This window comes from Squalius cephalus (assembly GCF_949319135.1).
Source record: "Squalius cephalus genome assembly, chromosome: 17".
NCBI classification, from domain to species: domain Eukaryota; kingdom Metazoa; phylum Chordata; class Actinopteri; order Cypriniformes; family Leuciscidae; genus Squalius; species Squalius cephalus.
Window position 1 is genome coordinate 15,835,922 of NC_137138.1, and position 141,695 is coordinate 15,977,616.

General features: G+C 39.3%; 10 protein-coding genes across 16 annotated transcripts in view; 4 read left to right on the forward strand and 6 right to left on the reverse strand.

Moving 5' to 3' along the window:
• Positions 1–7,416: 7,416 nt before the first annotated feature.
• On the reverse strand, positions 7,417–77,985 carry LOC307144780 (uncharacterized protein; the record flags this gene model as incomplete). The annotated part of the gene is made up of 4 exons (XM_079847341.1): positions 7,417–7,462; positions 63,985–64,062; positions 70,286–70,587; positions 77,950–77,985. 3 exons carry the CDS (start codon positions 77,983–77,985, stop codon positions 64,059–64,061), a joined length of 342 nt encoding a protein of 113 aa, XP_079703467.1. The 3' UTR covers positions 7,417–7,462; positions 63,985–64,058.
• On the forward strand, positions 9,283–15,457 carry LOC307144368 (uncharacterized protein). Its single transcript, XM_079846696.1, has 4 exons — positions 9,283–9,721; positions 11,000–11,569; positions 13,689–13,823; positions 13,902–15,457. The coding sequence occupies exons 2-4, from the start codon at positions 11,387–11,389 to the stop codon at positions 13,914–13,916; spliced, it is 333 nt and encodes a 110-aa protein (XP_079702822.1). The 5' UTR covers positions 9,283–9,721; positions 11,000–11,386; the 3' UTR covers positions 13,917–15,457.
• On the forward strand, positions 21,116–23,784 carry LOC307145142 (uncharacterized protein). Its single transcript, XM_079848003.1, has 6 exons — positions 21,116–21,643; positions 21,731–21,913; positions 22,003–22,043; positions 22,223–22,304; positions 22,427–22,701; positions 23,459–23,784. The coding sequence occupies exons 2-5, from the start codon at positions 21,794–21,796 to the stop codon at positions 22,538–22,540; spliced, it is 357 nt and encodes a 118-aa protein (XP_079704129.1). The 5' UTR covers positions 21,116–21,643; positions 21,731–21,793; the 3' UTR covers positions 22,541–22,701; positions 23,459–23,784.
• LOC307144367 (uncharacterized protein) lies at positions 38,082–44,256 on the reverse strand. The gene is made up of 4 exons (XM_079846695.1): positions 43,818–44,256; positions 41,970–42,539; positions 39,716–39,850; positions 38,082–39,637 (listed from the first exon to the last, which is right to left on the reverse strand). The coding sequence occupies exons 2-4, from the start codon at positions 42,150–42,152 to the stop codon at positions 39,623–39,625; spliced, it is 333 nt and encodes a 110-aa protein (XP_079702821.1). The 5' UTR covers positions 42,153–42,539; positions 43,818–44,256; the 3' UTR covers positions 38,082–39,622.
• A 1,770-nt stretch (positions 77,986–79,755) lies between the features above and the next one.
• Positions 79,756–82,921, reverse strand: LOC307144366 (uncharacterized protein). The gene is made up of 5 exons (XM_079846694.1): positions 81,905–82,921; positions 81,408–81,801; positions 81,018–81,264; positions 80,867–80,920; positions 79,756–80,771 (listed from the first exon to the last, which is right to left on the reverse strand). Exons 4-5 carry the CDS (start codon positions 80,913–80,915, stop codon positions 80,590–80,592), a joined length of 231 nt encoding a protein of 76 aa, XP_079702820.1. The 5' UTR covers positions 80,916–80,920; positions 81,018–81,264; positions 81,408–81,801; positions 81,905–82,921; the 3' UTR covers positions 79,756–80,589.
• A 52-nt stretch (positions 82,922–82,973) lies between these two features.
• Positions 82,974–94,633, reverse strand: LOC307144365 (uncharacterized protein). Of its 2 annotated transcripts, none has more exons than XM_079846692.1 (11): positions 94,413–94,633; positions 93,190–93,285; positions 92,644–93,104; positions 92,245–92,560; positions 90,531–91,296; positions 90,252–90,434; positions 88,183–88,520; positions 87,796–88,046; positions 87,495–87,695; positions 85,623–86,063; positions 82,974–85,264 (listed from the first exon to the last, which is right to left on the reverse strand). In XM_079846692.1, the coding sequence occupies exons 2-11, from the start codon at positions 93,232–93,234 to the stop codon at positions 85,237–85,239; spliced, it is 3,030 nt and encodes a 1,009-aa protein (XP_079702818.1). In that variant the 5' UTR covers positions 93,235–93,285; positions 94,413–94,633; the 3' UTR covers positions 82,974–85,236. The 2 variants fall into 2 exon arrangements, with proteins under 2 accessions (XP_079702818.1, XP_079702819.1); XM_079846693.1 differs by having other exon boundaries at positions 90,252–90,389; positions 94,413–94,619.
• Positions 94,634–95,951: 1,318 nt separating this feature from the next.
• lmbrd2b (LMBR1 domain containing 2b) lies at positions 95,952–105,571 on the forward strand. 2 transcript variants are annotated; one of them, XM_079847258.1, is made up of 18 exons: positions 95,952–96,047; positions 97,315–97,532; positions 97,617–97,729; positions 97,828–97,926; positions 99,237–99,404; positions 99,491–99,701; positions 99,837–99,911; positions 99,993–100,106; positions 100,178–100,361; positions 100,434–100,615; positions 102,056–102,189; positions 102,295–102,400; positions 102,510–102,607; positions 102,742–102,845; positions 104,016–104,062; positions 104,134–104,248; positions 104,358–104,484; positions 105,108–105,571. In XM_079847258.1, the coding sequence occupies exons 2-18, from the start codon at positions 97,359–97,361 to the stop codon at positions 105,169–105,171; spliced, it is 2,115 nt and encodes a 704-aa protein (XP_079703384.1). In that variant the 5' UTR covers positions 95,952–96,047; positions 97,315–97,358; the 3' UTR covers positions 105,172–105,571. The 2 variants fall into 2 exon arrangements, with proteins under 2 accessions (XP_079703384.1, XP_079703385.1); XM_079847259.1 differs by having other exon boundaries at positions 96,035–96,138.
• Positions 105,572–106,787: 1,216 nt separating this feature from the next.
• Positions 106,788–110,438, forward strand: capslb (calcyphosine-like b; the record flags this gene model as incomplete). Of its 3 annotated transcripts, none has more annotated exons than XM_079847756.1 (5): positions 106,788–106,962; positions 107,434–107,586; positions 107,661–107,838; positions 107,927–108,136; positions 108,341–108,445. In XM_079847756.1, the coding sequence occupies exons 2-5, from the start codon at positions 107,450–107,452 to the stop codon at positions 108,443–108,445; spliced, it is 630 nt and encodes a 209-aa protein (XP_079703882.1). In that variant the 5' UTR covers positions 106,788–106,962; positions 107,434–107,449. The 3 variants fall into 3 exon arrangements, with proteins under 3 accessions (XP_079703882.1, XP_079703883.1, XP_079703881.1); XM_079847757.1 differs by lacking the exon at positions 108,341–108,445 and adding an exon at positions 109,605–110,438 and having other exon boundaries at positions 106,790–107,005; XM_079847755.1 differs by having other exon boundaries at positions 106,790–107,005.
• On the reverse strand, positions 109,651–113,406 carry il7r (interleukin 7 receptor). The gene is made up of 8 exons (XM_079847754.1): positions 113,211–113,406; positions 112,650–112,761; positions 112,323–112,480; positions 112,067–112,209; positions 111,801–111,957; positions 111,428–111,530; positions 111,279–111,351; positions 109,651–111,174 (listed from the first exon to the last, which is right to left on the reverse strand). The coding sequence occupies exons 1-8, from the start codon at positions 113,278–113,280 to the stop codon at positions 110,839–110,841; spliced, it is 1,152 nt and encodes a 383-aa protein (XP_079703880.1). The 5' UTR covers positions 113,281–113,406; the 3' UTR covers positions 109,651–110,838.
• A 13,781-nt stretch (positions 113,407–127,187) lies between these two features.
• Positions 127,188–141,695, reverse strand: part of myo5b (myosin VB) — a 59,921-nt gene continuing 45,413 nt past the window's right edge. For 2 of the 3 annotated variants that reach the window (XM_079847829.1, XM_079847828.1), the window contains exons 24-40: positions 141,267–141,412; positions 141,070–141,189; positions 140,834–140,968; positions 140,201–140,269; positions 135,298–135,537; positions 134,662–134,744; positions 132,655–132,853; positions 132,265–132,358; positions 132,049–132,180; positions 131,820–131,971; positions 131,467–131,556; positions 130,553–130,703; positions 130,167–130,461; positions 129,893–130,067; positions 129,723–129,803; positions 128,627–128,773; positions 127,188–128,005 (exon numbers count right to left, since the gene is read on the reverse strand). In XM_079847829.1, the coding sequence (XP_079703955.1) occupies positions 127,994–128,005; positions 128,627–128,773; positions 129,723–129,803; positions 129,893–130,067; positions 130,167–130,461; positions 130,553–130,703; positions 131,467–131,556; positions 131,820–131,971; positions 132,049–132,180; positions 132,265–132,358; positions 132,655–132,853; positions 134,662–134,744; positions 135,298–135,537; positions 140,201–140,269; positions 140,834–140,968; positions 141,070–141,189; positions 141,267–141,412 (2,321 nt within the window). In that variant the 3' untranslated portion in view covers positions 127,188–127,993. Of the gene's footprint in view, positions 128,006–128,492; positions 128,774–129,722; positions 129,804–129,892; positions 130,068–130,166; positions 130,462–130,552; positions 130,704–131,466; positions 131,557–131,819; positions 131,972–132,048; positions 132,181–132,264; positions 132,359–132,654; positions 132,854–134,661; positions 134,745–135,297; positions 135,538–140,200; positions 140,270–140,833; positions 140,969–141,069; positions 141,190–141,266; positions 141,413–141,695 lie in introns of those variants that run through there. The other variant, XM_079847830.1, reaches the window with a different exon arrangement.

The window sequence follows — 141,695 nt, forward strand, 5'->3', positions numbered from 1 at the left end:
AGCAACCACCCAGCACACCCTAGCAACTGCCTAGCAACGCCCTAGCAACCACCCAGAATACCCTAGCAACTGCCTAGCAACGCCCTAGCAACCACCCAGAACACCCTAGCAACTGCCTAGCAACACCCTAGCAACCACCCAGAATACCCTAGCAACCGCCTAGCAACCACCAGAACACCCTAGCAACTGCCTAGCAACGCCCTAGCAACCACCCAGAACACCCTAGCAACGCCCTAGCAACCACCCAGAACACCCTAGCAACCGCCTAGCAACCACCCAGAATACCCTAGCAACTGCCTAGCAACACCCTAGCAACCACCCAGAATACCCTAGCAACTGCCTAGCAACCACCCAGAACACCCTAGCAACTGCCTAGCAACCACCCAGAACACCCTAGCAACCACCTGAACAACACAAATAAGCCATATCTCAGCAGCAGAACATCGTACAGACATGTTTGTTGGCTCGTATGCAATCATGTACCACACTCTAGCAACCGAGTGGCGAGTTTTGCCACTGCAAGCACCATTTCACATTTTCTTCAGGAAATGTACATTCTAGTTATTATTATTATTCTGGACAAAGTTTGGCGCGAAACTCGCCCCGCACCGTTTGTCACAGACCCCTGAGTGAGGTGTCAAATCGACCGGCTCATTGAGGAGAGGTGTGCTATGACTTTTCTAAGCGATCGGGTGTACGATGTTCGCACAGCGGACGAAAAAGCGGCCAAAAAAGTCCCATTGACTTTACATTGGGAGTTCTAAAAATATTTGAATCCCAACTGCCATTTTCACACACACAGACTCCAAAGGGCCTGACACCCCTGCGTCTCTCCCTCTCTGTCTCCCTCAGAGGATTTATATTATCAAGCAACCAATAAGTAATGGCCTAAAATCTTCATAGCCACACCCTAGCAACCAGTTTCAGCACCCTAGCAACCACTAAGAGCTCCCTAGCAACCACCCTAAACCAATAAATAATTAAAAAAAAATTTTTTTACATTTTTTAAAGCAATATCACACTCGTAGCCTTGTGATATTGCTCCATGCTTGTGCATATTCGGCCAAAGGCACGAGGCCTGTACTGACGGCACTCGTTATTAAAGATTTATAAATACTCCATAGTAACCATCTTTGACAACTACCAACCACCTAGTAACACCATAGCAACTACCAAACTTAATAACTACCTTAGCAACCACCCTGAACACCCTAGCAACATCTAGAAACGCTCTAGTAACCACCAAAAATACCAGAGCAACCACCCAGAACAACCTAGCAACTGCCTAGCAACCACCCAGAACACCTAGCAACCACCTAGAACACCCTAGCAACTGCCTAGCAACGCCCTAGCATCCACCCAGAATACCATAGCAACTGCCTAGAAACACCCTAGCAACCACCTAGCAACGCCCTAGCAACCACCGAGAATACCCTAGCAACCGCCTAGCAACCACCCAGAACACCTTAGCAACTGCATAGCAACACCATAGCAACCACCCAAAATACCCTAGCAACTGCCTAGCAACACCCTAGCAACCAACCAGAATACCCTAGCAACCGCCTAGCAACACCATAGCAACCACTCAGAATACCCTAGCAACGCCCCAGCAACCACCCAGAATACCCTAGCAACCGCCTAGCAACACCATAGCAACACCCTAGCAACGCCCTAGCAACCACCCAGAATACCCTAGCAACCGCCTAGCAACACCATAGCAACCACCCATAACACCATAGCAACCGCCTAGCAACGCCCTAGCAACCACACAGAACACCCTAGCACCACCCTAGCAACCACCTGAACAACATGAATAAGCCATATCTCAGCACCAGAACATCGTACAGACATGTTTGTTGGCTTGTATGCAATCATGTACCACACTCTAGCAACCGAGTGGCGTTTTTGCCACTGCAAGCACCACTTCACATTTTCTTCAGGAAATGTACATTCTAGTTCTTCTTATTATTCTGGACAAAGTTTGGCGCGTAACTCGCCCCGCACCGTTTGTCACAGACCCACGAATGAGGCGTCAAATAGTGCGGATTATTCGGGAATGGTGTGCTATGACTTTTATAAGCGATCGGGGGTGCGGTGTTCGCCCCAGGGGCGAAAAAGCGGCCGAAAAATCCCATTGACTTAACATTGCGCCAAACTTTGACCACTCGTAGCTCTGAGCGAGGATTTCGGAGAAACGTGTGATTTGCCACATTTGAAGAGGCTGACAGGCTCTGTAAGAACATACCTTACGATGGGGTAAAAGTTGCACCCCTGGGGGGCAGGAGCGTCCCAAAGTTTCCCATTGACTTACAATGGTGTAGTCCTACACTCCATTTCATGGGCCGTCCTACACATTGCATAGGGATTTTGTATTGAACGTAGCTCTGGATCACAGTGTCAGAGAGACAAGGGGGCGGGCTCATTTTACTCAGACGACCAATCAGTCTCTCGGGATCATTGTGAAGCTATCAAGCCACGCCCTAGCAACCATTTAGAGCACCTTAGCTACAAGTCCCATAGACTTCCATTGAAAGAGATCAAAGGGATATCTCTGGACTGAATTGTCATAGAAACATGGGGGTGGTTTCAGTTGACTCGGGGCAGCAAACAGCCAATCATGAATCACCTCAACACTTCCTAGCCCCTCCCTAGCAACCATTGTCGAGCACCTTATCAACCAAAATCCAAAGAGGGATATCTTCCATTCTGAATGTCACAGAGGCATGGGAGTTGGTTTATATCATTCATAGTGACAAGAAGCCTTTGCAGTTTCATCATTGGCAGCTGCCAAGCAACTCCATAGCAACCAAACAGAGTACCCTAGCAACCATTTTACAAGACCTATATCTCTGCATCAGAACATCATAAAGAGATGGGGTTAAGACAAGTTTGACTCATGGCAGCAAACAGCCATTCATGAGACACCACAACACTTGCTACCCCCGCCCTAGCAACCATTGTCAAGCACCTTAGCAACCAAAATCCATAGAGGGATATCTTTCATTCTGAATGTCACAGAGGAATGGGAGTTGGTTTATATCATTCATACTGACAAGCAGCCTTTAGAGTTTCATGATTGGCAGCTGCCAAGCCACTCCCTAGCAACCAAACAAAGTACCTTAGCAACCATTTTGCAAGACCTATTTCTCTGCATCAGAACATCGTATAGAGATGGGGGTTGGCTCTTTTGACTCATGCTAACAAAGAGGAATTCCAACATGCTACACATGCTAGCTGTGAATAGCTACATGCTAATAGCGATTAGGTAAGTGCTAAATCATGCCAAGAAAATGCTAAGAACTCCAATAGTAATCATCTGTGACAACTACCAACCACTTAGTAACACCATAGTAACCACCCATAATACCTTAGCAACTGCCCTGAACACCCTAGCAACTCCCTAGCAACGACCCAAAATACCCTAGCAACACCATAGCAACCACCCAGAACACCCTAGCAACTGCCTAGCAATGCCCTAGCAACCACCCAGAATACCCTAGCAACCACCTAGCAACACCCTAGCAACCACCCAGAACACCCTAGCAACCGCCTAGCAACCACCCAGAATACCATAGCAACCACCTAGCAACACCATAGCAACCACCCAGAACACCCTGGCAACGCCCTAGCAACCACCCAGAATACCCTAGCAACCGCCTAGCAACACCATAGCAACCACCCAGGATACCCTAGCAACCGCCTAGCAACGCCCTAGCAACCACCCAGAATACCCTAGCAACGCCCTAGCAACCACCCAGAACACCCTAGCAACCGCCTAGCAACACCATAGCAACCACCAAGAATACCCTAGCAACCACCTAGCAACCACCCAGAATACTCTAGCAACCACCTAGCAACACCATAGCAACCACCCAGAATACCATAGCAACTGCCTAGCAACACCCTAGCAACCACCCAGAATACCCTAGCAACCGCCTAGCAACACCATAACAACCACCCAGAACACCCTAGCAACTGCCTAGCAACGTGCTAGCAACCACCCAGAACACCCTAGCAACTGCCTAGCAACGCCCTAGCAACCACCAAGAATACCCTAGCAACCACCCAGAATACCCTAGCAACCGCCTAGCAACGCCATAGCAACCACTCAGAATACCCTAGCAACCGCCTAGCAACGCCATAGCAACCACCCAGAATACCCTAGCAACTGCCTAGCAACGCCCTAGCAACCACCCAGAATACCCTAGCAACCGCCTAGCAACTCCATAGCAACCACCCAGAACACCCTAGCAACTGCCTAGCAACGCCCTACCAACCACCCAGAATACCCTAGCAACCACCTAGCAACACCATAGCAACCACCTAGAACACTATAGCAACCACCCAGAACACCCTAGAAACCACCTAGCAAAGCCCTAGCAACCACACAGAACACCCTAGCAACACCCTAACAACCACCTGAACAACATGAATAAGCCATATCTCAGCACCAGAACATCGTACAGACATGTTTGTTGGCTCGTATGCAATCATGTACCACACTCTAGCAACCGAGTGGCGAGTTTTGCCACTGCAAGCACCACTTCACATTTTCTTCAGGAAATGTACATTCTAGTTCTTCTTTTTATTATTCTGGACAAAAGTTTGGCGCGAAACTCGCCCCGCACCGTTTGTCTCAGACCCCTGAGTGAGGTGTCAAATCGACCGGGTCATTGAGGAGAGGTGTGTTATGACTTTTCAAGGCAATCGGGTGTACGATGTTCACACAGCGGCCGAAAAAGCGGCCAAAAAGTCCCATTGACTTAACATTGGGCATTCTAAAAAATTGAAATCCCTACTGCCGTTTTTACACACACAGACTCCAAAGGGCCTGACACCCCTGCGTCTCTCCCCCTCTCTCTCTCAGAGGATTTATATTATCAAGCAGCCAATAAGTAATGGCCTAAAATCTTCATAGCCACACCCTAGCAACCAGTTACAGCACCCTAGCAACCACAAAGAGCTCCCTAGCAACCACCCTAAACTAATAAATAATAAAAAAAAATAAAAAAAAGGCATTTTTTAAAGCAATATCACACTCGTAGCCTTGTGATATTGCTCCATGCTTGTGCCTATTTGGCCATAGGCACGAGGCCTGATGGGCCGTCCTACACATTGCATAGGGATTTTGTATTGAACGTAGCTCTGGATCACAGTGTCATAGAGACAAGGGGGCAGGCTCATTTTACTCAGACGACCAATCAGTCTCTCAGGATCATTGTGAAGCTATCAAGCCACGCCCTAGCAACCATTTAGAGCACCTTAGCAACAAGTTCCATAGACTTCCATTGAAAGAGATCAAAGGGATATCTCCGGACTAAATTGTCATAGAAACATGGGGGTGGTCTCATTTGACTTGGGGTAGCAAAAAGCCAATCATGAATCACCTCAACACCCCCTAGCCCCTCCGTAGCAACCATTGTCGAGCACCTTAGCAACCAAAATCCAAAGAGGGATATCTTCCATTCTGAATGTCATAGAGGCATGGGAGTTAGTTTATATCATTCATAGTGACAAGTAACCTTTGCAGTTTCATCATTGGCAGCTGTCAAGCAACTCCATAGCAACCAAACAGATTACCCTAGCAACCAAAATTCAAAGAGGCATATCTTCCATTCTGAATGTCACAGAGGCATGGGAGTTGGTTTATATCATTCATACTGACAAGCAGCCTTTGGAGTTGCATGATTGACAGCTGCCAAGCTACTCCCTAGCAACCAAACAGAGTACCCTAGCAACCAAAATCCAAAGAGGGATATCTTCCATTCTGAATGTCACACAGGCATGGGAGTTGGTTTATATCATTCATACTGACAAGCAGCCTTTGGAGTTTTATGATTGGCAGCTGCCAAGCCACTCCCTAGCAACCAAACAGAGTACCCTAGCAACCATTTTGCAAGACCCATATCTCTGCATCAGAACATCATAAAGAGATGAGGTTAACACAAGTTTGACTCAGGGCAGCACACAGCCATTCATGAGACACCACAACACTTGCTAGCCCCGCCATAGCAACCATTGTCGAGCACCTTAGCAACCAAAATCCATAGAGGGATATCTTTCATTCTGAATGTCACAGAGGAATGGGAGTTGATTTATATCATTCACACTGACAAGCAGCCTATGGAGTTTCATGATTGGCAGCTGCCAAGCCACTCCCTAGCAACCAAAAAGAGTACCCTAGCAACCATTTTGCAAGACCTATTTCTCTGCATCAGAACATCGTATAGAGATGGGGGTTGGCTCTTTTGACTCATGCTAGCAAAGAGGAATTCCAACATGCTACACATGCTAGCTGTGAATAGCTACATGCTAATAGCGATTAGGTAAGTGCTAAATCATGCCAAGAAAATGCTAAGAACTCCAATAGTAATCATCTGTAACAACTACCAACCACTTAGTAACACCATAGCAACCCCCATAATACCTTAGCAACTGCCTAGAAACTCCCTAGCAACCACCCAAAATACCCTAGCAACACCATAGCAACCACCCAGAACACCCTAGCAACTGCCTAGCAACCCCCTAGTAACCACCCAGAATACCCTAGCAACTGCCTAGAAACTCCCTAGCAACCACCCAAAATACACCCTATCTCTTTCTAACTAATCTATCTTTCTTTCTAACTAATCCATCTTTCTTTCTTTCTAACTAATCCATCTTTCTTTCTTTTTTACTTTTCTTCTTTTGTAATTATTCTTTCTTTTTTACTTTTCTTTCTTTCTTTCTTTCTTTATTTTTAACTTTTCTTTCTTTCTAACTAATCTTTCTTTCTAACTAATCTTTCTTTCTTTCAAACTGATCTTTCTTTCTAACTAATCTATCTTTCCTTCTATCTAATCTATCTTTCTTTTCTTCTAACTAATCTTTCTTTCTTTCTAACTAATCTATCTATCTTTCTTTGGCCTGCGTACTGCACGCGTAAACACTGGGTTTTTCAGTTGATACAGTGTAAAACATGAAAATTACAGTAAATTAATAATTCATAATTAATAAAAATGAGGAACGCTTCACGAATTTGCGTGTCATCCTTGCGCAGGGGCCATGCTAATCTTCTCTGTATCGTTCCAATTTTAGTATATGTGCTGCCGAAGCAAGCACGAACTGAGAGATTTGAGGAGAGCTATTTATACCCATGACCTCCAGCTATGCATTTCATTGGTGGTAAGTGGATAAACCCCTTATTCTACTCACTTATATCAAATGTGACTGTAAATCATGGTGACATAATCAGGTAAACCTTTAAAAAAAACCAGAATATTTTCAAACCAGCAGTTTTATGTAGGTTTACCGTAGTATTTCCTGAACTTATGCAAAAGGCGCTTCTCTGGTCTAGCTCTGATTGGACGTCTCCGTGTGACAGAGGAGCTCTTTGTCTCGCGTCTGGCACCCTCCCCCGCAGACAGCGCAGAAACTTCCTCCGGGGCAAAGAGCACAAAAGACTAGAGACCAGGAAACTCTCCTGTGAAAACATTGTGAAATGCTTGAAGTCTGAGAATCCCACAACACTCAAAGACTAGAAACATTTGATCTGATGTCAAGATCAATGCCTGCCTCTATACATGATGTTGAATTGCACATGGCATTGGAGTAATCTAGTTGCAAAATATTAGCTATTTGAACTTTAAAAAGTCTTTAGCTGCACTGACATGTGTTTCCATATATATCTTATCTATTAATCTTTCGAGAATCTTAACAGAATTTCTTTCATTTTTCCCTATCAGTTTGTATCTGCAAAGCTTATGTAGGCAATTGTATGTAGGCCGTAGGTTTTGTAAATAAACCCATCAGCGTGATGCCAATGACTGTTAGATCAAAGAGGAGAAAGTACAATGAACAATTTCTGTCTAAAAAGATTTAAAAAGGTCTCCATTAGCAATATGTAGTGACCTGAGAGAGTAAATAAACACCTCAATATGAAGCATTTGAGAGAGATCCTCTCCTAATGTCAGACATGTATTTCAGGCCCTGAAATCAAATCAAATCTAGGAAATGTTAGAAAATCAAAGAATTCTGTGAATCAAGAAAATCAAAGAATCCTGAAAAAAAAGTCTATGACGGTTTACACCAAAATATTAAGCGGCATATTAAATGGTTTTCCGCACTGATAATAAAAAAATGTTTCTTGAGCACCAAAATCAGCATATTAGAATGATTTCTGTAGGATCATGTGACACTGAAGTCTGGAGTAATGATGCTGAAAATTCAGCTTTACCATCACAGCAATAAATTAAATTGAAATAATATTTCAAAATATTGTTGATTTACTGTATTTTGATCAAATAAATGCAGCCTTGGTTTGTTTTTAACACTCAAGAGACAATCACTTGTCGCCATCTAGTGGCGTAATTGTTTTCCAAGTTTTGCCATCACAGGAATAAATTACGAACTTTTTGTAATCAGTTAATTAAAATTGTAATTATGTTTCACAATATTAATGTTTTTACTGTATTTTTGATCAAATAAATGCAGGTTTGGTATTAAATGCATGTAAAAAGGTTATTGTTTTCCCATTTTCGCCTGACCCAAAAACCCTCACCCAGAGAAATATTCACTTTTACCAACGAAGATGAGTATAATTTCACGTGCCACTCATGAATGGCCATTTTACGATTCTGATACGAATAATACATTTGCAGCAACCTTTAAACCATTTTCAACATTTAGCATTCGCCACATTAAATTACGACCTTTATTTGACGTTCAATTCCTGATTTTATAGTCGGCGCTTTTTCTTTCTTTTCTTTTTTTGTTATTTTTTTTAAAGCATTGAAGCAAGTCACTGTTCACTGTCATTATATGGACGAATGCGAGCAAGACATTAAAAAAATCTCCTTTTGTGGTGTGAAAAAGAAAGAAGCTCATACGGCATTAGAATAAGACAGTGATTGTAAATAATGGCTAGGCTATCCCTTTAAAAACATCAAGATAGTAACAGTTTGTCACTAGAGGGAGCTTTACACCGTGTTATAAGTCAGTGTTCATTAGAATGAAGGTAAAAATTTACATTCAGTTTCTTTAACTTTATTTCGAATTGCAATGTCCGCTTCGATCCTCCACTACTCAAATAAGGCCTTCAAGAAATAAAAAACGTAACAGCCACTTGAAGAAACATGAAATAATAATGTACTAACACACAATTTTTTTTTAAAATGATATCAAATTTCAAAAATATATATATATATATATACACACACACACACACACATTTTTTAAAGTAAATGGACTTAAACTTCCAAAAACCTGTAGAGTAGTGGTCTGGGTTCAAAGTTCAAACATTCCGACACGCAAAGTGAAGCATTCACGTGACTGGAAAGAATGCGAGGCTTCCCAGATTGCAAGCACAGTTGGGCCGATTCCGGCTGAAATGCGTCAACTGTCGGCATCGGTGAACAGATAATGGGCCAAATCCGTGCCGACTGTGCATAACACATCTGGCTGACTAACGTTTTTTTTCTAAATGGGCCAGTATCGGCCGAAATCAGTTGTACTTGTGTCAGGTCCATACTCGGTATAGCTGTGTGTATTTACCATCGGCCCGAGTTCTTTTTGTCACAAGCGGGCCACCACTACTACAATCAAAGAGTACTCTTTACTCTTTGCTACAATTAAGGAACTCAGCCACTTGAAAAAAGATTTTGGCGGTTAATTTAAATCCCGAGAAAGATCCTGCAGACGCAGACCACCGTTTTCGAGAGGAATCATTCATCTGAAAAAACGAGTAAGTAATTTAATTCATTTATTGTTCTAGTGCTGTTTGATGTATTAATTGTCAAGATAAATATAGTTTTGTTTTATATCTAACGTTAGATCAGATGTTTACGATGATAATAGCAGCTACGTTAACGTTACTTCAGAATATCCATTCGGTCCCGGAGATAGTGTTGATGAGAAGGCCTACGGTCTCTTTTAGGATAAATGTGAGTTTTTTTTTATTAGAAAAACTGCTGTGCTGGAAAAATCCAGTGCACTGTGATTTTGGCTAATGAAATGATATTGAGTTATATTCCTGTGCTCAAATTTAGTCAGTCAATTCGTCTTTTTCAACGAGTGATTAGTTCATAGGAGTCGAATCATAGGAGTCGGACTACGCTTTCGGCGCCATAGTTCTCTATACAGGCGACTCTTTCTGATTTGATTCACTAACCTCTCAAAAGAGTCATTTATTTGTGAATCGAACTACACTGACCACAGTGTACTACACCCGCGGAGACAACGTGTAGGCTACAATCTGAAATAAAAAATAAGATTTATTTGGGTTTAACACTGCTGTGGGGAACTCCGAAACGGAAAAGCGTTATAGATAACTTGCATAAGAGAAGCTGCAAAATAAGTGCAGCTTCTTAATTCATTGTCTTTGGCACGTCTTGTGTTTTTGCTTTAGAGCAGGTGTATTTTAGAGTTAAAGAAAAATTTAAAGCGTAAGTTATATATCACTGTGTAATGTTAATAAATGGTAGTTCTTAACATTTTACTGCAGAGGGGATGTTACAATAATTATGATCGAACATCTGAACGCACTGTTTGGAATCTGACACCAACACTTTTTACTGATATTTTGGTAACACTACAATAAGGTTTCATTCGTTAATATAAGTTTAACTAACTTACATTAGTTAAGATGGACTAAGAATGCACTATACTTAAGCATTTATTAATCTTAGTTCATTTTCATTTTGACATTTGCTAATGCATTATTAAAATCAAAAGTTGTTGTATTTGTTAACATTAGTTAATGCTCTGTGAACTAATTTTTAATTTAATTGTTTGTTTATAATTTTTTGTATTTTTATTAACTAATGTTAACAAAGATTAATAAATACTGTAACAAATGTATTGTTCATTGGTAATGTTAGTTAACACATTAACTAGCCTAATTTTAACAATTGAGACCAACTGCTGTGTGAACTCTGGCAACAACATTTGTTAAACCCATGTGCTTAAACTAATGCATACGATTTAATATTGACCTCACAATATCTATTCCTTTATTTTAAAGATGCAGTTCAGAGAAACCCTCACTGCTAATACTGCTGAGATGGAGGTCGAGGGATCATGGACTGGCAGCAGATCGAGGGGCAGACACAAGATAAGTTTACATCTATTTAAAAACACACACCTCTTTAACCTAGCATAAACATAACACACTCTCACATTTCTAAAATTCACATCTGTTAAAGGATTGTTAGGCTGCATAAATTCGGTCAACCAGAAACACTTCCCATAACACCGAATGTACTTGTTACATCGTAAGAAGAATGGCATCTACGCTAATGTTAGTCTCTCTGTCTCAGTCTTATCCTAAGGTTACTGTATTCAGCCAGATCTAGTCCATATCCAGACCAGATGATGGACCTGCACCCTCAGATGACCACAACAGCCCTGAATGCCAGACAGGAACATCACAACTAGACGAGACCTAGACACAAACGCCGTGAAGACCCCTGTGACACAACAGTCCTCGGCACAGTCATCGGATCAGATCCACGAGAACCAGACCAGTCCTCTGCACAGACCCAACGGCCAGCTTCAACTCCCCCCCACCAAATGCTGGCGTGATCTTATGAAGGTAAAAGAGTAGCAAAACTCCAGAGCATTTAAATGTGAGTTTGTGAATTGTACAATAAATATTTGTACTTGAAAACCTGTTGAATGTTGAGATTTTCACTCAAAGACAATAGTCACAAACCTGTATTCTTTCTTTCACATTCGCAGTACAACCTCAATTAGGCAATTGCAACTTCTCAAATCTGCCATTGCTATTTCAAATCTTCACACATTGACTTTGCAACTATTTTCGCGATATATTAGATGCCTAACTATAACTTGTGCACTTGCAAACTTAGTGGCGGTGAGAGAGAAAGGCATCGGAAAATTCAAAAAATTGCAATGGCAGATATGAGAAGTTGCAAATGCCTAATTGAGGTTTTCACATTGGAGTGTACATTTTATGGTACAAGTACAAATATCTATTGTACAAGTTCTCAAATTCACATCTACATGCTCTGGAATTTTGCTACTCTTTTACCTTGATGTAATCTTTTCCAATCTTCAAGCAAAAGGAGCTGAATAAAATACTCTGAATGATATCAATCCACAATCTGACTTGTGAAGCGCCCTGGTTCCTAACACACACCATGTTCGTTGTTTGACCAGAGGAGAACTGCCCCCCGACTGACCCTGTTTTTCTTTCTCCATTCTGTCACTGCTGGAGTTTGGGTTCTTGCCACTGTCGCCTCTGGCTTGTTTAGTTGGGGACACTTATTCTTAATAATATAGATCTGCCTGCATTGACACCATTATATTAGAACTGAACTGAGCTGGACGATGACATCACTGTTTTCTGCAGAGCTGCTTAATAATGAAAATGAACTCTTTTTATAATTGACATACTTTATACAGTTACTGAACAGCACTGAATCAACACTGAACTGAATTCAGCTGAACAATGACACTATTTTCTTTTTAGAGCAGCTTTACAGCCAAATTGAACTCTGTTTGCATCATTGATCATTTTCCTGTTTAACCCTGTAAAGCTGCTTTGAAACAGTCATAGCACTATGTATTTAATGGTGACTTGACATTTGCTAAATTAATTTATTTAGTGTTAAAGAGAGTAAAAGAGAGTTTGTGTGTGAAAGAGTGATGTTTTTCTTTTAATCATATACAGTAAATATAATTTACTTGTTATTTTGTAGTTTAAAAATTGTGTTGTAAATAAATGTTAATAGAGTGTATTTGATCATTGTTAATACATGTTTATATTAAAGTGTATTTGTTAATTTTATAATTAAAACCCTTAATCTTTTTAAATGGTTGAATTTGTGTTTCATTGCCAGTTACTGGGCCACATCTGGCCCGGGGACCCAGCCGACTCTCAGCCAGTTCTGTCTTACAGTGCCTGGGCCAGACCTGGGCCATATCAATAAGAGTCATTTTACAGGGTGTGGGCCACATCTGGGCCAGAGGAAGCTGTTTGAGTCCGTTTTCAGTGTATTGGGCCGGGGACCCAGACAGAATTGAAGCAAGGATGAGGCCCAGAGGTGGGCCAGACAAATTTTGCTATGTGGGTTCGTTTTTCGTTGATCACGTGTTTCTCCGAAAACAATACGCGCTCCGACACAGAGCTTCATGTGAAATTGTGCTGCGTACTCGAGACGCGCTTTGAAGCTTGAATGTAACATCCCTAGAACACAGTCCGAAAAAAAAAAAAAAAAACCCGGTCTGCACATTTCCATGATACAATCTGTATTGTGAAAAGCGCTATATAAATAAAGTTGACTTGACTTGACTTGACTTGACTTGACATAACCGGACAGCACACTTAATTCACTCACATTAAATCATGACAACCTTGAAATGATTTTTCGATTAAATAATATCGTTCACTTAAAACCTCAACAGATCGAGAAAAATATACATTTATTAGTCTATCTTCAAACAAACAAAACATTATTCAATTTGAATACCGGTATTGAACTCACCAATTCCCTTTGTAAACAACTCAGTTGATGTTGTTTCCTCCGTGTGACGCAGCTGACATAAACTTGATTGATTCGATCTCAGTCTACGTATATAACTTGTTACAAAACTCACTCAAATCAGCAAAATCTCATTCGATATATATTCCTAAACATTTCAGATCTAGGTTTTAACTAATAATTTCTCTAATATTCTTCTCTTTTCAGGGTTTCTCTGCAGAACAAATCTTTTCCCAGGTTCAACCAAATCGCCTCCGTCTAACTTGTGGGCGGAGTTACCATCACGGAATCAACCTAATTGGTCTATCTACCTCTACAGTGCGACTTCATCATTTCCATTGGGTAAGTTTTTTTTTTTTCTGTAGTATGTCTTATATTCCATTTAATATAATTTTAATATTATTGCATTTCATGTCTCAGCTTCACCCCCTGTAGGATGCGAGGGAAGAAAATGAGGACGGAGGAATCGAAGGAAAGCTTTTTTGTATATTGGGATATTCTTGATCACTCGCGTCACTTCACTGCGTCATCAGCTGCAGTCAAAAGGCTTGTTCGACTCAGGGGGGCAGGGTTTGGTATTTTATTGAAGGTTCCCCGGGCGCCGCCATTGATTAGCAGACCCCCACCTGCTGTTAGCATTCCATTGACTCCCATTCATTTTGGCGTCACTTTGACAGCGAATAACTTTACATCTGAGGCGTTTAAAGACTCCATTTGTCCATTTTTTATTTCTAAAGAAACACGAAAATGTATAAAAGGCTCCATTACCTTGTAGCTTACGTTATGGCCCCGTAGAAGCAGTTTTTGTAAAAATAGGCTAACGATTGCGTCATAACCCGCGACTCTCTGTCGCACAGTAGAGAAATTACCGTATGGACAGGAGGAGAAGCTCGCGGGCAATCGGGGGGACGTGGAGGCAAAATGACAAAGTAATTAATCAGAATACTTAGCAAAAGTTTATCCTGCTTCTAGCTCATGGACAGCCCCTACTCACACTTTCTGTCTCTGCAAGTTTCGGAAAGGAATGATTCAGATTTCTCTTGGCACAGCTACTAGAAGACAGACGGGCTGCTCACGTCACATCTACGTCGTCAAGCTCAGTTTGAGTCTGCGCAGTACGCTCGACCCCCAGGAAGTCAGTGCTTCTAATTGACTTCACTTGTCTCCGTTGAAACCTATCGGGCTCGCTGTGTCCATTTCTTTTACTGTCTATGGTTCGACTTCATGCAGCTCTGCGCAGACCGATCGGCGGCTGACTTGAAGCAGTGCATGCCGGTTAGAAATTTTGTCCGACTTGATGCAGCGCCGACGCCACGTGACTGTGACGTGTGCCATCAAAGTACCGCAAGAGCGATTTGAGAGTAGCCGGAGAACTCAGCCAGCGCAGCTTCTCAAGAGCAGCTGCACGAGGGCTGATGACGACACAGCTGTTCTACGATTGGCCGGATTCACCGCATGACAACGATCACGTGTGTTTCGTGCTTATTCGAACACCTTTAGTTCCTCTAAAGCTCACAAATCAGTTTTTTATAACAGTAAACACTCTTTTCATGTAGTTGCGATGTTATATTGTGTCATGTTTATCAAATTAAAACTGATTAAAAAACGTAGACTCCACTTCATTGATAGTAGCTTATGTTGAACTTTATTCTTGTTCAAACAGACGCTGTATGAAGCAGTACATAAAGTATTGAATGAAAATGTCTCTGAAACATCTGTGCATTATTAGGCAAATATTGCATTTATTTCACTTCAGCTGTGGTAAAGTATGCAAACACCACGTGAGCGGTCACTACGGGAACCAGAAAGTGTCCGACTTCACGTCTCCGTTTGCAGCTCCTCCCCGCCTGCACGCGGCTACTCTCGCCGATCGGTTACATCCAGCCGCAGCCGATGTCGAACACACCTATAGGATCTGCCCTTATTGGTTATTTAAGAAAATAATAAATGTATTAATAAAGCTAGATGCCCTGTTGATATATGTGTGATATATTTATTTAAACTGCAAAGGTAAAGCATAAATACAAAATTACTGTGACAGATGTGAAGGGGGAGGATAATTTATACCTGTGACCAGTGGCGTAACTTTGTTTTAAAAAGTGGGTGGGACAGGTGGGGTGGGGGTTGCTAATACAATGCTAAATCAGATAGGCCTATATGTACAACAACATTACGATGTCCAGCAATCGATTAAAATAGTAGGCTACATGGGGTTTAATTTGTCGTTGAATGAGATGTAGTCTAATATGTTGTCAGTGCGAGAATTTTCGTGTGAATACATACATAGATCCGCCTATTTGACCCACGTGTATCTTAAAGGGGTGGTTCAGGATTTTGGACATCGGACCTCATTTCCAAGTTAGCCTGGGTGTTATTTATCAGTGGAGACAGTTTTCAAAAATTTTCACCCAGTCCTCCCAGTTGCATCGTTCGCCGGTGCTAGGCTAGCGCGAGTCAACGGTAACTGCCATTAAAACAGTTTTACCCACTCCACAGTACACCAAAAGCAAATAAATTATAACGCCAGACTATCGATGTAAATGTCTGTTGAGAGAATAATGTTAGAAATCAAACTACCCTTTCATCGCATTGCAATAGTTATACTTTGTTCCCTGTAATTATTAGCACAGTCTACAGCAGCGGCGGAGTGATATTAAGTTACCTAGGCAACCGAGACTACTACTAGCTAGCTAGACGTCCCGACTGTAGTCCGCTTCTGTTCTGTGTTTACTTTTCGGCGCAGTACTAACCGGAGCAAAGTAAAATTCCGCCGCTGCTGAGAAACTAGTTCCTGTAAATGTAATGCGATCATTGAGATGCAAGAGTAGTTTGATTTCTAACATTATTCTCTCATTATTAGTAGAAGCGTGTCAGAGGTTCTGGGTTCTAATCCGCACTCGTATAGTTCTTTTTATCAGTGGTTGTAAGTTATATCAAGCAGGGACACGTTTGTGTGCATTATGTTTTGTGATTTCACCAGAACGAACGGAGAGTATCCGCAACGGATTGAAGCGCGCGTCCGAGTGAAGACAGTGCGGCGTGTGCGCGAGCCACACGTGTCGGAATCCTGCAGTGATAAAGCAGCGATTTTCTTACATATTTCAAACTGTTAATCACGCAAAGGTCGTATGGGATCCAAAATTGAAACCCAGAGGACTTTTTGGTGGACACTTGAACATTAGAAGTGTTGTTTCAAAGACTGAACAGTTGACGCATTTACTATTAAATTCCAATCTGGACTATCTATGTTTATCGGAGACGTGGTTACAACAGTCAACCCCAGTTAATGTTTTCTCTGTACCGGGGTATCAATGCTTCAGAAGAGATAGAATTGGGGGGAGAGGAGGGGGGGTATTGATATACGTCAAAGACAACATCAAATGTGAGCGCATTCTTTTTAAAGCAGCAGACACATTGGAATACATTGCTTTAAAAATTGTATTATCCCAACAAATGTCTTTTATTCTGATAGGATTCTATAGACCTCCATCAGCAAATGACACTTTCTATGATCAACTCATTGATATGTTAAAAGAGTGTAACCTTAACAAAGAGCTTATTCTCATGGGTGATTTTAATTTAAACTGGGAAGACTAGGGGAAGAGAAAAAAACTTAAAACGATTACAGACAAATATAACTTACAACAGCTTGATCAAAGGCCCAACAAGAATTGCAAAAAATTCAAGTACAGTGTTGGATCTTGTCTTCTCCAGTAGACCAGAGAGGATAACAGAAAGCTACAATCTGATCACTGGGCTATCTGACCATAATTTAACCCTAGTAGCAAGGAAATTAACTAAAAACAGATTTAAGAATATAACACCATATTACACAGACATTATGTCTTGTGTCCCTAAAAGTAAACAACCTGCATTTGACAGTGAGATCAATGATTTGATCTGGGATGATATTTTGTCAACAGAAGATGTGGAACATGGTTGTGACTTATTTACAACAAAAATTGAATCTGTTAGAAATAAGTTTATTGTTAAGGTCAAGAGAAAACACAGAAAGAGGTTTAATCTACCTTGGTTTAGTGATAATTTGTGGCAAATGATGAAGTGTAGAGACTCAGCTTTAAAAAAAAGCTATTAAGTCTAAAAGAGATACAGATATTTTAATTTATAAAGGTTTGAGGAATAAAGTGGTTAAGGAACTGAGATTAGCCAAATCACGTTTTTTATCTTCAAGTAATAAATGAGACTAAAGGTAATAGTAAAGAAACCTGGAAAAATATTAATGACCTCATAGGGCGAGAACAAACTCACACAAGAGATATACATCTCAGATTTCAGGGTAAGAAAATTGAAGAAAATATTGAAATTGCCTCTATTTTTAATTCTTTTTTATTGAGTCAATCCATGAGCTAGGAAATTATTTCAAAAAAAGAAAACTTGCTATACATATAAAGGTCAGGGTTTTAATTTGGTGACAACTAATGAAGGACACGTTAAAAAGATAATTTGTTCTTTAAAGAATTCTAAAAGTAGAGATGCTTTTAATATGGATAGTATGTAAGAAACATTTAGAGACTTTAACATTACACATTTAATTAATCTTTCAATTAAACACAGCTGTTTTCCTGATAACTGGAAGCATGCAGTTATCTCACCCATCTTCAAATCTGGAGACCGCTATGAAGTAAGTAATTATAGACCGATAAGTATATTACCAGTGCTGTCAAAGGTAATGGAGAAAATTATCATAGAGCAGCTGACAACGCATCTAAATAACTGTAACCCTGCTTTAAATCACATGCAATTTGGCTTCAGGAAGAACTACTGCACAGAAACAGCCGTTTTGCACTTCACAGAAAAAGTAAGAACACAACTTGATAAGGGAGGAGTTGTTGCCACTGTATTCTTGGACTTGTGTAGAAAGCCTTTGATACAGTGAATCATGATGTCCTTATTTCAAAGCTTTCTAATTTTAATTTTTCAGCACAAACACTAGCATGGCTCTCATCTTACTTGTCAAATAGGATGCAGTGTGTTAGAATCAAAGATGCACACTCCAGCTATATGAAAAACACAATGGGCGTGCCTCAAGGATCTGTATTAGGTCCTTTACTTTTTAGCCTTTATATTAATGATCTTCCACAGCATTGTCACGGTGTTGATATACAATTATATGCCGATGACACTGTTTTGTACACCCGTGCAAAAAATGCTCAGCTAGCAGCTGAGAAATTAACTCATGCCATGCAAGGTGTTGTTGAGTGGCTTGAAGAATCTTGTCTTACCTTGAATATCAGCAAGACAAAAGGTATGTTCTTTTATAAAACTAAGGGGCAGATTCAAACTGCAGACATTTTTATTAAAAATGAATCAATTGATATAGTTACTGATTTTAAATATCTTGGTATAATTTTAGATTTGAATCTTAACTTCAAGAAACATATCAAGAAAATGACAAAAACAATAAAATATAATTTGGCAAACTTTAGACAGGTTAGATTGTCCCTCCCTGTGGATGTAGCCAAAATATCTATGCATGCTTTAATTTTTTCACATATTTCGTACTGTATCACCTGTTGGGGACAGGCCAGTGAATCTGCCATTAGACCTATAGAATCATTATATAAGCCAGCTATAAAAATCCTTGATTAAAAGCCATTTCGGTACCACCATTGCAAGATCCTAGAGAAACACAATTTATTGAGCTTTGAAAATTTTAGACTCTTTTCAAACTTGACTCTAGTGTATAAGATTCTACATGGCCTGGCCCCTGCATGTTTACTGGTTTTTGTTTGCAATCGCCCAGCAATTTCTGTAAAATCTACCAGAATAGCGTCTATTTTTGACTGTAGCTTGATAGCTTGTAGCTGTATAGGTTGAGTGTAATTTGTATGTTTTTTTGTTTTGTTTTGTTTTTAATGGACTGCAGATGTAAATTAGCCTATGGCTAACTCTGGTACAATGCATCAAATGGTAACATTTATGTTGGAAATTGTACATGGTCCTTAATAAAGAAAAAAAAAAAGAAAAACACTGTATCCGCGCCACTGATCGCAGCGGCAACGAGCACTTTGATCACTTGATTTAAAAAACACATTTCAGCGCTAGATCGTCTCTTATTTAAAAAACGAACGAAATGAATGCTCTGCCAGTTAACTGGAGATGGACATTTGTGCCGCGAGATGTTTTAAAAAGTGGTGGGGACGATATCGACCCTGGCAAAAAGTGGTGGGGTCATGTCCCACCGGCCCCACCCGCAAATTGCACCTATGCCTGTGACAGGTTTCTCTACAAGAAAGACTTCTGCAAAAGATACACCTGTGCATCCACGCTCATAATTCCTCTGGAAGCGTCCTCACTTCTCATTGAGAAATGAGATGGTATATTGAGAAGCAGCACCCAGTATCCTTTTGCTTTCTTTGCTCTGGTTATCAGCATTACCAATTCTAACCTGTGATTTGTTGGTGTTAACTAGCTCACCTGCAATCAACTTGTTGATTTGTGTCACCTGGAGGGAAGCATTTTAAGTCCAGGACACATTCTCATTCTCTCTCTCAGCACTTACCGCCACCATATTCTTTTATAATTCAATATATATCTTATTTTGATTGACAAATCCAGTGTTTGCTTCCTTAGAGCCCGTGTTGTAGCTTGTTGGAGGCTTGTCTAATTTTGTTAGGAAGATGTTAAACCAGCTCGGTGGAACATTCAATCCTTCCATCCGTTCACTCTTTTGTTAATCTTCCCCTTTTTTATTTTCGAGGTTATTCTGGGTCGGGACTTAATAGTTTCTCTTTTGGGTAAGCAGTGCAGTTCAAAACCGTGTGACTATTGATTATATGGCCTACAGTTGTTGAGTTTTTGTTTTTTAAAGTCGCCTTGTGCCCAGTAGGCCTACACCTCAGAAGATATAGATGGGGATTAGAAAATGTTAGGCAGGAATCCGGGGTTTTACAATCTATGGTCCTAAGTACGCGATACGATAAGACTAGATGCGACCAGACATGATCTGCTCACCAATATGATATCCCTGCAGTTTTCTGTGGGGTTTTTGAAGAGCGAAACAATTTATTTTTATAATATTTTTAGAATTTTTTTATAATTTATAAGTACTTTTATTTATTTTATCTTATTTGAGCAGTGGAGGATCGGCCACAACATTTGTAATCGGTGAATGGGTTGGGCGCAGGGGGGCCAACAGAGAACATTGGTATGGTTCTTAGGGGAATTGTTGCAATTTGTTTCACCCGTCTCCGCTCACAGATTGGCCGCCGGACGAATTGTTTCACCGCGCTCCGCCTCGGCTCCCATTGCCGCATTGGCCGGCCCACGAATTGTTTCAGGCCCCGCGCTCGGATTGGCTTCCGGAGGAATCGTTTCACGCCCGGCACCCCTCGCCCCGTTGGCTCTCGGAGAATTGTTTCAGAGGCGCTGGTTGCTCCCATGGCCGCCGGTGCCGCCTTCGACTCGGACGCCATTCACGCCCATCCCCCCGAAATAACACTCTCTCTTGCTGTTTTGATCCGACGATTGCGTTTAAACAACAAAAAATAAAACACAAGCTTATTTGTTTTTAACGCTGCGATTTTGCAGCACGTTAAAGTCAGCATATTTTTCTGTGTATTGTTTTTAAAAGAGGCATATTATAAGCATTTTACCTAGCCTACAGGCTACTTCATGCAGAAGCGAAAAAAGTTGGGGTAATGCCGAGCCGTTCGTAAAGTTGTAATGACGTTTGACCCGCCTAAAACATAATTCAGTATAAAGTAGTTTCATTCATGATTTTCATCGACGCCGAGGCCAAGGTCAGGGTTATCCAAGGTCTAGGGAATTCCTTTTGATGACTTGCTGGTGACAAGTCAAAGTACCATCCAGTTTGGTCAGTACAGGGGGAAAACCTTCAAGTGGATGCTGGCGAATGACCTTGGCTGCTCCCTCATGGTCCTGTCTGGGCATCAGTGGAAGCGCGAGGCTGGCAAACTGGACAGAGGTGCCCTCATAAGGCCAGCAAAGATGTCTTTCTCCAGGATGCCTGCACATTCAAGAAAGTCGAAGAAGCCATCAAAGTGCGCAGGCAGAGAGAGAGCATGTTACCCGGCTGTGAGGGTGACTTTGTGGTCCACAAGAAGAGCACCTACAAGGAGCTAAGGGTCACACACAGGATGCACACAGGGTCCACCTGTTAAGGACAGTGAGAGGAAAAGGTAATATATTTTGATGCTTTCTTATGCCTTTTTTTGTATGCATTTTATTATCTTTATATTATTTCATTGTACACGTTTCTTATGCAGCTATGTGAGATTCATCAGGAGCAAGGACACTCAGGCAGGCAGCAAGATGGATGCCCTGAAGAAATGCATCCTGCGGAGGGACCAGCAGAAAAAGAAAATCCTAGCCTGTTGTCCCTCACCCTTCACGTCCGGCTTCTCCTCCTCGCACCCAAAACTCCCATTCCCAGCCAGCCACAGTGCACAGTGAGTTTTTAGATCTGTTTATTCCTGGGGTGATTCTATGCATGTTCTAATGTAATTATAAATAAGAGTGTCAATTTTCTGCCCTTTAGAGAAGATCTGTTGGCTTCAGCCATGGAGGTGGAGCCACAGGGTGAGTCTTGTGTGGTGAACAAATAAATTCATGCTCAGCTGATCATGTGATCACAAAATAAATCTACTAACATCATATGGTATTGTGTAACCATAACCGTCTTCAAACTGACATTTATTCATTTTGATGATGATTACAAATTTACTGATTACAAAATTAAAATGATGTGTTATTCACAGTTCTGCCTACAACCTCAACGCCAATCCTTTCCCCTCGCTTGAGCAGAAGGCTGCTCAAAGGCTGGTGTCAGCGGATTCTGAGGTACAGTTTTCACACCAGAAGTGTACTTCTATGTCTCATCAGTAGATATAATTATTTTTATTTTATTGTTTCAATATGTATTATGTATGTATATTCTTTTTTTCTTTTTCTTTTTTTTCTAGGTTGTTCTGGCTGCTGTGTTTGTGGATACCCTACAGATGTGGTCCTACAAGCTGATCTGCAGCTCACCAAACTACAGACGGTTCGGTCAGCGACTGACATCTAATGGGCTCTAAGACAGTGAGGCAGGTGCTGAATTTACATGGCTGGTACTTTCTGGCAACAGAATACCTGGAGTGTCAGCGCTGCCATAAGAAGCTGGCCGCGTGGTCCTTTGAAATCCTGGACCAGCTGGATCCGGCTCACCGCAGGATGTTCCCAGCTTCCTCACTTACTGGTGATTCATGAGAATATTTTTTTTCCGGTAACATTTACAAAAAGGTTCATTAGTTAATATTAGTTAGCAATAATTAACAGCACTTATACAGCATTTGTTAATGTTAATTTCAACATTTACTAATACTTGTTAACATTTAGTTAATGCACTGTGAACTAACATGAACAAACAATGAACTGCTGTATTTTTTTAACTAATTTTAACGAAGATGAACAAATACAGTAACAAATGTATTGCTCATGGTTAGTTCATACATTACAATAAGGTTAATTTATTAAACATTAGTCAAAGCGTTACCTTTTTTTTTTCTTATTATAGGCAAAATACAGAGGCAGGTGCAATTAAGTACAGAAATGTTAAACCATTAGCTAGGCTGTATTTGTTACAATAACGTAAATTGCTTTAACATATAATTTTTGTGACACTGTTAATTAATGGTAATGTAATTTGTAAAATAAAAAAAATAAATAAACTCTTGCTTATCTAGTTCTTTTACAAGACACTGTGTCTGGTACTCGAGGTTCTATTCAGAATGTGTGAACGACCCCCCATTGAGCCTTGCTTGACCTTTTGATTTGTGTCAGACTCAAAACAAGTTACACTTGACTTGTGTGATGTCCCTTGCATCAAAGGTTTTTTTTTTTTTTTTTTTTTTGTATGATGAAACATCACACCTTTTCCTCAGTTCTGGGAAAAAAAAATAACACTTTAAATGAACTTTAATAAACTTTGCCTTGGTTTGTCTGTGTTTTAACAGGTTCTCTTGTGATATGAATGTGGCAATGTTGATGAGGGAATGCTCTCTGTGCAACAGTGTCACTATGCTATATCACAACCTATGTGAATAGCATAGTGAGGACTGGATGAAGAGGTCCCTGCAATACAATCTCTGTGTGAGACCAGTACCAGGGCACCACCACACGGCCCATCACACCTCCACTACCCATGTACCAACATAGCTTGTACCAACCGCCAAGTGGCTCCTCTGTTCATGCAGAGGATATCCGGTCCCGGTATGGTGAGCTCAAAGCCAGGGTCACCTCTGTCTTTGGGTCCATCCTGAAGCTGGACTCCACAAAAAAGGTAAAGTATTAATCACAGATCATTTTAAAAACAACTGTACATGTACAGAATTGAATCCTCCTCCATCAGAACTTCATGAAGACAAAGAAATGTTCTAAAATAAAGAACAGTCATTAAGGACTGTTAACATGGCCTTTGTGAAGGCAGATTAACATTCTAAAATAAAGAAGAGTCTTTTGACTTTTTAATGACCGTTATGAGAGCAAATAAGTGTTCTAGAATAAAGAACAAGCATTTAAGACTATTATCATGGCCTTCGTGAAGGCAGATAAGCATTCTGAAATAAATAAGGACTGTTTAATGGTTTTTATGAGGGCAAATAAATGTTCAAAAGTAAAAAACAATAATTTAGGGAAATTAACATGACTTTTACGAAGGAAGAAAAACCTTAAAGGTTTTGATATATTAACATGGCACTTATGAGGGCAAATAAATGTTCTAAAATAAAAAAAATTAAGGACAATTTATATGACTTATGGCAGATAAACCTTTTGAAATAAAGAAATCATTTTGGAATAATTACATGGTTTTTATTATTAATATTTACAAATAAATATTTATAGCAAAGGCTTTTCTTCTTTTCTCTCCAGCAGCCACTCTTCCACAGTCTTTCTCTCTGCTGTGGCACAGAAGAAGCTGCCCACCCTGGTGTGCCCAAACTTTTTTTCTGGGCTGCCCACATCGACTACATGTGTAATCTTTTCGTACATGTTGCTGTGGAGGGGGCAGCCCTTGCTTTTGAGCTAAAAACTCTTCTGCCTTCCTCTTCCTCCACAAAGTTGTTCTGCTCAAAGATGTTCCTGGCGGTGGAGCAGAGAGGGATGCTGGCGGTGGAGCGGGTGACGGTGAATCCCGAGACAAGCGTATAGCTTCCTTGGTGGACACTAAAGAAAGAGGGGAGATGGTGTGGTCCTGCTCCTCGTCCCAAAATCCCTCATCTTCAACATCCCCCAAGTCGTCTGGGATTCTGTCTGGAGCATCTGGGTCCCGCCCCAAAGTTCTCCCTGAACTCCCAGGACTGCTGCGAGCACAGGTACTAAACCCCGATGAGCTCGCCTGACAAAACAAAGTTAAATGGAATACAAGGTTTTAAAACAGACACGTGTGCATTACAAAGAAAACAAAAAAGCATGGAATTATAGACACATACCCGTGTACTGTCCTGGCTTTGAATAGTCTTGTACAAGACTACAGCCAAGAAGACGCTGACTGAGCTCATTGAGGCTGTGCTGGAGCGAGCCACTGTAGCAGCACAGCGACGATGGGGCCTCGTGAGTAACCACCTCAGCAGCAGCAGCACGGTCCTCGTTCCACCGCTCCAAACCCTCAAGCAGATAAGCCTGGAAATTTTCAAGGTTAGCGCTCATTCCTGATTTAAAAAAAAAAAAAAAAGGAAACATTAACACTAATTTATAATTACAAAAGAGATTAAACAGACCATCACAAAAAAACAAAAAAAAACACATTGAGGTGGATGTGTGTAATCTTACCGGGTATGAAGCGGTTGAGGTGGTTGTAGACAGGAAGTGTGAGCCCTCCCTTTGTCATACTTCCTGTCTGGGTGTACAGCTGCACACCAGGGGGGTCCTGGATGCAGGGAAGATGGCGTCTTTGAGTGTCCCAGATGACATCCATCCTCTCCTGGTCCACCAAGGCCTCCAGCAACTTACAGATTAGCTGCTCTGTCTCCTCCACGCCACGTGTGCAGCGTCGACAGTGCAGCGCCAACTGTCTGGAGGTGAGCCTGCTAGTAAGCTGGTCATCAGTGAGGCCTCTGATGCCCTGCTGTTGCTCCAGCTCCATCATTTTTGCCTCCCTCAGCAGAGCCACATCTCCCTCGTCCCAGATGAAAATGCAGGCAGAGAGCTTCGCCATGAACAGACCGTAGAGCGGGTGGGTGGCTGTCAGTGTGCAGACCTGTGGCAAAGCGCCGCATGAAGTGCCACACATCGAGACGTACCACCACATCACTCCAGCTGCTGAACATGGCACCTGCTCTGGATGTGCACCCATTCACCCGAGTATAAATGTTGTGGCCCCACTGTGTGATATGTTGACCAGTTTGATTCCGTATCCTGGGAAAGCATCGAAAACATTGAAAAATGTCTAGGAAACCAGGATGGCCTCCAGTCCTCCCCAGACGAGAGCAGGAAGGAGGGAGAAGCTTCGGCGGCAGTTAGAAGCAGACTTTACGATGACAGTAATGCGTGTCAGCAAGGCAGAAAAGGTGAAGCAGAAGGTAAAGTTCTCCAAACCTCACTGGCCTCCAATAATTTCTTTGGAGGAAAAAGAGAGGAGGAGACTTTTCATGAAGAGCCTGGAGGAAAGTACATCTCCTCAAACCACCCCATCCACGAGCCAGCAGTGGCCTCCAAAAATGAAAACGGTGAAAGTGTCATGTAAGATCTTTATACTATAAATCAATGTAAAAGAATGAATTCATATCAAATACAACAAATGTCTAAAATAACTGTCTTTTACAGTTCCTCCATGCGCGTCGCTGGCTGTGCTCCCTCCTCCATCAGCTGAGGCGGCCCTTAAATGTGTGCCGAGGGCCACAGCCTGGAGAAGGAAGAAGAGGGCTTAAGAAGATTTAAAGGCTTTAAAGCATGGCAATGCCATCCCCGGGGAAGGGATCCAAGAGGGTATCCCTCCAGTCTGTGTGGGAAGCCCAAGCGATTGGAGTTTGGCCACAGCTTCTTCCGTGGAAAAAGCTTCTGTGCCACTTCTACTGGCAAGACAGTCTCACAATGGCTGTCTGAGCAGAAAAGGATTGCAGGTATGGACAATGTGCCGGTGCCAAAAACCGATGTGCCCAGGACAACAGCCTGGAGGAGGAAGAAAGAAGAGGCCATTTCCCTAGGCCTGCCCCAGAAAAGGCCAAAAAAGTGCCCTCCAATAACTTGCAGTCTGTGCCAGCAACCAAAAACTAAGGAGTTTGGACACTCACGGTACGCTGGAAAAGCCTTTTGTAGCACCTACGAAGGCAAAAGTGTGGAACTCTGCTGGCAGAGCAACGGGCACTTGCTCCTATTGTCTTGTCTTATTGTAAATGTCTTGAATTTATCTTTTATCTTTTTTTGTTTTAACTAATGTTCTGTTGAAGATTTATTTTAATATTTGTATTTGGCATTTTGTTTGCATTTACTTTTTTTTTTAATCCTTTTTTATATATTTTTCTAATGTAAACCATTTAATAAATCTATTACCTTTTTGTAATGCTTCTACTGTTAATTTTTGTTTTAATATTTGCATTTAGCATTTTGCTTACATTTATATATTTTTTTCATAGTTCTAGTGTGAACTATTTAATAAATAAAATAAAAAACAGACTGTTTGACTGAGATGTATTTAAGGAAACATTAGAATGCTAATGAATAATTTAAATAAAAAGCTGCACAAATAAAAGAAATGGGTAAGACAATTAACATGAACTTAATGAAGGCAAATAAATGTTCTAAAATAAAGAACAGTCATTTGGGACTATTTACACGATGTAAAATAAAGAACAGTAATTTGGGACTGTTAACTTGGCCTTTGTGAAGGCAGATTAACATTCTAAAATAAAGAAGTCTTTTATGACTGTTTAATGACTTAGAGCAAATAAGTGTTCTAAAATAAAGAAGCATTTAAGACTATTAACATGGCCTTTGTGAAGGCATTCTGAAATAAAAGACAACTTCATGGTTTTTATGAGGGCAAATAAATAAGGACAATTTATGACCGTTATGTAGGCAGATAAACCTTTTGAAAAAGAACAATCATTTTGGAATAATTACATGGTCTTTATTAAATGCAAATAAAGTTCAGGAGGTATTTCCTAGTGATGGCTGTTTGAATGTATTTTTAGTCCAGTGCCTGTATGTAAGATTAATATTGACCAAGTTCAGAGGCTGTCATATATGGATCATCTTACTTTGGTTATTTTCAACAGTTTTAATATGAAAAATAACTTATATTGATTCCATGGATTTATTGCATTTTGGGAAAAAAACTAATTAATAATTTATTATAAAATTTTTATAATAAATCTTTGAAAAATCAAAATCTGGATTTGAATGTATGGTATTATAACCTAAAGACGCTATGTGAAAGTTTGAAACCGAAAATAGTGATTTTCATCTTGCCACTTTCTTGGTAAAGAAAACACATTTACACTCAAATTAATCAAAATGGATTTATCACGTTTTAGAACCAAATTCTTCATTTACACACAGACTGACAACCAGCCGCAACTAAGGCAGCCACTGTGGAGAAAGTCCACCTTTCTCAAGTGGTTAAAGGGGTGCCCTTCATGCCAAAGGACCCAGAGACTGTGCTGGTAGAGGCCAAGTTCAGGGTTATCCAAGGTGGAGGGAATTCCTTTCAGTTATTCCAGTTTTACACAGCTATAAAAGTTTTTACAATGTTCATATTCTGTTCATCCTATTAATTGTGCCATTTCAAACAGGTACAGAAACTACAGGAAGAAGCTGGAAGCAGATGTGCTGGCTCTGGTGCACCCTTACCTCAGATCAGCATGGTGTCTCACACCCTTGCTGCGTCTCAGTTCACTTACTTATACTACGCCCAAAAAGCACTCTTTTACTCTTTGTACTCTTTTTGTGAAAAAAAAAAAAAAAAGTACGTACTTTGAGTGTATAGCAGAAGAGTATACAAGGCAAGTTTTGGGACATACTACCACATCATAAAATAGCATATTTAACGGTCCTCTGTCGCTTAGTTACACGTATCCTGTTGCGTAAACTTACCTGTCAATCATCTTGTCAAAGATAAAATCCACCACATTTAACAATTTACAACTGTATCAGAGAGAAATGCAGAAGCACAAACAAACATGCCTCAAATCTCTCCTAACTTAAATAAAAATAATAAAATATTACCTTTCCACTTCCTCCAAAAAGTAAGCATGGTTGTTGAGCCAATACACAACACAAAATACATGAGAAAACCCCAGATCCCTGCCTAACATTTTCTAATCCCTATCTATCTTCTGAGGTGTCCCGGGCACGAGGCGACTTTAAAAGCAAAAACTACTAACAACTGTAGGCCATATAATAAATGGTCACAGTTTTGAACTGCTTACCCCCAACAGAAAAACAAGTCCCCACCCAGAATTACCTAAAAAATAAAAAAGGAAAAATAACAAAAGAGTGAACTGATGGAGGGATTGAATGTTCAACCCAGCTGGAACTCACCCAACCTAACCGGGAAAACTCACATACAATTTCAAAAATACTCAACCATACCCACCAAGAAGAGGTCAATCAAAAGGGAATGGGGGAATAAAAAAATAAAAAAAGCATTGAAGTGGTGGTAAGTGCTGCGAGAGAGCGGGATTCAACATGCTTCGCTCCAGGTGACATATCAACAAGTTGATTGCAGGTGAGCTACCAGTTTACACCAACAAAATAACAGGTTAGAATTGGTAAAACTGATAACCAGAACAAAGAAAGCAAAAGGACATAAGGTCAGAAGCACAGAAAACTTCTCCAAACCACACTGGCCACCAGTGATTTCTTCGGAGGAAAAGGAGGATTAGAAAGTTCCAATAGAGCCTGGAGAGGTCATCTCCTCAAGCCACCCCATCCACGAGCCGATGGCCTCCAAAACTTAAAACTCTGAAAGTATCAAGTAATACTCAATCAAGTATTCTTTTACAGTTCCTCCATCCGTGCTCCCTCCTCCATCAGCAGCCCTTAAACCTGGAGAAGGAAGAGGGCTGAACAAGATAAAAAAAAAAAGCCCTACAACATGGCAAAGCAACATTGTGCAAGTATTTAACTAACTGCTTCAGTCTCTCCTTTCCATGGCAGGTGGAGGTTTTTCGATTGGGTGGCCTTGAACCTGCCTTGAAGCAGCCTGTCCTTGTGCCTCTGCGGATAAGAAACTCCCTGTTTGTCACTGTCCGGCAGTCTGTCCCACAGCCGAACAATGTCAGCAGCTTCCCTATCTGAGACACAAGGCTTTCTCTGAGCTCGACAACGTACCTGGCCAGCCCCACCACTCGATCGAACCCTAGAGTCCCGTCTGATCCTCTGCACACCTTAAAAGAAAAAGATCAGTATGGATGAAAAAGTTATGGCATGGCAAATGATGCTTGTATGCATACATACATATTCTTGGGGCAGTCACTAAGAGTGTGACGGTACATCCTGAGACAAGTTTAGAGCTTCCTGGGTGGACACCAAAGACAGAAGGGAGATGGTGTGGTCCTGCTCCTCTGCCTCATCTTCCAATCCCTCATCTTCAACATCCACCAAGGTGTCTGTAATTCTGTCTGGGACATCTGGGTCAATGTTCTCTCTGAACTCCAGGGACTGCTGCCAGCACAGGTACTCCACCCCAATGAGCTCACCTGACAAAAACAAAAATTAAATAAAAAACAAACAAAAAAACACTGTTTTAAAACACAAGTCTGTGCATTACAAAGAAAACAACAAAGCATGGAATTATAGACACATACCTGTGTACTGTCCTGGCTTTGAATATTCTTGTACAAGACTACAGCCAAGATGCTGATTGAGTTCATTGAGGCTGTGCTGAAACCAGCCACTGTAGCAGCGCAGCGGCGACGGGGATTCATGCATTACGGCAGCAGCAGCGCGGTCCTCGTTCTACCGCTCAACCCTCAAGCAGATAAGCCTGGAAATTTAGGTTATAAATGAATAATTCCAGGTTAGCGCTCATTCTGATAAAAAAAATAAAATAATAATAATAATAATGTTGGGTGTACAGCTGCACTCCAGGAGGGTCCTGGAAGCAGGGAAGATGGCGTCTTTGAGTGTCCCAGATGACGTCCATCCTCTCCTGGTCCCATGGTTTCCCTGGCCTCCTTTAAGGCCTCCAGAAACTCACAGATTAGCTGCTCTGTCACCTCTACGCCACATGTACAATGGCGACAGTGCTGCGCTGGTTGTTTGGAGGTGATGCCCTGCCGTTGCTCCAACTCCCTCCTTTTCACCTCCCTCTGCAGAGCCACATCTCCCTCGTCCCAGACAAAAATGCAGGCAGAGAGCTAGGCCATGAACGGACCATAGAGCAGGGAGCTGTTGGTGTGCAGACCTGCAGCGAAGCACCACATAAAGTGCCACACATGGAGACATACCACCACATCACTCCAGCTGCTCTGGATGTGCCCACAGATGAGCGGCAGACTCGGTCCACGTAGAGGAGTGTGGGGGGAATGATTCCAGCAGTCTGCCTCACTGTCTTATAGAGCCCATTAGATGTCAGTCGCTGACCGAACCGTCTGTAGTTTGGTGAGCTGCAGATCAGCTTGTAGGACCACATCTGTAGGGTATCCACAAACACAGCAGCCAGAACAACCTAGAAAAAAAAGAAAAAGAAAAAAAGAATATACATACATAATACATATTGAAACAATAAAATAAAAATAATTATATCTACTGATGAGACATAGAAGTACACTTCTGGTGTGAAAACTGTACCTCAGAATCCGCTGACACCAGCCTTTGAGCAGCCTTCTGCTCAAGCGAGGGGAAAGGATTGGCGTTGAGGTTGTAGGCAGAACTGTGAATAACACATCATTTTAATTTTGTAATCAGTAAATTTGTAATCATCATCAAAATGAATAAATGTCAGTTTGAAGACGGTTATGGTTACACAATACCATATGATGTTAGTAGATTTATTTGTGATCACATGATCAGCTGAGCATGAATTTATTTGTTCACCACACAAGACTCACCCTGTGGCTCCACCTCCATGGCTGAAGCCAACAGATCTTCTCTAAAGGGCAGAAAATTGACACTCTTATTTATAATTACATTAGAACATGCATAGAATCACCCCAGGAATAAACAGATCTAAAAACTCACTGTGCACTGTGGCTGGCTGGGAATGGGAGTTTTGGGTGCGAGGAGGAGAAGCCGGACGTGAAGGGTGAGGGACAACAGGCTAGGATTTTCTTTTTCTGCTGGTCCCTCCGCAGGATGCATTTCTTCAGGGCATCCATCTTGCTGCCTGCCTGAGTGTCCTTGCTCCTGATGAATCTCACATAGCTGCATAAGAAACGTGTACAATGAAATAATATAAAGATAATAAAATGCATACAAAAAAAGGCATAAGAAAGCATCAAAATATATTACCTTTTCCTCTCACTGTCCTTAACAGGTGGACCCTGTGTGCATCCTGTGTGTGACCCTTAGCTCCTTGTAGGTGCTCTTCTTGTGGACCACAAAGTCACCCTCACAGCCGGGTAACATGCTCTCTCTCTGCCTGCGCACTTTGATGGCTTCTTCGACTTTCTTGAATGTGCAGGCATCCTGGAGAAAGACATCTTTGCTGGCCTTATGAGGGCACCTCTGTCCAGTTTGCCAGCCTCGCGCTTCCACTGATGCCCAGACAGGACCATGAGGGAGCAGCCAAGGTCATTCGCCAGCATCCACTTGAAGGTTTTCCCCCTGTACTGACCAAACTGGATGGTACTTTGACTTGTCACCAGCAAGTCATCAAAAGGAATTCCCTAGACCTTGGATAACCCTGACCTTGGCCTCGGCGTCGATGAAAATCATGAATGAAACTACTTTATACTGAATTATGTTTTAGGCGGGTCAAACGTCATTACAACTTTACGAACGGCTCGGCATTACCCCAACTTTTTTCGCTTCTGCATGAAGTAGCCTGTAGGCTAGGTAAAATGCTTATAATATGCCTCTTTTAAAAACAATACACAGAAAAATATGCTGACTTTAACGTGCTGCAAAATCGCAGCGTTAAAAACAAATAAGCTTGTGTTTTATTTTTTGTTGTTTAAACGCAATCGTCGGATCAAAACAGCAAGAGAGAGTGTTATTTCGGGGGGATGGGCGTGAATGGCGTCCGAGTCGAAGGCGGCACCGGCGGCCATGGGAGCAACCAGCGCCTCTGAAACAATTCTCCGAGAGCCAACGGGGCGAGGGGTGCCGGGCGTGAAACGATTCCTCCGGAAGCCAATCCGAGCGCGGGGCCTGAAACAATTCGTGGGCCGGCCAATGCGGCAATGGGAGCCGAGGCGGAGCGCGGTGAAACAATTCGTCCGGCGGCCAATCTGTGAGCGGAGACGGGTGAAACAAATTGCAACAATTCCCCTAAGAACCATACCAATGTTCTCTGTTGGCCCCCCTGCGCCCAACCCATTCACCGATTACAAATGTTGTGGCCGATCCTCCACTGCTCAAATAAGATAAAATAAATAAAAGTACTTATAAATTATAAAAAAATTCTAAAAATATTATAAAAATAAATTGTTTCGCTCTTCAAAAACCCCACAGAAAACTGCAGGGATATCATATTGGTGAGCAGATCATGTCTGGTCGCATCTAGTCTTATCGTATCGCGTACTTAGGACCATAGATTGTAAAACCCCGGATTCCTGCCTAACATTTTCTAATCCCCATCTATATCTTCTGAGGTGTAGGCCTACTGGGCACAAGGCGACTTTAAAAAACAAAAACTCAACAACTGTAGGCCATATAATCAATAGTCACACGGTTTTGAACTGCACTGCTTACCCAAAAGAGAAACTATTAAGTCCCGACCCAGAATAACCTCGAAAATAAAAAAGGGGAAGATTAACAAAAGAGTGAACGGATGGAAGGATTGAATGTTCCACCGAGCTGGTTTAACATCTTCCTAACAAAATTAGACAAGCCTCCAACAAGCTACAACACGGGCTCTAAGGAAGCAAACACTGGATTTGTCAATCAAAATAAGATATATATTGAATTATAAAAGAATATGGTGGCGGTAAGTGCTGAGAGAGAGAATGAGAATGTGTCCTGGACTTAAAATGCTTCCCTCCAGGTGACACAAATCAACAAGTTGATTGCAGGTGAGCTAGTTAACACCAACAAATCACAGGTTAGAATTGGTAATGCTGATAACCAGAGCAAAGAAAGCAAAAGGATACTGGGTGCTGCTTCTCAATATACCATCTCATTTCTCAATGAGAAGTGAGGACGCTTCCAGAGGAATTATGAGCGTGGATGCACAGGTGTATCTTTTGCAGAAGTCTTTCTTGTAGAGAAACCTGTCACAGGCATAGGTGCAATTTGCGGGTGGGGCCGGTGGGACATGACCCCACCACTTTTTGCCAGGGTCGATATCGTCCCCACCACTTTTTAAAACATCTCGCGGCACAAATGTCCATCTCCAGTTAACTGGCAGAGCATTCATTTCGTTCGTTTTTTAAATAAGAGACGATCTAGCGCTGAAATGTGTTTTTTAAATCAAGTGATCAAAGTGCTCGTTGCCGCTGCGATCAGTGGCGCGGATACAGTGTTTTTCTTTTTTTTTTTCTTTATTAAGGACCATGTACAATTTCCAACATAAATGTTACCATTTGATGCATTGTACCAGAGTTAGCCATAGGCTAATTTACATCTGCAGTCCATTAAAAACAAAACAAAACAAAAAAACATACAAATTACACTCAACCTATACAGCTACAAGCTATCAAGCTACAGTCAAAAATAGACGCTATTCTGGTAGATTTTACAGAAATTGCTGGGCGATTGCAAACAAAAACCAGTAAACATGCAGGGGCCAGGCCATGTAGAATCTTATACACTAGAGTCAAGTTTGAAAAGAGTCTAAAATTTTCAAAGCTCAATAAATTGTGTTTCTCTAGGATCTTGCAATGGTGGTACCGAAATGGCTTTTAATCAAGGATTTTTATAGCTGGCTTATATAATGATTCTATAGGTCTAATGGCAGATTCACTGGCCTGTCCCCAACAGGTGATACAGTACGAAATATGTGAAAAAATTAAAGCATGCATAGATATTTTGGCTACATCCACAGGGAGGGACAATCTAACCTGTCTAAAGTTTGCCAAATTATATTTTATTGTTTTTGTCATTTTCTTGATATGTTTCTTGAAGTTAAGATTCAAATCTAAAATTATACCAAGATATTTAAAATCAGTAACTATATCAATTGATTCATTTTTAATAAAAATGTCTGCAGTTTGAATCTGCCCCTTAGTTTTATAAAAGAACATACCTTTTGTCTTGCTGATATTCAAGGTAAGACAAGATTCTTCAAGCCACTCAACAACACCTTGCATGGCATGAGTTAATTTCTCAGCTGCTAGCTGAGCATTTTTTGCACGGGTGTACAAAACAGTGTCATCGGCATATAATTGTATATCAACACCGTGACAATGCTGTGGAAGATCATTAATATAAAGGCTAAAAAGTAAAGGACCTAATACAGATCCTTGAGGCACGCCCATTGTGTTTTTCATATAGCTGGAGTGTGCATCTTTGATTCTAACACACTGCATCCTATTTGACAAGTAAGATGAGAGCCATGCTAGTGTTTGTGCTGAAAAATTAAAATTAGAAAGCTTTGAAATAAGGACATCATGATTCACTGTATCAAAGGCTTTCTACACAAGTCCAAGAATACAGTGGCAACAACTCCTCCCTTATCAAGTTGTGTTCTTACTTTTTCTGTGAAGTGCAAAACGGCTGTTTCTGTGCAGTAGTTCTTCCTGAAGCCAAATTGCATGTGATTTAAAGCAGGGTTACAGTTATTTAGATGCGTTGTCAGCTGCTCTATGATAATTTTCTCCATTACCTTTGACAGCACTGGTAATATACTTATCGGTCTATAATTACTTACTTCATAGCGGTCTCCAGATTTGAAGATGGGTGAGATAACTGCATGCTTCCAGTTATCAGGAAAACAGCTGTGTTTAATTGAAAGATTAATTAAATGTGTAATGTTAAAGTCTCTAAATGTTTCTTACATACTATCCATATTAAAAGCATCTCTACTTTTAGAATTCTTTAAAGAACAAATTATCTTTTTAACGTGTCCTTCATTAGTTGTCACCAAATTAAAACCCTGACCTTTATATGTATAGCAAGTTTTCTTTTTTTGAAATAATTTCCTAGCTCATGGATTGACTCAATAAAAAAGAATTAAAAATAGAGGCAATTTCAATATTTTCTTCAATTTTCTTACCCTGAAATCTGAGATGTATATCTCTTGTGTGAGTTTGTTCTCGCCCTATGAGGTCATTAATATTTTTCCAGGTTTCTTTACTATTACCTTTAGTCTCATTTATTACTTGAAGATAAAAAACGTGATTTGGCTAATCTCAGTTCCTTAACCACTTTATTCCTCAAACCTTTATAAATTAAAATATCTGTATCTCTTTTAGACTTAATAGCTTTTTTTTAAAGCTGAGTCTCTACACTTCATCATTTGCCACAAATTATCACTAAACCAAGGTAGATTAAACCTCTTTCTGTGTTTTCTCTTGACCTTAACAATAAACTTATTTCTAACAGATTCAATTTTTGTTGTAAATAAGTCACAACCATGTTCCACATCTTCTGTTGACAAAATATCATCCCAGATCAAATCATTGATCTCACTGTCAAATGCAGGTTGTTTACTTTTAGGGACACAAGACATAATGTCTGTGTAATATGGTGTTATATTCTTAAATCTGTTTTTAGTTAATTTCCTTGCTACTAGGGTTAAATTATGGTCAGATAGCCCAGTGATCAGATTGTAGCTTTCTGTTATCCTCTCTGGTCTACTGGAGAAGACAAGATCCAACACTGTACTTGAATTTTTTGCAATTCTTGTTGGGCCTTTGATCAAGCTGTTGTAAGTTATATTTGTCTGTAATCGTTTTAAGTTTTTTTCTCTTCCCCTAGTCTTCCCAGTTTAAATTAAAATCACCCATGAGAATAAGCTCTTTGTTAAGGTTACACTCTTTTAACATATCAATGAGTTGATCATAGAAAGTGTCATTTGCTGATGGAGGTCTATAGAATCCTATCAGAATAAAAGACATTTGTTGGGATAATACAATTTTTAAAGCAATGTATTCCAATGTGTCTGCTGCTTTAAAAAGAATGCGCTCACATTTGATGTTGTCTTTGACGTATATCAATACCCCCCCTCCTCTCCCCCCAATTCTATCTCTTCTGAAGCATTGATACCCCGGTACAGAGAAAACATTAACTGGGGTTGACTGTTGTAACCACGTCTCCGATAAACATAGATAGTCCAGATTGGAATTTAATAGTAAATGCGTCAACTGTTCAGTCTTTGAAACAACACTTCTAATGTTCAAGTGTCCACCAAAAAGTCCTCTGGGTTTCAATTTTGGATCCCATACGACCTTTGCGTGATTAACAGTTTGAAATATGTAAGAAAATCGCTGCTTTATCACTGCAGGATTCCGACACGTGTGGCTCGCGCACACGCCGCACTGTCTTCACTCGGACGCGCGCTTCAATCCGTTGCGGATACTCTCCGTTCGTTCTGGTGAAATCACAAAACATAATGCACACAAACGTGTCCCTGCTTGATATAACTTACAACCACTGATAAAAAGAACTATACGAGTGCGGATTAGAACCCAGAACCTCTGACACGCTTCTACTAATAATGAGAGAATAATGTTAGAAATCAAACTACTCTTGCATCTCAATGATCGCATTACATTTACAGGAACTAGTTTCTCAGCAGCGGCGGAATTTTACTTTGCTCCGGTTAGTACTGCGCCGAAAAGTAAACACAGAACAGAAGCGGACTACAGTCGGGACGTCTAGCTAGCTAGTAGTAGTCTCGGTTGCCTAGGTAACTTAATATCACTCCGCCGCTGCTGTAGACTGTGCTAATAATTACAGGGAACAAAGTATAACTATTGCAATGCGATGAAAGGGTAGTTTGATTTCTAACATTATTCTCTCAACAGACATTTACATCGATAGTCTGGCGTTATAATTTATTTGCTTTTGGTGTACTGTGGAGTGGGTAAAACTGTTTTAATGGCAGTTACCGTTGACTCGCGCTAGCCTAGCACCGGCGAACGATGCAACTGGGAGGACTGGGTGAAAATTTTTGAAAACTGTCTCCACTGATAAATAACACCCAGGCTAACTTGGAAATGAGGTCCGATGTCCAAAATCCTGAACCACCCCTTTAAGATACACGTGGGTCAAATAGGCGGATCTATGTATGTATTCACACGAAAATTCTCGCACTGACAACATATTAGACTACATCTCATTCAACGACAAATTAAACCCCATGTAGCCTACTATTTTAATCGATTGCTGGACATCGTAATGTTGTTGTACATATAGGCCTATCTGATTTAGCATTGTATTAGCAACCCCCACCCCACCTGTCCCACCCACTTTTTAAAACAAAGTTACGCCACTGGTCACAGGTATAAATTATCCTCCCCCTTCACATCTGTCACAGTAATTTTGTATTTATGCTTTACCTTTGCAGTTTAAATAAATATATCACACATATATCAACAGGGCATCTAGCTTTATTAATACATTTATTATTTTCTTAAATAACCAATAAGGGCAGATCCTATAGGTGTGTTCGACATCGGCTGCGGCTGGATGTAACCGATCGGCGAGAGTAGCCGCGTGCAGGCGGGGAGGAGCTGCAAACGGAGACGTGAAGTCGGACACTTTCTGGTTCCCGTAGTGACCGCTCACGTGGTGTTTGCATACTTTACCACAGCTGAAGTGAAATAAATGCAATATTTGCCTAATAATGCACAGATGTTTCAGAGACATTTTCATTCAATACTTTATGTACTGCTTCATACAGCGTCTGTTTGAACAAGAATAAAGTTCAACATAAGCTACTATCAATGAAGTGGAGTCTACGTTTTTTAATCAGTTTTAATTTGATAAACATGACACAATATAACATCGCAACTACATGAAAAGAGTGTTTACTGTTATAAAAAACTGATTTGTGAGCTTTAGAGGAACTAAAGGTGTTCGAATAAGCACGAAACACACGTGATCGTTGTCATGCGGTGAATCCGGCCAATCGTAGAACAGCTGTGTCGTCATCAGCCCTCGTGCAGCTGCTCTTGAGAAGCTGCGCTGGCTGAGTTCTCCGGCTACTCTCAAATCGCTCTTGCGGTACTTTGATGGCACACGTCACAGTCACGTGGCGTCGGCGCTGCATCAAGTCGGACAAAATTTCTAACCGGCATGCACTGCTTCAAGTCAGCCGCCGATCGGTCTGCGCAGAGCTGCATGAAGTCGAACCATAGACAGTAAAAGAAATGGACACAGCGAGCCCGATAGGTTTCAACGGAGACAAGTGAAGTCAATTAGAAGCACTGACTTCCTGGGGGTCGAGCGTACTGCGCAGACTCAAACTGAGCTTGACGACGTAGATGTGACGTGAGCAGCCCGTCTGTCTTCTAGTAGCTGTGCCAAGAGAAATCTGAATCATTCCTTTCCGAAACTTGCAGAGACAGAAAGTGTGAGTAGGGGCTGTCCATGAGCTAGAAGCAGGATAAACTTTTGCTAAGTATTCTGATTAATTACTTTGTCATTTTGCCTCCACGTCCCCCCGATTGCCCGCGAGCTTCTCCTCCTGTCCATACGGTAATTTCTCTACTGTGCGACAGAGAGTCGCGGGTTATGACGCAATCGTTAGCCTATTTTTACAAAAACTGCTTCTACGGGGCCATAACGTAAGCTACAAGGTAATGGAGCCTTTTATACATTTTCGTGTTTCTTTAGAAATAAAAAATGGACAAATGGAGTCTTTAAACGCCTCAGATGTAAAGTTATTCGCTGTCAAAGTGACGCCAAAATGAATGGGAGTCAATGGAATGCTAACAGCAGGTGGGGGTCTGCTAATCAATGGCGGCGCCCGGGGAACCTTCAATAAAATACCAAACCCTGCCCCCCTGAGTCGAACAAGCCTTTTGACTGCAGCTGATGACGCAGTGAAGTGACGCGAGTGATCAAGAATATCCCAATATACAAAAAAGCTTTCCTTCGATTCCTCCGTCCTCATTTTCTTCCCTCGCATCCTACAGGGGGTGAAGCTGAGACATGAAATGCAATAATATTAAAATTATATTAAATGGAATATAAGACATACTACAGAAAAAAAAAAAACTTACCCAATGGAAATGATGAAGTCGCACTGTAGAGGTAGATAGACCAATTAGGTTGATTCCGTGATGGTAACTCCGCCCACAAGTTAGACGGAGGCGATTTGGTTGAACCTGGGAAAAGATTTGTTCTGCAGAGAAACCCTGAAAAGAGAAGAATATTAGAGAAATTATTAGTTAAAACCTAGATCTGAAATGTTTAGGAATATATATCGAATGAGATTTTGCTGATTTGAGTGAGTTTTGTAACAAGTTATATACGTAGACTGAGATCGAATCAATCAAGTTTATGTCAGCTGCGTCACACGGAGGAAACAACATCAACTGAGTTGTTTACAAAGGGAATTGGTGAGTTCAATACCGGTATTCAAATTGAATAATGTTTTGTTTGTTTGAAGATAGACTAATAAATGTATATTTTTCTCGATCTGTTGAGGTTTTAAGTGAACGATATTATTTAATCGAAAAATCATTTCAAGGTTGTCATGATTTAATGTGAGTGAATTAAGTGTGCTGTCCGGTTATGTCAAGTCAAGTCAAGTCAAGTCAAGTCAACTTTATTTATATAGCGCTTTTCACAATACAGATTGTATCATGGAAATGTGCAGACCGGGTTTTTTTTTTTTTTTTTCGGACTGTGTTCTAGGGATGTTACATTCAAGCTTCAAAGCGCGTCTCGAGTACGCAGCACAATTTCACATGAAGCTCTGTGTCGGAGCGCGTATTGTTTTCGGAGAAACACGTGATCAACGAAAAACGAACCCACATAGCAAAATTTGTCTGGCCCACCTCTGGGCCTCATCCTTGCTTCAATTCTGTCTGGGTCCCCGGCCCAATACACTGAAAACGGACTCAAACAGCTTCCTCTGGCCCAGATGTGGCCCACACCCTGTAAAATGACTCTTATTGATATGGCCCAGGTCTGGCCCAGGCACTGTAAGACAGAACTGGCTGAGAGTCGGCTGGGTCCCCGGGCCAGATGTGGCCCAGTAACTGGCAATGAAACACAAATTCAACCATTTAAAAAGATTAAGGGTTTTAATTATAAAATTAACAAATACACTTTAATATAAACATGTATTAACAATGATCAAATACACTCTATTAACATTTATTTACAACACAATTTTTAAACTACAAAATAACAAGTAAATTATATTTACTGTATATGATTAAAAGAAAAACATCACTCTTTCACACACAAACTCTCTTTTACTCTCTTTAACACTAAATAAATTAATTTAGCAAATGTCAAGTCACCATTAAATACATAGTGCTATGACTGTTTCAAAGCAGCTTTACAGGGTTAAACAGGAAAATGATCAATGATGCAAACAGAGTTCAATTTGGCTGTAAAGCTGCTCTAAAAAGAAAATAGTGTCATTGTTCAGCTGAATTCAGTTCAGTGTTGATTCAGTGCTGTTCAGTAACTGTATAAAGTATGTCAATTATAAAAAGAGTTCATTTTCATTATTAAGCAGCTCTGCAGAAAACAGTGATGTCATCGTCCAGCTCAGTTCAGTTCTAATATAATGGTGTCAATGCAGGCAGATCTATATTATTAAGAATAAGTGTCCCCAACTAAACAAGCCAGAGGCGACAGTGGCAAGAACCCAAACTCCAGCAGTGACAGAATGGAGAAAGAAAAACAGGGTCAGTCGGGGGGCAGTTCTCCTCTGGTCAAACAACGAACATGGTGTGTGTTAGGAACCAGGGCGCTTCACAAGTCAGATTGTGGATTGATATCATTCAGAGTATTTTATTCAGCTCCTTTTGCTTGAAGATTGGAAAAGATTACATCAAGGTAAAAGAGTAGCAAAATTCCAGAGCATGTAGATGTGAATTTGAGAACTTGTACAATAGATATTTGTACTTGTACCATAAAATGTACACTCCAATGTGAAAACCTCAATTAGGCATTTGCAACTTCTCATATCTGCCATTGCAATTTTTTGAATTTTCCGATGCCTTTCTCTCTCACCGCCACTAAGTTTGCAAGTGCACAAGTTATAGTTAGGCATCTAATATATCGCGAAAATAGTTGCAAAGTCAATGTGTGAAGATTTGAAATAGCAATGGCAGATTTGAGAAGTTGCAATTGCCTAATTGAGGTTGTACTGCGAATGTGAAAGAAAGAATACAGGTTTGTGACTATTGTCTTTGAGTGAAAATCTCAACATTCAACAGGTTTTCAAGTACAAATATTTATTGTACAATTCACAAACTCACATTTAAATGCTCTGGAGTTTTGCTACTCTTTTACCTTCATAAGATCACGCCAGCATTTGGTGGGGGGGAGTTGAAGCTGGCCGTTGGGTCTGTGCAGAGGACTGGTCTGGTTCTCGTGGATCTGATCCGATGACTGTGCCGAGGACTGTTGTGTCACAGGGGTCTTCACGGCGTTTGTGTCTAGGTCTCGTCTAGTTGTGATGTTCCTGTCTGGCATTCAGGGCTGTTGTGGTCATCTGAGGGTGCAGGTCCATCATCTGGTCTGGATATGGACTAGATCTGGCTGAATACAGTAACCTTAGGATAAGACTGAGACAGAGAGACTAACATTAGCGTAGATGCCATTCTTCTTACGATGTAACAAGTACATTCGGTGTTATGGGAAGTGTTTCTGGTTGACCGAATTTATGCAGCCTAACAATCCTTTAACAGATGTGAATTTTAGAAATGTGAGAGTGTGTTATGTTTATGCTAGGTTAAAGAGGTGTGTGTTTTTAAATAGATGTAAACTTATCTTGTGTCTGCCCCTCGATCTGCTGCCAGTCCATGATCCCTCGACCTCCATCTCAGCAGTATTAGCAGTGAGGGTTTCTCTGAACTGCATCTTTAAAATAAAGGAATAGATATTGTGAGGTCAATATTAAATCGTATGCATTAGTTTAAGCACATGGGTTTAACAAATGTTGTTGCCAGAGTTCACACAGCAGTTGGTCTCAATTGTTAAAATTAGGCTAGTTAATGTGTTAACTAACATTACCAATGAACAATACATTTGTTACAGTATTTATTAATCTTTGTTAACATTAGTTAATAAAAATACAAAAAATTATAAACAAACAATTAAATTAAAAATTAGTTCACAGAGCATTAACTAATGTTAACAAATACAACAACTTTTGATTTTAATAATGCATTAGCAAATGTCAAAATGAAAATGAACTAAGATTAATAAATGCTTAAGTATAGTGCATTCTTAGTCCATCTTAACTAATGTAAGTTAGTTAAACTTATATTAACGAATGAAACCTTATTGTAGTGTTACCAAAATATCAGTAAAAAGTGTTGGTGTCAGATTCCAAACAGTGCGTTCAGATGTTCGATCATAATTATTGTAACATCCCCTCTGCAGTAAAATGTTAAGAACTACCATTTATTAACATTACACAGTGATATATAACTTACGCTTTAAATTTTTCTTTAACTCTAAAATACACCTGCTCTAAAGCAAAAACACAAGACGTGCCAAAGACAATGAATTAAGAAGCTGCACTTATTTTGCAGCTTCTCTTATGCAAGTTATCTATAACGCTTTTCCGTTTCGGAGTTCCCCACAGCAGTGTTAAACCCAAATAAATCTTATTTTTTATTTCAGATTGTAGCCTACACGTTGTCTCCGCGGGTGTAGTACACTGTGGTCAGTGTAGTTCGATTCACAAATAAATGACTCTTTTGAGAGGTTAGTGAATCAAATCAGAAAGAGTCGCCTGTATAGAGAACTATGGCGCCGAAAGCGTAGTCCGACTCCTATGATTCGACTCCTATGAACTAATCACTCGTTGAAAAAGACGAATTGACTGACTAAATTTGAGCACAGGAATATAACTCAATATCATTTCATTAGCCAAAATCACAGTGCACTGGATTTTTCCAGCACAGCAGTTTTTCTAATAAAAAAAAACTCACATTTATCCTAAAAGAGACCGTAGGCCTTCTCATCAACACTATCTCCGGGACCGAATGGATATTCTGAAGTAACGTTAACGTAGCTGCTATTATCATCGTAAACATCTGATCTAACGTTAGATATAAAACAAAACTATATTTATCTTGACAATTAATACATCAAACAGCACTAGAACAATAAATGAATTAAATTACTTACTCGTTTTTTCAGATGAATGATTCCTCTCGAAAACGGTGGTCTGCGTCTGCAGGATCTTTCTCGGGATTTAAATTAACCGCCAAAATCTTTTTTCAAGTGGCTGAGTTCCTTAATTGTAGCAAAGAGTAAAGAGTACTCTTTGATTGTAGTAGTGGTGGCCCGCTTGTGACAAAAAGAACTCGGGCCGATGGTAAATACACACAGCTATACCGAGTATGGACCTGACACAAGTACAACTGATTTCGGCCGATACTGGCCCATTTAGAAAAAAAACGTTAGTCAGCCAGATGTGTTATGCACAGTCGGCACGGATTTGGCCCATTATCTGTTCACCGATGCCGACAGTTGACGCATTTCAGCCGGAATCGGCCCAACTGTGCTTGCAATCTGGGAAGCCTCGCATTCTTTCCAGTCACGTGAATGCTTCACTTTGCGTGTCGGAATGTTTGAACTTTGAACCCAGACCACTACTCTACAGGTTTTTGGAAGTTTAAGTCCATTTACTTTAAAAAATGTGTGTGTGTGTGTGTGTATATATATATATATATATTTTTGAAATTTGATATCATTTTAAAAAAAAATTGTGTGTTAGTACATTATTATTTCATGTTTCTTCAAGTGGCTGTTACGTTTTTTATTTCTTGAAGGCCTTATTTGAGTAGTGGAGGATCGAAGCGGACATTGCAATTCGAAATAAAGTTAAAGAAACTGAATGTAAATTTTTACCTTCATTCTAATGAACACTGACTTATAACACGGTGTAAAGCTCCCTCTAGTGACAAACTGTTACTATCTTGATGTTTTTAAAGGGATAGCCTAGCCATTATTTACAATCACTGTCTTATTCTAATGCCGTATGAGCTTCTTTCTTTTTCACACCACAAAAGGAGATTTTTTTAATGTCTTGCTCGCATTCGTCCATATAATGACAGTGAACAGTGACTTGCTTCAATGCTTTAAAAAAAATAACAAAAAAAGAAAAGAAAGAAAAAGCGCCGACTATAAAATCAGGAATTGAACGTCAAATAAAGGTCGTAATTTAATGTGGCGAATGCTAAATGTTGAAAATGGTTTAAAGGTTGCTGCAAATGTATTATTCGTATCAGAATCGTAAAATGGCCATTCATGAGTGGCACGTGAAATTATACTCATCTTCGTTGGTAAAAGTGAATATTTCTCTGGGTGAGGGTTTTTGGGTCAGGCGAAAATGGGAAAACAATAACCTTTTTACATGCATTTAATACCAAACCTGCATTTATTTGATCAAAAATACAGTAAAAACATTAATATTGTGAAACATAATTACAATTTTAATTAACTGATTACAAAAAGTTCGTAATTTATTCCTGTGATGGCAAAACTTGGAAAACAATTACGCCACTAGATGGCGACAAGTGATTGTCTCTTGAGTGTTAAAAACAAACCAAGGCTGCATTTATTTGATCAAAATACAGTAAATCAACAATATTTTGAAATATTATTTCAATTTAATTTATTGCTGTGATGGTAAAGCTGAATTTTCAGCATCATTACTCCAGACTTCAGTGTCACATGATCCTACAGAAATCATTCTAATATGCTGATTTTGGTGCTCAAGAAACATTTTTTTATTATCAGTGCGGAAAACCATTTAATATGCCGCTTAATATTTTGGTGTAAACCGTCATAGACTTTTTTTTCAGGATTCTTTGATTTTCTTGATTCACAGAATTCTTTGATTTTCTAACATTTCCTAGATTTGATTTGATTTCAGGGCCTGAAATACATGTCTGACATTAGGAGAGGATCTCTCTCAAATGCTTCATATTGAGGTGTTTATTTACTCTCTCAGGTCACTACATATTGCTAATGGAGACCTTTTTAAATCTTTTTAGACAGAAATTGTTCATTGTACTTTCTCCTCTTTGATCTAACAGTCATTGGCATCACGCTGATGGGTTTATTTACAAAACCTACGGCCTACATACAATTGCCTACATAAGCTTTGCAGATACAAACTGATAGGGAAAAATGAAAGAAATTCTGTTAAGATTCTCGAAAGATTAATAGATAAGATATATATGGAAACACATGTCAGTGCAGCTAAAGACTTTTTAAAGTTCAAATAGCTAATATTTTGCAACTAGATTACTCCAATGCCATGTGCAATTCAACATCATGTATAGAGGCAGGCATTGATCTTGACATCAGATCAAATGTTTCTAGTCTTTGAGTGTTGTGGGATTCTCAGACTTCAAGCATTTCACAATGTTTTCACAGGAGAGTTTCCTGGTCTCTAGTCTTTTGTGCTCTTTGCCCCGGAGGAAGTTTCTGCGCTGTCTGCGGGGGAGGGTGCCAGACGCGAGACAAAGAGCTCCTCTGTCACACGGAGACGTCCAATCAGAGCTAGACCAGAGAAGCGCCTTTTGCATAAGTTCAGGAAATACTACGGTAAACCTACATAAAACTGCTGGTTTGAAAATATTCTGGTTTTTTTTAAAGGTTTACCTGATTATGTCACCATGATTTACAGTCACATTTGATATAAGTGAGTAGAATAAGGGGTTTATCCACTTACCACCAATGAAATGCATAGCTGGAGGTCATGGGTATAAATAGCTCTCCTCAAATCTCTCAGTTCGTGCTTGCTTCGGCAGCACATATACTAAAATTGGAACGATACAGAGAAGATTAGCATGGCCCCTGCGCAAGGATGACACGCAAATTCGTGAAGCGTTCCTCATTTTTATTAATTATGAATTATTAATTTACTGTAATTTTCATGTTTTACACTGTATCAACTGAAAAACCCAGTGTTTACGCGTGCAGTACGCAGGCCAAAGAAAGATAGATAGATTAGTTAGAAAGAAAGAAAGATTAGTTAGAAGAAAAGAAAGATAGATTAGATAGAAGGAAAGATAGATTAGTTAGAAAGAAAGATCAGTTTGAAAGAAAGAAAGATTAGTTAGAAAGAAAGATTAGTTAGAAAGAAAGAAAAGTTAAAAATAAAGAAAGAAAGAAAGAAAGAAAAGTAAAAAAGAAAGAATAATTACAAAAGAAGAAAAGTAAAAAAGAAAGAAAGATGGATTAGTTAGAAAGAAAGAAAGATGGATTAGTTAGAAAGAAAGATAGATTAGTTAGAAAGAGATAGGGTGTATTTTGGGTGGTTGCTAGGGAGTTTCTAGGCAGTTGCTAGGGTATTCTGGGTGGTTACTAGGGGGTTGCTAGGCAGTTGCTAGGGTGTTCTGGGTGGTTGCTATGGTGTTGCTAGGGTATTTTGGGTGGTTGCTAGGGAGTTTCTAGGCAGTTGCTAAGGTATTATGGGGGTTGCTATGGTGTTACTAAGTGGTTGGTAGTTGTTACAGATGATTACTATTGGAGTTCTTAGCATTTTCTTGGCATGATTTAGCACTTACCTAATCGCTATTAGCATGTAGCTATTCACAGCTAGCATGTGTAGCATGTTGGAATTCCTCTTTGCTAGCATGAGTCAAAAGAGCCAACCCCCATCTCTATACGATGTTCTGATGCAGAGAAATAGGTCTTGCAAAATGGTTGCTAGGGTACTCTTTTTGGTTGCTAGGGAGTGGCTTGGCAGCTGCCAATCATGAAACTCCATAGGCTGCTTGTCAGTGTGAATGATATAAATCAACTCCCATTCCTCTGTGACATTCAGAATGAAAGATATCCCTCTATGGATTTTGGTTGCTAAGGTGCTCGACAATGGTTGCTATGGCGGGGCTAGCAAGTGTTGTGGTGTCTCATGAATGGCTGTGTGCTGCCCTGAGTCAAACTTGTGTTAACCTCATCTCTTTATGATGTTCTGATGCAGAGATATGGGTCTTGCAAAATGGTTGCTAGGGTACTCTGTTTGGTTGCTAGGGAGTGGCTTGGCAGCTGCCAATCATAAAACTCCAAAGGCTGCTTGTCAGTATGAATGATATAAACCAACTCCCATGCCTGTGTGACATTCAGAATGGAAGATATCCCTCTTTGGATTTTGGTTGCTAGGGTACTCTGTTTGGTTGCTAGGGAGTAGCTTGGCAGCTGTCAATCATGCAACTCCAAAGGCTGCTTGTCAGTATGAATGATATAAACCAACTCCCATGCCTCTGTGACATTCAGAATGGAAGATATGCCTCTTTGAATTTTGGTTGCTAGGGTAATCTGTTTGGTTGCTATGGAGTTGCTTGACAGCTGCCAATGATGAAACTGCAAAGGTTACTTGTCACTATGAATGATATAAACTAACTCCCATGCCTCTATGACATTCAGAATGGAAGATATCCCTCTTTGGATTTTGGTTGCTAAGGTGCTCGACAATGGTTGCTACGGAGGGGCTAGGGGGTGTTGAGGTGATTCATGATTGGCTTTTTGCTACCCCAAGTCAAATGAGACCACCCCCATGTTTCTATGACAATTTAGTCCGGAGATATCCCTTTGATCTCTTTCAATGGAAGTCTATGGAACTTGTTGCTAAGGTGCTCTAAATGGTTGCTAGGGCGTGGCTTGATAGCTTCACAATGATCCTGAGAGACTGATTGGTCGTCTGAGTAAAATGAGCCTGCCCCCTTGTCTCTATGACACTGTGATCCAGAGCTACGTTCAATACAAAATCCCTATGCAATGTGTAGGACGGCCCATCAGGCCTCGTGCCTATGGCCAAATAGGCACAAGCATGGAGCAATATCACAAGGCTACGAGTGTGATATTGCTTTAAAAAATGCCTTTTTTTTATTTTTTTTTATTATTTATTAGTTTAGGGTGGTTGCTAGGGAGCTCTTTGTGGTTGCTAGGGTGCTGTAACTGGTTGCTAGGGTGTGGCTATGAAGATTTTAGGCCATTACTTATTGGCTGCTTGATAATATAAATCCTCTGAGAGAGAGAGGGGGAGAGACGCAGGGGTGTCAGGCCCTTTGGAGTCTGTGTGTGTAAAAACGGCAGTAGGGATTTCAATTTTTTAGAATGCCCAATGTTAAGTCAATGGGACTTTTTGGCCGCTTTTTCGGCCGCTGTGTGAACATCGTACACCCGATTGCCTTGAAAAGTCATAACACACCTCTCCTCAATGACCCGGTCGATTTGACACCTCACTCAGGGGTCTGAGACAAACGGTGCGGGGCGAGTTTCGCGCCAAACTTTTGTCCAGAATAATAAAAAGAAGAACTAGAATGTACATTTCCTGAAGAAAATGTGAAGTGGTGCTTGCAGTGGCAAAACTCGCCACTCGGTTGCTAGAGTGTGGTACATGATTGCATACGAGCCAACAAACATGTCTGTACGATGTTCTGGTGCTGAGATATGGCTTATTCATGTTGTTCAGGTGGTTGTTAGGGTGTTGCTAGGGTGTTCTGTGTGGTTGCTAGGGCTTTGCTAGGTGGTTTCTAGGGTGTTCTGGGTGGTTGCTATAGTGTTCTAGGTGGTTGCTATGGTGTTGCTAGGTGGTTGCTAGGGTATTCTGGGTGGTTGGTAGGGCGTTGCTAGGCAGTTGCTAGGGTGTTCTGGGTGGTTGCTATGGAGTTGCTAGGCGGTTGCTAGGGTATTCTGGGTGGTTGCTAGGGCGTTGCTAGGCAGTTGCTAGGGTATTCTGGGTGGTTGCTATGGCGTTGCTAGGCGGTTGCTAGGGTATTCTGAGTGGTTGCTATGGCGTTGCTAGGCGGTTGCTAGGGTATTCTGGGTGGTTGCTAGGGTATTCTTGGTGGTTGCTAGGGCGTTGCTAGGCAGTTGCTAGGGTGTTCTGGGTGGTTGCTAGCACGTTGCTAGGCAGTTGCTAGGGTGTTCTGGGTGGTTGTTATGGTGTTGCTAGGCGGTTGCTAGGGTATTCTGGGTGGTTGCTAGGGTGTTGCTAGGCAGTTGCTATGGTATTCTGGGTGGTTGCTATGGTGTTGCTAGGTGGTTGCTAGAGTATTCTGGGTGGTTGCTAGGTGGTTGCTAGGGTATTCTTGGTGGTTGCTATGGTGTTGCTAGGCGGTTGCTAGGGTGTTCTGGGTGGTTGCTAGGGCGTTGCTAGGGTATTCTGGGTGGTTGCTAGGGCGTTGCTAGGCGGTTGCTAGGGTATCCTGGGTGGTTGCTATGGTGTTGCTAGGCGGTTGCTAGGGTATTCTGGGTGGTTGCTAGGGCGTTGCCAGGGTGTTCTGGGTGGTTGCTATGGTGTTGCTAGGTGGTTGCTATGGTATTCTGGGTGGTTGCTAGGCGGTTGCTAGGGTGTTCTGGGTGGTTGCTAGGGTGTTGCTAGGTGGTTGCTAGGGTATTCTGGGTGGTTGCTAGGGCATTGCTAGGCAGTTGCTAGGGTGTTCTGGGTGGTTGCTATGGTGTTGCTAGGGTATTTTGGGTCGTTGCTAGGGAGTTGCTAGGGTGTTCAGGGCAGTTGCTAAGGTATTATGGGTGGTTACTATGGTGTTACTAAGTGGTTGGTAGTTGTCACAGATGATTACTATTGGAGTTCTTAGCATTTTCTTGGCATGATTTAGCACTTACCTAATCGCTATTAGCATGTAGCTATTCACAGCTAGCATGTGTAGCATGTTGGAATTCCTCTTTGTTAGCATGAGTCAAAAGAGCCAACCCCCATCTCTATACGATGTTCTGATGCAGAGAAATAGGTCTTGCAAAATGGTTGCTAAGGTACTTTGTTTGGTTGCTAGGGAGTGGCTTGGCAGCTGCCAATCATGAAACTCTAAAGGCTGCTTGTCAGTATGAATGATATAAACCAACTCCCATTCCTCTGTGACATTCAGAATGAAAGATATCCCTCTATGGATTTTGGTTGCTAAGGTGCTTGACAATGGTTGCTAGGGCGGGGGTAGCAAGTGTTGTGGTGTCTCATGAATGGCTGTTTGCTGCCATGAGTCAAACTTGTCTTAACCCCATCTCTTTATGATGTTCTGATGCAGAGATATAGGTCTTGTAAAATGGTTGCTAGGGTACTCTGTTTGGTTGCTATGGAGTTGCTTGGCAGCTGCCAATGATGAAACTGCAAAGGCTTCTTGTCACTATGAATGATATAAACCAACTCCCATGCCTCTGTGACATTCAGAATGGAAGATATCCCTCTTTGGATTTTGGTTGATAAGGTGCTCGACAATGGTTGCTAGGGAGGGGCTAGGAAGTGTTGAGGTGATTCATGATTGGCTGTTTGCTGCCCCGAGTCAACTGAAACCACCCCCATGTTTCTATGACAATTCAGTCCAGAGATATCCCTTTGATCTCTTTCAATGGAAGTCTATGGGACTTGTAGCTAAGGTGCTCTAAATGGTTGCTAGGGCGTGGCTTGATAGCTTCACAATGATCCCGAGAGACTGATTGGTCGTCTGAGTAAAATGAGCCCGCCCCCTTGTCTCTCTGACACTGTGATCCAGAGCTACGTTCAATACAAAATCCCTATGCAATGTGTAGGACGGCCCATGAAATGGAGTGTAGGACTACACCATTGTAAGTCAATGGGAAACTTTGGGACGCTCCTGCCCCCCAGGGGTGCAACTTTTACCCCATCGTAAGGTATGTTCTTACAGAGCCTGTCAGCCTCTTCAAATGTGGCAAATCACACGTTTCTCCGAAATCCTCGCTCAGAGCTACGAGTGGTCAAAGTTTGGCGCAATGTTAAGTCAATGGGATTTTTCGGCCGCTTTTTCGCCCCTGGGGCGAACACCGCACCCCCGATCGCTTATAAAAGTCATAGCACACCATTCCCGAATAATCCGCACTATTTGACGCCTCATTCGTGGGTCTGTGACAAACGGTGCGGGGCGAGTTACGCGCCAAACTTTGTCCAGAATAATAAGAAGAACTAGAATGTACATTTCCTGAAGAAAATGTGAAGTGGTGCTTGCAGTGGCAAAAACGCCACTCGGTTGCTAGAGTGTGGTACATGATTGCATACAAGCCAACAAACATGTCTGTACGATGTTCTGGTGCTGAGATATGGCTTATTCATGTTGTTCAGGTGGTTGCTAGGGTGGTGCTAGGGTGTTCTGTGTGGTTGCTAGGGCGTTGCTAGGCGGTTGCTATGGTGTTATGGGTGGTTGCTATGTGTTGCTAGGCGGTTGCTAGGGTATTCTGTTTGGTTGCTATGGAGTTGCTTGGCAGCTGCCAATGATGAAACTGCAAAGGCTTCTTGTCACTATGAATGATATAAACCAACTCCCATGCCTCTGTGACATTCAGAATGGAAGATATCCCTCTTTGGATTTTGGTTGATAAGGTGCTCGACAATGGTTGCTAGGGAGGGGCTAGGAAGTGTTGAGGTGATTCATGATTGGCTGTTTGCTGCCCCGAGTCAACTGAAACCACCCCCATGTTTCTATGACAATTCAGTCCAGAGATATCCCTTTGATCTCTTTCAATGGAAGTCTATGGGACTTGTAGCTAAGGTGCTCTAAATGGTTGCTAGGGCGTGGCTTGATAGCTTCACAATGATCCCGAGAGACTGATTGGTCGTCTGAGTAAAATGAGCCCGCCCCCTTGTCTCTCTGACACTGTGATCCAGAGCTACGTTCAATACAAAATCCCTATGCAATGTGTAGGACGGCCCATGAAATGGAGTGTAGGACTACACCATTGTAAGTCAATGGGAAACTTTGGGACGCTCCTGCCCCCCAGGGGTGCAACTTTTACCCCATCGTAAGGTATGTTCTTACAGAGCCTGTCAGCCTCTTCAAATGTGGCAAATCACACGTTTCTCCGAAATCCTCGCTCAGAGCTACGAGTGGTCAAAGTTTGGCGCAATGTTAAGTCAATGGGATTTTTCGGCCGCTTTTTCGCCCCTGGGGCGAACACCGCACCCCCGATCGCTTATAAAAGTCATAGCACACCATTCCCGAATAATCCGCACTATTTGACGCCTCATTCGTGGGTCTGTGACAAACGGTGCGGGGCGAGTTACGCGCCAAACTTTGTCCAGAATAATAAGAAGAACTAGAATGTACATTTCCTGAAGAAAATGTGAAGTGGTGCTTGCAGTGGCAAAAACGCCACTCGGTTGCTAGAGTGTGGTACATGATTGCATACAAGCCAACAAACATGTCTGTACGATGTTCTGGTGCTGAGATATGGCTTATTCATGTTGTTCAGGTGGTTGCTAGGGTGGTGCTAGGGTGTTCTGTGTGGTTGCTAGGGCGTTGCTAGGCGGTTGCTATGGTGTTATGGGTGGTTGCTATGGTGTTGCTAGGCGGTTGCTAGGGTATTCTGGGTGGTTGCTAGGGCGTTGCTAGGGTGTTGCTATGGTGTTGCTAGGCGGTTGCTAGGGTATTCTGGGTGGTTGCTGGGGCGTTGCTAGGGTATTCTGAGTGGTTGCTATGGTGTTGCTAGGCGGTTGCTAGGGTATTCTGGTTGGTTGCTAGGGTGTTGCTAGGCAGTTGCTAGGGTATTTTGGGTGGTTGCTATGGTGTTGCTATGCAGTTGCTAAGGTGTTCTGGGTGGTTGCTAGGCGGTTGCTAGGGTATTCTCGGTGGTTGCTAGGGCGTTGCTAGGTGGTTGCTAGGGTGTTTCTAGGCAGTTGCTATGGTATTCTGGGTGGATGCTAGGGCGTTGCTAGGCAGTTGCTAGGGTGTTCTAGGTGGTTGCTAGGTGTTCTGGGTGGTTGCTAGGCAGTTGCTAGGTTGTTCTGGGTGGTTGCTCTGGTATTTTTGGTGGTTACTAGAGCGTTTCTAGATGTTGCTAGGGTGTTCAGGGTGGTTGCTAAGGTAGTTATTAAGTTTGGTAGTTGCTATGGTGTTACTAGGTGGTTGGTAGTTGTCAAAGATGGTTACTATGGAGTATTTATAAATCTTTAATAACGAGTGCCGTCAGTACAGGCCTCGTGCCTTTGGCCGAATATGCACAAGCATGGAGCAATATCACAAGGCTACGAGTGTGATATTGCTTTAAAAAATGTAAAAAAATTTTTTTTTAATTATTTATTGGTTTAGGGTGGTTGCTAGGGAGCTCTTAGTGGTTGCTAGGGTGCTGAAACTGGTTGCTAGGGTGTGGCTATGAAGATTTTAGGCCATTACTTATTGGTTGCTTGATAATATAAATCCTCTGAGGGAGACAGAGAGGGAGAGACGCAGGGGTGTCAGGCCCTTTGGAGTCTGTGTGTGTGAAAATGGCAGTTGGGATTCAAATATTTTTAGAACTCCCAATGTAAAGTCAATGGGACTTTTTTGGCCGCTTTTTCGTCCGCTGTGCGAACATCGTACACCCGATCGCTTAGAAAAGTCATAGCACACCTCTCCTCAATGAGCCGGTCGATTTGACACCTCACTCAGGGGTCTGTGACAAACGGTGCGGGGCGAGTTTCGCGCCAAACTTTGTCCAGAATAATAATAATAACTAGAATGTACATTTCCTGAAGAAAATGTGAAATGGTGCTTGCAGTGGCAAAACTCGCCACTCGGTTGCTAGAGTGTGGTACATGATTGCATACGAGCCAACAAACATGTCTGTACGATGTTCTGCTGCTGAGATATGGCTTATTTGTGTTGTTCAGGTGGTTGCTAGGGTGTTCTGGGTGGTTGCTAGGCAGTTGCTAGGGTGTTCTGGGTGGTTGCTAGGCAGTTGCTAGGGTATTCTGGGTGGTTGCTAGGGTGTTGCTAGGCAGTTGCTAGGGTATTCTGGGTGGTTGCTAGGCGGTTGCTAGGGTGTTCTGGGTGGTTGCTAGGGCGTTGCTAGGGTGTTCTGGGTGGTTGCTAGGGCGTTGCTAGGCAGTTGCTAGGGTGTTCTGGTGGTTGCTAGGCGGTTGCTAGGGTATTCTGGGTGGTTGCTAGGGTGTTGCTAGGCAGTTGCTAGGGTGTTCTGGGTGGTTGCTAGGGCGTTGCTAGGCAGTTGCTAGGGTATTCTGGGTGGTTGCTAGGGCGTTGCTAGGCAGTTGCTAGGGTGTGCTGGGTGGTTGCTAGGGTATTCTGGGTGGTTGCTAGGGCGTTGCTAGGCAGTTGCTAGGGTATTCTGGGTGGTTGCTAGGCGGTTGCTAGGGTATTCTTGGTGGTTGCTAGGGCGTTACTAGGCAGTTGCTAGGGTGTTCTGGGTGGTTGCTATGGTGTTGCTAGGCGGTTGCTATGGTGTTTTGCTAGGCGGTTGCTAGGGTATTCTGGGTGGTTGCTAGGGCGTTGCTAGGCAGTTGCTAGGGTGTTCTGGGTGGTTGCTAGGCGGTTGCTAGGGTATTCTGGGTGGTTGCTAGGGCGTTGCTAGGCAGTTTCTAGGGTGTTCTGGGTGGTTGCTAGGCAGTTGCTAGGCCGTTGCTAGGTGGTTGCTAGGGTGTTCTGGGTGGTTGCTATGGTGTTGCTAGGCGGTTGCTAGGGTATTCTGGGTGGTTGCTATGGCATTGCTAGGCAGTTGCTAGGGTGTTCAGTGTGGTTGCTATGGTGTTGCTAGGTGGTTGGTAGGGTATTTTGGGTGGTTGCTAGGCAGTTGCTAGGGTGTTCAGGGCGGTTGCTAAGGTGTTACTAAGTTGTTGGTAGTTGTCACAGATGATTACTATTGGAGTTCTTAGCATTTTCTTGGCATGATTTAGCACTTACCTAATCGCTATTAGCATGTAGCTATTCACAGCTAGCATGTGTAACATGTTGGAATTCCTCTTTGCTAGCATGAGTCAAAAGAGCCAACCCCCATCTCTATACGATGTTCTGATGCAGAGAAATAGGTCTTGCAAAATGGTTGCTAGGGTACTCTTTTTGGTTGCTAGGGAGTGGCTTGGCAGCTGCCAATCATGAAACTCCATAGGCTGCTTGTCAGTGTGAATGATATAAACCAACTCCCATTCCTCTGTGACATTCAGAATGAAAGATATCCTCTATGGATTTTGGTTGCTAAGGTGCTCGACAATGGTTGCTATGGCGGGGCTAGCAAGTGTTGTGGTGTCTCATGAATGGCTGTGTGCTGCCCTGAGTCAAACTTGTCTTAACCCCATCTCTTTATGATGTTCTGATGCAGAGATATAGGTCTTGCAAAATGGTTGCTAGGGTGCTCTGTTTGGTTGCTAGGGAGTGGCTTGGCAGCTGCCAATCATAAAACTCCAAAGGCTGCTTGTCAGTATGAATGATTTAAACCAACTCCCATGCCTCTGTGGCATTTAGAATGGAAGATATCCCTCTATGGTTTTGGTTGCTAAGCTGCTCGACAATGGTTGCTAGGGAGGGGATAGGAAGTGTTGAGGTGATTCATGATTGGCTGTTTGCTGCCCCGAGTCAAATGAGACCACCCCCATGTTTCTATGACAATTCAGTCCAGAGATATCCCTGTGATCTCTTTCAATGGAAGTCTATGGGACTTGTTGCTAAGGTGCTCTAAATGGTTGCTAGGGCGTGGCTTGATAGCTTCACAATGATCCTTAGAGACTGACTGGTCGTCTGAGTAAAATGAGCCCGCCCCCTTGTCTTTCTGACACTGTGATCCAGAGCTACGTTCAATACAAAATCCCAATGCAATGTGTAGGACGGCCCATTTCATGGGCCGTCCTACACCATTGTAAGTCAATGGGAAACTTTGGGACGCTCCTGCCCCCCAGGGGTGCAACTTTTACCCCATTGTGAGGTATGTTCTTACAGAGCCTGTCAGCCTCTTCAAATGTGGCAAATCACACTTTTCTCCGAAATCCTCGCTCCGAGCTACGAGTGCTCAAAGTTCGTCCCAATGTTAAGTCATTGGGACTTTTTGGGACGCTTTTTCACCCCTGGGGCGAACACCGCCCCCCCGATCGCTTATAAAAGTCATAGCACACCTCTCCTCAATGAGCCGGTCGATTTGACACCTCACTCAGGGGTCTGTGACAAACGGTGCGGGGCGAGTTACGCGCCAAACTTTTGTCCGGAATAATAAGAAGTAGAAGAATAATAATAAGTATGCAAGAGAACACTAATGATGCCTTGCTTTCAGCAAGCACCATTAACTAGAATGTACATTTCCTGAAGAAAATGTGAAATGGTGCTTGCAGTGGCAAAACTCGCCACTCGGTTGCTAGAGTGTGGTACATGATTGCATACGAGCCAACAAACATGTCTGTACGATGTTCTGCTGCTGAGATATGGCTTATTCGTGTTGTTCAGGTGGTTGCTAGGGTGTTCTGGGTGGTTGCTAGGCAGTTGCTAGGGTATTCTGGGTGGTTGCTAGGGCATTGCTAGGCAGTTGCTAGGGTGTTCTGGGTGGTTGCTAGGGCGTTGCTAGGGTGTTCTGGGTGGTTGCTAGGCGGTTGCTAGGGTGTTCTGGGTGGTTGCTAGGCGGTTGCTAGGGTGTTCTGGGTGGTTGCTAAGGCGTTGCTAGGTGGTTGTTTTTTGTCCCACTCCTTTCCTAAATGACCCTGTTACAGCCAGGCATTGCTAGGGTGTTCTGGGTGGTTGCTAGGGCGTTGCTAGGCGGTTGCCAGGGTGTTCTGGGTGGTTGCTAGGCGGTTGCTAGGGTGTTCTGGGTGGTTGCTAGGGCGTTGCTAGGCAGTTGCTAGGGTGTTCTGGGTGGTTGCTATGGTGTTACTAGGCGGTTGATAGGGTATTCTGGGTGGTTGCTAGGGCGTTGCTAGGCAGTTGTTAGGGTGTTCTGGGTGGTTGCTAGGCGGTTGCTAGGGTGTTCTGGGTGGTTGCTAGGGCGTTGCTAGGCAGTTGCTAGGGTGTTCTGGGTGGTTGCTAGGCAGTTGCTAGGGCGTTGCTAGGTGGTTGCTAGGGTGTTCTGGGTGGTTGCTATGGTGTTGCTAGGTGGTTGCTAGGGTATTCTGGGTGGTTGCTAGGCAGTTGCTATGGTATTCTTGGTGGTTGCTAGGCAGTTGCTAGGGTGTTCTGGGCGGTTGCTATGGTGTTGCTAAGCAGTTTCTAAAGTGTTCTGGTTGGTTGCTAGGTGGTTGCTAGGGTGTTCTGGGTGGTTGCTATGGTGTTGCTAGGCAGTTGCTATGGTATTTTGGGTGGATGCTAGGGCGTTGCTAGGCAGTTGCTAGGGTGTTCTGGGTGGTTGCTAGGCAGTTGCTAGGTGTTCTGGGGGGTTGCTAGACAGTTGCTAGGGTGTTCTGGGTGGTTGCTACGGTATTTTTGGTGGTTACTAGAGCGTTTCTAGACGTTGCTACGGTGTTCAGGATGGTTGCTAAGGTATTTTTTTTAGTTGCTATGGTGTTACTAGGTGGTTGGTAGTTGTCAAAGATGGTTACTATGGAGTTTTTATAGAGTTATTAAAATCTTTAATAACGAGTGCCTTCAGTACGGCACTCGGCCTGCGGCCTCGTGCCTATGGCCGAATAGGCACAAGCATGGAGCAATATCGCAAGGCCACGAGTGTAATATTGCGTTAAAAAATACAAAAAAATGTAAAAAAATTTTTTTTTTGGTTTAGGGTGGTTGCTAGGGAGCTCTTAGTGGTTGCTAGGGTGCTGAAACTGGTTGCTAGGGTGTGGCTATGAAGATTTTAGGCCATTACTTATTGGCTGCTTGATAATATAAATCCTCTGAGGGAGAGAGAGAGGGAGAGACGCAGGGGTGTCAGGCCCTTTGGAGTCTGTGTGTGTGAAAACGTCGGTTTGGATTTGAATATTTTTAGAATGCCCAATGTTAAGTCAATGGGACTTTTTTGGCCGCTTTTTCGTCCGCTGTGCGAACATCGTACACCCGATCACTTAGAAAAGTCATAGCACACCTCTCCTCAATGAGCCGGTCGATTTGACACCTCACTCAGGGGTCTGTGACAAACGGTGCGGGGCGCATTACGCGTCAAACTTTGTGTGGAATATAAGTATGAGCAATAACAATAGTGTTGCTTTGAAAAGCACCACTAATAATAAGTATGCAAGAGAACACTAGTGATGCCTTGCTTTCAGCAAGCACCACTAACCCTTTAGGCGCCAGAGGTTTTTTCCTAAAACGTTCGATTTTGACATCTTAATTTCAAAAGGCTATATCTTAAAAGTGATAAAAGATAGAGACTTTCTGTAAATTAGAGAAATATTAAGGATGACCCAAAGTTTATGTAGGGATTACATTTTCCCATCTAATTTGCATATTATGACGTCATATGGTGGCGGCCATCTTGGATTATAGAATTTTTATGGTTTTTGTTGATGTTTATTTGGTTGTTTGTTTGTTTTTTTAGCTGACAAAGACGCACACATCACAAGGACATGAACACACAAAAAAGAACACATATTGTACACTACTAAATGGTCAGGGAAATAGATAGTAAATCAACAGTGTAATAAATGGCAGACAAAAACAATTGTTGCAGGGCTTTTGCTGTAGAGATAATGACTCCCTATTCATCCAGGTGACATTTCTTGTAGTGTTTCATGGTGTGGTCTTGCGATAGACTATGCATAATAGCCCCTCTGCCCCGTGTCACATCGCCTCTTGTCCTGCTACGAGCAGCAGCGCGCGCGGGCGCGGCCAGATCTGCCTCGCGCGCGCGCCGAATGTGCACAGCTCGGACTACTGTCATTGTCATTGCGACTCCCCACCCTGCCTCCACGTTGCCCCCTAACTGCCCTATGAATACTTCGACCTCGTCTAACATACCCAGTGGCATTAGACAAAGTCTCCACCACAATACAGTACTGTCGCCGCGATTGCGGAGAGGCACGCGGTCACGGCTAGCGCGGTAAAAATCTCCCGCGGCCGCCTCGTTCCCCACAACACTAACACGCCTGCTAACTTCGCGATGAACACTCCAACCCCGGGAAACATTGTTCCCACCACTGACATTGGGCAAAGGACCATCTAACATTATATTGGGCAAAGGATTCACCGTTTGTGCTTGGTGTAGGGCTATACTTTCACTTTCAGAATCACCGTCATTTTCTGAAGGCAGATAACGTTATTCCCCTTCAGAATCAGGGTCCGCGAATAGAAGACACAACACTTCATTGCGGGTAAGCTTTATTGATGCCATTAGATAATAATAATAATAATAATCTAATGCAAATACTCGCTGATGTTGACAATATTGCTCTGATAAAATGGCTCACTCGCACACTAGCTCCGCTTTTGTTCGCACTGATTCAATGCGCTCTAGCTCGAAGATTTTGTATAGAAGCATGACTTTTTTTTGAGTCGGGGATGAAGTATGACATGTCTGCCAACTAGTGGAGGGGAGGTTGAACGAAATTTGAAACCCTATTTGACAAAATCGGCCGTTTTATTCAGTGCCGCATCTTGTCGAGTAAACTCGACCGTGGCGCCCAGAGGGCTAATAAGTATGAGCAATAACAATAGTGATGCTTTTAAAAAGCACCACTAATAAGTATGAGCAATAACAATAGTGATGCTTTCAAAAAAGCACCACTAATAATAAGTATGCAAGAGAACACTAGTGATGCCTTGCTTTCAGCAAGCACCACTAATAAGTATGCAAGAGAACACTAGTGATGCCTTGCTTTCAGCAAGCACCACTAATAAGTATGAGCAATAACAATAGTGATGCTTTCAAAAAAAGCACCACTAATAATAAGTATGCAAGAGAACACTAATGATGCCTTGCTTTCAGCAAGCACCATTAATAAGTATGAGCAATAACAATAGTGATGCCTTGCTTTCAGCAAGCACCACTAATAATAAGTATGAGCAATAACAATAGTGTTGCTTTGAAAAGCACCACTAATAATAAGTATGCAAGAGAACACTAGTGATGCCTTGCCTTTGGCAAGCACCACTAATAAGTATGAGCAATAACACTAGTGATGCCTTGACTTTGTCAAGCACCACTAATAAGTATGAGCAATAACAATAGTGTTGCTTTGAAAAGCACCACTAATAATAAGTTTAAGTACAATATCAGTAAGGCGCCGTTCACATATCGCGCCTAAAAACGCGTAGAAAACGCTAGGCGCGCCGCGTTCTCCTTTTTCCAAAGCGCTAGGGCGGTTGCGCTCCGGAGGCGTCTGTCGTTGCTAAGCGTGGTTCTTGTCACGTGACCTACGGTGCACTTGCGGCATTCTGAAAAGTTGAGATGTTTTTATCTCGATGCGGTGCGGACGCGCTTGGAAAAAACGAGCGCCGCTTCCATTATGAGCGCGCATACCGCGCGCCTACATTTGAAATAACGAACTTGAGCGCGCAAAAGACGCGATATGTGAACAGGCCCTAAGTTGGCTTTTCTAAGCCAACTTAATTAGAAACACTAAATGTGTTTTTTAAATTTAAATATTCGCAATGACTGCATTTAACATCCTGCTGTTTCCTTAGATGATCTAATCTAATCTAATTTGACAGTTATTAATGTTTAACCCTCTGAAGTCGGCAATCACGCCGGCGTGATCTGCTCGCTTTTTTCCTTATCAGTTGAATTGAGACCCGAAATACTCTTTTGACTTTGATTTTACAAACAAGTTTCATACATCAATCTATTCTGTTAAATGTGTATTATTTTTGTGTATACTCACAATAAAAACAAAGTGTGGTGCTTTTCGCCAAATAAAAAAAAAACTCTCTGTCAGTGTAGTCCATTCTGAAACGCGTCCGAAAATGAACTGTAACTCAGCGAATACTTCTCACACAGACACGTGAGATATGTCTTTATGAAGCTTGAAATCTCTTCTTTTAAATGAAGTAATTTATATAAAAAACAAATGTTTTCAACTCATGTAATCCGTTTGAAAAGCAAGGAGAGGTACCGTTTTTCCTTCTGCCTCATTATCTCTATAATCAGCTGCGGCCGCCCCGCCCCCGGCGCTATTCACATGGTAAATAGTTTAGGTTAGGAATGCAACGATACCATTTTTTCAGAACCGATCCGATCCGATACCAAAAATTCTGAGTATCGGCCGATACCGATCCGTACCGATACCAGCGCAGGTTTTTTTTTAATCAAGTAGAATTTCTATAACTCTGTGTTGAACTGATAATAAGAACTGAAAAAAAGAAAAACAACAACAACAACAAAAAATATATGATCATAATCTGACATAAATGCTATTATAAACTAGATTAGTGGATAATTCAGTAAAATTTAGTCTAGAAAAATCACGAGTGCACAATAATTGTATAAAATCTAAACATTTTGTGAAAAAAAAAATGTTTAGTGGGGAACAAATTAGAGACAATAAGTGTAACACTAAATCTGGTAAAACTTAGCAATTAATAGCAATATAGCAAAAATAGCAATTATTTTATATCCTACTATAAAATTGAGACATTTTTTAAATGTATAGCACAGCTGTTTAATGAGGTAGCAACATAATAGATAGGACAGAACAAGAACGGCTATTGATAATCTTTCATTGCGTCACTGTATTATGATATGAAAGGCTCCAACCCGAGCGCAGAATGATGCGCTTGAAGCAACATGAGTCACAGCGCGCAGCGCGTCAAGTCCGCATTGAAAAGTTTAAAGCACAAAGAAAATACATATTGATGCGTAGTGTATTATACAGTATCTATCTATGCAATAGTCTATTCAGCATTTTCTTTTAACAGTTTTAAATTTCAGTTTCTGTGCGCGTGAAGAACAAATAGTACCTGACTTTACTCCAGTGTTGTGATCTAACAGACACCCGGTAGAAAGTAACATGATTAAGGTACAGCAATAAAGTCCAGCAAGATAAAGTTGTTTTATGCGAAACCATAGACCTTTATCTACAGATCAAGTATAATAATAGTAACATTGAATCATCTTGGAGAGAGTTTCATCGTGTTAACTGTCGTAACCGAACGCGACGCGCTGTTTGAATGCTGAATGAAGAATGTTTGCAGCCGCAGCTGAGGGAAACGTTTACGTGATCTTGAATTTAATGACTTAAATATTAATTTATATCTCATATTATACTATATAATGGCTTCAGAACACTTATAATATTGTGTACGAAAATGTATGGTGCTTTATAATGTTTGTGTGCCTTTTGTGGGGCTTAACAATATAACAATAACACAGAATAGTATACGCACAATATCGGATTTGGATCGGCCTTGTCTGACCGATACCCGATCCGCCAAAAATGGCAGTATCGGAGCCGATACCGATACTGAGTATCGGATCGGTGCATCCCTAGTTTAGGTGATCTAGTATGCATAGCATACGCCCCCCGATCAATGCCATAAAAACACAGTTTCTTCATCAGACTTACTGATAGTTCATCGCGTTTTGAGTATGGCACGCTGACAGTTCGTGACAGTTCTCCATTATGGACGCGAGCGCTCTGAAAGCTGCACTAAAAGACTTTCAAACTTTCACAGAGACCTCAAAACAGACAGTACAAATCCTTTCTTTAAAACGAATTTCGTTTTGTATTAATTGTATCTTAATTTTAATAATTTTTTCATTAACAAATTTCCTGGATTTAATACATAAAAGTAAATATAGGCTAGCAATCACAACATAAGGTGCTTGAACTGGAGATCATCATTAACCAGACCGTAGCCTACTCGCCTTTACAGAAAGCTGGTTCTAAACAAAACCATCCAAAACAAAAAACTATGTAGCCTAATAAATGTGCATTTCTCCAGTGCGTTCACTAGCCTACTGCGAAGATCGCGAGTCAATAGCCTATCGTCAACTTCATCTTTGCCAGAAGTTAATAAACAATTCAAATGTCTTATTGCAATATTTTACATATTCATAATCATTACTTTTGGTGGATCTTTGAGGCAGCTTTTTAGGTTTATGGCGTTTTGGAAAAGAGCTCTTCACGTAGCCTACAAACACCGTTTCACCAAGGCACAGCGGCCCTTCAGCACATCAGGTGTGAACTACTAAATATGCATGATCGTTTACGCCCCATCCGCATATTGGCTTTCCAAACTAGAAGTGTTTCACAAAACTTAAATCAATGTATCGTTTTATGTGAATGATTAGGCAGGATGATTTTCACATCATTTTGAAGAAAAAACTCTAGGCGAGGACATCCATTAGTCAAAAGTCTTATTGACACATATTTACTATGTGTTTTGTGGCCTTATTTCAGAAACTTTAGTTTTTTCAAAAACCATGCATAAACATTATTCTCTCAAAAATGAAAACATGTACATACACGTGGCTCACATATTATGGTAGCCCTGTTTGTGCTATATAGAGTGAATTTACACCTTTGCCATTAATATGTTTATAAGCAACTGAAAAAAGCACAAATGTCAGGGCATGTCAGAACATCTCAAGGGCCCCAAAAACAGCCCAGACCCCAGAGGGTTAAGTATGGTTAATGTTAACTCTGAATCTTCATTCCTTTCGACTCAAAACCATCAGAAATCGACACAAATTTAATCCAGTATGATTTATATGGGATTAATTCTAATGTATAAAATAATTAAAATGCACATACCATGTGTCGTTTCCGCATAGATGTCTGTCAAATTTTCATCGTTTTCCTGGGCTCTTCTTTTTTCTTTGGTAACGTTACCTGAAAACACAGAGCAAAACGAGAATTAGAAACACTAAATGTGTATTTTAATTTCCACTCACCGCAAACAAACCTTAAACGTTGTTACTAAATAAATGTTGTCGGACGATCTTGCTTCGTAATTCAGAGGAATTACATGACAAACGTTCTCCGCTGCATTCAAGACGAAAACTTTTCTTCTTTCGAGCATCATCTGACAGATCAGATTGTAGACCAGAAACATTGTAAAATTCCATGTTTAAAACGACATTATGCTAGGTTTGAGAGATTGAACACATACAGGTTACTATTTCTTCATTAAAAAAATGTGTATATATATATATATATATATATATATATGTAAGGAATAATTGACGACAGGCCGTTGAATTATTAGAAAAATAATGCACACCCGAGGTGGTAATGCGGTCACGACGCGAAGCGGAGTGGCCGTTACACCTCGGGTGTGCATTATTTTTCTAATAATTCAACGGCCTGAAGTCAATTATTCCGCTTAAACTACAGTTACCATACCTCGAAACATTGTTCAGATTATGTATTTCAAGACGTTTGTAAAGTTTTTGTTATTAAAACGCTCTTGTATGTAGGACTAATTTCTTACGCATCTAATCCAATGCCTCCGTTGCTAATTCCAAAACGTCATTTTAGAGTTAGTAACGGAGGTTTGAGCCACTGATAGCAGACTAATGCTGGGGACACACGACTAGCTGACACATTCTCTGACTGTTTTCATCGCAGCATATTTTAAACACCGACTTTGAACACAGACTGAACGCGCTGAACACGCGTTTGGGCATGATCAGTCATAAGTATCAAATTACATTCATAACCGGCCTTAAAGTGTGTCCTCGGCTCGGCTTTATGCAGTTATTAGAGAGAGATGTTGCAATAATGAGACAGAAAAGCATGTGCGTCAATATTATTATTTATTTATTAACCCTTTCACGCATAGTGGTCACTACAGTGGACAGCTATTAAAAAAGCATTTTCTTGAATTTGCACGGGTTTTTTATGGCAAAGTTGCACATCAATCTCTTCATTGGACCCTGGTGCATCATCCTATAAATTGCAACCAAGTGGCAAGCCTTTGTGTTTCGATTTTTTCGAGCTACAATTCATAATTATAATGTGAATATTGTTTTTGAAATGTAAAACTTAAAAACTTAATATGCATTGACTTTTTCTACTGTAAATAAATGTATTTGTATTATTAGAATGTAATTTTCATTGACATCGAAAAAAGTCATGTGATTACATAATGTATGACACTTGTAATGCATTACTTTACTTGTTAAATCAAAAAGTAATCTGATTTTATAATGCATGTTATTGTAATGCGTTTTTTTACTAATAACATCAAAAAGTAATCTGATTGAGTAATGCATGTTACTTTTAATGCGTTTCTTTACTCATAACATCAAAAAGTAATCTGATTACATAATGCATGTTACTTGTAATGCGTTTCCTTTCTCATAACATCAAAAAGTAATCTGATTATGTAATGTGCGTTATTGTAATGCGTTTTTTTACTCATAACATCAAAAAGTAATCTGATTACGTAATGCATGTTACTTGTAATGCGTTTCTTTACTCTTTACATCAAAAAGTAATCTGATTAGGTAATGCACATTACTTGTAGTTAATTACTTGTTAGATCAAAAAGTAATCTGATTAGGTAATGCATGTTACTTGTAACACATTACTTTACTTGTAACATCAAAAAAGTAATCTGAATGGGTTATGCATGTTACTTGTAATGCGTTACCCCCAACACTGATAATTTCAGATGAGATTGAAAAAACGTATCGCTAGGTTTTCTCAGAGGAGGGCTATGATAGAAATGTGCATGTCCATCTTGAACATAATCAGAATTATCAGCTAATAAGGGTAAATCTCCATACTCTGGTGCACTGGAGGGAGCATCTGAGTGGTTTCCACAGTTGTACCTTGACAGGCTGTAGAAAATTCTGATGGAATCACGTCCTCATGTTCTGATATCATAGATACGCGAAGTGCAACTTGTATGAAGTTGTATGAAGCCATTGCAATATTTTGTATTTATATTTTTTGTATATATTTTATAGTTTTCACATTATTTGATATAATTGCATTGATTAGTTTGTTAAATTCACATACTTTATCTGTTTGATTATTGTCTTATATTTAATACAGTATATCTTCAGTTTAAACCAACCGCATGCTGTCCACTCAAGTGGACATCTGAAGATCTCTTTGAAAAATTTGTAAAAAAATAAAATAAAAATCAATTCTTGTTTTTCATGCCCTAAGAGCAATAAAAACACATAGGAAAAAAAATCCTGACTGAGGTTATCATAATTCATGCATGAAAGGGTTAATTCAATTCGTTTTAATTAATTCGTTCATTCTTTTTTTTTTTTTTTTCTATTATTGACAGATGACAGTAGACTAGCCAAATAAATGAAAAAAAAAAAAGCCTTTTAACAAGTAAGGCCTATCAATAATTATTTATTTGTTATATTATCTGCAATAAAAATCCGTGCTGCAGGACTAGGAATAGGAATATACTTTATTTATTCAAATTAATCTGCATGTTTCCATTGATTGTGAAGCTAGACATTGAAAATTGCAGATCAAGCGCATGGGGCTAAATGTTTTTTCTTGTTATGAATTGTATCCTATTTTCCGTTATTACAGTTAACTAAGCGAAGTGATATGGAACTGTAATGCGGTCAAGACCTGCCTGGAACTACTTTAGCTGTGCGTTTCCCTGAAAATAATGCACACCTTAGAACGTTCGTCAACCAATCAGATTCAAGCATTCAACGGCCCTGTAGTATAAATATATATATATATATATATATATATATATATATATATATATATATATATATATATATAAAATTCTTTTTTTTTTTTTTTTTTCAAAATGCCATTTGTTTTCACAGCTTTTTTTCTATTGGATCAATTTGAATATATGAACAATTATTCATTTTAATATATATATATACTTTTATTAAAAAGCAAAATAATCACCATCAATCTCGTGTTTACATCTCAGGTAGCAAATTCAGGAGAATCAAAGGTGTGTTTACCAAATATTTACACCAAAGCAGCTAAAATCATCATTTGTACAGCCACTATATAATAAGGACAATAAGACAGACAACTGGGAAGGAGAGAGAATGAGATGCCATGCATATCAAGCACAGAAAGACTAATTAAACATTCTTGACGTTATCATACTTAAAAGAAAAGAAAGGTTTTAGAAGTATATCACCGCCTGAATGACAAAATCTCAGGCACACTCTTAATGAAACGTCATAGTAATGCAACCATTTTGTGGTTTCTCTATGATGCCTGCAAAGTTGGTTATTTTTTCTTTTTAAACAGGCAGGGAATGGTCGGTCTCTAGAATGTGTAACTTTTTACTTCTTCTTTTAGGTCACTTTTAGGAAAATTGCTGCTGCTGCATCTGGTTCAGATGTGTGGACCGCAAATTTGGATAACAGCCTCACTTTCTCATGAACATGTGCACTAATTTTCTGCTTTATCTGCAGGAAGGACTGGTGTAGTAGAACAAACCCTTTGCAAATGCTGCATGCAAACCTGCAAAGCCAGTTTATGGGCTAGAAAATCTAAGGATTACACTAGTGTAAAGTACATGGATAATGCATTTACACATCTCTCTCTCTCTGTGTTGGTAACAAGTTGCTATAAAGGCTACCTGCATTGTTTTAGCATTTTACTCACCTCCATCTCAACATCCTACATTAAAAACAAAACAAACAAAAAAACACATCAGCTACAATCAGGTTTGATTGTGTTTTATTTGTTGTAAAATACACCTTGAAAGTCTCTTCAATGAATGTTAACCACAGGCTTTATTTTGCTCCTAAATTGAAACCCATGGCTTAGAAATGCTACTTCTCTTGCAGGTTTTGGTCTACAAACAGCTCTAGAAAGTATAGCGGCAAAAGCCAGTCAGGGAACAGCTGCTGCCGTCGAGCCCACCGGAGGAGGTTTGCCTTGATCACGCTGTACTGCCTGTCCGGATGCATACTGCTGAATGGCAAACTCAGAGGTTGAGTGGCCATGCCGGACCAAGCATCCTCTTCTTCGCGTTGAGCAACCGGGCTGCGTCCTCTGGGTTCCACAGGAAGATGCACGAAGACAGCTGCTGCAGGAAGGGCTTATACAGCTGGTGGCTCTTGGTGGTGACACCTGACGCGAAGCGCCGCATCAGGTGCCAGATGTCTAGCCGGACCACCAGCTTGTCCCACTTCCTGAACATATCAGCTGTCTTAGATCCCCCGTGGGACGAACAACAGTCCCGGTCAACGTAGAGGAGCTGAGGCGGCTCCACCCCAGCGTCCCGATACTAGGGATGTCCCGATCCAATCCACGGCATCGGTATCGTGCCGATACTGGCCCAAAACGCTAGATCGGATATCGGAGGGGAGAAAAAAAAATTATCCGATACCTATGATCCGATACCTATTAGGGGTGGAACGGTACATGTATTCGTACTGAACGTACGTTCGGTGCATGGATTTACACGGAGAATACACGGTATAAAAATAAATAAAACTCGCGTGCACATTAATTAATGTAATACGGAACTAACGTTACTGTTAGATACGTGCATAGACATATGCGGGAACGCGCGTCTATATCGCTTCAAACGCTCGCTTTATCATTATACGCGCGGCGCGTCCTATTCGCTTTGGACGCGCGAATGGATTCAAACTGTTCAAGCATCGAACTAGACGCGATAGACGCGAATTTGACGCTCTATTCGCATTTGGTGTGAACGCAGCAAAATGAACAGGCTGCGATGTCAAGATTGCAATGCTGGAGTGTGTGTGTGTGTGTGTGTGTCAGAGAGAGAGAGGCACGGGCGCGATCGAACAGTGGAAACATAAAAACATACTCCGTCATTTTCATACAGGAAATCATTAAAACTGCAAAAAGTGTTAGCTTATATTTGTGTAAAACACAACATTGTGCTTTGGTCAAACTGTAAACTCTTGTCAAACACACGCTGTTTAAAAGCAAAAATGATCTCATCTTTTGGACATTCATCATATTGCATTGGTTTTCATTTCTTGTCCTACAACAGAGCACTAATCTGTTTATGTTCTACATTGAATAAAAAAGAAAATCAAATGTGTTTTTAAAAGTAGTATTATTTTATACAGAAATAAATTATTTATAATTCAGATGAGAATAAAGTTAAAGTTAATTAAAATTTTAAGGAAACAAATATATTGATCTGAAATATAGCAAATTAATTTTAAATTCATTCAGGTACAATTACCAAACATATCTCAAGGTCTTTTGAATAAAGGGTGGCAGTCTTTCATTATCAACTGTTGTTGTGGACTATATACTGGAGAAGTATTTGTTCTCCATTTGAGGGAGATGTTTTTATGTGGCTAATTGAGCAAAGTGCTTCCATATATTTTATTATTAGTAGTATTAGTTCAAGAATAAAATAAAAATATCGGATTGATATCGGTATCGGCAAATAGCCAAAGCTGCGGCATCGGTATCGTATCGGAAGTGAAAAAGTGGTATCGGGACATCCCTACCCGATATCGCCGCATTAACCCCGCAGCCATGGACAACAGGCCGGCACCCTCGGTGTCCGTGAGCACGGACATAAGCACCTGTTCGTGCTCGTTGCCAACGTTCGTTGCCGACGCTGCAGTCTGGGCGGCAGCACCGGCGAGCTTCCGGGTCACCAGTTTGAAAGAATAACGCATCTCAGTAAGGCTGCACGCACATAGCCAGAGCATGATACTCCGCTTGCGCTATAGCACCATATTTACCTTCTTGGTCGAATCCATCTTCAGAACCGTTCCAAAGATGGAGGTGACCCGGGCCTTCATGTCCTCCAGGCGGGAGAGGATGTCGTGGCAGTACACCAGTAACAGCCACGCGTACTGGGGCACGGGTGGTGGGGTGCACCTGCGCACGACACCTCGCGACGTTAAGGGCTCCATGACGCTGAGGTAGTGTATGGACCGCCGCATCCAGGCCTCTGTGTGTGCCTAACAGAGTTTCTTTAACAGAGTTTCTTGTACAGCTGCATGGCGCTGTTCCCCCGAGTATGCTCACGCAGCTGGATGATTACCCGCCGGTCGCAGGCAAGCCTACAGAGGAGCACATCATGTGTTACAGAAGAGCCACACACAGACACACCGTGGGGCTGCGTGACAGTGTTCAGACAGCTACTTACTTGTAGGTGAGGATTGCCGGGAAGAGGGCGCGATGCCCCTCTCCCAGTTGACCCACGACCTCCTGCGACCAGGCAGCTACCTTCCTCTTACACCGACAGCACTCCAGGTACTCGGTGGCCATCAAGTACCAGCCGTCGATGTCCAGGACCCTCCGGATGGTCCTGTAGAGCCCACACTTCGTGAGGGCCCTATTACAGCATGTCGGCCGGACGCCCCACAGACGCAGGGGCGTCCAGAGGAACAGCCGACACGCGAAGAAGGCAGCTGGTGAGGCGGGTGGCTGAGTATAACTTGGCCGGGGCTGAGGGGGGTCCCACCACAGCTTGAGGTCTTAGCGCCGATGAAGGCCACCGCCTCATCAGAGGCCCGCAGGAGAAGCTGCTGCGAGGCCGTCGTTTTCAATTTGCAAAAACCATCTCTACAATGACAAGAAATGACACAGCACAGCATTAAACGAGCACTGCATTAAGCGAGCATTACAGGTTAAACTACATGTTAATAGCCATATTAACAGGAATATCACACATAAGATTAATGATATACTAGTACTACACATTCACTATTGAAATATTAAAGTTAACAAATTAACATAACGTGACACAACAGGTAAATAATGACCCCAGGGTTAGCCCCCTATGCATTGGCAGCCATTAAACAAACAGGCTTATAGTTAATGCATAAAACATACACTTAAACTTTATATTTTGTATTTATATTTCACGTGGTGATATTATAATCTTAAGGGTCTAATGCGTCACATGTTGTAATTAAACTGTAGCATCCTAGCTACAGTCCCATTAATTTCCAATGCAACGCATTACATTACATGCTAGCGATCTCTCAAAATGTATTTAATCTTTGATCAGACTACGTGGTTATCTTGCTTAGACCCTGTAACGTTAGATGTAGTTACTACAGTTTGGTGTCGAAATTATATGGTTTAAATGTGTAAACAGGAAGCCTGACGTTGACGTTAATTAACTATCTTTTAAATATCAAAACCAGCGATTGACGGCAAGACGTAATAATACATCGACAAATTCCATATCAGTACATTGTAAAAGTACTCTGGGAAGACAATGTTATATCAGTACATTCGTAATATTCTATTTATTTTTGTTTTACTCACTCACTCGGTGACTCGGGCTGCGTCAGGTCGGTTTGTTTATGGTTGCTATGACCATATGATATCTATGGCTATGACAAACGCTCGATAATCCGAGCTGCTGATTGGCCCAAAACGCTCGATAATTCGAGCTGCTGATTGGCCCAAAACGCTCGATAATCCGAGCTGCTGATTGGCCCAAAGCTGAAAACGCTCGATAAACGCTCGATTTTCCGAGCTGCTGATTGGCCGTCATCCAGAGACCATTGCTGGGCATAGAGCGCAAGGATGACACGTCTCACTCACTCACAGCTGAATTTACACCTTCAGCTCGGGTTCAAAGTTGTTACAGGAAAATAAACTGTTTGCTTTCAAGAAGAAGAAAAAATGGTGTAAATATTCGCAATGACTGCATTTAACATCCCGCTGTTTCCTTAGATGATCTAATCTAATCTAATTTGACAGTTATTAATGTTTAAGTATGGTTAATGTTAACTCTGAATCTTCATTCCTTTCGACTCAAAACCATCAGAAATCGACGCAAATTTAATCCAGTATGATTATATAGGATTAAATCTAATGTATATCCTCCTGAGACCCAGAAAAAAAAAGTTTTGTGAATTTAGTTTTTTTCCATGTCATCACACTGTTTAGAGCACAATAAACAAATGGTAAAAAAACATTTTTGAAAAATAATATTTTATTCATACGTTATGCTATGTCCTCTGTAGTGGACGCCAGGACTAAGTTGTTTAACCCTCTGGGGTTCCTCATTTTTGACTCACACTCAGGACCTTCGGGTCAAAAATGGCCGGGAGGGCGTAATTAAGATAAAACATTTTTTTTTTCAAATCAATTAAATGTATTATTTATTTTTTTTTATTTTTTTTTTTTTATTGAAAGATACATACATTAACAGTAAGAAGAGAATAAAAATAAAAATAAATAAAAACAAGGGGGGTATACGGACATCAAAAGAGAATGAGATAGGCTACACAAAACAATACAATGTTACAGTTTGTCAAAACACATTAAAGATTCTTTACAACAGACTCAAGGATATTATTTGTTTTAGAAACCTTTGAGTTTAGATTAAATGTATTTTTGTTCAATAATATTTTTTCTTTTTTTCTTTGGTGTTTTGAGAGAATTTTATGATAATAATTAATATTTATGCAATAATTATGATCCATTTTTTCCCATTGAATATAATAGAATTTTTTTTTTTTAATTAATGCTGTATTTCAGGTTAAAGTAGAGACTAGGTCTATAGAAAACAATTTTTGAAGTCAGATTGGTGCCACCTGGTGGATGTAGTGAGCATGATTATCATGCAATATCATATTTTAACCACTAGATGGATTTACAGCTCTCTGTAGAAAGGCTTGTGAATTCTAGTGATTTTTGCACATATTTGCCTATTTTTTTCAGGTTGTTGATTTTAATAACAGATTCTCAAAGAGTATTTTTGTCAAGTTTTTTGTTTGTTTGGTTGGTTTGTTTAAATGGTAATTTGAAGTGCCAGTTTTACTTTATAATACAGTCAAACCTGAACATTGCATTAGAAAGAGAACAAATGGAAAGCATTTTGTTACCCATTGTTTTAATTCTAACTTAATAAAAATGCAATTCTTTCAGTCATAATTTTTTTTTATTAACCTTTTATAATAAACATTTTCATTAAAATAAATTTTTGTACAATTCAATGAACAGTAACTCTTATTCAAAATTGGCAACAGCAATTATGAACAAAAAACTAAGGCATTTTTAGAGTTTTGTCTGAGTGACACACACAAAACTAAAGACTCATAACTCCAATACAAGGAGAGTCAAAAGGTAGGTATCGTTTGATAGAAGACTTTTCAAAAATATGTAAAATATAAATTACATTACATTTGGACATTCTCCTGCTGAGAAACTGCTGATAAAAATATATATATATATATATATATATACACAATTTTTATTATGATTTTGCATATCTCTCTTGTTTGACATGCAATAACTCGGGAAAGAAATACGGTAGAGGAAAATTATTTTTTGGGAAGGTTTCCCTAAATGTGAGCTGCATCTGAATCAAATTTTGTGGTGATCGCATAAAGTACTCAAAAGTTACAGAATTTGGAACAAAGGTAGCCTTTTTGTTTTTAGTCCTCACACATTTGGAAGGCAATAAAAAAAATTGTTTTCTGAGTGACATACACAAAACTAAAGACTCATAACTTCAAAACTGTAGCAAGGAGAGTCAAAAGGTAGGTATCGTTTGAAAGAACACTTTTTAAATTTTTTGAAAATATAAATTACGTTACATTTGGACATTCTACTGCCGAGAAACTGCTGATAAAATACAAAAAATATAGATATTTTTTATAATGATAATGCATATCTTTCTTATTTGACATGGAATAACTCAGGAAGGTAGGAGGGAAATTCTTTTTTGGGGAAGTCCTTCTACATATGAGCTGCATCTGGATAAAATTTTGATGGTTTGTGATGAATTGGATAAAGGAATCACAGCATTTGGAACCAAGATAGCATTTTTGTTGAGACCTTGACACCCTTATGGGCATTTTTTATATTGTTTCACCATGAAGAATATCTTGTCATAAAAGCAATAGATTAAGTTAATTTTGGGCTCATTTTAATTGTAATAATATGCTGTAAAAAATGAAGTGCCATTTTCAACTATTTTTAAATGTTTCATGAGATGTATGATGTTTTTGACACATTGCAGTACAAAAAAGTATTGTATAGATTATGAAAAAAAAATTCTATTTATCAGCAAATAACTCAGCAATACTTAGGAGTTTCTCAAATTGGCTACATTCACTGTAAAGATCAGACTCTAAGCTTTCAAATGACACCAATTTTGTTTGAATCAAGGCAATATTTTTGAAAAATATGATAATGAATATTTTCGCAGCTAGGTGGCGCCTGCGGGCGGTACACTCCGGTGTAGTGCGACAGCGACTAGTCAGCACTCGTTCTGAGTTGATCGAAGTGGTTGGATGCTTTAAAAAGCTGAGATTCTAAGCTTTAAGATGATACATATTTTGTGTTATTCCACGTTTGAAAACGAGCACGGACGTTTCCGGGAAAATTGGAAAACACTTTGCACCCCGGAAAGATGAGAGACTTGTTTTTAGTGCAATTTTCCACCGGACAAATTGCGATTGTTAACTCATGATTTCTGTTCTGTGCGTCTGTGCGCACCAATCTTGCACTTCTATCTACTCCTCAACCAGACCACCTAGAGACTTCGGGTTTTCGGCATTATGTTAAGGGAGGTCTAATCTCGGGAACGCACAAAAAAAATCCAGGAAAAGATTTACTATCTCTTAGTGTTGTGATCCCATGAGGTGAGAAAATTGCGCTAAAACACTCACTGAGTTTTTATTACTTGTTTAGCCAAGTATGCATAACTTCGTGATGAATATCTCGTGATCACAGCAATGGATTATGTTGTGTTTGGGCTCTTTGTAATCGTGAGAATCTGCGGTCAAGAAAGATGTTCGATTTTTCACAATCCATGCATGTTTCATTGAGTTATGAGCTGAAACGTCACATCAAAACAACACAGCATCACTGCTATTGCTACTTCATAGTCTGTGGTATTTTTTGTGTTAGAACACAATGAGGAATATCTTTAGATGTGAGTGATGGATTATGATGAGTTTGGGCTCTTTTTAATCTTAACAATCTGCTGTAAATAATGATGTGCCATTTTCCACAATTGATGCATGCTTCATTCAGTTATGAGTAAAACGCGGCGACATCAGTGCTCCATCTAAATGGCTCTGTGTGCGCCTGTGGGGGTTCGTGTGTTACAACTCCATGAGGAATATCTTTAGATCTGAGTGATGGATTTCGCTTTCTACGTGATGTGTAGCTTTCTACGATCTGTGCATGCCTCGTGAAGTTATAAGCGAAAACCAAACAGGAGTGCATCATGAGTATATACTTGGCTAGGTGCCTCTGTGGTATTTTTTGTGTTAGAACTCCATGAGGAATATCTTTAGATCTGATTGATGGAATATATTGAGTTTGGGCTCTTTTTAATCGTGAGCTTCTGCTGTAAATAACGATGTGTCATTTGTCATGATCGATGTATGTTTCATGAGGATACGAGTAAAAAGGCCAAGTCTAAGCTACCTTGATTTTTTTGTGTTAGAACTCCATGAGGAAGAATATCTTTAGTTCTGAGTGATGGATCATTTATCAGCAAATAACTCAGCACTACATAGGAGTTTATCAAATTGGCTACATTCATTGTAAATTTCAGACTCTAAGCTTTCAAATGACACCTATTTTAAGTTGATCAAGGTAATTATTTTTGAAAAAATATTATGATTCTTTTTTTCGCAGCTAGGTGGCGCCTGCGGGGGGTACACTCGGTTTTAGAGGGATTACTCAGCAACCTTTAGGAGTTGATCAAAGTGATTAGATGCATTAAAAAGCAGAGATTCTAAGCTTTAGAATGATACCTATTTACCCATTATCGTGGCTGATTTGTAGATTGTACGCACAAAGAAACTCTGTAGTTTCATATTTTTGCCAATTTCCCATTCATTTCCTATGGCCGGTCATTTTTGACCCGAAGGTCCTGAGTGTGACTATTTTTTTTAGACCACTTAGACTTTTCAAATCCTGTCACCAATTTTTTTGAGTGTTCATATACCAAGTACCAATAAAGTCACCAAGTTTCGTACCATTCCGATGAAGCTACGATTTTTTGAAAATCGAAAATTCTGGTCAGAAATGACCGAAGAACCCCAGAGGGTTAAAAAATAAAATGACATGAAATGATATGTATAGGCAAAAACAATGGGATTTTTTTTTTCAATCACCAATAAATTTTTAGATTTTTAAGATTATGAAAAAATAAGATTTTTTCAACCAAAATTTGTATAAAGATTATTCTCAACTATGTTATGAAAGAAATAACGGAATGAATTGATACACCATTTTACTTTATGCAATATGTGGGTAAAATGGCCATAAATTAATATTCCCATTCAATGCAATGTATCTATACACTGTATCTAATTTGCACATTAATGTGTTCTTGGAGCAACATTTAATGAAAAAAGAAGTGTAATAATTGGAGTAATAATTGGCAACATTTTAATAATAATATCTAATATTTCATAGGAATATTGATGTATAATTTATTTCCATATTCACTTGTTGTGTCTCACAAAATGCCTGATAAACATGATTTAAGTCCTGATGTCCTCTACAGTGGACACGTTTGAAATCAACACCCTGTTCTGTAACAGAAAGTATTTTTTTATTTGAAACCCCTTAACATTTTCCTGAGATGTTGTTTTATGAAATACAATTGTATATACAATTGTATATATACTGTATATATATATATATATATATATATAATATATATATATATATTTTTTTTTTTTTTCAAAATGCCATTTGTTTTCACAGCTTTTTTCTATTGGATCAATTTGAATATATGAACAATTATTAATTTTAATATATATATATATATATATATATATATATATATATATATATATATATATATATACAGTGAGGAAAATAAGTATTTGAACACCCTGCTATTTTGCAAATTCTCCCACTTAGAAATCATGGAGGGGTCTGAAATTGTCATCGTAGGTGCATGTCCACTGTGAGAGACATAATCTAAAAAAAAAAATCCAGAAATCACAATGTATGATTTTTTTAAAACTATTTATTTGTGTGATACAGCTGCAAATAAGTATTTGAACACCTGAGAAAATCAATGTTAATATTTGGTACAGTAGCTTTTGTTTGCAATTACAGAGGTCAAACGTTTCCTGTAGTTTTTCACCAGGTTTGCACACACTGCAGGAGGGATTTTGGCCCACTCCTCCACACAGATCTTCTCTAGATCAGTCAGGTTTCTGGGCTGTCGCTGAGAAACACAGAGTTTGAGCTCCCTCCAAAGATTCTCTATTGGGTTTAGGTCTGGAGACTGGCTAGGCCACGCCAGAACCTTGATATGCTTCTTACAGAGCCACTCCTTGGTTATCCTGGCTGTGTGCTTCGGGTCATTGTCATGTTGGAAGACCCAGCCTCGACCCATCTTCAATGCTCTAACTGAGGGAAGGAGGTTGTTCCCCAAAATCTCGCAATACATGGCCCCGGTCATCCTCTCCTTAATACAGTGCAGTCGCCCTGTCCCATGTGCAGAAAAACACCCCCAAAGCATGATGCTACCACCTTCACAGTAGGGATGGTGTTCTTGGGATGGTACTCATCATTCTTCTTCCTCCAAACACGTTTAGTGGAATTATGACCAAAAAGTTCTATTTTGGTCTCATCTGACCACATGACTTTCTCCCATGACTCCTCTGGATCATCCAAATGGTCATTGGCAAACTTAAGACGGGCCTTGACATGTGCTGGTTTAAGCAGGGGAACCTTCCGTGCCATGCATGATTTCAAATCATGACGTCTTAGTGTATTACCAACAGTAACCTTGGAAACGGTGGTCCCAGCTCTTTTCAGGTCATTGACCAGCTCCTCCCGTGTAGTTCTGGGCTGATTTCTCACCTTTCTTATGATCATTGAGACACCACGAGGTGACATCTTGCATGGAGCCCCAGTCCGAGGGAGATTGACAGTCATGTTTAGCTTCTTCCATTTTCTAATGATTGCTCCAACAGTGGACCTTTTTTCACCAAGCTGCTTGGCAATTACCCCGTAGCCCTTTCCAGCCTTGTGGAGGTGTACAATTTTGTCTCTAGTGTCTTTGGACAGCTCTTTGGTCTTGGCCATGTTAGTAGTTGGATTCTTACTGATTGTATGGGGTGGACAGGTGTCTTTATGCAGCTAACGACCTCAAACTGGTGCATCTAATTTAGGATAATAAATGGAGTGGAGGTGGACATTTTAAAGGCAGACTAACAGGTCTTTGAGGGTCAGAATTCTAGCTGATAGACAGATGTTCAAATACTTATTTGGAGCTGTATCATACAAATAAATAGTTAAAAAATCATATATTGTGATTTCTGGATTTTTTTTTTTTAGATTATGTCTCTCACAGTGGACATGCACCTACGATGACAATTTCAGACCCCTCCATGATTTCCAAGTGAGAGAACTTGCAAAATAGCAGGGTGTTCAAATACTTATTTTCCTCACTGTATATATATATTTATACCGCTGAACCGTTTCGGTACAGGGCTTTCGGTTCGGTGCACGTGTGTACCGAATGACTGAATGCAATATTTTGTGTGGGAACATAGGTACATTTTCGTGTTTCCACACGAACATATTAAGTGGCGGAAGTCTCCGCGTTCAGCGCAAATCCCGCCCTGCAGCTGATTCTAATGTTTTTTCCTATTAGACATTCTCTGGTTTTACCCGTGTTTTACCCGTCGTCACTGTAACAATGAAATAGACTGCATGGCGAAAAAAAGCTTTTCCGCTTCGTGTGCGCCGCCGCACTCTCCGTTCCGTTGCGTGTGTGTGTGTGTGTGTGTGTGTCGACGACCCGCTGCGCTCTCTGCTCAATGTTCGAGTCCGTGTTTGCGATGCGCGTTCTGCTCTGTGGTTAACGGCCCAAACACTCCAATCATGTACCGATCACGCACTGGAAAAGCAAAGTCCGCTCAAATAAGGTGAAATTTCTCAGTAGTAACTTAGATTTCTGTTTGCTGAGCTGGTATAGTCATGCTGGCAACAATGGTAAAATGACCTGCTCTGATCACATGCTCTGGTAATAATAGCTTTGTACTATAGCTTTGGACTATATTTTATTTTGATAATTATTAAAAAAGTGGAAAAAAAAAATCTTAAATTGATTGTTGATTGATTATTGAAAAATAATAATACATTAATATATTTGTTTAATATTATTTTAATATAGGGCTATTTTCTGTTCCTGCACTGTAATCATAGTTATTTATTTATATTTTTCATTATATTTTATTATGTGATATTGGTTTGAGACTGAGAGTATTTTATTTAGTGGAGAACTTTGCAGCAGTATTTTATTTCTTATTCTTTTTTTATTTTATATCTATTTTATTATATTTTATTAAAAAGTGTTTAAAAAAGTGTAAACAAATTGTTAAAAAAAGTTTATAGTAATAAACAACCTGCAGTTTAATGTTTGCATTTCTTTCCCTTACTGTACCGAAAATAAACCGAACCGTGACTTTAAAACCGAGGTACGTACCGAACCGTGATTTTTGTGTACCGTTACACCCCTAATATATATATATATATATATATATATATATATATATATATATATATATATATATATATATATATATATATATAATATATACTTTTATTAAAAAGCAAAATAATCACCATCAATCTCGTGTTTACATCTCAGGTAGCAAATTCAGGAGAATCAAAGGTGTGTTTACCAAATATTTACACCAAAGCAGCTGCATTCATCATTTGTACAGCCACTATATGATAAGGACAATAAGACAGACTAATGGAAGGAGAGAGAATGCGATGCCATGCATATCAAGCACAGAAAGACTAATTAAACATTCTTGACGTTATCATACTTAAAAGAAAAGAAAGGTTTTAGAAGTATATCACCGCCTGAATGACAAAATCTCAGGCACACTCTTAATGAAACATCATAGTAATGCAAATGCATCCATTTTGTGGTTTCTCTATGATGCCTGCAAAGTTGGTTATTTTTTCTTTTTAAACAGGCAGGGAATGGTCTGTCTCTAGAATGTGTAACTTTTTAGTTCTGCTTTTAGGTCACTTTTAGGAAAATTGCTGCTGCTGCATCTGGTTCAGATGTGTGGACCGCAAATTTGGATAACAGCCTCACTTTCTCATGAAAGTGCACTAATTTTCTGCTTTATCTGCAGGAAGGACTGGTGTTGTAGAACAAACCCTTTGCAAACCCTTTGCAAATGTTCCGGAAGTTTTGACAGCACAGGAGGGAGGAGTTCAGAGACCAAAACCACTGGAAACTTCTCATGGTGGACGGGATCAAGTTGGTTCAGGATATCCAGTGACCAGGACCGGCACTCAAGGTACTCATGCCATGCTCTGACGGGTTGTCCCATAGAGTGACAATCTCATCTACTTTCTCCTGAGTGACGAAGCCCTGATGGCACAGCTCAACCGGTCTGTTTGTCAGCTTTATGACATGGTCATACCCAGCTTGGCCATCTGGTCCCACACTCTCCACCTGGGCATCAAAAGAAATTAATACACATTGCAGGTGAGCTCCAAATTCAAGGACACGTCAAATCTCAAGTCCTCAAACCCCTCATTCCCCTCCTGGTCCTCATCCCGAGGCTCATCTGGGGTGTCAGGATCTGCAGCAAATTGTTCCTCAAATGCTCTATTGGTTTTGAAATACAAGTATTGCACACCAATGAGCTCACCTATAGAAAAACAGAGTGCGTAACACAGATATTTTAACAACACATGGGTGAAATACAGCTGCTATCCATAAGTAGCATGTGCATGACCACAATACCTGTGTATTCGCCCGGGCTGGTGTAATCCTGAACCGCCTTGAAGGTCATTGTGCCTATGTACAGAAAAGACAATAATTATTATCTGTGTGTAAAAAATGATAATGAATATGAAAACAGATGCAAACATGAACAATTAATTAATTAACCTACCACCGGGAGATTGTGAGTTGGTTTAGCTTAAAGAGCTTTCATTTTGTCCTAGCCATGATTCCGGGGCTGCCCAGGACTATATCCCGAATCATCCTGTAGTCCCTTATGATGGCAGCCCATCGGTTTACCCGGAGTCCGGCGATGGTCTGACCGGCAGGGTAAAATCTGCAAAGAGCCAGGCAGATGGCTTCCCCCACACGGCTTGTGCTGGGCCACTGAGCCGGTCCACCTACACCAAAGGAAGCATCTGCAAAGTGAAAAAGGATCAAACAAGTGAATAACATTGGTTACGAGACCAGTTATGATGATTATAGCCAAAATACAAAGAACTTTCAAGAGAATCAAATGATAACGAAGTAACAAAGTGAGAAAAACAACAGAAACCAGTACCTCTTCAGACTTTCAGTGCCAGGGGTCACATTGGTCTTTGAATGGCTGACCTTGAAGCAACCCTTCAGTTGTCTGTCACGGTGGCGGGGGGGATAGATGAGATGGCCCTTGTCATGATCTGACAAGTTGTTCCACAGCATGACGATCTCATCCACCTTACACTGAGAGACAAACCTCTGATGGCACAGGGCAACCAGACTGTTGGCCAGCCTAATGACGTGGTCATAACCAGCTTGGCCATCTGGTCCCACACTCTCCATCTGTACATGAAAATAAATGAATAAACTCCTCTATCATCAATGCCTCCTGGTCAAGGCGCCTGATATATTTAAGGGCTGCTTCCATAGGGTCCCCGGGATTCCGGGGTGTCTGCTTCCTCAGCCAGTTGACATAACTGATTAAAAAAAAATACATTCATTAGAAATTGGATTCATTAATTATCACAAAAAATACAACTTATATCAGCATGACATTGTTATTCAAATGACTGTTCTCACCCAATGTGGTCTTTGTCCTTGGACTCATACAGTTCCTGCAGTGTCTCTGCCCTGTACCTGTGAAATCTAACAAGGGCTTGGCCCTCCTGTCCAGGCTGTGAGGCTCTGGAATCCACAAATGCCCTCCGGAACCTGACTTCCTCCTTAACAGCAGAATATGCATTTGCGTAGCGGGCCAAGGCGTGCCGTCCTTGTGGACCATCAGTGGAGATGTAAAGACGCTGCGCTCACGCTCCTGCTGATGGCTAGCCACCAGCCCCACAACCCAGCCCACGTCATTTTCTAGGAGCCACTTAAAGGTACACGCCGAACTGAACCGCATACCGGCTCAGAACCAGCATCACAGAATCAGGATCACCACCCTCTGAGACGACACGGGCCCGGGCCTCTGCCTCACATTCTTCTGGCTTCTTGCAAACCACAGCCTGGTCAGGCTTGGCCCTGATGGACTGAGCCTCAGGCGTGGAGTGCATGGCCAGCTCCTTTCCCCTCCATCTAAACGTTGGGTTTTCCATCTAGGATTCAAGTGGTAAAGTACATACTGGATAATAGTAGAATTAACAATGCAGATTTTCCATTCATGAAAAATTCATAAAATGTACAGGGAATAGAAAACCTCCCATAAGATACAATACAATAACATTGCCAAAAAATAATCATAATGTAACCTGGTGACAGGTTAGTGTCCAAGGCTGTACTGTAGACCAAAGCCAGCATGACATTCACACAAATGTATCAACCTGTTAACTACACATACACGAATTAAGGTGAAACATGAAATAAAATAGATAGAGAGGTTAACCAGCTATAGATTTCGAATGTGCTACAGGCTGAGCATGCCAAGCGCAGATGAGTACCAACACTTATTATGCTAACGTTACTATCCAACTATCCGTTAGCATCCATTTTGGTACCCGGTCTGGCTTCCTGCTTTCTAACCCACTTGGTGAAGCTGAAAAGGAGGGACACACATTTAAATCAAGCCCCAATACAACAAATTCTTAACTGAATTGAGAATTATGTCATCCTCTGTTAGACATGTAAACCATACCCCTTTCTGTCCCGATCCACTGCCTCACACAGGTCCTTAAAGGACATGCTGGCAAAGTTGCCGAAACCTATTCACATCATGTCCTCCTGGGCTGGTGTGCCAGTGCCCTCTCAAACCCGGCGCTTGCTGATGGCATTCATCATGTCAGGGAACAGGGCAGCATATCACAGCAAGGCATCCTTGTTCCCCATGATGGCAGACTGGGTGGTGTCTCCTCCCTCACGCTCCTGTTAATGGACAGCCAGCATCATGGATGCATACCTAATATCACTGGATGGCAACCATTTTAAGCTTTTACCCCAGTACTGGCCGAACTGCAGGGCGCCCTCAGTACGAGCTGGTGACTTGTTGTGTCACCTCCTTGTGCTGACACATGAGCGATGGCCTCCTCCTTCTTCACCCTTAAAGCAGGCCATGAGCGTCCCGGAGTGGGATTTAAGAGGGCTTAAGGGTGAGCTAGTGACAAGTGGGATGTCTCCGAAACTACACATACACAAATGACAATCAAATCAAAACTATTATCTTTATATTGTAATCATTATGATCAAAACCTGTAATAATTGCTTTAGAAAGCTCATTGCTTCTGTCTAAATGAATACATGATGTTTGCTAACTGCATGATTTGTATTATCCTAGAACTGTACATATTTGACATGGACATTATTATGACAGTCACTTCTGATAACAGATTACTCTAAAGTGTAATCTAGAAACTTGCATATTCCGATAATAATAAAATAATAAGAGGCACACAGACAACCCAACAGCCTTGCAAAAGTTAATCATAGTTTTACTAAAGTAACTATGTATTAACCCTCAGGTTGTGTTCAAAACCCTATAGCCTAACACTTGTAATGTTCCCGGTCAAAAATTACCGGCCTACAAAAAAACAGCTTATAAATCACTTGTTATGCTATATTATCACCTAATATTGGATTCAATCTTTTTGTCAACTTGTTCTCTTTCAATTAGGACTGGTTTTATATTTTATATCGTTTTCTATTTTCTATTAATCGTAGGCCTCATTTATCTGAGAGTAGGAACCTGAATTTTTTTTTTTTTGAGTAAAAGAAGCATTATTTATTAATAATTTTCACAATATTAAATAAAATATGAAAAAGATTTGCACTGTTGATCACACTAGTCTACTTTAATGTTTCACCAGGAAGTTTGTTTTGAAAAACTTTTATTTTGTACAAAATGGCACAAAGTTATCCTAGTGGTGTTCCCGGTCATGAAAAAAGATGTCAATAATAAGATTGTCCAAACACACGATTGCGTGTGGTAGCATTGAGTGAAAAGTTAGATACTCAAAGTTGAGAAGAAAAATTGTGGTGGTACAAAAAAGTATAAATGGAGTTGCCATTCATTCGCACAACATGTTATACAATGTACAACAGTATTCTGAAAATGAAACCCCAAATGTAAACCCATTCAAGATGGATGCACCAAAAATGTTGGTTGAACGGTATTTCAACTGTAAATATTATCTTGTCTGTTTCAATAAATGGCACACATGACAAATTCAGCCTCTATTGTATTTAATAAGAATCAGAAAGAATCAAAAGGAGCTTTACTGCCAATTATGTTTGCACACACAAGGAATTTGTTTTGGTGACAGAAGACGCTTCCAGTTCACTGAGACAACAACAGTGCCCACACAGATGGTAAATGTTTTTTTTTTTTTTTTTGTATAGTTCTGAGATTTATCTGAGATTTTATGATATGCAGTTATATTACTTTATTTGAACTTTTAACAGATTAAATATATGGGTCATTCCACAAAATTGGTGCCTTTTGTTTACCTAAAAAAAAAAATCAGACAAAGAATAAATTTGTCTAACACAACAAGTAAATTTGTGATTTAAAAACAATATTATGTTTTATTTCCTCAATATTACATAAAATTAAAGTCAATTAAATGTTATTTTAAATAATTAAAATTGCATTTATGCTAATGAGGGTAAGGTTTTTGGACTGTCCCTCGCTATGTTCACTTTGTTCTTTTTCAGCAGGACTTTTAATTTGCCAATTGAAGTCAAAATTATACAAAAATCTAATTTGCATATTGTTCTAAGTATAGTCACAAGCAATGTTTTGGCATAACTATACATCATGTTTTATGAAATATAAATCATTTTTTCTGTGTCCCCTTATTTCATGGCAGCCCTCACCAAAAACCCTTGTAAAATAACAGTACATTCCAGTGACATCAATTCCAGGAAGTTACATCTCTCAATCATGAAGTTTCTCTCGTCTATAATGTTCTATTTTTGATGATTTATGAGGTTTGACTGAGGTGAGGACACCTATGAAAAAGTATAACAAAAAGAACAGATAAGAATTCCGTTAAATTACTGGATCGATAAGCAGCATCGGTAATAGTAATACTGTTAAAAAGTTAACCATACCCATTCTTATGTTAAATGTGTCCTTTTATGGAAGAAAAAAATTCAGAGATGAGAATAAAAAGGCTTTTATTGCCATTTCACTAATGACATACCAGTAAGTGGAAAAAAAGAGAGGCTTTTTTTTACCAAGATCACTATCAAAGTATTTAAAAACAAAGTATATAAAAAACTATGGAATTTACAAATAATAAAACATTATATTAATATATATATAGTATATATAATTTTTTTTTACAGAAAATGTTTGTTGGCTCACTTTGCCCTCCTCATCTCCTCCATCCACTGCTGTACAGTCTTTCCAGAGGCTTTGGCACAAAAGTGGACTCCGCGGAACTGGCTGTGACCAAACTCTTTTGTCTTTGGTTTGCCACACTTTTGACACAAATACTGCTCGCAAAGCCGCTTCAGGGGTAACCCTCTGCCCTCTGCCTTCCTCCGCCGCCAAGCAGTGGTCCTAGGCACTGTTGGGCTAGGGAGTCTGGTGACAGCAGCTCTTTGCTCTAGGTGTAGTCGTAAGAGTGGGGCATCAGTAGGCATGGGACCTCCAATTACTACTTTAATTACATCTCCTACATGTCCATGTTGTAGTGGCTCTGGAACGTTGTGCGGCACAGGAAGTAGGGGCTCAGAAGCCTTCATGTGGTCAATGCACTGGTGCAAAACCAACTGTTCTTGCCTCTGTTTCCTGGCATTGTACCTATGTACAGAAAACATGAAACAATAATTCACCTGCATGTATATACATTTAATATACAACTGCATATTAATAATCGGTAAAACTTTGTTTTGATGGTCTTATTTAGACATTGTTGACTATAAATAACGTTGCACCTTCATGTCAACCAGTAGAGTATTAATAGACGTCTACTTAAAGGGATAGTTCATCCAAAAAAACCTGTATGAGTTTCTTTCTTCTGTTAAACGAAATAATATATTTTGAAGACTGCTGGTAACCAGACAGTTGACAGCACCCATTGGTTTTTTTCCCTACTATGGAAGTCAATGGGGCCCATCAACTGTCTGGTTACCAACAGTCTTAAAAGTATCTTCTTTTGTGTTCAACAGAAGAAAGAAACTCATACAGGTTTGGAACAACTTGAGGGTGAGTAAATAGTGACAGAATTTTCAATTTTGGGTGAAAATCCAAAACTTACCCTCAAGCCACCCTAGGCATCTATGGCTTTCTTCTTTTAGCCAGACACAATCGGAGTTATATTAAAAAATATCCTGGCTCTTTCAAGCTTTATAATAGGAGTGAATGATAACTTGGATTTTGAAGCCTTCCATCCTTCATAAAAGTAATCTATACGGCTACAGGGGGTTGATAAAGGCGTTCTGAAGCAATGCGATGGGTTTTGTAAGAAAAATATCCATGTTTATAACTTTGTAAACTATAATCACTAGCTTCTGTCCGAGTCTAGTTCCAGTGGAGGAGTGACCTCTGACCCAACGCATGACGTATTGACAAACGTGGAAGTGCAGAGGATAGAGCAAAACAAAACACGGGTCACAAATTCGAAGTCTAAAACGAGAATTTTTAAAGAGAAATGTAGGAGTAGCTTGAGTTCGTTGCCCAGCCCTATTTGTTTGAACTGCGAGAGGCGTCTACTCTTACCTAAGCTTACGCTACGCCTACATCCTACGTCATGCTTCAGGTCACGCTTCAGTCAGAACTAGACTCTTGGACAGTCGTTACCGGCTACCAGTTTCTCTGTAGTTGGCTAAGCGCGCTATTTGAGCTAAGTAAAAAAGTAAAAAATAGAAATATCTTATTGTGCTCCATAACGCAGTGGCTATTTACATCTCATACGTTTATAAACTTTTGCAATGCCAAAGTAACGACTAATGCATTTATATTACATTCCAAAGAGCTCCGTTATCAGACTTAACAGTGGAACATGAAACCATATATCCGTACCGTCTGGGCCGGATCGCCACGGAATGGAATGGTTAAGCAACGAGAATGGTTTGGCCTGACAGTGAAAAAGCGGTAAGACATACTACTGACTATAAGTAACTTTGCCAGAACATTTCAACTTATTCTACTAACCCTAACAGTCTACTGAGAGTTAATTGACATGTAGGTGCAATGTTACTTCTAATCAACAGTCATCAATTATTGACTCACCACTGGCACAATGTCCTCTGGTTTATCTCAAGCAGCTGTATCCGTGTCCGGGTTGAGATGGCAGTGCTGTCCTGAACGATGTCTCTAATCATGTTGTAGTCTCGGAGGATGGCAGCCCACCTGTTCACCCTGACACCGGCGATGGTCTGACCGGCAGGGTGAATGTGGCTGAGAGCCAGGCAAATGGCAGCAACAAGACGGCTTACATTGAAGAAGATTTGTGGAACAAAAGGTATTAAAAAAAAAAAAATGCAATAAAGATTAAAAAATGCAAGATGTTTTAATTGTTTGGCACACATACCTCTTCAGACCATCTATGCACGGAGTCACAAAGGTATCGGTATGGCTGTTGTTAAAGCACAGTTTGTTTTCGGGCTGAGCCGGGTGGACGACACCAGCCTTGTCATGCTCTGATAGCTTATCCCACAGAGTGACAATCTCGTCCACCTTTCGCTGTGTGACAAATCCATGATTTCTAAGCTCAACCAGACTGTTGGCCAGGTTAATAACACGGTCATACCCAGGAATACCATCAGGTCCCATGCACTTTTCCTGAAAAAATAAAATAAAATAAAGTATAATAAACTCAAAAGAGCACAAACAAAGAGTAGAAAATACAAATCCTAGTATCTGTGATTCAAGAGTGCAGGGCAATTATTATTATTTTTTAACAGTGAACAGCACTTACATTATCATCCTCTTGTGAGATGCCCTGATGTGTGAACTGGTCTGCAGTGTAAGGCTCATCCTTTATAGGCCCAGAGGTGGAAGACACTATTGGATCCGGCTGGGATGTTGAGAGGCCAGAGGAAAGTGAGTGCAGAAGCACTTCCTGATACTGAAGTGGTTTGAGGCTGAACTCCAAGAACTCTGGTGATTTAAGGTTATCAAAGCCTGAATCCTCATATTCCAGGTCAACCTCCAGCTGATCATCACTTCCATCAGGTGCATCAGGATCCATAATGTCGTCCACCTCCAACACTCTGTTGGTTTGAGAATAAAGATACTCCACCCCTATGAGCTCACCTGTGCAAATAGTATGTCACCAGGGTGGGTCATTATATAAGCAATCAAAAAATAATCAAAAACAAGACAAAATTGACTAAATACTAATACAGCATGACAAACATACTCTAGTGTTCAAAAGTTTGGGGCCGGTAAGTTGTTTCTAAAAGAATGCTTCAAAAGGCTGCATTTATTTGATCAAAAATACAGTAAAAAAAAAAAAACTGTATTTTTAAACAGTAAAAAAACTCTAGCGTCGGCAAAGCAGAATTTTCAGCATCATTACTCCAGTCTTCAGTGTCACGTGATCCTTCAGAAATCATTCTAATATGTTGATTTGCTGCACAAGAATAATTTATTATTATCAACGTTGAAAACAGTTGCTGCTGAAACTTTTGAATGGTAGTGTATGTAAATCTTTTGTCTGAAAGTAATAACAATTCCCACCGGTTTCCAGCACATCTCAAATGATGTATTGTGCTGTTTAACAGTAGGGCTGGGAAAAAAATCGATTTGATTTAAAAATCGAGTTGGTAGGTCAAATCGATTCATATTTTCAAAAAATCGATTTTTTAGATTTTTTTTTCTCCCAATACATACATTTTGCATTAGCCAAATCTTCCTTCAGGGTTTCCGTAGAACGCTCCCTGCGGCGCAGCCCTCAATGCTTCACGACATCACGACAAAAAGACTAGCATGTTTGTTTAATTTGTTAACGGTCCTCCACGACGACGACGGCGCGCGAGTGAGTGAGTGAGTGAGGGAGAGTGAGTGAGAGTGTGTGTTCGCGAGTGAGTGAGTGTGACTATTGTGTGTGTGCGCGAGAGTGTGTGTGTGTGTGTGTGTGTGTGTGTGTGTGTGTGTGAGTGTGTGAGAGAGAGAGAGAGAGAGAGAGAGAGAGAGAGAGAGAGAGAGAGAGAGAGAGAGAGAGAGAGCGCGCGTGTATGTGAGTGAGTGTGTATGTGCGAGTGTGTGTGTGCGCGAGCGAGTGAGTGTGTGTGTGTGAGTGAGTGTGTGTGTGTGTAGCCTATGTGCGAGTGAATGAGTGTGTGAGACGGCTCGCGATGACTGGTCGTAAAACAATGTGTAGTCTGACATGTTTCTTGTCCACGACATGACAAGATTTTTAGGAGTCAAAATCGTGTAATCTGACAGTGACTATTGTAACAGACAAACAAATCGTGTAATCTGAACCAGGCATAAGAGTTACCTCAGGATTTTTTGTTGTTTTATTAGCTCAATCCAAATACAGTATAAATAATTTGGATGTTTAACAATCTTTGTTGCGCACTGCACAGTTAATTTTTAGTTAGAGAAAGGGTTTGCCTTTGCAATTTTGTTTATGTTTATGCACTTTAATTAAATACAATAAATATATATTTTTAAAATATATTTACAGTTCACAGATATTTTGTTTTAAATGGGGGGAGAAAAAATCGAATCGAATCGTAAATCGAGTTTTTTATAAAAAAATCGCAGATTTTTTTGGGGGAAAAAATCGCCCAGCTCTATTTAACAGCATTCCTTGGTGGAAATTATGTTGGTAGAAATTACATTTTGGAATAAACTAAATTGACAGATAGCATTTTCTGCTTCTCAAATATACACAAAATACTATTTTCACACTTTTTGAATACATTTTTTCTTTGTGTTCTTAAAACATCTTATAAATATATATACGCCATGGTAAAAAACAATCACAGTTTTTCAGTCGTAAATATATACATATAGTATAAACATGCAATGCATTACCAGTGTACTCTCCTGGGCTACTGTGATCCTCAACCAGTTTGTAGCCTAGAAACTTCTGGCTCAGACGGTTTGCATATTGCTGCAGCGGACTGCCTTCCTCGACAGCAACAGATCGGGCCTTGTTCCACTGTACTACCCCTTCAATCAGATAAACATGGAAGTACAGGTCATTTGTACTTGTATCTAAAAAAAGAAAAAGAAAAGCAGTTAAAAAAAAACATTTGAATCCAACTTGAGACAATTCACAAAAATAACACATTATTTGTGAGATATGCAAACCTGGAATGAAGTGGTTCAGATGCTGATGGAATGATTCAAGGGCTCCTACGCCACGTGCACAGTGGTACAGAGGCAGAAAGAGCCCTCCTCTGGTCACCTCTCTGACCTTCCTGTAAAGCTGTACGCCAGGAGGGTCCTGGATACACAGAAGATGGCATTGTTGGGCTCGCCAGATCTCTTCCATCCTCTCTTGGTCCACCAGTTTGTTGCCCATGAAGTCTGTAGCACCCCTGAAGTCTTTCAACAGCTGTTCAATGAGCTGCTTGGTCACATGAGCCTCACGTGTCTGGAGGCGGCAGTGCCTTAGTAACTCTTTGGCAGTAAGCTTCCCGATTGCTTTGGCATCTTTAGATTTTCGTAGCTCATGTTGCTTGGCTTCTTGCAGTGTTTTTAAATCTCCAGCATCCCACTCAAATATACAGGAGAAGAGACGTCCCATGAAGGGGCCGTACAGCGGGTGGCTTTCTGAAGTGACGCCTGCTGCAAACCGCTGCATAAACTGCCATGCGTCCAGCCTGACAACCAGCTGGTCCCACTCGTGGAACATGGCTTCCATTTTGCTCTTGCCCGTAGTGGAACAACAGTCCTGGCCCACATACAGAATCTGCGGAGGAGGTTCTCCGGCTCGCCGGTAACGTTCCATCAAGCTGGAGCACATGGGAAGCAGGCCCTCTCCCTCTGTTTGGGTCAGGACACACATTAGGACCTGCCCATTCTCATTTGCTATGTTTGTGGCCCACACAGCTGAATTCTGTTTCTTAGTGACCTAAACATGAATGAAAAGAATTGGTAAATAATGAATCTCAGTGTTATATGGGTCAATGGTGCTCTTTTTATCTAGATATATTAATTTATTTCAAAAGAAATACTCTAAAAACAATTCATAAATATTCCATAAATATAAATTCCAAAAATGTCATAAATATATATTTTATGATTAATTCTGACCTCATGACTGAGAGTCAGTCAATGAAGTCTTAAAATATCAGATAATTTGACGCTTTTATAACAAGGAAATGTTACTTCCAAAAAATGTGTGATATAGATAATGATGACTTACGAATTAATTAATAACTATTAACATTGACAGTTTATTATTACTGATTAAGATGTGTATGCTCAGATGTATTCAAGGTGTATGTAAAGTATGTTATCCACACTTTGTACTTGCCTTGAAAATGGTCTTTAAAACCACATGAAACCAACATAAATACAAACAGTACAGTACATAATGTGTTTTAAAAAATATTTTATCATGGATATTCAAGTTTGGGGACATACATACACTTTTATTCAGCAATGATGCATTCCATTGATCAAAATTGACACTAAAGATACGTACATTGTTGCAAAAGATATGCTGTTCTTTTGAAAATACTATTCATCAAAGAATCCTGAAAAAAAATGGATCATGATTTCTTCAAAAATATTAAGCAGCAAAACTGTTTTCAATAATGATAATAATAAGAAATGTTTCTTGAGCACCAAATCAGCATGTTAGAATGATTTCTGAAGGATCATGTGACACTGAAGACTGGAGTGATGACCGCTATTTGAGTAAATTATATTATTTCATAATATTACTGTTTTGACTATCTTTGATTAAATAAATGCAGCCTTGGTGAGCATAACAGACTTTTTTAAACTTTTGAATGGTAGTGTCATTAACAAAAATACTGCAATAAATGCTTAAAGTTTAGTTGTGTCTTCTCACCTTCTTGGTGGAGGCCACCTTCAGGATGGAGCCGTATATGGATGTGATCCTGGCCTTCATCTCTCCGAGCCGTGTCAGTGCATCCTTTGCATATACCGTCAACAGCAAGGACGGAGAAGGCACTGGCATCATCTGTGGCACCCTGACAGTAACTGCGCTGAGATCTTGAAACTTGTTCAATACAGAGAGGTACTCTGTGGCCTGAGCCATCCACTGCTCCTTATGCCGGACACAAAGATGCCGGTACATCGCAGTTGCACTCTTCCCTGGTGCCCGACACTGCATCAGTCTAACAAGCTCTTTATCACAAGACAGCCTTTGAACAAAAGACACACAAAAATCAAACCCTGAGCATTTAACATCTTTACAATGTTTTGATTGTCAAACATCTCAGCCTACCAGTAGGTCAGGACTGCTGGGAATTTCTCACGATGGATGAGATCCAATTGATCCAGAATGTCTTGCGACCACCCTGCCATCTTCTTCTTGCAAGAACAGCACTCCAGGTACTCTGTGACAATGAAATACCACCCGCTCATGTCCAAAACCCTCCGGACGGTGTTGTACAACCCACAAGGCCTCAAATGATTGCCGAGACGACGGCAGTTGGGCTTCGTGCACACTAGCCTGTATGCCCACATGCGACAGGGCAACCAAAGGAACAGCCTGCTATGAAAGAACGGGTCAGGAAAAGCAGGAGGCTGTGAATACAACAACTTGGGTCCAGGAGGTGACCACCACAGCTGCAGAGGTTCAGTCAGCGTCAACTTCCCAGATGCATCTTTGGTAAAGAGAGCCTTACTGACCCAGAGATGTTGCTCTTTTGGCAGCGTATGCTTCCAACCCTCTGGTAGTAAAAGCTGTGAGAAATGAAGAAAAGAAGTTGAACATGCAAACGTTTTCATTATTCTGCAATATGAGGGCCACAGCTGCCATTTGACTTACTTCTTCAGGAGGATCAGGAAGCTTTTCAACTGCTTGTTGAGCCATTTGTGATGAGGGTTGGCGTTATTGCTGCCAGGAGGATCGACTCGCAGTTTCCTGGTGTCAAACAAAAATAAGTGATGCACAGAATTTTTTTTTTTTTTTACATAACCAAAGAAACTAAATAAAGTTTTCGTTTAGCCAGGAAACCAAAACTAAAAATAATGTTTTAATTCGGGGACTTTATCTCTTTATGCGGTTCAGGGTGTTTTTTTTTTTTTTAACATCAGGCCGCCTCTTAATATCTCAGCCGAATACATTTTCCATATTGCTACACTGGCATAATTTTTGGTCACGTGGGTCGGATACAATGACACAGTCAAAATGCATAATCAGAAAAGCGCTAATTAAATGCTTTAATTGACTGTTTCAGCCAAATAATTTCAGTAGCCAATATTTTGATACATCACTAAAAAAGACGAGGCCCAATGAAAAAGAACTACACATTTACATTTTTGTTTTTGTAGAATTGCAAATAACATTTCTAATATATGAAAATGAAAAGCAGTACAAACAACTTCAATAGTACATTACTAATGCACACTATTATTATCTATGCAAAGGTGTTCAGAAGGCTTCAGGTCTGGACTTTGTGAAGTCAAGTTCTTCAACACCAGACTCAGTAAATAATTTCTACATGAGCCTAGTTTTGTGCAAGGACAAGGACATTGTCATGCTGGAACAGAAAAGACCCTCCCTAAACTGTTGGAAGCACAGAATTCTCTGGAATGTCATTGTATGGTGTAGCACTGAGATTTGTTTTCACTGGAGTTACTGGAATGGCCAAACCTGATAAGGTGGTGTCCACATACTTTTGACGACATACTGCCATTTTAGTCAATCTCAAGAATGCATATTAGAGCTGCATAAGACATGTGTAATAATTGTTAGTATAATTTAAAAGTACAAATGACTACAAACAATACAAAACCGTTAGTTACGAGTAAAGCTTACGAAAGTCACAAGAAACCCAGCATATTGTGTAATGTTAAGTCATTCATTAACGAGTCATGATTGTAAAGAAACAAAACTGTGGACCACTAGGTGAAACCCCGTGCATTAATACATCAAAATCGCCATGACAATTCGCGCATATGCATCTATTAACAATATGCACGTTTACAAACACAACATAGTGTTTCAAACTCACATGAAACGGGTCATAGTAATCTTACAAGTCTTACCTTGAGGACGCCTAAATCAAAAAGGGACAACGCAGATATATCAGTAACCAGTTCACGCCAAGAACTGTTCAATTTGTATACTCAAATAAGAGTGTGCTGTTTTGTTTGTCCCGACAAGTTAACGTATCACGCGAGCATCGTGCTTGTGGACCTCACGTCACGTCACGTCACGAGCTGCGTCACCAATCAGAGACACTGCAAAAAGTGGAGACTTTCCACTCCTATGGGAGTGAAGGAAAATCCTTCTTATACTGTCTATGGGAAAATCGTAGCGCTCAACATTTAGTCCCGCCCTGCAGCTTAAAGTGCCAATCGCATTTTTGATAATGGACTAAAAGTCCCGCCTTCCTGTTAAAAGAGCCAATCGCTATTTTTTAGAGTGGCTCGCTCGTTTGTTTACTCTTTACTGCGCATGCGTATTAGTCCAGATTGAGAGTCAGACGTTATTACTGATTGTAAATGATATATATACATTTAACATTGACATGCAGTTTCGGGGGATTTCAGCTTTTTTCCTTATTAAAATAGGGGGCTGTACTTGAAAGTCTGTTAAGTCACCGTTGTTGTGTATTCAGCGAGGCAGTAAAGGATCACAATATTTAAGGGTCCTTGACAATAAAAAAAAAAAAAAAAACAAAAAAAAAACATTCAGTAGTATATTTAAGGATACGGCATATCTTCCATTCGCTTGTGTTCAAGCCATAGAAGACTTAAAAAAAAAAAAAAAGGTTCAAGCTGCCCTTTGTCTTCCTGTCAGGAGATATTTTTTAAGCATAGGGCTCCCCCTAAAGGACCGACTTTGCGTTCGCAGAATCAAAGTACTAACTTTCCCCAGCTGCTGTTCTGAGTGTAAAAAAAGAGTTCCGAGTACATTTCATTTGTAGAAGAGTCATTCCTGGAATTTTAGGAATATTTCAGTCCCCCAGACTTTTAAAGTGGTGGTTCACCAAAACGAAATGTTAAAAGCTTTTCAAAATACTTTGGTATGTCTATTATATAAATAAACATAATTAAAAATAATTATTAATAAAAATAATAATTATTTTTATCATAAAATAATTTCTATCGTACACCAAGCATGTTGTCATGTCCCTGAGGCACTTCACTGAATTTGTAATTAGAAAATATTTAACAAAATGTGCACAGTGCCAGGGCAATATTGGGCAATGCTTATTTGTGTTACTTTCTTGTGAAAAATTCAAGTGACCCAGAATGTCCCAGAAAGCTACAATCTCTGCAATATATACTTTTGTGCATATTGCCTTTGTTTTAATATACTACTTTTGATACTAAATGATACAATAGTATATTGTGCAATTTTTCTCATGAGAATAATAAATAAATGTCCACAAACATCTAATTCACAGGCCTATTTTATGAAAGATTTTTTTTCTTGTTACTGGGACTGATACTGTATCCATGGGATTACATTTTGAATTTGTAATTTTCCTTTTTTTGCTGCTAATTCTATTTTATAATGCATTTTAGTGTTATTTGCTCTTATGCACAGTAGTTGGCGATATTCATCTATGGCGTCTTGCCTGTAAAACTAGAAGAAGCCGCCGCCCATTAGATGCGTCAGAGGCGTGACGTTTGTGATTTTCTGGAAATCCGTGAAATGTGGATTTTGTCTAGGTAATTTTATCATCACGCACCTTGATTTGTCTATGAAATGAAATAAGGTATAAGCTTATTGCATCACATATTTCTCTGAAGCAGATCTGAGGTAAGGCGATCCCATGATTCAGAGCAAAACACGGGCACTGCCCAAAAGATCAGCTGGAGATTGTGCTTTGACAGATCGTTTGCGATTAAAGCACTCTTTGACGCAAAACAGAGTGTATACATTGGAACAAATTGCAAGTAACGCAGCAGGCTTGTGTGTTAACCAGGCGTATGTTTTTATTCTAGCGATATCCGATTCGTGAATCAATCATTCTTTAAATCGGATCTTTTTGATGAATTGGTTGAATCGTTTGTAACACATTTCTTTATGTATTGTATTGTATTGTTTTTTTTAATCTGGACTTGCATTAAGTTTGATGATGATGAACCGATTTCTGTTTTCTAAAAGTATCGTAAGCATTCCAAAAGCATACTTAGGATGCTTGGAGATGCAGCCCTGAGCGAGTTGTTCACGAATCGAACTGAATCATTCTGAGGCATTTATTGAGTCAATGATTCGTTGAATCATTTAACATTAGTGTTAATAGTAGAAATGTTTACGACTTGATTATCCGAATTCAAAAGAACCGATTCTGTCCGAAAAGAACTGAATCGCGGAAATAAGTCGAATTTGTCATCACAACTTCCCATTACGCCCAGTAAACGAACTTGTTTGTCTGCATAGTGAGATTAGTTAGGCTCGACTGAATCCAGCAATTACAGATAATTACACTTTATGCTCAAATGAGGAAAAACAAAAGGGTCCCTGAGATGCATATTGTCAATAGCTTGAATACCAGTCACATAAGTACGTTTTATAAAAATAAAAATAAAAACTTTTTAGGCACATAAAGGCACACTTTTTCTGTAATCATATAAAACACTCCATTCATGTCAAACAACAATCAAATCAATCAATTTAAATAATTAAAAAGTCTATGCTTTACCCATTAAATTACTTTACACATAAAATACAAAAGTATTTGAAATAGTGCAAGATATCATAACACCGTAAACAATCTGCTAGAATACAGTTGTCATAATTAGTCACTATATTATGTAGATCTGTACTCTCTTCTGTGAGCATAGATTGTGTTGTTGTTGTGGTGGGTAGGTTTTTTTTTTCCTCCTAAGTTTAAGTTTTTTTGTCTAAAATCTCCCAAACTTCCATTTTATGTGGTCTTTAACTGTTTCTTGTCCAATGTTATTTGGTATTTGTCTATCTCTCTGTTTGCAGTTGCTCTCAGTCCCAGGAAGAGTGAGCGGAGTGCGGCCTGCACTATGAGCGGGGCAGCGCTGGGAATAGAGATTGTGGTTGTCTTTTTCCTGGCCCTCTTTCTCCTGCATCGCTATGGCGACTTTAAGAAGCAGCAGCGCATGGTTCTCTTTGGCACACTGCTGGCTTGGTATTTGTGCTTTCTCATCGTCTTCATTCTTCCCCTGGATGTCAGCACGGTTAGTGTGGCTCCCGCTCTATAAAAGTGTCCAGCACTGTTAATTCCTGATGCAGCTCAGACAACTTGTGCAATTGATTTTCAGACAATCTACAAGCAGTGTTTAATTGATCAGGGAGCACATGCCCAGACGCCCTCTGTGAGCCCTGTCATTTCAAACCAGACGACTCCAAACACCTCTGTCTCACCTAGTAAAAGGTAAATTCAACAGCAATTCAAGTATTCAGTTAGGCCTATTCTGATTGTACCGTTATAGTGCATGTTTATGAACATATATTTTGTCCCTTTTCCCGAAGCACTGAACATGTGTGCTATAAACCATGGAGCTACATTCCAGATGGCATCATGCCAGTGTTCTGGAGGGTTGTTTATTGGACCTCACAGTGTCTTACTTGGTGAGAAAGGTTTGCCCTTTTAAACTTGATAAAGACATCTTAAATCTTCCTGATAATTATTTGTCAATGTTACTACTCAAGTCAGTCTTTTGTAGTGCGGCAAAGTTATTGAAATGAAAACAAAATTGCTATTTGGCGAAGTGCTATTTTTAGATTGCAAAGGCTTAATTAAATAAATACATGCACTGCATGTTTCAGAGTATAGTGCCACTCATGTTAATTTACACACAATCAGCTCATGATCCACTGTTTTCAGTGTCTCAGAACGGCTAGCTTTGCAGTAAATGCTGCTCCCCGCGAACTCATCTCTGCATCTGTTTGGGAACAGACATTTGGGAATGCAACATTGCACCAACCCTTTTCCCAAAGTGTCAGAGCTCCTGGTTTTCCACAAAAATACAAGCTCTAAATGTTTGAAAATGAAGAAATTAAAGGGTTAGTTCACCCTCATGTCATTCCAAACCCGTAAGACTTTTGTTCCTTTTTGAAACACAAATGAAGATATAACTACTACCACTTTAACACTTCAAAAAGTTCATAAAGAGATCATAAATTTAATTTATATAAATTGAGCGGTTTAGTTCAAATTTTCTGAAGAGACACGATCGCTTTATTTGATGAACAGATCTTTTATTCATATATAAACATTCACCACACATCAGTTGTGGTAAACGGAAGCTCAAGCATGTTGCTTGACATGCGAGAACCAATGAGGTTCGTTCTCGTGTTACGCAGCACGTTTGAGTTTCCGCAGGAACCAATGAGATTTGTTCTCGTAAAGCCAGTGTGGTTGATCTTCTGTTTATGTTCGCTGATTAATTTGTATATGTCAATAAAAGCCTTAATTCATCATCTCTTTAGAAAATATGGACTAAACAGCCTGATTCATATGGATTAGTTTTTACGATCTCTTTATAAACTTTTTGAGGCCTCAAAGTTGTCAATGGAGGGACAGAAATCTCTCATATTTCATTAAAAATATCTTCATATGTGTTCCGAAGATGAAGGAAAGTCTTACCTTACGGGTTTAGAACGACATGAGGGTGAGTAACTAATGACATACTTTTAATTTTGGGTGGAACTAACCCTTTAAGACAACCATAAATATTAGTATTGGAATTTTACAGTTTTTTTTTCTATGCCCTATTCATAGTAAAATAAAAAAAATTCTCAGATTTTCTGGGCCCTCGAGCACCCCCTTTGAAAACCTTTGGTTTAAACAATGCATAAATAACTATGCTGTATTATGTCTGCTCATGAATGTGCTAACTGTAAAAATAGTGATTAATAATGGTGTTTTTTCTTCTAAGGCTCCTTCTGCCATTCATGCAGTCATATGCCCGCTCTGGAGGATTCTCCATTACTGGAAAGATCAAGACGGCCCTGATTGAGAATGCAATCTACTATGGCACATACCTTTTCATCTTCGGCTCTCTTCTCATCTATGTGGCTGTGCATCCTCAGTGGCACCTCTCCTGGTCGGTAAACCAACCCAGAAAATTCTTCAGTTGTCATCACAATGTTCTGTTCATACTGACTATTCTTTTCTGTATGACTTCACCAGGTATGAGCTGCAAACCATCGGCATCACTGCGGCCAACACTTGGGGTTTGTTTCTTCTAGTGTTGCTGTTGGGCTACGGCCTGGTCGAGATCCCCCGCTCGTACTGGGAGTCCTCACGCCAGGGTCACCTTCTCATCAAGACTTACTTCAAAGCAGCCAAGCTCATGACAGAGAAGGCAGATTCAGAGGAGAACCTAGAAGATGTCATGGAGGTGAAAGCATGTGTGTTTATACGCTGTAAATAAACATTTGTTTACAATATATAAGTCCGGGTGAGCTGGTCTTTGAAAGGTCATGTCAGATCTGAGTCCATTCAGCCAATATTGTGTCTTGTATTTTTATCATAGGAAGTGAGAAAAATCAATGAAGCGATCAAATATAATCATCCATTAAGGAAGAATGTAGACACCATTCTCCGAAAGGTGAGAGGATGACAGTGCATATGTTTGTGATTGAAGGAACCGTGCCACTCTTTTTAGTTGAAACCTGCTTTTTATTTTTAGTGCCCAGTTGAATATCAGGAGAAAATGGGCAGGAACATGGATGACTATGAGGATTTCGATGATAAACAAAACGCATATCCCTCTGAAAGAAGCCTCTCGAAACTACACAAGCAGGTACCGCTCAGGCGTTCTCTCTGTGTTTTATGAATTTTGATCGAGGATAATACTGACAGCTGGTTTCTCAGGTGATCTACGCAGTGCAGCGGCACAATCGCACACGAGTTCAGTGGCAGATATTGCTGGAACAGGCTTTACATCTCGAGGACGTTGCCAAGAACGAAACCAGCACCTCTCGGCAGTTCGTTCACAGCTTTTCCCCTCCAGAACCTGTAGGCTGGTTCAGACGCTATATTTATACCCCCACAGTAGGTAGGTAGTAGATCTAGATAAACAAGTGTCACTTTTGACCCTGCTTTTACTGTCCTTTGTTTCCTTCATCAGAGTGGTACTGGGAGTGTTTGCTGAAGCAGTGGTTTTACCGTATACTGGCTGTGGTTCTGGCACTCTTTTCGGTGGCTGTGGTTTGGTCTGAGTGCACTTTCTTCAGTACTCGTCCCGTTCTGTCACTCTTTGCTGTGTTTATCCAGCTTGCTGAGAGAGATTACAACTACCTGTACATTGAGGTGAGTCTGCTTGAGCTCTGTAATCTAAGAAAAGTGAATAGTCAAGTCAAAATGTATTTGTATAGCTCTTTTCACAATACGCATTGTTTCAAAGCAACTTTAGAGAAAATCAAGATGTTAATGTTTATTACATTTTTATATCTTCATGCCTTAAGTAACATTTAGCAGATTAGGGCTGGGCGATTAATATAGTAAATGGATAAAAATATAGATGGGACAAACTTAACGTCAAACTTAATTATGTACATCACCATTCAAAAGTTTGAGGTTGGTAAGATTTAATATTTTTTTTATAAAAGTCTCTTATGCTTACTAAGGCTGTGTTTATTTGATCAACAATACAGTAAAATTACAATTATAATTATTAAATTATTTTTAAATGTTTTTATTTATATATATTTTAAAATGTAATTTATTCCTGTGATGGCAAAACTGAATTTTCAGCATCATTACTCCAGTCTTCAGTGCCACATGATCCTTCAGAAATCATTCTAATATGCTGAATTGGTGCTTAGAAACATAAACAGTTGTTCCGCTTAATGTTTTTGTTGAAACACACACACACACACACACACACACACATATATATATATATATATATATATGAAGAGTTCAGATGCAAAAGCCTCTAAGTGCCATCTGAAATTTTCTTCTAGAATGATCATTTTTATCAAGCTCGTATATTTAAGTTCAGTAATTTCACTTAAATGACAATTCATAGGTAATTTTCATTGCCATTTAAGTGAAATTACTGAACTTAAATATACGAGCTTGATAAAAATGATCATTCTAGAAGAAAATTTCAGATGGCACTTAGAGGCTTTTGCATCTGAACTCTTCATATATATATATATATATATATATATATATATATATATATATATATATATATATATATATATATATATATATATATATATATATATATATATATATATACTGTATATATGATATATAATTGTATTGATATATGATATGATTGAACATACCACAGTCCACAATCAACAACTTTTTTTTCTTTTCTTTTTTTTTCGGGGGGTTCCCCCCGGACCCTCCCAATACAGTAAAACTGCACATTTTAGAGTGGAATAGGCGTATTCCATTAATATTTGAGAGAAATAGGCCTTTTGTGTACATAGAAAAAGTCTTAGATCTTCAGCTCATGAAAAATGGGGCAAAAACAAAAGTGTTGCGTTTATAATTTTGTTCAGTGTACGTACACTTTTTTTTATATTAGAAAGTTTGAACTTATCTTTTCTTCTTAAGTAAAATAGTTAAATAAAATAATTTTAATATATGATTTCATTTGATCTATTTTTTACTTATTTACAACTCAATGTTGCCGACTCATGCAATACACCAAAACTAAGAGTTTACTGACGGTCTGACCTGGTGAGATTAGCTGAAACATAAGCTAATATTGTCATTTTTGGCCTGTAGATGGCGTGCTTCATTACAATCTTTTTCCTCTGCACCTGCGTCTACTCCACCGTGTTTCGCATCCGAGTCTTCAACTACTACTACCTGGCCTCACATCACCAAACTGATGCCTACAGCCTACAGTTCAGCGGCATGTATGTTCTGCATAGCAGTATTGAGTGTATTAAACTTGTATTGTCAGTAAACTCTGTCATTAGTCTTTCTCTGATAAAGCACAAAGCCTGTGTGTTGTTTACTAGGCTTTTTTGCCGCTTGACTCCACCACTTTGTCTAAACTTCCTGGGACTGATTCACATGGATTCTGCCATATCCCACCAAGCAAAGGAGCAGACGGCATACACCTCTGTAAGTCTTTTACCATTATATGAAATTTAGAGAACAAGGCTTCAATGGCCCAAAATGCCCTTTTTGAATGTACTATTAAGCATTAAATGAACCTTCTCTAATGTTGTAGATCATGGGTTCCATGCGGGTCCTGTCCTTCATTGCCAACGGCTTCTATATATATTACCCCATGCTGATCGTCATTCTTTGTATTGCTACATTCTTCAGGTGTGTCTAATATTATCTATGAATTATCAGACAGAATTTCATGTGTGATGGGTATTACGTGTCAGATGTTATGTTGTAGTTTCTGACTAATTGAAAACTAAAAAACAATTTTTTTTTTCCCGCTTTCTGTCCAGTCTTGGGACACGTTGTCTGAACCTCCTGGGTTTCCAGCAGTTCATGGGAGAGAACGAATTGACTTCTGACCTCATAGATGAAGGCAGAGAACTCCTGCGCAGAGGTCAATAGTATATACACAGTAAATATAAAATGCAAGTTTGGTGTGAGTAAAATGTTTTTGAAAGAAGTCTCTTTTGCTTAACAAGGCTGCATTTATTTGATCAAATTAAACACAGCCATATTATGAAATATTACAATTTAAAATATCTGTTTTCTATTTTAAGATATTTTCAAATGTAAACTATTCATGTAATCGCAAAGCTGAATTTTCAACAGCCATTACTTCAGTCCCAGTTGGTATTAGAGATTATTCTAATATGCTGACTTGCTGCTCAATTATTGTTGGTGCTCAAAAAAACATTGCTGAAAAAAAGTATTCGCTTCTTGGAAAAAAAACACTGACCTCAAACTTTTGAAAAGTAAGCTTCAAAAACCTAGACCACCTGTCATAAAGAGAAAACAAATATTTTAGGAGTCTGTCAAAAAGTTGTTAAGTTGTTAAAACTTGTTTTTTTGTCATCATTTATTAGGCTGAAACTGAAACAACTAAATAGTCTTTATTCACACATAATAACTAAAAAAATATATATTTTGAATGCCGTCCGTTGGCCTTGAAAACATCTTGCATTCTTACTGGCATTGTTTTTAAGTACAGTACTTTCCCACAGTCTCTGTTGGTATTGACATCCAAATAGTTTCTAGTTGTTCCCAAAGACTTGCTTTTGATAAAATTGTTGTGCGATCTATCTTTGAATCCGCTAAATCCCAAATTTGTTCAATAGGATTCAAGTCCGGACTTTGACTACTTTATATATTTATATATATATATATACTGTTCAAAAGTTATTTCTTTTATAAAGAAATTCACACAAGCCCAATTTATTTTGGTCTACAAAACTAATTTCAAACAAACACAAAACAAAACTATGATCAAATGGTTTTTAAAATGAGAAAGATGTCATTTGAAGCAGATCTAAATGTTCGACCTGTAGATTAAAAACAAAGTCAAACGGTCTCCTGTGGTTGCTATGGTTAGATGTAAACAGAAATAAATGATGATTCAAACAGGAATCACTTTTCCTCATTGCTACAGCTCTACTATATGCAGTGGTGAAAACCTCAGTGCGTCAGAGGGGTAGTCACCACTGACAAAAACATTGACAGTTAAAATGGTCCCGTCCGACATTAATCAAGGACATGTATGTGACTTATTTTGCTGTCTTTTGCATAGAAAGAAGAAAACGGCAAAGAATAGAAGATGGGGAAAACAGACGAAGAGTAAGATTATTTCTATAATTCATACTGCGTCTGATTATTCCAGTGTGTAAATATATGTTTCCCTGTGACAGGAATGGAGAGAGCGTTATGTTCAGCGAGATGATATTGCTGCCAGAAACCGAACCTCCATGTCTGAGATGAAGGAAACCAACTACGGCGAAACCCTAAATTCAAACACAAACCGACGTATGTTTAATGCCCAATAAGACGTGTATCCTGTAGTATTCTTATAGGGTGTTTGTTGTTAAGTGAATTCCAAAAAGAAGCAGGATTTCTTTTTCTTTTTTCTTCGCAGAGGCCAAGTACACGCGTAGCAGCAACCAGTCAGGGCGAGACAGCATTGAGTTGTTGCAAGACGCTGAGCCATTGGACTTCAATGCTGAGACACTTACTGATGACCCTTTGCAATCTGACCCTGGCAGGTTAGATGGAGTTTTATGAGGGCTGTGGGCATGACAGAATTTTGTCGGTCAACACGGAAGTTAGCATCACCCTAGTTCCCCTTTTCAATTGGCTTTTGGATTATTGCTAAAAATAAGCTCTGTGACCAACAAAAGTTTATGATTCTCACACATTTTGTTCATCATGATAATCTCCACAAATAAGCCTAAATGCAATCGGCAGATGCAAAAAGCTAAACATAGGCTATAAACTACAGCACGGTCTTCACGACAACTCTTTCTCCAAACATTTTCCCTGAAAGTTTGAGTTATAAACACAGAAGGCTGTAAAAGTGGACTAGTGAGTAGATGAGTTTTCCTGTTCGGTGTGTTGATATTCATTGGCCCTGTGTAGTTGCATTTAGCTGCTTGTTAGCAAGTAAAAGCTTAAAAAAAAATCACAAAGCATTATTACTGAGGTATTTTATGTCGTAGAATAAAACGTAAAAATATCTTGAGCTTGTGTTAACCACAGACACTTTTTCAGGTGTTTAACCAGAAACCCATTCAAGAAACCCATTGACTTTGGGGATGATGACTCTGCAGCACTCTATTGTCACGAGGTTTATCTTGTGCGCTCACATGTCTGTTTCTTTCTCCCACAGACATGCCGGTGGAAGGTACCTCTCAATGTCGTCTTCTCAAAGCCGAATCTTTGATGATGTTTAATGTCTCTTTTTGGTCAAAAACACTGTCTAGGGGGAAATAAGATGAATTGTACCTCTAAAAACACTCATCTCTACATGTGTGGTTTGTTCCTCTCTTTTCAAACATCTTCAACTTCCTGTATCCTGTAATGCAGTGTAGTTATCTGCATGCGTCCTGATAAACTCCTGATAAAAGCCACATAGAGAAATGCACACACTCATTTTGAAGTGCCAGGCATTCAGACTGCTGCATGTGACAAATGGGATTTTTTGTTGTTGTTGTTATTGCTCAGTTTCTTTAATCCATTTCAAGAAATGAGTTAATGTAAAGTTGAACAGTCGAAACACTGAGCCATGAAAGGTACTACAGACAGACAGGATTTAGCTGTTTCTCATCTCATATATTTATAAAAAAATATATATAATTTAAGTCCTGGTGTAATTTAGTTTTAAGTATTTTTTCCATTATTTCTATTCTTTTATATATTTATGGTACATGAAGTTGTATAATTTATGTCTTTTGATTTTAGACACATAACCTGCTGCTTTTCTTGTTTCACATGACTGTTATTATTTAGACCTTGCACATCTCATTAATAATGAAGTTACCTTTGTTACCTTATTTTAGCACTAGTCTTGTGGATGAATGTCAGATAGACCATTTGTAAATAGCATTGTCATTTTTGTCACTTATTCAGAATAGGCAAAACTGTTTAAATTGCTTTAAGGACGCAATCTGATTGTTTAAAAAATGGGGTTACAACATGTTCTTGTGGGCTCGAGACTTACAAGCATCTCTTTATCACAAGTGCAGTTTTCTTATAGAAAACAGACTTTCAGTATGCAAATGTGTTGAAGGAATCTGGTTAGCAACATAAGCTTATAAAACAAGACTAGTGAGTGCATGGCAAGATTTGAGGGAATCACATTTTTTTAAATACATGAAATTCTCCTTGTGCATAGGGTCATCAAGCATATCAAATGTAAATTTTTGCATGATATGATATTCTATCTACTGCATATTGTTTCTCACAGGAAGTGCAGTAGCAGTTCTAACTAGTGTTATATTTCACTGTAAACATTTGTCTATTCTCTCCACAAATGCTAAGCATCATGGTTTAATCTCAGATTAATGCATTTTCTTAGTAAACTTAGTCCTTTAGGTTTAAATAAATAAGAAGGGCATTGTTTTTTTGTTTTGTTTCATTCATACCTTTTGGTTTACTGCTAAGTGTATTCACATTTACTGTGTATTTATGAAGATATGAATTATGTTGCCAATGAGGTGTAATCTTGATATGGCCATTGGTCAGTCCTCAAGTAGTATGATGATGAAGGCTGGAACTGGAATCTGATGCTGGAATCTGTTGATTTGTATGTTTGGTGTAAATGATTGTGGTACATTCCAAATGGACACATACTTAATGTAATCTTGCAGTTATTAATAAATGATTGATTAAATCATATTTGCTTCAATGCCAATATTTTAAAGTTCATGATTGTCTTCTAATGAACTTTTCTATAACGAAATCTGTTGTGAGTCTTTAAACGTGAAGGTACTTCCTTTTTATGACTCTCGAGCAAGACTAATATCTGTAGTTATTTCTTATTCAAAATTATGTTTCGCGTTGTTTTTGTACCCTTTGGCTGAGCAACCAGTAAACCTGAACAACAGCGGAAGATCAAACATGACGATCTAATCGCCTAATCAAACACCTTTAGCAAGACTGACCAATCAAATGCAAGAACTCGTCTCCGTGGAAACGGTGAACGCTTAAACAGGAAAGACACAAGCAGCGCTACGGAAATCCAGGTGGTTTTAGCACATTAATCATAGTTTTGTTTCACTTCTCTATGTGAGTATGCAGCGAATAGAGTATTAAGAATGAGTAAAGTCATGATGTACTGTTTGCTGGATTACAGTATATTTTAAGAGCATGTTGTTTCCTTACTGCGATACAATACAGTTCGTGTTACTCTTAGACTAAACTGTGTACTAAAGCTGAATTTATTGTATCATAATATAATATAATTGTATATTATTATAATTACAATGCATGCAGTTTTTATGAGGTCATATTCAGAGACTATATGGAATATTTGTAGTTTAAATGGACTACACACACACACACACACACACACACACATATATAGTCCATTATGCATCAACTACACTCATAAATAAAGGTTCCAAAAGGGTGTCAGCTCTGCAATAGAAGAACCTTTATTTTTTTAAGAGTGCACCCACATAAGTAAGTCTAAAAATCAGTCTTGTCACCTTCAGATCAGACAGGTGTAGGATGGCAGGTACATCACGGCACGACCGAGAGATGGCAATCAATGCCAAGAAGCAGCTGACAGATTGCTCAGACCCCATTGAACGACTAAGGCTGCAGTGTTTGGCACGAGGGTCCGCAGGCATCAAGGGACTGGGCAGGTACAGTGTGTATGAGGTGCGTTTCTTCATATAGACTGAAGTGCAGATATCTGACTACAGTTTGATGTTCTCAGAACTTTTAGGATCATGGATGATGACAATAGTCGCACACTGGACATGAAGGAGTTCCTGAAAGGCCTGAGTGACTACGGTGTGCTCGTCGAGAAAGAAGACGCTATAAAACTTTTCCAGCACTTTGACAGGGACGGCAGTGGATGGATTGACTTTGATGAGTTTCTTATGTCTCTGAGGGTAAACGCATTGAACGATGATGTGTTTTTAGTTGACCAGTGCAATGACAGTTGTGCTTATGTTATTCTTTTCATTCCTGTGATTGCAGCCAGCCATGTCTAACGCCAGAAAGGAGGTGGTGTTACAGGCATTCAAAAAGTTGGATAAGACCGGAGATGGTGTGATTACAATAGAGGATCTGAGAGGAGTATACAATGTCAAACATCACCCTAAATATCAAAACGGTGAGTGGACCGAAGACCAAGTATTCCGCAAATTCCTGGACAGTTTTGACTCTCCGGATGACAAGGATGGGAAGGTATGAAGATGCTGAAAATACAGTTGTCTCATCTAAAATTTACAGTATCCAGCATAGTAATGTACTAATATTTAACAGACCTATCTTTTAGAATAGAATTGCTTTGTCTTTGGTTTTAAGCACCACCCAGTTCAATCGGTGGCACCATAAGAAGTCCTTTCTACAGTGTTTTCTTTGATCATGCTAAATGTCTCCATATATCAGGTCACAAAAGAGGAGTTTTTGAACTACTACTCCGGCGTGAGCGCATCCATTGACACAGATATCTACTTTATATTAATGATGAAAAATGCATGGAAGCTTGACTAAACTTCTGAGGCATCTATTTTTGGGTAAAGAACAAAGATGGTCAACCTGAAGCATAAACATCTCTTGACCCTGTCATCATGACCCTGTCAAACATGTTCATTGCAGACAAAAGTCTGGATATATATGAGATGTTAAGATGTATGAGATATATCGAGATATATAAGATGTTGATAAATGTTTGGCAATAGTTATTCTAAACCTAATCGATGGAGTGTGTAGCTTTTCATTTCTTAAACAACCATGTAGGAAGACACATCATGGCCATATTCCAGGATGACAATGCCAAGATTCATCAGGCTCATATTGTGAAAGAATGGTCAGGACGGAGCATGGAGAATCATTTTCACACATGAATTGGCACCTTTGACTCCAGACCTTAAATTCATTGAAAGTCTTTGGGATGTGTGGAGTGCTTGACTTTTGCATCGTCAATACAAGATCTTGACCAAAAATGTATGCTCCTCTTGATGGAAATAAATGTTGTGATGTTATTTCCATCTAGAGGTGCATCATTTTTTGGTCAAGGTCTTGTATGGCCTTGTCATCCTGGAATATGGCCATGATGTGTCCTCCTACATGGTTGTTTAAGAAATGAAAAGCTACACACTCCACATATACATGCTGTATATACACACATACATATACTGTATATATTGAACCAGAGGTTAAAAACAACAGGCACATTTTTGACAGGGTCGAGTCTAAAATAAGGTGGCAAGTTTACCTTTGGTGTCTTACAACTATTAACTTTGGGGTTTTGGAAATCTACCTCTTACAATCAAAGAAATCAACCAATTACTAATCACACAGAGTGTTTCTCACTGCAGACAAGCAGCTGCACTAATGCATGTATTGTTTTATTCCAGAATCAGCCACACACCATCTAACAAATGCAGGTGGTGTGGTATTGTTGCAAGACTTTGTGTCTTGTGATTGTGTGCATCCTCTTTATTTGGCTAATGAAAGCTGCCTTTGCACCTGCTTGGATCCCTACGTGAGAAACACTCAAAAACTCAAATACAAATTAAGTCTGTTATAAATTAACTTCCAAATGTCTCGCTATCTTTCCAGGTTGGGATTATCCTTCTGGGTGTAGTTTGGGTCTATGTAAGGGCTACCAGTTTGTGTAATAACATTATTTCTTCTTTTCCATCTACAGGTGACAAAAGATGAATTCTGGAACTATTACAGTGGAGTCAGTGCTTCTATCGATAGTGATGTGTATTTTATTTTAATGATGAAGAATGCATGGAAGTTATGAAGGGTTATGCTTGTAAACCAATTGATAATGCTTGTGAAATCAAAGCACGTTAGGGTTAATAAATCTGACACAAATTTGTAGGATATTAACAATAAATCTGGAAAATGGAAGTACTGTAGAAGCTTGAATTATGTGTAAAATGTGTCAGGTTGTGTTACTGGTAAGTTAATTGTTTTTTAAGTGTAAAACACCTTGTTGCATCATAACTAAAACAAGTGTGGTATATGGTGATATATGGAAGTCTTGTGAGTCTTCATATTTAGTTATGCATGTTCTGGCAAATGCTATTTTACAAAAAGTGACTCATTTAATAAATGTTTTATTATGGTTATAAAAAAGTTCCTTGAGATGATTCGCATGAAATGTGAAAATATATTCTATGGTTATGTGGACTGATGGTTTGTTATGGTGCTTTTCTATCAGAACTAAAATGAACAACTTTATGAACAAATCTAGCAACTTTGGAAATATCAATGGAATATTTCCTATCATTTGTATACATTCCTTTATTACACATCTATTTAAGACTGTAATATATATAATGATAAATGCATTACAGAATTAGCATTATGAGCAGATGCTTTTTTATATACACAGAAAATGTTTCTTCTGATCATTATAAATAGATCCTCTGATCATTGAAAAAGTGCCACTTGAACTGTATGTATTACTTTTGAGTGAGATTAACAGAGGATAAAAATCTCTCAGCTCAGGAATATATACAGGTGAAAATATCCATGGATAAAGAGAACACTGAGGCTAGCAGCAGTTACATGAGGTCCGAGTATATGTGTGTTGAGTTCAGAAATGTGGATTTATCTATGATTCACACTTAATGCCTGTGTTTCTGAAACATTCAGAAGGAAATTGGCTACCACAATGGAGACCACAGCTGTGTGTGATGCTTGGTTGAAAATGAAACCTGTGGATGACTGCTACAATATGTACAAACATGGTTAGCCCAGAGCTACAAACCGGACACATCTAGTAACGTGTAAAAGCGTTTTGTTATACATAACAGGCTTCTCGGGTTTTAAATGCATCACATACAATGTTAGTTAACCTTTTATCATGTACGCAGAATAACTTCCACTACCAAGGGTCTGTAAAATAACCAGTAAACTAGAATTGTTCACTGTGTTTTGAAGAGGCTGGACATAGTGACATAGGCTTCGTCTTTGCATTCTCGTTGAGGGGCTGTTTCACCCTGATGGCCACTGTTTTCGCTTCCTTTTGACAAATCTGATTCATCTAACAATCTAATTTTCAGGTGGGACTGCTCTCTTGGAGGACGTTCATCATTGATGTCCATGTCACTCAATGATGTATTTAAGGAACTGGTTTGGCTATAGCAGCATTCCTCCAGACCATCCTCAAACTCCAGAGCAGATGGTTTTTCATCAACGTAATCCACACGGTGTATGAAGAAATCGCTGAATATCTCAGGGCTGAAGGTGATAGGAAGACCCTGAAAATGCAAAAACATTCTGCATGAGGACATTGAGCACATCTTGTTGTTTAATCTCACAGAACGTCAAGTGAAGCAATAAGACACAGGACAAACTGAATTACCTCTCTTGCCCTGTGCATTTGTGCGAGAGTTGCCTTCGGGTGGGGGATGTTTGGTGTGATGTAGTCTTTTATACTGGGTGAGAAAACAATTGGTACATTTAAAAAAATAAAAATACATAAAATACATTTATAAAATGAAAAACACTCACTGCGTTCTCCATAGCAAGGCCAAACTGATGATGAGCACCAGAAAGACAGAGAATCCGATGGTGATGTGAAGTAATGATAGTGATGATAGTGAAGTGACGGTTGCTTTGATAGTAAATGTAGAATGTGTGTCATAATTTACATCATCACAATTAATCAGGCATGATGAATAACGGTTAAAATGTGTTTTTTCACATTTTCTTTATCCCAAAGCTATTTGATTCTTCACCAACAAGGGTTCTTTGCTCCTTCAGATTAAGTCCTCCTAGGTGTTTATCATACTAAAAATAGTATACAGCATTCATTCATAACCCTATTGGCATATTTCAAATGTAACCTCTCATGTAACTGACATTTAATCAATGATCCACTCACTTTTTATAGTGAAATTGGCAGTTGAACTCCACTCACTCCAGTCGCCGTCAAAATAATCGACAGGTTTTGCTCTAACACGTGTATAGTAAACACCATCTCCACCAACTGTCTCCCTGTTGATAGTGAAGTCCCTATTTACAATAGCTTGCCTGATGGGCTGTAAAGAAAGAAAGGGTGTTGTTTATTTGTTAAACAAACTCGAAATGATTCCATCTTAATTTTTTAAGAAAGGTAAAGTGTAACAAACAAATTGTTGGGAAAAACACCTTGTTTGCAAGTTTGTCCCCCCAGATTTCCACTTCAAAGGCAGGGTTCTTTACATATTCATGGCTGTATTCAATCCAAATGGAAACTTCCTTTGTGTCTTCCTTGTAATTGGCAAGCTTTATTCCAGGAGCTGGGATTTTGACTGCAAGGACAAAGACAGGTTAGATAGATAGATAGATAGATAGATAGATAGATAGATAGATAGATAGATAGATAGATAGATAGATAGATAGATAGATAGATAGATAGACTTGCCAATTTTTCTCAGGTCGATGTTTTTTTCAATAACCCCTTCTCCTGTGTGTACTTTGAGCTTGTAATCATTAAGTATCACCAAACTCTTAAAAGTAAAGTCTTGTGGTCCTAGAGTAGCATTTGTACAAGGTTTTGTTTCTATTTTTTTTTCTGTTTTGCTAAACGGGGGAAAAAAAACAAACATTTCCAGTTCAACATCAGAGTTTAGAGCAAACATTGATTCACATTACATTAAAACACACTTTTTAGTAACAAAAGCATTTTTAAATATTCCGTTTCTGACATATATTCCACACCCATTTATAGTAAATATGTCTAATGAAATACCAGAGTGTTGCGAATTTGACCTCCTCATTGGGTTCATCATTTAGCGAACAGGTGAGGTTACTCTGTCTGATGGTCAAATTGGATGTGCAGGTCACTTCTTTCTCAGACCAATCTAAAATGAACCGAGAGGAGAAAAACATAAACCAACGTTTTTCTAGTCACCCTCGTTAGTGTGCTTCAATGAAAACTACCTTAAATGAACGTTTCACATATGAATTTCCCCCCAAAGACATCTCTTTATGATCATATCATAATAAATCGCTACACACAATCTAGCTACATTTACAGTCATAATGCTGGAGCACTTGCCGGTGATTTGACTGAAGACTAATAATCTAATAATCGTTTCCATTCAGAACCAGTGTTATTAATTACACTGTTGAAGATTAGTAGTAATTAGTAATTATTAGTTTTGTAATTAGTAGCAAGTAATTAATTTCTTTTTCAGAGTAGCTTACCCAAAAATGTTCAGAACATATAAAAAAAATTAAAGTAATAATAATCTCTGAATTTTCAGTTTATACATTCTTAGTTTATTATATACAATCTCAAATCACTTACCATCATCTCCACTCTCAGACAGAATTAAAGGACAGAAAACTACAAAGAGCATCCGTAAAACACCCGCCATCTCTCATCCAGCAGTACAGACATAGATCACTCAAGAGACACGTCCTCATTACTCACATTTACAGACAAGTGACAGCTCACAGTTCAACTCTCAGTGGTACTTTCAGATGAGAGATGAAGACAGTGAGTGTGTGAGAGAGAGAGAGAGAGAGAGAGAGAGAGAGAGAGAGAGAGAGAGAGAGAGAGAGAGAGAGAGAGAGAGAGAGAGACAGAGGGAGGGAGAACAGGATATGTCTCACATGTGACTGAAAGAGACGTGTAAGAAATCATTATAGCCTATGTGTTGGGAGTGGAACTGCTCTGAAAATAATAATCAGAAAATGTCAGAGAAATGTCCAATGTTTCAAGTAACTTAAAGCAGCGTTATTCAGTTTTGGCAATTTAGTTGGTGTTTTCTCGCTTTTTGCGCTAGGGTTTCTATATAGAGCTCCCCCTACAGCTTCTATTTGACAACACTGTGTCGTCCAAACTCGTTGGCGACTCGTCCCCCTCCCATCTTCTCCCTCCTGTCATGTGCATTTATTTCCAAAGAAGCCGGCGAACGCACTGAGCCATGTCCACTGAGGTATGATACACAGAAGTCTAGCATATAAGGGTGATTCTCCAACTATGGTACTTTTTCTGTCCTTGACAGATATAAAAAAAAACTAAAAAACATTTCCACTTTTTTTTTTCTTCTTCACACTTACTACATGTGTAGGGGAACCTATATATAAAAATCATTGTTCAATTCTGTTGTTTTATATAAAATAGGAGGCATTTTATATGCGTTTTTTACTATTTTGCCTCTGTCCCTAGGCCAGACTTTGGGTCTTCAACCTTATCTCACTTAAAATCTAAAACTGATATAATTTTAAATTCAAACAGAAGTCCCGCCCCTTCCGCTAACCCCACTGGACCTCTAGGTTGAAAAAGTGAATGGGAGAAAATAATTATTTTCTGGTCCCGTTTGAATTGTGCCACGAATGTGAACATATGTTGAATGTGAATTTATAATATAATTTTTCGTGTAAAGAATGATACAATTTAGCGGGTAGAAGTTTGATACGGTTAGACTTTGTGTGAGAGCACGTTGTGGACTACAACTCTTCGCTGCTTTCGACGCGTTTGAAACGTCACCACCACTCGCACACGGACAGTAGCTCACGGTTCCCGCTAAACATGGCTGTGTCTTTGGTGCACTTCACCGCCTTCTTTCAGGGAGAGGACAAAATCGTTGAGGTTGGCGAAAACCACGGGTAAGTCGACTTTATGGGGTGACGTCACATAGGCGACATGTAAGGCTTGTTCGACTTCATGCAGCTCTGCGCAGACCGATCGGCGGCTGACTTAAAGCAGTGCATGCCGGTTGGAAATTTTGTCCAACTTGATACAGCGCCGACACCACGTGACTGTGACGTATGCCATCAAAGTACCGCGAGAGCGATTCGAGAGTAGCCGGAGAACTCAGCCAGCGCAGCTTCTCAAGAGCGGCTGCACGAGGGCTGATGACGACACAGCTGTTCCACGATTGGCCGGATTCACTGCATGACAAGGATCACGTGTGTTTCGTGTTTATCCTCTAAAGCTCTCAAATCAGTTTTTTATAACAGTAAACACTCTTTTCATGTCGTTGCGATGTTATATTGTGTCATGTTTATCAAATTAAAACTGATTAAAAAACATAGACTCCACTTCATTGATAGTAGCTTATGTTGAACTTTATTCTTGTTCAAACAGACGCTGTATGAAGCAGTACATACAGTACTGCTTCATTGAAGCAATTGTATTGAATGAAAATGTCTCTGAAACATCTATTATTTGGCAAATATTGCATTTATTTCACTTCAGCTGTGGTAAAGTATGCAAACACCACGTGAGCGGTCACTACGGGAACCAGAAAGTGTCCGACTTCACGTCTCCGTTTGCAGCTCCTCCCCGCCTGCACGCGGCTACTCTCGCCGATCGGTTACATCCAGCCGCAGCCGATGTCGAACACACCTGTAGTCTTTCTCGTTATGTCTTTTCCACAACTGCTAGCCGAAGAATCATACAATATACTGTCAAACAAGTAACATGAAAAATTATATAAAAAATTCACAGACAACATATGTTCACATTCATGGCACAATTCAAACGGGACAAGAAAATAATTATTTTCTCCCATTCACTTGCATTGACGATTTTTCAACCTAGAGGTCCACTTGGGGTTTTACGGATGGGCGGGACTTACCAGCTCTATAACCCAATTCATTCAAATCTAATATTTTTTTTATATATTTCTTTTCAATTTGACATATTTTAAACATGTTGAACACTTGTCCCTTGGGTTCACTGTCATTTCCACACCTCTGCATTAAATGCAATCCCAGGCTGTGACACTGTTGACTATTCAGGGAAAGACTAAAATCTGATCCAATTAAATATGCTGAGTTCCTAAGGAAAGACAGAGAAAGATATGAAAAGAAAAAACAGCAAGGACAGGTCTGAAATGTCTTTTTCATCATAACCCGCCTTTCCCTTGTCATTTCCACAACCACAAATATTTTTTGGTAAAACATTAAAAAAAAATAAAGTTAAGGTAATGATGGTGGTGGCGTTGATTATTTAGCAGTTAAGGGTAAAGTATATGTATATGATTTGATATATTTTATAACTACAAATATTTCAACATTTTTGGTTGAAAACACGTTTTTGTTCGGTTGTGGAAATGACTATTTATTTTGCGATGTCTGGAAAAAAAAAAAAAAAAAACATATTATTTCATAAAAATCAGCACAGCCAACTTCAGGGCAGGTATCTAGGCATACTGGGGAAACAAATTATGCCAGTAATATTTTAATTAAAAATGTTTCATTTTCTGAAAATGTCAAGGTCCAAAAAGTACCATAATTGGAGAATCACCCATAAATGTTTATATAAGCCGTTTCTCAATATGCGTTCTTGTCTGTACTTGTGTTCTTGTGAACTTGTGAAACGTTATCAGTCGCTGGCTCGCTGCCCAAGTACTGTTCCAATTCAAAGTTCACATCTAGCCAAGTCCAGTTCAAATCCCCGGATGTGTTCTTGATCCGCCCCTTTTACCGAGGATGCATCGAGAGGTGACTTGCTTGTGCGAACTTGAGACAGCCAGGTATCCCAGAATGCATCTCACACCAACCAGCAAGCTTCAATATCAGAGGAGAAACCCCGCGTAGGCCTAATTTAAAAATACTGCTGTAATTGTGTCACGAAATGTAGTTTTAACCCTTTCGGACCCTGCGTCCATTACAATGGACATCACATGTCATCCCCCTTTTTTTAACTTCTGGAGCATTTCACCTAGTTTAAAGCCTGCAGTCCATTAGATTGGACGCTTGACATCCAATCAAATGGCAGTAAAGCTCTGCATGTAGTAATTATAAAAAAAAAACACTACATTGAAGAGAAGCATGGCAGCACTTCACTCCAAACACAGAAGCAAGCAACATTTTCTATGGTTTTATTTTATTTTTTTTGTTTACCAGTATTTCACAGTTTGTATGTAAAATATAAAGATTGAACTTATTAATTAAAGTTAAAAATCGATTGTACAATTGCACATTTTAAATCAGGATTTTTTCAAATGTGTCTGTCCATTAGAATGGACAGTGGGTTCAAAAGCCTGTTACTGAAATCACATTCCAGTAACTGAAGTCCAGTAATGCTGATTGCAATTTCTTATATAAAAAATCTACTTCACAGTACCGATACATTTTTTAAACTTTTTTTATATGCAGAATATATAGTTCTTGAAGTGCTTGAACATATAGCTGATGGAAATATCTCAGATGTTGACTTTATGTGGAGTGATGAGGAAGATGGAGAAAAATATCCGTATTTAAAACGTTATAAAGTAAAATGACTACCTCCCGGTCAAACGAACATACGTATTTGACTTAAATCTAAAGCGTAACTTGAATATGAATATTTTTCTTACACAAATGCAACGCTTCACTTGAGAAGGCCTTTATTTACCCCCCAGATCTGTGTGGAGCACTTTTATCATGGATGGATGCACTTTTATGATGGATAGATGCACTTTTATAGACTTTAAAAACAGAAACAACCATTCACTGCCATTATAAAGCTTGGAAGCCAGGATATTTTTTAATATAACTTCAATTGTATTCGTCTGAAAGAAGAATGTCATATACACCTGATGGCTTGAGGGTGAGTAAATCATGGGCTAATTTTAATTTTGGGGTGAACGATCCCTTTATAGGTATAGAACACCCAAAAATTATATTTGTCATCACTTACTCATCCTCATGTTGTTCCAGATCTGTATGAGTTTCTCTATTCTGCTGAACACAAAAGAAGGTATTTTAAAAAATGTCGGTAACAGTTGACAGTAGCCATTGACTTCCATAGTATTTTTTCCTACTATAGCCTATATTTTCCTAATAACTACATATTATATTATTATAATATAATATTATCGTCATTACTAATTATTTTGAAAATTATAATAATATTTAGCAGTAATGTATCATTTTACAGTACAATACCGTATAATTAATTACAGCAAAAGCAGACCAAATTATGAAATACAGTAAAGTACTATTTGGTAGTTTACAGTACTGATCTTGTGTACTGTAAAGTGAATTACATTACAGTTACTGGAAATCGAAATACAGTAACTTGCTGGCAACCGTGCTGCCAGTAATGTACTGTAAAAATACAAGAAAATCGTTTACAGAGAAATTGTTTCAAAGATGCACACAGGAAATTACTGTAACGTGAATGCATTGATTGATTCCTAGGTTTATTTTGTTATGAATAAACAAATGTGCGATCTATAAAGCAAAAACCTTACAATTAAAGTTGAAATGTTGTAATGTTCAAGTTTTTGATCTAAAAAAATAAAGATGCACAAAGAAAATGACTCTAACATGACCATATCGATTGATTCTAAGATATTTAGTTTGTTACAAACAATGTGCAATCTGTAAAACAAAAACCTCAAGATTAAAGTTGAAATGGTATACTGTTGAAACGTTTTTGACCTTGAGAAAATGCTTTAAGCATATACCAACAATTTTTATGTTTATTATTTAATTTTATGTTGGTACATTTTTGTGAAGTACACCTGTTTTGACCTGACGTCCATAAAAATTACAATTAAAGCCAAACATTTATTTTTTTTTTTTTTTATTTGGTCTCATTTATAGAAGCCTCATGAGCTGTGAAAATGTACTTTTATATTTTTCAGAAACTTTAAACATATTTCAGGTCTGAAGGGGTTAAGAGTATTTCAGGCGAGAATTTAGTTGTTTAAAGCTCAAATCTTTGGTTTATTTATAAAGATAGCGCCTATTTGAAAATTTGATCTGACGTTTTCGGAGTTGTGAGAACCAGGCAATCGGACGCTCGGCGCTCATGTACCCCGCTGAGAACAGCCTTTCCTCGGTTAGTGCTGCTGACGTTTGCCGCTGGCTCGGATGTCTCTAGTCTAGTGGTTTAACATGAGATATAAATCGTCTTGTGTATCTAACGGGCGATTTATTTATTTATTTCTTTATTTATTTTATTTGTCTCATTAATCTATAATTTGTTCCCTGGCAAAACGTTTTATTTGAGGGCAAAGTGAAGTTTCATAGCTTTATTTAGTCTATTTAACTTTAACGTTGTAGCCTAGAGAGCTGACTTATGTTTGACAGAATCGTTTGCTTTATTATTGTATAGCTTCTTATACCTTTTAGGCTACTTATACTTTTATAATGGCTATTATTGATCATTAAAACTGACATTTAACAAAAAAGGTTGTCATTTTATTTTATATATTTAAAACATAAAATACTTTATTATACATGTTGCCTACATTCTCTTCACTGAATGTACACTTTAATGATCAATATTATAATGTTTTTTATGTATCATATTTTTTAAATGAAAACAAAAAGAGTCAGGGTTGTGTTTTATATTTCGTGTTGTTGTAAATATATGCAGTAAAGATAATCAATTGCGTTGCCTGAACCACATTTGTGTGGCCATTATGTTTAAGATTTTTTTAAATGAAAATGAAAAGAGGCAGAGTGGTGGTTTATAACATATTTTGTTTTATTTGTAGCCTAGATATACATAAAGAGAACCGGAGTAGCCAGAGCGAGCTGAGTGATGTTATCAAGTACGCCGCTGTTCCATTTGCAGAATTATCAGACTTGCGTCCTCCCGTCCTCGGGAGTTCGTTCTCCTGAGTCGAACTTGTCAAGTCCGAACTACCAAGGACTCAAGTCCGAAGTTTGCGTACTTGGTATTGAGAAACGGCAATAGTGAATGTGTGCAGTGCCGTAAAGCAATTCGTTACATTGCGAGACCTGATATCACGCGATACTTCCTGACGCAGTGTGGTGAACACAGGGGGCCAATGTTTCATAAAACACTGAAGCTTCCCCGGGCGCCGCCATTGGCTAGCGGACCCCCACCTGCTGTTAGCATTCCATTGACTCCCATTCATTTTGACGTCACTTTGACAGCGAAAAACTTTACATCTGAGGCGTTTAAAGACTCCATTTGTCCATTATTTATTTCTAAAGAAACACGAAAATGTATAAAAGGCTCCATTACCTTGTATCTTACGTTATGGCCCCGTAGAAGCCGTTTTTGTAAAAATATGCTAACGATTGCATCATAACCACGCGACTCTCTGTCGCACAGTAGAGAAATTACTATATGGACAGGAGGAGAAGCTCGCGGGCAATTGGGGAGACGTGGAGGCAAAATGACAAAATAATGAATCAGAATACTTAGCAAAAGTTTCTCCTGCTCCTAGCTCGTGGACACCTCCTACTCACACTCTCCATCTCTGCAAGTTTCGGAAGGAAATTATTCAGATTTATCTTGGCACAGCTACTAGAAGACAAATGGGTTGCTCACGTCACATCTACAAGCTCAGTTTGAGTCTGCGCAGTACGGTCAGCCATCAGAAAGTGAGTGCTTCTAATTGACTTCACTTTTCTCCGTTGAATCCAATGGGGTCGCTGTGTCCATTTCTTTTACTGTCTATGAATAGGACTCATTTGTTCACCACACCGGCGGCCTGGCGGCCCAAAGTTGCAAGGGTGGTTTTTCCATAGACAGTGGGTTTTTCTGCTCAAATGCGCTAGGGGGGTGCGAGAAGACCACCATTCAACCCGAAAACAGTCATTTAACCATTCCAATGACTCCGGAGCTGTTCAGTTAAGGTAAAAAAAACCCTGCATAGTTATTGTATCAATCTAAAGTAGAAGAGCAGGTATCAAAATTATTTACCGTAAAAAGTAACAGTAAAATGTCTTTAAAATCAAATATGAAATTTACATGATAGGCTCAACAAAATTCAACATAATTAAAGGTACTATGCAACTTTGGCCCTCTAGCGGTTAAAAAAAACTGCATGCATTTTTTGGTTGTGGTTCGGCTCTGCATGACTGTGTGGATGAATAGCGTTATCCTACTACACATAAAATATTAACTTGTGAGATATAACCTGTTTCGATGGAGAATATCAAGCTGACAAGCTGAAGACGTTACTGTAACTATACCTAGTAATAATAGACATGGTATACTTCCTTGAAAATAAATTCCACTACAGCGCTTACAACAAACCATAGTAAAATGACCCTTCACAATAATGCCATGATGAACTCTGTTAAGAGAGCTACATATGGCAATTTACTAACCTATGCCACTCCCACACCATACACGTGTCAAAGTAGCTGGAGCAGCTTTTCCCTATTTACGAATATAACAAGACATGCACGGGCGAGTGAGGTACGTAATTTCCCACCATCCCACTAGGATTAAAACATTTACACTTACCATAGGCTTGCCATGGTAAATCAGGGTAAAAAAAAAAAAAAATGTTTTGGAAGAAGGATTGATGATGGATTGACTCATTGTTAAAGTCTTTTGATGTTGTTTATATGTGGTGTTAAACAGTCTAAAAAAAAAGACATTCTCAAAAACGCAACGTGAGATCATCAACGAGTTGATTTCTGAACTGGTGAGTGAGTGGAGACGGGGCTAATTTGCATATTCATGATTTCCCCGTATTCTATGAGGCAAGGATGTAGAGTTACATTCAAGGTGTTTTAAGAACTTTTAAATGAGTCATTTTGGTGATCACAGATGAGTTTTAAAGGATACAATTACTACCATTACAATGACTACCACTGTAATATACGTCACAGCTGTTATGTAGCAGTTAAGTTTTGCATCTTGCAGGAGAACAGTCAGCACTTTATTTAGGTCAGACAATGACAGACCAAAGCAGCAGGTTGTGGTTTTGACTGAAACAAAAACTATGTTGCAAACATTTTTGTAGTTGGAATGAATCCGATGCCTGAAAAAAGGAGATATAGTAAAAAAGATATAGTGCTTACTTCCTTGTTACAAAATGGCATGCAAGAGAAGAGTGGAACTGCAACAAAACACTGTAATATTTATTTATCCTACTAGCAGATATCAGAGATTACATTTTATTTAGTTTAATGAATGGAAAAAAGTGATTGTTTTTTATAATAATAATAATAATTATTATTATTATTATTATTATTATTTTACAAAAATATCAAGCTAAAATATATATATATATATATATATATATATATATATATATATATATATATTTATTTATTTATATATATAAACAAAGACAAATTATTTTGCCAAATTATCAGGCATTGCTTACAGACTATTTGCAAGAAGTGCAGCTAAATATGAAATGAAAAATCCTCTCTCAGCATGTACCTTTAATCTGAAAAACAAAAACAAGTGGTAACCTATTACAACCCACTTCCTGTCGCCTCCAGCAAATGAGTTTATGTAAAAATGAGGCCAGCACATCATCAATCTGAGCTGCTACCTGTCCTGTAAACAAAGTGAACAAGTCACAGACAAGACTGGATTAATGTCCAATAAATCAAACAGACTTTCAATATTAACCCCCTGAGGTCATCTAAATGAATCATGCCATAACATTACTGTAGATTGTACTGTATTTTAGACAGATTATGACCATTTAAAGGCTACTGACATTTGCATGGCCTAATGAATGATTTCACTGATGACACATGAATTAAAAGTCTTGAGGATACACAATAAAATGTAATCCTTTCCAAGTGTTGTCTATGTAAGTGTCACTGTGTTGTGGAGAGATTGTGGTTACTCAGCTGTATATCTGCATATTTCCTGTATCTACAGAGTACATTGATTCATTTTGTTGTGATACATTAAGACTATATGAATTTCCATGTAGAAAAGAAAAAAAGATTTGATCCAAGGAATTGCCAAAGTTTAAAAATGTGCAAACCTACTGCATGATACTGCATACTGCAATACTAGATCTTCACAGTATGACTCTACATGTGTTTCTATCTGGCAATAAGCAGGGAAAGGTCTTTACAACCGATCATAGCTGATAATTTGGTTTTTGACCCGTCGTCGAGTAACCGCATAAATGGATGTGGTGTGGCAACCTTGATAATCCTAAAAGAAATCAGCATGATGTCTTGAATATGAAAACTTGTGCTTTCTTAGGTAATCAACATGGTAATCTGATCTGCTCGTCCTAACAATGACAAAGATCATTTGTCGCCAGTTTACGTCATTGCAAACACTGAAACATATAATCACTTTTGGTTAAATTATATATAAAAACATTCAAATTTAACTATAGGTGTTTGAAACCAACATACAACAAAAAACATTTGTTTAACTGAAGTTTTGACCTTAATGTTACTGACATTTAGTCCTTGGACAACTATCTCTGTAAATCAGAAGTTAGACAGATGTCAAAAAGTTGTGCAAAGACAGAAAAGTCCCGTGTTGTGAAGAGATTTTGAGGCACACAGGGTAGGATTGTGCAGCATCAGTGGGAGGAGGAGGAGAGTTTCAGGGTTGCTAGTGTTAAGTACTCTCGAATGCGTCCGTGGGCGACTACTGCGGTTAACACGCCGTAGCTCAGCGATGATCATGTGAGAACAAGAAAACGAGGTGGGGAAAGGGGAGAAAGCATGAGCGATTTAGCTCAGTCATTTGTGTTTTTCACAGAAACAGTGCAACATCTTTTCCTTTGGTCGGTGCCAATAACCTGAGAGGTTGTTAAGTCACCACGTGGGTGAAGGGCATCATTGGAGCAGCATAACGTGGTGCGCAGAGATGCGACAAGCACTTTGAGTTGCATTGTGAGAGCCCCTTCCCCCTCCCCTCTGAAACCACACTCTATCGCTGTAGGCCCCTATCGCACAAAAACATCTCACAACAACAGCCTCGGTGGTTTCTCTGCATACAGTTGTTGTCTGTATTCTACGCTCAAGGCTTATTTACCGTAGGGTGCTATTTTTTAATGTACTCTTCTCCCTCATCTTTGGGTTGAGGTCGGGATCTTTAAGTTTCTACACACCCCTGTGATGTGAGCAGGTGGTACAGAGGGAGGAGATGAGCTTTCTGTAAGAGAAAGTCACTTTATGGATACAGTTTTTACTGACTACAGCAGATCTTTGTATAAAACATGATGCGCTGAACAACTGCATGTCTTTTTTTGTTGTTGAAATTTTGCATTATAGCAAGATGTTTTATCCACCAAATTTGTTTTTTGAAAAATTGAAAAAAGTTGTTTCCATGCGAAATACCATCAGGAGCTTGCATTGTCAAAATGTGATGACTTCCTGTGAAAACATTACCACAAACAGGTTGAGCAGACTAGTCAAATGATCAAGCTGGCGTGTCTTGCCATCCTACAACCGTTACCACAAGGCTCATATGTCTGGGAAAAAGCGCACAGCCACGTTCACAAGACCCCATCGAGGAAGTTAAAAGCAGTGAGAGAGACTGAAAAAGAGATAAACAGATCAAAAGATTAAAAGGATGAATCTTAATGTCATTCAAAAGACATTCAAAACACTGACAAAATATTGACTTCCTTTTTGATTCATAATCATGACACTTGTTCTGACATTTAGAATGTTAAAAAGTATGCATTTGGCATATTAAATACATATTTGGACATTATAAAATGACTAGTTAACTAGAGATGTTTTATTTATTTGTATCAGGTACATTCGTGCTGCGAGTTGTTTCAAAAAGTGGTGGGGACAATATCGCCCCTGGCAAAAACCCATATTGCTCCGCGACATGTCAACGATGATGGTCGCTTTGACCAGGGCTGCGTTCAGCCCTGACAAAAAGTTACAAAACGTTTTTTAAACGGAAACGGGGGTGCTTTTGAACACCCTGTTTTGATGATGCAAGAGTTGCAACTATGGGAGCTGAGAAGGCCATTCTTTCTGTTCTTTTTGAAGAATTTTCAGAGCCTGATGAAATCGGTATAAATACGTGTTTAATACTACAAAATACGCTCAATGTTACAGTCACTGCCCTTGCCGTCCAGAACAAAAGAGAACATCCCAATCGAGTGAAGGGATTTGTGGAATGTGGTTCCTAATTATTGTGATCCAACATTTGCCTCGTATTTCAGGATGAAAAGACAAACATGTCTTCTAATATCTTCAGTTGTTGCGTATACCGAGCTACAGCAGACACATTTGTAAACGACTTTACTTGGACCCATTGTGAGAGCTCTCTCTTTAATACCGCGTGGTTTACATGTTGCTGCTGATTGGGCTGACATTTTTTGACAAACCCACCAAACAAAAGAAAACGCCCATTGCACACAGGGGGTCAATGTTTCGGAAAACATTGAAGCTTCCCCGAGTGCCGCCATTGGCTAGCGGACCCCCACCTGCTGTTAGCATTCCATTGACTCCCATTCATTTTGGTGTCACTTTGACAGCGAATAACTTTACATCTGAGGCGTTTAAAGACTCCATTTGTCCATTATTTATTTCTAAAGAAACACGAAAATGTATAAAAGGCTCCATTACCTTGTATCTTACGTTATGGCCCAGTAGAAGCAGTTTTTGTAAAAAATAGGCTAACGATTGCGTCATAACCACCACCGTATGGACAGGAGGAGAAGCTGGCGGGCAATCGTGGAGGCAAAATGACAAAATTATTAATCAGAATACTTAGCAAAAGTTTCTCCTGCTCCTAGCTCATGGACACCTCCTACTCACACTCTCCGTCTCTGCAAGTTTCGGAAGGGAATGATTCAGATTTATCTTGGCACAGCTACTAAAAGACAGACGGGTTGCTCACGTCACATCTACGTCGTCAAGCTCAGTTTGAGGCTGCGCAGTACGCTCAGCCATCAGGAAGTGAGAGCTTCTAATTGACTTCACTTTTCTCCGTTGAATCCAATGGGGTTGCTGTGTCCATTTCTTTTACTGTCTATGATTGCACACCGTTTCCAGGAAACATGTTGTTCAACCCGGAAACCGTAGCAAAACGTTGCATACCGGTGCCCAGGTGGTATTTATAGCATAGGGGGTGGGACACTTTACATTCTAGAGAGCATTTGATTGGACAGAAGATGTGACAAGCTGAAGTCCAGGGTGACGTCATAAAAAATCTGTGATCCATTTTAGCAGAAGTGAGGGATGTAAGTTTTAAATGCTTATTATCTCCAAAATGCGAATTTTGTCATTGGTTTGGATGAAAATCTGTGATCCATTTTAGCAGAAGTGAGGGATGTAAGTTTTGAATGCTTATTATCTCCTAAATGCGAATTTTGTCATTGGTTTGGATGGAACACACCAGCTTATTCATAACCTTAAGCCTAACATATTTATACTAAAAGCTGAAAAACTTGAATTTTGATTTCAGGGGGCCTTTGCGTTGCATGTTCGTGCATTTTGGGGGCGGAGCAATGAGGGGAGGGGTGTGTTTGTTTGGGTTGATTTCAAACATCAAGTGTTTAACAATTATTCTCAGAAATCACTTACCTTGCTGCACCTTTAAGTTTCATGCCGACTTACATTTTACTAGCTTCTTTATATTTTGCCCCATCAAAGAATATAGTGCCAAAAGAGCAATGCACGGTAGTGCCGTTTCATTCCTGACTGAATAAGTTGAGCGAATGATTCAGTGATTCACTCACATGAAGACTGTCACCTGCAGAAAGATTATTGTCACTGAAAAATCCCCACCACTAATGCACAAACTGATGACTAATGAGCTGTCTGGAACGCACAAATAGTGAAATGCCTCAGTGCTGCTGTTGCAGTGTCGCTTGACCAATCAAATTCGAGGACCTTACTGTGCCTATCAATGGAATTCTTATAAAAGTAGGTAGGAAGGTTCTAGAAGACGCTGCTTCTCTTCTGGCTAACAACGTATTTTAGCCGTGACTATAGTATATTCACAAGATTTTAATATGTAGAAGTCCTATTAGTTATAACTGATGGTTTAAACTGAATGCATTATATCAAGTGTGATGTTGTGGAGCAGGGTTCACCAATCTCGGTCCTGGAGGGCCGCTGTCCTGCAGAGTTTAGCTCCATCCCCAATTAAACACACCTGAACCAGCTAATCAAGGTCTCACTAGGCATACTAGAAACTTTCAAACAGGTGTGTTGGAGCTGGTTGGAGCTAAACTCTGCAGGACAGCGGCCCTCCAGGGCCGAGATTGGTGAACCCTGTTGTGGAGCATAAAAATGAAGCCACTGTATTCTTTGATAAACTGGTTAATGCGACAGCAGTGGTGTGAACTTTAATGTGTGAGTTCCGTGTTAGAAAATAGCATGCATGGTGCAGTAAGTGTGAAACAAAAAGAAATTGTACTTTCTGTTGGGGTGTCACTGAAAAAAAGAGAGATATTATATACAAAATATGTACATAATTTCGAACTCAAATGTATCAGGAGTTTAAATGAACAGGAATTATGATAAAGACATGTAATTTTGGAGAGCTCTATTCTGACTCGACTCGATAAGTTAAGTAGAGGGCAGTAAAAATAGACAACCCCTTAAAAAAATTAAAACTTCTCCATGAAAAGTAATTATTAATAATAATACAAGAATACCAATACGAAAATGTACAGTCCTTACTTTATTGGCACTGAAAGAACTATTTAACTCCAGAAAATTACATCCAGAAAGTGATACACAATACATGATTATTTGAGTTCTGTATAAATGTTGAAACCTAGAGCTAAAAGATGATCACTTTTAAACAAAGTAGTTTCCTGCATTTACATGATGCACTATTCCTGTAGAACAGCCCATTCTGTTGGCAAAATTGTAAGAGAATGTATAAAATAGTTTTTTCCTTAACTTTTAAAGTAAACAGTGAATGGTTATTGCTATTTAATTACACATAATCATTTAAAGAGCTGTACAAATGTATCAAGTAAATTGTGATAATTGCTTTCATGAAGTAACCTGGTACTTTTCAGAATGTCTTTTCTGTACACCGAACTTATCCCAGTCTATATGACGCCTCCTGAGATGTTTCATCATACTTGCACATGCCCTCCAGCACATTCTAGATCCCACCAACAAACAACAATCACAGAAATATTTATTTCAATAGAATATTAAACATCCCAGCTCAAACTCCTCTCATTGTCCTCATCTTCGTTTTCTCTGCTCCACGTACTTCAACTTGTCAATGTCACTTTCAAGATCAGCACCATTCGTTGACGCTGTGACATAACCGATTCAGGGCTCCAAGTCTCTGCAACTGATTCTTCAAAACATGGAGAAGAAAAAAGCTTTAAAAGTCCCTATTCGTAGAGACTAATCCAGATTGGTCACTGGCAACAGCCACTGCAATGCAGAGATTTCCTGCCTCTTTCTGTAATAGGTTGTGGGGATGAATCTTGGCAGCTGATTTTAAAAGTTCTCCTAGAAAAAAAAAATGAGACTGTGGGTTTGCTTCAGTGGGAGCCCATGTTTCTGAGATGAGAATGTGCTCCAGCACAAGCAAGGGAAATAACAGACACTTTTACATTACAAACACAAATAAATCAGTGCATACTAATACAGATACTCGAGTGCGGACACGCACATCTTGCAGTAGTGTTTCATGTCAGTAGCCCAAAACCCTCTTACTTTCATTTAGATTAAACTTAATCATTATTAGTCAAATAGCTAATCATTATTATTAAGAATTAGTCAAAGACAAACACATCCCAATCCAAATATAGTGTTTTAACTTTCTTCAAACAATAGTCTTGCTTGTATTAATCGGGAGCCCAGAAACAAACGGGTTGAATGTTATACTGTAGAAGGAAATTCAAAAGGCAGACAGCTTATTTATACCACTCATCATTGGGACTCACTGAAACCGCATCTCAACACCACAGTTAGTCGGTCAGGGAGACTGTAAGTCTTGTTAAATGCCGATACAGTAAATCCCACATGTTTGGTTGTTAGTTTATGGGTTAGCAGATCTGCGACGTGGCCCGCTCTCATTTCTGCAGGCCGCAGGTCAGAGAGTGAGACGGAGAGATTGAGATGTCAGACCCGCGTGAGGAAGTCCAGGCTGAGGGAGGCAGGGATGTGTATGGCTTCCAGAGTGAGCGCTGAAGGAGTGTAAGGGAAGAGCACAGGGAAGGTGTACTTTGTGTCCACCAGCAGTTGGTTGATTTCTATCCGATCTTGGAGGCGATTCTGCAGAAGAAAATAAGAATATTAATCAGACATGCTCATAAAGAAATCAATAATAAATTATGAAACAATAATAATTTATTATACAAGCTTTTGAATGCTTGTACTGTATGTGAAAAAAAAAATTCTGATGAATGATCAAATGCACTTGTTAAAGCCTGTCTAGAGGAGGTATAAATGTAAACAGGCTGTCTTTAGTTAATGTGCAGAGGAATAAAAAATAAAATAAAATAAAATGAAATATATGCTAAAATATATGATCTCTACAGACTTTGTAGCATAAACAGAAGTAACAGATGTGCAACGATCTATCTAAAAATACAATTAAAGTCAATCAAACAAAACGTTTAACAGTTTGGGGTCAGTAAGATGTTTTTTTAAAAGAAATTAAAAAAAAATATATATAGTATTCAGTAAGGATGCATTAAATTGATCAAAATTAAAGTAAAGACATTTATTATGTTGCAAAAGATTTCTATTTCAAATAAATGCTGCTTTTTTAACTTTGAACTTTCAGGATTCAAAGATCACATGAAAACAATAAATATATAAATAAATATATAAAAATATAAAAAATAATAATTTCAGGGGACATGAAATGGATGAAACACGTATGGAGAATAAGGCAGACATGACTTTTAACGATAAAACAAAAACATCTATGTCCATAGTACAAACACAGCATCTCAACCAATCATGCATGTCATTGGTCATGGAAATACTCAAGTTAAACTATTTAAAAATAAATTAAAACAGAAAATTAAAATAGTTTTTAGAACTTTAATAATATTTCTATAATTTATATATTAAATTAAACAAATATACCTTACTATTAATTAAACATTTCATTTTTTAATATTAAACTTTTTAAGTAGGAGTGTGTTTGGTAGGATATTATTTTTGCTGTGGTTATGAACTACTGAAATTTGCAAGTGTGTGTACATAGTTTTACCTGTATGTCTCTTATGAAGGACACAGTGACTCGTTCCTCAAACTCATTGAGTGGCGTGTACAAGTTCAGAATCTTCACAATCTGAGGTGAAGTAAATGCAAGATTAAGACCATGAAAAGTCAATAAAAAAAATACAGTAAACAAATGTTAAATGCTAAATGAATGTCTACCTGCTGTAAGCTGAGGGCGGAACAGAGCGAACAAATGGCCTCTGCGTCTTGGGAGGTCTTCTTCTTCACCTGCAGCAGCTGGGCGGCCTGGATAACAGGCTCCATGGTGGTTATAGTTCCACCATGGTGCAGATTCTTACCTCTCACCCATTCCTCCAACTGACTGATGTTGTACCTGAAACAATACCAATGGACGAGATGGCCGTTACACTCATTAGACGTTCCTGAAGATATAACCAGGCCACGGATTGGCCTGAAAGCATCAAATGTGTACCTGAGCTGCATGCCAGTACTCCATGAGCAGACGTCTTTGCGCAGCAGCAGGTTGTTGAGGGTCACTGCATTGATGGAGTAGAAGAGTTGGCGAACCATCTGCTGGCCGATCTCAGGGTCCAGGCCGTGGTCCGCCATGGTGGTGTAAAACTGTCCCAGCTGCCTGATCAGAGCCTGCAGCGTGTAGCCCGCCGGACCTCCACTCTCACAGTCCATACTAGAGGAGCGGTTCCTGTAGCCCATGGGCTTCACTCCGGCCAGGCTGGGGATGCTCTCGCTCTCAAGCATGGCAGATACTACCAAAACCAAACACACAAACATGCACTCCTTATGATATATCAGAAACTGCAAATCATTTCAATATTTAACGTGTCTCTATGTACCCACCAATCATGGGTTGCATGATGTTCTCCGCCACTCTGATGAGCTGCTGATAGATCTGGATGGAAAGGTCACTCAGAACCTGTCGATACTCCGCAAGGTCAAAGTTCTTCAGGCAGTGCTCGTTCTGCTTGGGACTGTTCTGTGTCATAAACGCCTATGACAGGAAGCAACAGCATAACCAAAACCAAAAAAGATTAGTAGGCGGGGTCACCTGGGGCTTTAAAACCAGACTTTTGATGGCAGAATATGTGGCTATATATGTTAAAATGTGGTAAATGGATCTAGCTCTTATTTGCAGCTGAAATCTTCATCGGATGATGCACCGAATATGCACCGAAATGAAAATTCTGGGCCAAAACCAAAAATTCTGGATGCACTTGGCCGAAAACAGAAGTCGAAAATGCTTTAAAAAAAGAAAATTACTTTTCTTATTTTTAATTAGTTTTTTTTTTAGGGTAGCGTCATTTAACCAGCGTTGCCCAGCAAGGCTATATACCACACCACGTTACAGCACAGTAAGGCTATTGAAAACAGAAACAAGTATACTACTACTGTACATAGAAATTTCATGTCAGCACGTTATTTGAGCGAACTTTGCTTTTCCAATGAACATGAGTGGTACATGAGTGGAGCGTTAGTAAGGTCTATGAGCAACTAAGCGAAGCGCGCGTGCATACAGCGGAATATTGAGTGGAGTGTCAAACTGCGCAGTGATAACGGCTAGAGCGAGAGTGAAACCTAAGCGCTGAACACTGAAGGGCGGGGTGGCACATATTTTTGGGCTTTCAGCCAAAAACTGAAAATACCATTTTCAGCTGATAATTTTCAGCAGCCAAAATTTCGGTGCATCCCTAAAAATATCCAATGAACAAACATGCAAGGAAAAAAATAACTGTAAAAAGACTGTGACATCTCACCTCGTCCCCGCTGTACTGCTTCAGACAGTGCAGGAGTCGACTGGTATTCGCCAACCAGAAGGAGGTCATCTCAAAGTCATCGTTGTTTTTCTGGAGAATGAATAAAACAGGGATGATGGACAACCTATCATCATGAGCTTATACACTACCATTTATACTTATATACACTCACCAAGCCTGCATTTATTTGATCAGAAACACAGTAAAAACAGAAATATTGTGTGCCACTTTTGATCAATTTAATGCACCTTTGCTGAATAAAAGTATTAATTTCATTTAAAAAAAATCTTACTGACGCCAAACTTTTGGATGGTAGTGGGAGTGTGTTGATGTGGAGTGTGCAATATACATACCTTCAGGACCTTTTTAATGGCATTGATGGTTGCAGTAAGGAGCGAATGAACTTTCTGGTCGTCGTTGATGTAGTCGGCATGACGAATGCACATGAAAAGGATGTAGGCGGGGAGGCAGGGGACAGTGGCCGACACGGCATTGGGCTTCATGTCTAAAGACAAGACCTGTGTATTAATTACAACCATAGAACCTCCACATTCAAACGTGCTTGCATGCAACCACACATACCAGTAATCAAAGTCTTGACCAGCAAGGCCTCATCTTCTTTGTAGTACTCCAGCATGCCTTCAAAGTCCTTTTCTTTCCTTTGTACAGTGACCTGACGAGTCAGCTCTGGTCTGCTCCTAGTGGCCTGAGAAACTATAGAAAGAATAACAGCACATCAGCACAAAGCTCTACTAAAAGTTAAATGTTAAACACGGAGACCAAAGGTAAACATTTAACCTTCCAGCTCTTGCACTTTCTTCATATAGATCCTCAACTGCTTCTTCAACTTCTTCTCGTTCTTCTCCAACTTCTCAACAAGTTCCTTTAGATCCTGGAGTACAACCACACCGTCATCTTGAGTGAGCCAATAGTATTGGATGCAATAATACTTTGCTGCCCTTTTAGAATTAGTGGCTAGTTTGAGGGCTCACTGAAAAATAATTGTCTTGTTTTCCAATAATTAAAAATTATATATATATATATATATATATATATATATATATATATATATATATATATATTACACACACACACACACACACACACACACACAGTATGTATATTATTAAAACAAGTTGATTTTTTTTTTTGAATCGATTTTCGCTGTTTTTTTAGATGAGCCCTCACCAGGTTTTCGTTGGTGAGGCGTGTGATTTCCTGCTGCACGCTGAACTCCACCAGAGCATCAGGAGAAAGCGTGGAGAAGTGGTTCAGCATGTCCTGCTTCTTCTCCAGATTGTCCTTCAGCAGTTCGACCTGCGTGTGGAGAGCCTCTAACTCATCCTTGTGCTGTCGAGACTGTGTCTGCAGCTGGGCCTCCAGCAGCCTGAACACATTCAAACATGACACACTATGGTATAAGTGGGTCTAAACGGTGTACATACTTCAGTCTCTAACAGTTAGCCCTCAAAACTTTTCACAAAAATCTATATATGCCAAATGATCTTTTACTGATTGAAAAAACATTGACATATACAGAGACCTCGAAACAGAAAAGCCAGTTAAAGCTGAAGGGAAATCAAAGAAAATTAAAGCACAACCTGGCAACTTGCTTTAGACCCTGGTATGCCAGACCAAGCTCCCCATCTTCATTCAAATAACCCCAGTCTTGTGCTTTACTGGCGTTCGAGTAACGGAGAGCCAAAGAGACAGAGAAGCGGCAGCAGACAGAGAGGAGGGAAAGGCAGAAGAGAAGAATGACAAGATGGCAGGGCCAGTTAGTTTAGCAAAGCAAGGCATGGCATTAGTCTGTGAAGACGTCAAGCATGAGGGCACATCTGAATTATCTGCAAGTATAGAGGTCATGTAGCTGTTATGACTTAGATTATTTCTCATTTCTGTTTTTTAAGTGAGCTGCCTGCCCAAGCAATATTTGTAGGAGATGTGGCAATCTCAGGAAATGAGAAATAGAGAAAGGTAGGAAAAACACATGAATGAGAAATCAGAGCCCAGTCCTGAGACCACAAAGGACGAAAACGTATTCTTTCACATGTAATCAGCACCTCATCTAAAATCTGTCACTCTCTGACTCGTATTGTTTCAAAAGACCACTTTAAAATTGTGATAGTGAGAAAAGTCAGAGCAACCACGGTGAATACTGAACAGATTTCAGGGTCAGGTTTAAGGATACACTGGCCAAAGACAAAAAGATAAAAAGCCAGAGATGAAAATTTAAATAGACACTCCTACATAGTCTCCAAAATTAACCCTCAGTAAGTGCCAAATGGGCTTCAGTGAGGAAAAAAAAAAAAAAAAAAAAAAAAAAAGGTACTTGCTAGCTGGTCAGTAACTTAACAAGGAATTGCTACATAATAATTTGTTTAAATGTAACTGTAAGAACAATAGTGTGACCCTCACTGATCTGTCGTACAAAGAAAATATGAAAACATGCAAAAACAAGAGAGAAACAACTAAATATTAATAAATTATGTTGTAGTCAATGTATTATTTTCCTCTGTGCTTTTGGTTTCTCTATGTATTTTTTTTGCATTGTAAAATAAAACATGTTGTTTTTGCAAATTGTCAAATAATTTTGTCAGAGAAATACCTTAATCAAGTTTGTTTTGTTCTTTCCTTCTTAAAATATTTCAAAAATATGACATATTTTTGAAATATTTTGATGGTTTAATTGAACTTGTTGCCCACTACTGTATAACTCAATTTATACCAAGAAATAATTGTTGTAGTCACTAAATAATTGCTTGGTTATGTTTATAAAGCTCACCTGAATTTGCTGTAGTGCAACAAAATATAATAATATAATTTTTTTTACTGTTTTGCATGAAAATAATGCAAAATAAAGTTTTGTGGCATAAAAATGTCTCCAACTCAACATGAGCCTATGGCCAACATGGTGGCCTATAAATTTGACAGAAAAATTTCAGGTAACTTTTACATTTTTAGCTTTGAGACTGTGACAGCACGTGATTGGTGATTGGCTCTCCCGTAAACTAAGGTATACTGCTGAAAATGAAATTTGACAGCATGAAGCGCTGAATAAGAGAGCTGCTCTGGATCTTGCAAACGGTCAATACCACTGAATTCCATCTTCATTAAAAAAAAGACAAATGAGTATGTGGAGGAGAGCTGGTGTCACTTTAAAAGCTTTTCATTTTGCAGATTGTACTGCCTTACTTCTTTGAATCAGGCGCATTCACAATGTCCTCCTCGTCGACGGGCTTCTTGTTGTTGGTCCATTCTGATACATCATTGGAATTCTGTATGGATGAAACAAAGATATCAATAGGGAACAATGAGTGAATGTTTATATGTCTGATGTGGGACATTTTTATACATTTCAGCAACTCAATCTTATGGACAGGAAAAATATATCTGTGTGGGCCAAATATAACAGTGAGAGCAAGAAAGAGAGCTTTCTTTCCGAGCATAATCAATACTGACTCTGATTCGCCCACCTCAGCAGATTCAGACAGGCAGGTGGATATAAAGTCACTTTCACTAGCAGTGCAGGTTTTGCTAAGCTCAGACAAACTATCACTATTACACTCAACATTCGTTGAATTTAAATTACTCTGAGCTCCATCAAAGCCCATTATATGCCATCTATCCCATGCAGTGTCTCCATGTCTGATTGCTCCACTGGAGACTGATGGAATACTAATGGATTAGAAAGTCTAATATGACAATGACAGACTAAAATAGCTTAATTTGGTAAGACAACAGCTGTAAAAAATGGATTAGAAGCCCTCAAAGGTCAAATTTATAAAATGTGTATGTCGACTGATGTGTGGGTAATGTTTTCAGACTCACAATGTGGTTTATGTTCTCTGACTGTCTTGTGGAGTTCACAATTTGGGTCTTAAGCATAAGGACCTCCTCCTTGCGCACATCCAGCTCCTCATTGGCCGCTTTGAGTTGATTGAGCAGCAGGTTGTAGCCCTCTTGAAGCTCATTGGACGAGTTGTTCTCGGAGGCCCTGTCGGCCACCGCTTTCCTCAACTCGTTCAGGTCATTCTTCAACTTCTTATTCTCCGTTTCGAGCTCTTGCCGCTGTAAGCAGAACAATTTTTTTAAAGAGAGTCTGAAAGAGGGTAAAAAGTCTGTATTTTTTTACCACTTAAAGGATGATTTTTTTAATTCAAATCTATCAAAAGTGACCCGAGGCAAAAAGTTGTAAATAAGCCAGAACGTATATGTGTTTGTGTGAGGGAAAGAAACTTTGAAACAGAAAGAGATGGAAAAAATACAAAAATCAAGCATTGCTGACGGCAGCAATTGTATCCAGGTTAACCGAACGCCTGTAGCTAAAGCTTTGATCAGACGCAAAGAGTGTTTGAGAACAAGAACCATCAGCAATTATTATATAAGCTTACAGTGCAATGTTGGGGCGCTTTAAGAAAACAAACAAATCAGTTATGTAATTCTACTGCCTTGAGTTTTACTTGAGCTCAGCAGCCACCCAGCTTTAGCCCCACCAAAAATTTGCTTAGCACCAGCGCATCCTCCCCTAATGATTATCCTGTTGACAACCTTTTTATACTCTGTGTAACTTTCATTAAAAAATCATAATTAAAAAATAAAACAAAATAATAATAATTATATATCATTAAAAACCTTAAAAAAGGGGGGGGGGGGGGTAATATTGTAAATGTGCCTACAATGGTTTTAATGGGGGAGGAGTCAATTGCACGCGCATTAGCGATTGGGGATCATGCTGCTCATCAACAACAATCATATTGGAGAGCTATTAAATATGAAGAAAAAGACTGCAGGCTTTTGACACATCTCGGAATAGTTCAAAAGATAACAGACATATTGTCCTCTTGTAATCTGCTATTGGTGAGTATCTATACGCAGGCTACCCTGATCTTTTTGAAGATTCACTCACGTTATGAACGTCAAATGATACATATTTATATAAATTCTTGCATGTTTTAAAACGCCGTGTCAAGTTAAAAGTTAAACTTTACTCGACACCCGCGCTCTTTTCTATTGTGTTTGCGTTTTTAAAGCACAAGCGCGTTCCTCAATTTAGCTTACTGCAGTTTTAAAGCCCTCACTATCTGTTATACATGGACATAGTAAATACGTAGCTACGCCTATAGGCTATATGTCAATGGAACTGCAAGTCGACAAGTTATAAGTATTATGCCTGTGTAGGGACTAAATACATGCTTGATTAGTGATATTAATGTGTACTTTATTTGTGTTATAAGTACATTACAAGTTCATTACGAGTGTCTTCGAAACATACAAGCCATATACCATAAGTGTATTATATTTGAGTAAAAAATATATGCTCAGTAAAACCTTTGGCTTAAATTCCAAATACTACAAATTGCACACTTTGTCTTCAATAACAAAACAAATATTACTTAGCTATACTTTGTACTATATACTATTGTATACTATAGGCTAATGTACTTTGAAAGTATACTTCAATTCATTGTTAAAATGATTTTCAGCACAGTTAAAAATATACCTAAAATATATATTTTAAGTAAAGTGCAAATAAACAGAATTTTCACTTCAAGTATATTTTTCTATAATATATTGTTTAGAAAATATACTAAAGTACAATTATTTTAAAGTGTGTTAAAAGTTGTAGTGTGAAAATAGGTAAAAGCATGATGCTAATATACTTCTAATACATTTAAAGATAGTACCATTTTTTGTTAGTATATTTGCAATGTACTATTTAAAAATATATTTTTAAATATTTTATATATATATATATATATATATATATATATATATATATATAAAAATATAATGTAAATATATGTAAATATGATCAAAAATGGCTGTAAAAAAAATAAATCTGCATCGTTTATCCTTTTGATCTTTCATTCAAAAAATTGGCAAAAATCTAACCTTTTATTGAAGTAAAAGAATTGAAAGTGGGGGGGAAATAACATTATGAAATAAATGTTTTTCTCCAAAACACGTTGGCCACAATTATTCATACCCCTAGAATGTTTTATGAATAAAATATCTCTAAAGTATATTCCCATTAATATTTACCTTTTTTAGCACACCAGGGTGACTAAGAACATGAAATTGTCCAGCTATGACTTCGTGTTTCACAGGAGTTTAAATATGAGGAAACACAAAGGCCAAATTCCCTGAATCATCCATCACAATGAGTAAAACCAAAGAATATAGTTCTGATGTGCAGCAAAAGATTGTTGAGCATCACAAAATAGAGAGTGGCTGTAAGAGAATAGCTAAAGAATTGAAAATCCCCATTTTGACCATCAGGGCAATAATTAAGAAGTTATAAACAACTAAAGATGTTACGAATCTGCCAGGAAGAGGACGTGTGTCTATATTGTCTTAATGGACGGCAATTTTTCTGCTGGAGGTCCTGGACTTCTTGTTCAGATACATGGCATCGTGGATTCTATCAAATATCAACAGATAAAAAAAATCAAAACCTGACGCCTTCTGCTAGAAATCTTATAATGGGCCGTGGTTGGATCTTCCATCAGAACAACGATCCACTTTCAATTCTTTTACTTAAATGAAAGGTTAGGATTTTGCCAAAAGGATAAACGATGCAGATTTATTTTTTACAGCCATTTTTGATCATATTTACCAGGGGTATGATTAATTCTGAGCACGACTGTATATATATATAATTTAATATATAATTAATATAATATTCTCCATCCATCTTCTTCCGCTTATCCGGGCCGGGTCGCGGGGGCAGCAGTTTAAGCAGAGATGCCCAGACTTCCCTCTCCCTAGACACTTCCTCTAGCTCTTCCGGTGGGAACCGAGGCGTTCCCAGGCCAGCCGGATTTAATTTTTAAATTAAAAATATATTTCAAATATAATAAAGTATAGCCTACTTTTTCTTTTTTTTATTAGAGATCAACATTTGGCTCTGGTGTTTGCATTCTTGTACTTTGTTCACTGGTCAGAGTCAAACCTTTTAAACTGAGCATGCTGTTGTGTTTCAACACACCCATGTGCTCAGATAAATAACTGATCTTCAGATATGACAGAGTTCCTAAAGACTACAGACTTTACTCTGAATAGACACCATATTTCATTTTACGTCAGTGAAAACTAAGCTATAAAAGATGTATAGAATATACAGGAAAGACAAATAGATCTGACAAAAAAATTTTAGCACACAAAGGAGCAAAATTATCATATTAAACATATTATCATATTATTTTTAATTAGTTTTTATTTTTAGATTTTTCATTTTCATTTTAATAAGGTTTAGTAATTTAGTTGTGTGGTTGTCATTTTCACAAGTTTTTTTTTTTAATATGTCTAATGTAAAATAATAAATAAAATACTTTTAAATTTTAATATTAGTTATTTTTTATTATACATTTTATTTAAGTTAATGTTTAATTTATTTAAAGCAACAAACATTTTTTTCACTTCTCTTAGTGAAATTCACATAGTGTAACAGCGCAGCGCTTCTGGGTTGTATGTCAGAACGTAGGCTCACTACTGGCCGACGCTGGTCATGTGTGTGATGCTGGCCAATAGTGAGCCTACATGCTGACGTACAACCCAGAGGCGCTGCGCTGTTACACTATGTGAACTCACTCAGAGGCCCACACAGAGGAAAATTAATAGTTGAATAAAGTATTCTCGTCGCTTGATAAACTTATGGTTGAGCCACTGTAGTCACTTGGACTATTTTAAACATTGTCTTTATTAACTTTCTGGGCCGGCAAGTTTCAATTACATAGAAGCCTATGGAGGAGTGAGACAGCTCTCAGATTTCATCAACGATATCTTAATTTGTGTTCCGAAGATGAACGAAAGTCTTAACGGGTTGGAACAACATGAGGGTGAGTAATTACTGACAGAATTTTCATTTTTGGGTGAACTATCCCTTTAAGTTAACTATAATAACCGTGATATATACAGTATATAGGGATGGCAAAACAAAATCAAATTAAAAGTACACATTTACAGTATGTATGTATTTGAATTAATGAATATATTTGCATTTAAGCATTTCTTAATATTACTTTCATATACATTCAGTTTTTAACTTACAAATGTTTTACTTGATATTGTTTTGCTATCACTATTTAATCTCACATTATATGTTGTATTATCTTTACAACTTGGAGATAAGAACTTGATTCAAAATCTTTAAGGTCACAAGACACTGTTAAAAATCAGATTTTTTTTCATTGCTTTTGCTTAAATTATAAATCTCCTCTTGTTTATAATAATATTTTGGGCCAGACGAAGTTAGACAGAGCATTGAAAAAGTCATTTTTATTGCTTTCCTGACTTTGCCTCAAGGTTGTTAAAAGAGTTAACCAAACAAAGTGTTGAATGATCAAAAGAGAGATCGATTAAGACATAAACTGTATCTGACAGACAGTATATCATCCTGAACGTCTATTCCACACAGCCTTTTCATTTGAATTGAATTCAATGTTTATACAAAGGCACATCTCAATGTTTGTTCGAAAATCAAAGTATTTAATAAAATAAAGAATTGAGTTGCTTTATGAAAGTAAAACTTAATCCCATGTGCCATCCTGGCATAATTCAGCTCTCTAAAAAACTCAACTTTCTGTATCATCCCACTCACCCAGAGTTTAACAGGCAGCGTGACCAGCAGCAGCAGCAGAGCGGCCCCAGTGCAGAACAAATCAATGAGTAGCACTAAGACAGACATTTGACTAGCGCCGTGACCATTACACTTGGCGGGACTGACTCTTACCTTCAGACTGTTGTAGGCCAGGTCTGCATTTATATCCTCCTCTGACGTGGAGCTCTTGGGCTCATTACCCTGTTAGATAAAAGAAAAAAGAAAAAAAGATGTAAACACAAGCTGACTGATAAAGCAGAGGACCATGCTGTTGCAAGTACAGATGAGGGACCATCAGAAAAGATAAGTGGAGTTTATGACCGGTCGATTATGTTGCAACCTACATCCAAAATGTGGGAACTGTGAACCTGAATGACTGCTTAACAACACAAAGATCTAATGCTACAAACATCATGAGAGCAGGAAGAGAAAAGTATAAACACAATAACAATCAGCAAATACTGATTATTTAAGATTATTTTGATTAATGCATACAGTCACTACCTTAAAGACCATATCAAATGATTAGAAGGTCAGTTTTCTTTCCTGTGTTGACATATTTCCAGTTAAGGCCAATGGACTTTTAATAAATGTCTTAAAATATATAGCTAAAAAAGAGAGTAATTATTATTATTTTATTTTGTCCAGTATTTTACAATGTTTTTTATTTTCTATTTTTTGGTTTTGTTTGGTTTTATTTTCTGTTTGGTTTCATTGGCAACTGTGAGATGAGAATGAAAGCAAAGACATGACAAATACACATGCCTTGCGTTGGCTCAGTTCCTCTACTTTTTCTAGATTGGTCTGCAGCCTCTTTCTTTCCTGCTCCAGCTCTCGCACACGCTTCTGTAATTTCATGAAAACACTGAGGTCCATGGCGGCCTTCTCTATGCCCATCTCCTGCAGGAAGACAAATCATATTAATGCTCATCCTGAGGTACCTTTACACCCTTTACAAAACCTGTTGTTGTATATCAGCAGATTCAGCCAAATAGCTTTACCTCCACCTGCTGGATGGTGTCATCAGTGTCTCCTGCCTCTGACATACTGATGGAGGGGTAGTTGGAGTCCGAGCCCAGACTGCTCTGGTTAGAGGGGATCCTCCGGTGACCGGGATGGAACTAAAGTGTGTAAAACCCATGTTAAAAACAACAACAAAAACAAAGTTCCAGAAGTTTAGACTCAGTCAGACTATTACCTTCATGGAGGACATGTCCTCCTGCAGGTTTTCATATCTCTGCTCCAGTCTGGAATATTCTTTCACCAAGTTCTGATATCGTTGCCTCTCGTCGTCCAGTTCCACCTGCAGGCGGCTCTCTTTCTGAGACACATCACTTGCCTGACCTGAGAGACACAACACAGGCATTCACACACAGGAAATAAACAATGAGCCAGACGACATGCTGCTCCTATTCCCTCGTATTCTGCTTGTATTATTATTTATTTAGTATTTTTGTATTATGTGTGAACAACATATATTTCTCATAATCTAGGTCTCTAAAGTATCTCAGGGTATGAAAAACTGAAACCTCTTTTGATCCATTTTAGATGTGAGGTCTCTATTTTACATTCACACAACAGGTTTTGTGTAACCATTTGACTTGAATATTATGCAATATAATATTGA

What these genes read in the sequence shown, in the direction of transcription:
- LOC307144365 (XM_079846692.1), bottom strand. Translation starts at nt 93,234, where the DNA reads ATGGCTCAACAAGCAGTTGAAAAGCTTCCTGATCCTCCTGAAGAA. An exon ending in TTCCTGATCCTCCTGAAGAA is followed by an intron (nt 93,105 to 93,189) that starts GTAAGTCAAATG and finishes CATTTCTCACAG; the next exon opens with CTTTTACTACCAGAGGGTTG. An exon ending in CAGAGGACATTGTGCCAGTG is followed by an intron (nt 86,064 to 87,494) that starts GTGAGTCAATAA and finishes TTCTGTACATAG; the next exon opens with GTACAATGCCAGGAAACAGA.
- LOC307145142 (XM_079848003.1), top strand. Translation starts at nt 21,794, where the DNA reads ATGCATCCTGCGGAGGGACCAGCAGAAAAAGAAAATCCTAGCCTGTTG. An exon ending in CATGGAGGTGGAGCCACAGG is followed by an intron (nt 22,044 to 22,222) that starts GTGAGTCTTGTG and finishes TGTTATTCACAG; the next exon opens with TTCTGCCTACAACCTCAACG. An exon ending in TGGTGTCAGCGGATTCTGAG is followed by an intron (nt 22,305 to 22,426) that starts GTACAGTTTTCA and finishes TTTTTTTTCTAG; the next exon opens with GTTGTTCTGGCTGCTGTGTT.
- LOC307144368 (XM_079846696.1), top strand. Translation starts at nt 11,387, where the DNA reads ATGCCAGACAGGAACATCACAACTAGACGAGACCTAGACACAAACGCC. An exon ending in GCTGGCGTGATCTTATGAAG is followed by an intron (nt 11,570 to 13,688) that starts GTAAAAGAGTAG and finishes TTCTCTTTTCAG; the next exon opens with GGTTTCTCTGCAGAACAAAT.
- LOC307144366 (XM_079846694.1), bottom strand. Translation starts at nt 80,915, where the DNA reads ATGACCTTCAAGGCGGTTCAGGATTACACCAGCCCGGGCGAATACACA. An exon ending in CAGCCCGGGCGAATACACAG is followed by an intron (nt 80,772 to 80,866) that starts GTATTGTGGTCA and finishes GTTTTTCTATAG; the next exon opens with GTGAGCTCATTGGTGTGCAA.
- lmbrd2b (XM_079847258.1), top strand. Translation starts at nt 97,359, where the DNA reads ATGAGCGGGGCAGCGCTGGGAATAGAGATTGTGGTTGTCTTTTTCCTG. An exon ending in AGCAGACGGCATACACCTCT is followed by an intron (nt 102,401 to 102,509) that starts GTAAGTCTTTTA and finishes CTAATGTTGTAG; the next exon opens with ATCATGGGTTCCATGCGGGT. An exon ending in CAGAGAACTCCTGCGCAGAG is followed by an intron (nt 102,846 to 104,015) that starts GTCAATAGTATA and finishes TCTTTTGCATAG; the next exon opens with AAAGAAGAAAACGGCAAAGA.
- il7r (XM_079847754.1), bottom strand. Translation starts at nt 113,280, where the DNA reads ATGGCGGGTGTTTTACGGATGCTCTTTGTAGTTTTCTGTCCTTTAATT. An exon ending in GTCTGAGAGTGGAGATGATG is followed by an intron (nt 112,762 to 113,210) that starts GTAAGTGATTTG and finishes GGTTCATTTTAG; the next exon opens with ATTGGTCTGAGAAAGAAGTG. An exon ending in AAATGCACAGGGCAAGAGAG is followed by an intron (nt 111,175 to 111,278) that starts GTAATTCAGTTT and finishes TTGCATTTTCAG; the next exon opens with GGTCTTCCTATCACCTTCAG.
- LOC307144367 (XM_079846695.1), bottom strand. Translation starts at nt 42,152, where the DNA reads ATGCCAGACAGGAACATCACAACTAGACGAGACCTAGACACAAACGCC. An exon ending in GCTGGCGTGATCTTATGAAG is followed by an intron (nt 39,851 to 41,969) that starts GTAAAAGAGTAG and finishes TTCTCTTTTCAG; the next exon opens with GGTTTCTCTGCAGAACAAAT.